The sequence below is a fragment of the Megascapheus bottae genome, chromosome 29, assembly GCF_031878675.1.
Source record: "Megascapheus bottae isolate mThoBot1 chromosome 29, mThoBot2.hap1, whole genome shotgun sequence".
In the NCBI taxonomy this organism is placed as follows: Eukaryota; Metazoa; Chordata; class Mammalia; order Rodentia; family Geomyidae; genus Megascapheus; species Megascapheus bottae.
The window spans coordinates 14,044,191-14,165,396 of NC_143537.1; the positions used below are offsets into that span (position 1 = coordinate 14,044,191).

The 121,206-nt window shown below is 47.0% G+C and overlaps 5 protein-coding genes and 1 long non-coding RNA gene across 12 annotated transcripts in view; 5 read left to right on the forward strand and 1 right to left on the reverse strand.

Annotated features, from left to right (window-relative positions):
• Positions 1 to 6,010: 6,010 nt before the first annotated feature.
• Tnip1 (TNFAIP3 interacting protein 1) lies at positions 6,011 to 42,095 on the forward strand. 5 transcript variants are annotated; one of them, XM_090321223.1, is made up of 18 exons: positions 6,011 to 6,151; positions 16,172 to 16,343; positions 17,519 to 17,653; positions 18,500 to 18,585; positions 18,968 to 19,051; positions 21,508 to 21,699; positions 22,747 to 22,841; positions 24,931 to 25,051; positions 28,261 to 28,350; positions 29,339 to 29,404; positions 29,617 to 29,757; positions 32,250 to 32,378; positions 34,800 to 34,928; positions 36,150 to 36,275; positions 36,543 to 36,608; positions 36,829 to 37,020; positions 37,937 to 38,024; positions 41,337 to 41,465. In XM_090321223.1, the coding sequence occupies exons 2-18, from the start codon at positions 16,208 to 16,210 to the stop codon at positions 41,369 to 41,371; spliced, it is 1,911 nt and encodes a 636-aa protein (XP_090177349.1). In that variant the 5' UTR covers positions 6,011 to 6,151; positions 16,172 to 16,207; the 3' UTR covers positions 41,372 to 41,465. The 5 variants fall into 5 exon arrangements, with proteins under 5 accessions (XP_090177349.1, XP_090177350.1, XP_090177352.1 ...); XM_090321224.1 differs by lacking the exon at positions 6,011 to 6,151 and adding an exon at positions 6,161 to 6,251 and having other exon boundaries at positions 41,411 to 42,095; XM_090321226.1 differs by lacking the exon at positions 6,011 to 6,151 and adding an exon at positions 6,161 to 6,251 and having other exon boundaries at positions 29,617 to 29,748; positions 41,411 to 42,095.
• A 643-nt stretch (positions 42,096 to 42,738) lies between these two features.
• On the reverse strand, positions 42,739 to 49,615 carry Gpx3 (glutathione peroxidase 3). Its single transcript, XM_090320711.1, has 5 exons — positions 49,427 to 49,615; positions 46,074 to 46,227; positions 44,243 to 44,360; positions 43,814 to 43,913; positions 42,739 to 43,626 (listed from the first exon to the last, which is right to left on the reverse strand). The coding sequence occupies exons 1-5, from the start codon at positions 49,511 to 49,513 to the stop codon at positions 43,405 to 43,407; spliced, it is 681 nt and encodes a 226-aa protein (XP_090176837.1). The 5' UTR covers positions 49,514 to 49,615; the 3' UTR covers positions 42,739 to 43,404.
• LOC150044826 (uncharacterized) lies at positions 47,286 to 67,099 on the forward strand. The gene is made up of 3 exons (XR_016533020.1): positions 47,286 to 47,665; positions 48,937 to 49,028; positions 65,996 to 67,099. It is a non-coding gene; the product is annotated as an uncharacterized LOC150044826 (long non-coding RNA).
• Positions 67,100 to 69,318: 2,219 nt separating this feature from the next.
• Positions 69,319 to 74,720, forward strand: Hint1 (histidine triad nucleotide binding protein 1). Its single transcript, XM_090321050.1, has 3 exons — positions 69,319 to 69,511; positions 71,375 to 71,479; positions 74,399 to 74,720. Exons 1-3 carry the CDS (start codon positions 69,401 to 69,403, stop codon positions 74,561 to 74,563), a joined length of 381 nt encoding a protein of 126 aa, XP_090177176.1. The 5' UTR covers positions 69,319 to 69,400; the 3' UTR covers positions 74,564 to 74,720.
• A 2,609-nt stretch (positions 74,721 to 77,329) lies between these two features.
• On the forward strand, positions 77,330 to 94,545 carry Lyrm7 (LYR motif containing 7). 2 transcript variants are annotated; one of them, XM_090320782.1, is made up of 5 exons: positions 77,330 to 77,438; positions 80,844 to 80,916; positions 82,261 to 82,328; positions 85,666 to 85,747; positions 94,279 to 94,545. In XM_090320782.1, the coding sequence occupies exons 1-5, from the start codon at positions 77,421 to 77,423 to the stop codon at positions 94,347 to 94,349; spliced, it is 312 nt and encodes a 103-aa protein (XP_090176908.1). In that variant the 5' UTR covers positions 77,330 to 77,420; the 3' UTR covers positions 94,350 to 94,545. The 2 variants fall into 2 exon arrangements, with proteins under 2 accessions (XP_090176908.1, XP_090176907.1); XM_090320781.1 differs by having other exon boundaries at positions 82,258 to 82,328; positions 94,279 to 94,538.
• A 23,892-nt stretch (positions 94,546 to 118,437) lies between these two features.
• Positions 118,438 to 121,206, forward strand: part of Cdc42se2 (CDC42 small effector 2) — a 55,343-nt gene continuing 52,574 nt past the window's right edge. For both annotated transcript variants that reach the window (XM_090320761.1, XM_090320762.1), the window contains exon 1: positions 118,438 to 118,564. The gene's annotated coding sequence lies outside the window, so the exon portion shown is untranslated. The remainder of the gene's footprint in view (positions 118,565 to 121,206) is intronic.

Below are 121,206 nucleotides of genomic sequence, written 5' to 3' on the forward strand. Positions count from 1 at the left end.
TTAAGAGTCTCACAAGCTTTCCTGCTCGGGCTGGCTTTGAACCTCGATCCTCAGATCTCAGCCTCCTGAGTAGCTACAATTATAGCCATAAGCCACAAGCATACCACTGTGTAGAGAACTGTAAAATGCTTTTTTAGGCAGAGGAAAGGGACCTAGATTAGGGACCTAGACTCTGCTTATTTATTTACTTCTTGCCATAAACTAACATGACGACTTGGTACTACTTCAGCCCATGTGGTGTGCTTGAGACATTAGCCATTTAACTATCCCTCAAATCCTTTTCAGATACTAACACACCCAGCACCAGAAAAGTACCTAGAATCCACTGTAGGTTATTATTATATTTTAATATTCCTGAGACTCCCTCAGGCTAATCTGAGAAAGGGAAGATTAAGATTAGAGGTTCCAGGAGTGTGGCCTAGTGGTAGGGTGCTTGTCTAATATGCATGAAGCCCTGGGTTTGATTCCCTAGTACCACATACACAGAAAAAGCCAGAAGTGGTACTGTGGCTCAAGTGGTAGAATGCCAGGTTTGAGAAACCCCAAGGACAGTGCCCAGGCCCTGAGTTCAAGCCTCAGGACTGGCAAAAAAAAAAAAAACAACATAGATTATAAATACATCTAAATTTTAAGAAGGGATCCAGGACTGTCCTTTCTCAGGTTTCTTAGCAATAACTGACCATGCCCCCAGCTCCACTCAGCCCTCACCAAAGCTTTAATTCCTCCACACTCCTAGAGGACTTTGGCACCATGCTTGCTGATTTTCTATTGGTGTGTGGCCGACTCCTCACTACAGAGGGAGCAGAAGATTTGGGTGCTAGTCCCTAGTATTTATTCTTTTTTTTTTTGCCAGTCCTGGGCTTGAGCTAAGGGTCTGAGCACTGTCCTTGGACTTTCTCAAGGCTAGAGCTCTACCACTTGAGCCTCAGCACCACTTCCAGCTTTTTTCTATATATGTGGTACCAAGGAATCGAACCCGGGTCTTCGTGCATGCTAGGCAAGCACTTTTAACCACTAGGCCAAACTCCCGGCCCCTAGTATTTATTCTTAAATCCACGTAAGACTTCCCACAAAGCCTGGGCTCTTTCGTCTCTGGTGTAGCTCCTTTCCCTACAAAATTAAGGCTGATTTTATCATTTTCCTCTGGATCATATTTCTATCATGTTTTGCCACTTTTTTTTTCCAGTCCTGGGGCTTGAACTCAGGGCCTGGGCACCATACCTGAACTTCTTTTGCTCAGCACCACTTTTGGCCTTTTCTGTTTATGTGGTACTGAGGAATCGAACCCAGGGCTTCATGAATGCTAGGCAAGCATTTTACCACTAAGCCACATAATGTTTAAGAGACATTAAGCCAAGGCATCATGTTTAAGAGAGGTAAGAGAGTGAGGTGTTAATGACTCCTGCCTGTAATCCTAACTTTTCAGGGGGGCTGATATCTGAGAATCAAGGTTCAAAGCCAGCCTAGGCATGAATGTCTATGAAAAGATTCTTATATCTAATGAAACCACCAAAAAATGGAGCTGTGACTCAAAGTGAAAGAGTGCCAGCCTTGAGTGAGAAAGAGCAGGGGCAGTGCCTAAGTCTTGAATTCAAGTCCTTCCTCCCCTTCACTGCCACACAAAAGAGTGGCAAGAAGCTAAGAAGCTGGCTACATTGGAAATCTGAAGCAAGCATGAGTTACAAAAAAGCCCATTCATCTGTGAAATGGGACTAAGGCTTATTGGTAAAGTGCTTGTCTAGCATGCATAAAGCCCCGGGTTTGATTCCTTAGTACCATATAAGCAGAAATGTGGCTCCTGGTACCCAGATCGTTAGCTGTTGGGAGAAAATAAAACACATAAAGGTACAGACTTAGCACACTATTACCTTTCTATGTTTTGTAACACAGTCTGCCACCCTCATTTCTTGCACTGGGTTTAAAGCTGAATTAGCTGAGGGTGCTTGGGTTTGTCTTTTAGTGAAGTTTTTTTGTTATGTATTTTTTTTTCTTTAAATGTGTACTTCGTCTGACTTTGGTAGAGGAGGGAATGCCAAAGTCTAGGCAGTTGCATGCTTTAAACAAAGGAAAACACAAGCAGACATGGGCTGTTTGGCTCACTTCAGTTGGGGCTTTGCCCTGGTACTTGTTGTCACTCTGGAAAAGCAAGGAGTTGTCACCTGTCTGAGTCACACAGCAACCAAGGGTCAGGCCCAGCTTCCTGACTTGGAAATCCCCACCCAGGCTAAAGGGTGGCAAAGAGTACCAGGCTAGGAGATATGTATCCTTCCTTCCTCTCTCTCTCTCTCCCTCTCTTTCTCTCTCCTCCTCCCATCTCTCTGTGTCTGTCTCTGTCTCTCTGTCTCTGTTCCTATCCCTCTGTCTGTCTGTCTGTCTGTCTCTCTGTCTCTGTCTCTCTGTCTCCTCCCCCCACTCTTATCCTAAGGCTTGAACTCTGGGCCCAAGTGCTTTGTGTTCAAGGCTAGCATTCCACCTGTTGAGCCACATAGACCCACTTCTGAATTTTTGGGTGGTTAATTGGAGATAAGAGCCTCATGAACTTTCCTGTCCAGGATGGCTCTGAACCATGATTCTCATGATTAAAAGGTTAAGATGACAGGAATGAGCCACTGGTGTTCAGATAATCTCATCTATTTTGTGTCCCCCAGGTCAGGGACCCCCGGGGGTCGATATAGATAATAAACTGAAATCTAGAGAGATGATGGCATTGCTTGGTTTCACAGTGCATACAGCCATAGGATACTCCACTGTCATGTCTAAAATGCCTACTGTGTGTTGAGCTTTGGGCTTTATTTGCATTACCTCATTGTCTTGATCACAAGAACCTGGGGCTTAGAAGCTGTCCAGGCAGTTGAGTGGTGGAATAGACATTGAAACACTGTTAGACTCACAGATGGTGACTAAAGAAAAAGTTCGGGTAGGGGCTGGGATGTGGCTTAGTGGTAGTGCTTGCCTAGCATTCATGAAGCTTCTGGGTTCGATTCCTCAGTACAATAACAGAAAAGGCCAGAATTGGCAATGTGGCTCAAATGGTAGGTAGAATGCTAGCAAAAGAAGCTCAGGGACAATGCCTAGGCCCTGAGTTCAAGCCCCAGGACTGACCAAAAAAATTCAGGTACTGGTGGCTCAGGCTTGTAATCCTAGCTACTCGGGAGGCTACAACCTGGTGAGATGGAAGTTTGAGGACTGAGGAGTTTTCTCCCCAGGCAGGAAAGTTGGAGAGAATTCATCTCCAATTAACCAGAGAAAAATCAAGGCTGGAGGCATGGCTTAAGTGGTAGAGCACCAGCTGTGAGCAAGAAAGCTGAGCAAAAGTGTGAGACCATGAATTCAAGCCCTCGTACTAGCACAAGAGAGAGAGAGGAGGAAGAAATGACATGGTCATGGCAACAGGAATCTGTGGACAGAATACACAGGACTGGAAGTGAAGGCCCTGGGTTCTAGTATTGGTTGTGTCACTTACTGTGTGGCTTTGAGCGATCCTTTTCTACAGGGAGGCTCTGTTTATATATCTAATAGAAGTTTGTGACCTTGTATCTCATAGCATTTGTCATGGTACGTGCTGAGCACCAGTGACTCATGCCTATAATCCTAGCTGGTGGTTAATTGGAGATAAAAAATCTCATGGACTTTCCCGACTGGGCTGGCTTTGAACTATGATCCTCAGAACATAGCCTCCTGAGTAGCTGGCATTGCAGGTATCAGCCACCAGCATCCAGCTTAGGTCTTGACCTATAAAACAGCTGGGATAACATGGAAACAAAATGCCAATTTCGGGAACCTCTTCATTTTTAAGTAAATTTCAATGCTCATGGGGGAGAGGGTGGCATTCCAGGAGAGGGTGAATCAGAAAGCAAACCGGAGGCAAAAGAAGAAAAGAGCCAGTTGGGGCCTTACATAGGCATCTAGCAGCTGTATGAAGCAGGTCCCATCTTCCAAATCCCGTGTCCCCTCTGGATAGTGACAAGGGGCATCTGGCTGGTATTTGTGTCTTCACCCCTCTCTTTAGAATCAGAGTGGATAGAAATTTCTTCCCATAACCAAAGTGAACTGGAATGTTGTTTTGAAAACTTGTTTTGAAACCTTTGACGTGACTGAGGTAGGTGGTCTGTGTGTGTTTGGTCATACTGCTTGAAAGACTGGTCTCCCATCTGTCCTAAGTTCCTGGAGTCCTTTTCCCCCAGTCTTCTTAGATAAAGGTCTGTTGATGACAAAGGTTTTGTTGTTATTGTTGTGTTTTGGGACCAGTCCTGGGGCTTCTACTTAGGGCCTGGCTGCTGTCCTTGAGCTTTTTTTGCTCAAGGTTATCACTCAACACATGAGTCACAGCTCCACTTATGGCTTTTTTGGTGATCAATTAAATAAGAGTCCCATGGACTTTCTCTCTTGGCTGGCTTTCAACCTCGATCCTCAGATCCCAGCCTCCTGAGTAGCTAGGATTACAGGTTCAAGAGGCTAGCACCTGGCTGGTTTTATGTTTTTATCAGTAAAATGGGTCTTTTGCAATATGCTTTTTTTTCCCCCCATACTTGCCCAGTTTAAAGAGTTGTCCTTTATTTCAAGGTTAGGCCTTTCACTTTAGAGTTGAAACTTAACATTTCTGCTAAGTATACTGATTTGCACCTATAATCCTAGCTACTTAGATAGCTGAGGCAAGAAGATCACAAATTCTAGGTTAGATAGCCAGAACTTAAACAAACAAGTGCTCCTAATCTTAAAACAAGTGAATGTTCCTTACTGTAACTTCTTGCAATTACCTGGGGCAGGATAGAAGGTAACCTCTGGATTTGCCCACCTGATTTTAGATCTTGCTTCAATCCCTCCCCACCCCACTCCCCCCCCTTTTTTTTGCCAGACCTGGGACTTGAACTCAGGGCCTGGGCACTGTCCCTGAGTTTCTTTTGCTCAAGGGTGTCATTCTACTAGTTGAACCACAGCACCACTTTTTTTTTTTTCCTATTCATGTGGTCAAACCCAGGGCTTCGTGCATGCTAGGCAAGCCATACATTACCACGAGGCCACACTCGCAGCCTGTTTCAACCTCTACTCTCTCTACATTCTATTAAGCAAAAGGGACGTGTGAAATATAACCTTCTAAGGTGATCGTTTAAAAATGTCTGGAATAGTAAGTACAGTAAGTGCCTACAAAATGTTAACCGTGCCTAGCTTTGGGTGGCTCACCCCTTGTAATTCTAGCTACTCAGGAGGCTAAGCTTTGAGGACCTTGGTTCAAAGCCAGCCTGGGCAGCAAAGTCCATGAGTTTATGAGAGAGGAGGGGGGGGGGTGTCAGTCAGAAGTGGCCTGTGGCTCTAGTGGTAGATTGCTAGCTTTGAGCAAAAGAAGCCCAGGGACAGAATCCATGCCCTGAATTCAAGTCCCAGGACTGTCAAAAAAAAAGCTCAGGGACAGAGCCCAGGACCTGAGTTCAAGCCCCAGTATCAACACACAAATAGCAGCAATAATAATCTTATTGTTTACGGGTGCTTTCGCCTAACTGGTTCTAGAAGGATTCTGCAGAAAACTCTGAAGCCTCTGACTCCATTAAATGCTCCCATGCATTTTGGGGAGTTCCCGCCCAGCTCCGGGGCCTGTGTACCCTCTACTTCCCCCATAGAGATGGGGTTGGGTGGGCTCTGAAATTCCCATTTTCTAGGTGGTCCGGGCCTGCGTCCAGAGCTTTCGGCGCGGGGCGTGATGCGGGTGGCTGGTGCGGGGAAGGGGGTGCGCCGTCCAGGGGGGAAGCTCGCCGTCTAAGGGCCTCGCCCACCCGGGGGCAGGAGGGGGAGGTCCGGAGTGGGGACGGGGGCCCTGGGACGCTGTTTACCTCGCTCCGCCCCGCCCACCACCCCTGCGGCCATACGGAGCGCGCGTCGCGATTGGACGAGCGTGCTGTCAGTCAAGTGGGGTTTTCCCAGGGGGTGGGGCGACCTGTCGGCGCCCTCCCTCTCCCTCCCTTCTCACCCCGCACTTCCTCGTCGCGGGCCGCGTCCCCTCCCCCCACCCCCCCACCCCGTCCCGGGCCAAGTCCGGGTTTTGAGAGAGTCCGTAGAGCCGCAGGGACCTCACGAAGGCTCGCACGGCGTCCGTGAACGCGCGGTGAGCCGGGGTACGGGGTGGGGGGGCGTGCTGTCTCCCACCCCTCCCACACAAGTAAGCCGGGCCGGGCCGTCCCGGGAGACCGAAGGGGGCGGAAGGGAAACCGGGATTGGGGTACTTGTAAAGGCCTCGGCCACCCCGGCCTGGAGGAGAGGTAAGGCCGGGGATAGACGACGTGGGCCGCGCGGGACAACCCTCCCCCCCCTCCGCCTCAGCCCCACTTCCCCGCTCCGGTCCCCCCGCCTGGTCTCCGCGGGCGACTCGGCGAGTTGTCTGGGCCGGGCCTGCGCCGGGAGGCCGGGCCTGCGGGCGGGCGAGCGCGGTGGGGCCGCGCGTGCGCAGTGCGGGGGGTGGGCCGGCGGGTGGGGGGCGGGGGAGAGGCCGGGGGTGCGGGTGCAGATGCGGCTGTTGGCCCCGCTGGGCCCGGTAGTTTTGTACATAGTGATCGCATGCACGTCTGTGTGACGATGATGAGGGAAACGCATTCAATGTGGAAGAGGGGCGATTGCATGAGCTCAGATATTGATAGAAAAGCATTCATGTGTTATCCATGTCCTAAACACGAACTTATTTTTTCTTTAAATGCCTATTTTACGATTAAAAAAAAAAAAAAGCAACAGATGGCGCTTGGAGATTGGGTTCTCAACAGCCTAGTGAGTTGCAAAATAGGCGTCTGTATAAGATGCATGTAGTCTATGCTATCTATCGTTTTTTTGTTGTTGTTATTTTGTTTTTGTTTTTTTTTAAACTGTAGGACATTTGTGAATCTGATCCTGTGTGGAAGGATACGGGAGTGGGTGGGAATTTTGTGTGACTCTGAGAAACTGTTTGGGTTGGGGAGGGAGGGACTTTTGTGGATGAGGTAACAGCCTCCAGTCCCCACCCCTTTACAGAATGACAGTGCAGGGAAACGTGGAGATTCCTAATGCATCATTTTTTGTGTCACCACCGCATCAGGGTGGGATTTAATCAGCTCTTACTCATTTTCCAGACAATAGGGGATGTACTTTGAGGGGAATTCGGTATCTGGCGCGTGGTTAGACTCTCAGTTTTTTGTTTTTTTTTTTTGGATCCTTACCCATGGATATTGGTAGAATGTTGTTAGATCAGACTTATATCAACTCAGGGATAGTGTATTAATATCCCTTTGCAAACTGAGTCAGTAAGGAAACTGATTATGAGAATACTACACTTGTGAACATTTTGTCAAATATTAGTACTGGGGCTTGAACCCAGGAGCTCTCTGGGCTTTCTCTGCGCACGTGTGTCTGTGTGTGTGTGTGTGTGTACATGTGTACACGTGTACTGGACTTGAACTGTGGGCTTCAGCACTGTCCCTTAGCTTTTTACCTCAAAGCTGCCACTTTGCTACTTAAGCCACAGCTTTCCTAGCTTTTTGTGCCTTCATGGGAGGTAAGACACTCGAGGACTTTTCTGCCCTGGGTGGCTTCAAATCACCATCTTCATATCTCAGTTTCCTGAGTAGCTAGGATTATAGGCGGGAGCCACTAGCACCTGCCAACTCTTGTAATATTCCTGACAGTCCTGTAGTAAAATAAAATTTTACTGTAAATAACATTTAATAAAGTTTTCAGAAAAGAACAAAGGCCCTAAAAGGTTAAGACTTGCCCATGATTAACAAGCTCTAGGCCCTGTTTACTTTCCACTGACTTAGGCTGTTGTCATAAGGAAATTATGTGATCAGGGATTTAAAAAAAAAAATCAGTCTTGGGGCTTGAACTTTGTGCCTGGGTGCTGTCCTTGAGCTGGTTTTAGTGCTCTTCCACTTGAGCCACAGTGCCACTTCAGGCTTTTTCTGAGTCATTAGATATAGGAGTCTCACAGACTTTCTTGTTCTGGCTGGCTTCGAACCACAATCCTTAGTTCTCAGCCTCTTGAGTAGCTAGGACTACAGGTGCAAGCCATCAGCACCTGTCAAGGAAGGTGAGGGGCTAATTCTTCATTGAAGCATGCTTCCCCTGGAAGTATCCTTGGTATGTATATGTAGGTAGCCATGTTGCCCCCCACCCATGAGTGTCCTTTGTGTGAGATCCTGTGATTGAGGGTTGATGCCTGTCACTGGATGCCCACACTCACAGTTTCTTTGGGCCCCAGGAAACCATGGGGTCTGACTCATCCCCTAACCCCCTCCCCCAAGTCCTGCTATGTCTGGGGGCCCGGATGTCCTGTTTGGGTCAAGTCGACCTGATTAGGATGCACAGTATTATGGGAGGTTGCTTATCTGCCTCCTCCTACTGGCTATACTCTTCTGTGTGAGCTGTGATTTTTGTCATTTGTCCCAGCCTGCCTTTTCCTTCCAGTATGCTCAGTTTGTTCTCGTGCTGACGCTTTTGTCTTGTATTCTCTCTGTGGAATACCTTTCCTACCTCTTCCCAAGGCTGGTTTTTCTTCATCTCACTTCAAATGTCACCTCCCCAGAGGGGCCTTCCCTGACTTCCTATGCAAAATAGCCCCCTTTTTCACTTTCTGTCACATTGCTATTTGACATTTTTTTTTTCTGCATGCATGCATGGTGTTGTGAAAATACATTTGCAAATGAGAAAGTACATGCACAGAACTTTGTGGCTAACATCGATTTTTGTTTATGCTTTTTTTTTCTAGTCCTAGGCCTTGAACTCAGAGCCTGGGCACTGTCCCTGAGCCTCTTTGTGCTCAAGGCTAGCCCTCTACCACTTGAGCCACAGCTCCACTTTTGGCTTTTTCTGAGTCATGTATTGGAAATAAGAGTCACGGATTTTCCTGCCTGGGGTGGCTCTGGACTGTGATCCTCAGATTTCAGCCTTCTGAGTACCTAGGATTAATAGTCTAGGAAGAAAGGGAAGAGAAGGATCTCTTTAGTCTTCCCAAGTATACTTCAGACACTGAGGAGGAGTGTGGGTGTGGCTCGGCAGAGTATGTCTAACACTAGCACAGCCGTAGAAGAGAAGAAACTGGAATAGTGCACAGGTGAGGAGAGTTAAGGTGTGGACAGTGCAGGCAGGATGAGAACCAGAGCCTGATCTCTCAAGGCATCCACCCTTGGAGAGTTACAAGCATGTCCTACTGGCTCTCAGCCCTGTGCTAGGCACCGTTCAGAAGCATGGGCGCTGAATCTGGCTCAATGCCCTCCAACAGATAGGTGGTCAAATGAGAAGCACTGGACTGTGAGCTCTCCTGGGAAGAATCAAATGGTACACATATGTAGAATATGGAATACTTGAGGGGTACCAGATAGTGAGGAGAGTATCTAAAAGGAGGTGACATCAAAGATAGTCCCTGGAAAAACGGAGACCCTGATCTCTTCTGATCCATAGAGGTCAAGGGAGAAGATTTGGAGTAAGGCTCTGCTGGATTGGAGGGTCTTTGCCAACCACTAGCTGGGTCCACAGAGGCCACTAAGAGATACTAGGCCTGGGGTTGGAGGCATGTCTCATTGGTAGAGTATTAGCCAGTGAGCCAAAGCATCAGGTGCCAAGTTGGAGTCCTGATCTCACACATACAAAAAAAAAGAGAGAGCGATAACAGGCCTGAAACTGTCCAAACCTAGCCTGCATTGGAGTCCCCTGGACTTCAGCAAGACCCCTTCTCCCTGGGCCACCCCGCTCCTCTATCTGCACCTAGTGTCCCTGCACATAGGCCTAGGGTGGGCACCAGTTTCAGGAGAGTGGCAAGGAAGGGATGGGGTAGGAGCCATTTCCCCCTCCAGTGTGGTGAACAAGTTCCCCTGTGTTCTCTCATGACCTGCCTGGGTGAGCACTGCGACCGAAATGAATGCCACTGCTGGTCTAGATGCCATTTGTCCCCTCAGGGTTGAGCACGTTTGCTCTGAGTACCTGGTCCTGAGCCTGTTCTCTGAAAGGCAGGAGCCCTGGGTCCTGCAGCACCTGCTTGCAGGTCTAGACACGTGTGTGTGGAGGGGGTGTTGTGGACTGTGGGAATCCCACTCAGAGCCACAGCTGGCATTTCTGGCTGTAGGAAGGGTGCCTATGAGTCAGGGCCTTCGTGTGGTCTCCAGGACCTTCATTCAGTCAGCTTTGGCAGAGCTCTAAGTAGTCCTGGACCCCCCACACCCCACTTCTGCCTCCGCAGGTGTGGCCACAGCCTGACCCTGACCCTGGCACTGGCCAGCGCCAGCTCGTAGACAGTACCAAGATGTCTTTCCTGTATAGAGAGAAGTGACTTACACCTGCACGAGGACCCTGTCCTGCCACCAGAGAGAACACTTGATGTTGCATCCCCATCACTCTGCCCACCCCAGAGACACGAGTGTGCTTTTAGTATCGTAGTCTGTGTATGTGTGTGCATATACACACACACACCCTGACACTGAAACTTGGTTTGGGTACTACCCTTTTAGCTTTTTTGCTCAAGGCTGGCACTCTACCACTTGAGCTATACAGCTCCACTTCTGGCTTTTTTGGCAGTTAATTGGAGATAAGAGTCTCACAGGGTTTCCTGCCTGGGCTGGCTTTGAAAGGAGATCCTCAGATCTCATTCTCTTGAATACAATCATAGGCGTGACTTGCTGATGTCCAGCTTGAATTTACTGTTTATTCTTCTTCTGTATGTACATGTGATATCGTTTTAAGATCTTGCTTAAATGCCATCACACTCTCTGTGTTCTTTCACAACCTGCCTTTTTTTCCCTCTAGATGTGATAGTTGAGAGTTGTAGCTCTGGTTCATTCATTTTTCACTTTTTTTTTTTTCCGGCCAGTCCTGGGGCTTGAACTCAGAGCCTAGGCACTGTCCCTGAGTTTCTTTTGCTCTACCACTTGAACTACAGCACCACTTCTGGCTTTTTCTATTTATATGTACTGAGGAATTGAACCCAGGGCTTCATGCATGCTAGATGAGTACTCTACCACTAAGCCACATTCCCATCCCTGGTCTTTGTGTCTAATAAGGGGACTCTTACCCCCCCCTTCTACCCGTGGTCCTCCGGCCTTACTTAGTACCAGAACCATGATTCTCTCCTGTTATCTCTCTCTCTCTCTCTCTCTCTCACACACTCACACACACACACACACACACACACACACACAGATTTGGATATGTATAGAGAAAGAGATGCAGCTGTGAGCAAAAAAGCCTAAGTAGAGTGAGATACCCAGAATTCAAGCTCTGGTACTCCAGTACTTGTTGCACACATGCACACACACATAAATAGCATTTTCTTGCCCATATATACTTGTAGTCTGCTGCTTATTTTAGGGACATTTTTCTGTGTCACTGCAAGCTTCCCTGTTGTTTTGATGGCTGTATAGTATTCAGCAAGTTCTGACCCATTAGGAAGAGAAACTCCCTCCAGCACCCTTTTCTTTTCTTTTTTTTTTTTTTTTTTTTTCCAGTCCTGGGCTTTAGCTCAGGGCCTGAGCACTGTCCTTGGACTTTCTCAAGGCTAGAGCTCTACCACATGAGCCTCAGCACCACTTCTGGCTTTTTTCTATGTATATGGTACCGAGGAATCGAACCTGGGTCTTCATGCATGCTAGGCAAGCACTTTAACCACTAGGCCAAACTCCCGGCCCCTCCAGCACTCTTTTCTACTATAGCCTCTTTGTTCTCTGCCAGTCAGGTGGACTTGCAGGCTATTGACAGCATCCAGGGAGGGTGTGGTGTTAGCTTGTTGTCACTGTCATGGATTACTGGGGGTGATTATGATAAGGTTTACTTTGGCCCTTGGTTTTTGGACAGCTTGTGACCAGTGAGCCATATAAGAGGTTCAGTTCATCAGTGAGGAAGCAAAGAGAAAGGGGAAGAGCCTGGGTTTCCACCATTCCTTTTGAAGACACGCCTTCATTGGCCTAAGTCCTTCCTGCTGGATTCAACCTCTCACAGCTTCTGCCATCTCCCACGTAGTGCTGAGAGCTGGAGGATTACAGTTCTTTAGGTTAGGATGGTGGGCTAGTAGCTGAGGCCGGAGAGGGGAAGCCAGTCCCCGTGGAGGTAGAGCTGGAACCAGGCCAGCCAGCTACATAAGGTGACACTTGAGGCTTCTCATCTCCAGGTGTGGAGAAGAGCAACCTCTAGCTCCTTGTGCCAGGAACCCTGAGGACAGCACACAAGCCAGTGAACTTGGAGCCACAGACCGCAGCCTGGGCTGGCTGCCTGCGAGTCTTGAGGAGGAAGAACCTGAGGCCTAGCTGGCTGGCAATGGCCATTCATGCTCTTGGGCCTCTCTCTGACTGGACCAGCAGAGAACTACGTTCCCTGCGCTTTCCTGTCTGCAGGGCTAAGCCCCAGGGATGTCAGGGGAGAGGCATGCAAGTTAGAGACTTGTAAGCTGAAGGCCCAGAGCTAGTGGCTTGCCCTGCTTTCTTCCCCCTCAGCTTTGGCCTCCAGCCTCCCTGAGCAGTGCAAAATGGTGAGATGGACACCAGTGTTCCAGCCTCAAAGATCAAAGTAGGATTCTTTGTTCTACCACGAATCAGCTGTGTGTCCTCAGGGAGATGACTTCAGCTCTCTTAGTTCGAATCCTGGTGTGAAAAATAGAATACTGTCTAGGTATAAGGTGAGGCTCCTTGTTGAAAGCAGAGTCATGAGTTTTGTCCCTGGGTGGTGAGAGGAAAATGAAGTCATTTGCATAGTACTGCAGCTCACTGGCCGCACACAGTGATGCTTACAAATTGTCACTGTCCCTCTCACCTTAGCCAGATGCCCACAGGGTCTCCAGGTGCCCGAAGGGTCCAGATGCCCACAGGATCCATGCTGAACTTTAGCATAGGTGTTGAGCAGGCGCCTGGGACTGCTTTGTGGGGGTAATGGGGCTCTTGGGGTGACTCCACAGAAGGCTCGTTTGCCCCTGCTCCCCACCCTGCATGTCAGGACTGGACAGGGCTGGCCATGCCAGGAAAGCAAAACACCCCTGAATGCTTTCTGTGCTATTTATTTATTTTGATGCTGATCTTGGGGCTTGAACTCAGGTCCTGGGTGCTGTCCCTGAGCCTTAGCTCCAGGTTATTGCTCTGCCACTTGAACCACAATGCCACTTCTGGCTTTTTCTGAGTAGTTGGTTGGTGATAAAGAGTCTCACTGACTTTCCTGTTTTAGCTGCTGGCTTTGAACCTGAATCCTCAGATCTCAGCCTCCTGATTAGCTAAGATTATAGACATAGCTTCCACTCTGAGCTTTCTGTCTTGGTAACCCCCTTCCTTTTACCTATCCCTACCATGTCTGCCAGCACCCCTGTTCACTCCTGACAGCTAAGGAGGCAGACATAGCTGCTCCCTCCCGAGTGGGGGAAAGCTTCATATCTCCAGAGCTGCAATGTGTAGCTGGGCCCAAGATGCAGCTAGCTAACTAGAACCATTATAAACTGGGCTTGTGGGCCAGGCACAGGGGCTTCATGCCTCTAATCCTAGCTATTTAGAAGGTAGAGATCAACAGAAATGCAGTTCTAGGCTATCCTCGGCAAAAAGTTTGTGAGACCTCAACTAACAAATAGGGCAAGACAGAACAGACCTGTGATCTCAGTGACTCAAGACTGTCCTGGGGAGAAAACACAAAATCCTAGCCAACAAATGACTAAGGCAAACAAAAGGACTAGAGCATGGCCTAAATGTAGAGTGCTTTCCTAGCAAACGTCAGTACAGCCAACACACACACACACACACACACACACACACACACACACACACACACACACACACACACGCTGTACATACAGCCCAATATAGTCTGTCAAACACATCTTGGCCCCAACTTCTTCCCAGAGCTTTTTGTGATATCAGATGGGAAAAAAAGTACTTGGATAAAATCTTAATTACCTGTGCATACACGTCTGGCCAGTGCTCACAAGTGTGTGGCCTCTCAGGGCGAGGGCAGGGCCCTGCCATCTCCCTGCTGTGAATCAGCGGTGTGGAGACTCGGAGGCTCTGGAGATGCCTGGACACACAGGTGTGCAGAGCAGAGATCTACTCTCAGAGCTTCTGATCTTCCAAGGGAGCCAACCTTGAGGGAGACAGGGACCCCCGTCCCCAAGCGGGGTGGACTGTGGAAAGGTTTAGGGCACCCGCAGAATGGTGGACAGGAGCCAGGCCACTTGTCACTTAAGGTATCCCCAATCTCCTTGCAGCCCTCAGTTCCCAGGGATGGCCCACCATCCCTGGTCTGTGACAGGAGCCCAGAGATAGGTAAAGTAAGCTCCTGCCCAGCAAAGTGTGAGCCACACAGGCTGATTCTGGCTCCAGTCAGGCCTATCAGGCCTACTGGCAAGCATGGGGGAGTGGGCAGGGAGGACATTCGGGCCATCAGCCAATCTGAGTGTCTTAGCTCTTTGTCACACCAAGTGAACCACCCCCACAGGCTCCTTATCACAGTACTGTTTCACATTGACCTTTCAGGTTAAAAACAAGTCACCTCTAGCAGGCATGACCTTCCCGTATGTGGGCCATTGTCCTTTGTCTCATGGGACCTGGCAGGGCGTGACTGCCTTGTTCAAGAGAGTGTGTGGGGCCAAGGCCTGCTTGGCTAACGCTTGTCTCCTTTCTAGTCTGTTCTGTGTCACTGATACTCTGGGTGAACCCCTTGCTACTTCTTAGGAACCAGCAACTGTTGCCTTGGGAAAAGAATTCAGAATTCCTGAGTACTTCCTGAGGGCACCCCCTGGGGAACGATGCCCCTGAGCTCTTGTACATGGGAGAGGGGTTTGTGCGGCTCCGAGGCTGGCTCAGCCTTTGCCTTTCCTGTTCCCTGCCTAGAATATTCTTCCTGAGGCTTCTCCTGGTTCTCCACATAAAACTGAAGTCCCTGGGGCCGGGAGTTTGGCCTAGTGGTAGAGTGCTTGCCTAGCATGCACAAAGACCCAGGTTCGATTCCTTGGTACCACATACATAGAAAAAAGCTGGAAGTGATGCTGAAGTTCAAGTGGTAGAGCTCTAGCCTTGAGAAAGTCCAAGGACAGTGCTCAGGCCCTGAGCTCAAACCCAGGACTGGCAAAAACAAAAATTTAAAAAAAAACCAAAACTGGAGTCCCTGCCCCATCCTTGCCTGCTTGGTTTTTGTCACATGGAGTATTGTGTCCCTAACACCCCTGGCTGCCTCTGCTATTAGGATATAATCTTCACAGAGGATTCTGTCTGTTTTGTTTGCACCCAGACTAGTGCTCACCCCAAGGAAGGTCAGTCATTGGTGAAGGGATGAATGAATGAATGAATGAATGAACTAACCAACAGAGTTTCTCCACCAGGTTATAGAACCATGATGCAGAAATGATTGAGGGTGACTTCAAGTAGGAGAGAGGGGAGCAGATGAAATTGAACAGGTTAAGCGAGAGTTACTGCACAGAGTTGTTAGATGGAAAATTCTATTTCTTAGAACTGGAAGGGACAGATTATTCGTGATCTGAGACCAAAGGAGGAGGGTGACAATATTGAGTATGAGTCAGAGTTTTTCTTCTTCACTTTGAGGATCACTGTCTAAGATTCTCGCTTCCCCTCTTGGAGTGGAGGGGGGACTTCCTACAATCCTATGGTGCCTTGATGCCATGGTCATCAACGTTACATAGGACGTGGACTTGAAGCCCATCCCTATAGTTGATATTTTATTCTATTTTTTTGGTTGTGGGGTTTGAACTCAGGGCCCTGGGCGCTGTCCCTGAGCTCTTTGGCTCAAGGCTACCGCTTTGAGCCACTGTGCCGCTTCCAGTTTTCTGGTGGATTTGACGATAAGAGTCTCACGGACTTTCCTGCTTAAGCTGGCTTTGAACTGCAATCCTCAGGTCTCAGCCTCCTGAGGAGCTAAGATTAACGGCCTGAGTCATCAGCGTCTGGCTAGTTGACATATTTTAACTAAATGATCTGTACAGGAAACTGCGAAATGGAATGAGTGTCGTTCGTCAGTTGCATTCATATGAAATATTAATATGAAATATTAATATGATCTGCAGAGTATGCAGTTAAAGGAGGTACTGTTCTGCTCGGCTGTTCTATGGTCAGACCATTCCTCAAGTAATGTGTCCTATTTGGGGTTCTAGGGACTGTGTTTTGGGGTGTTGGCAAGCTTAGAACACCCCCAGCAAAAGGTGCCCCAATGACCTGGCCAGCCCCTTGATATACTGCTGTTGTCCTTACAGCCAGGTGGGCATCACGGCAGGGGCTGAGCCACCCTCATGGAAGGGAGAGGACCCTACCGGATCTACGACCCTGGGGGCACTGGACCCCCAGGAGAGGTGTCCGCAGCTTTTGAGCGCCTAGTGGAGGAGAATTCCCGGCTGAAGGAAAAAATACAAGGGATAAAGATGTTAGGTAAAGCAGACCATACCCTCTGCTGGTGAGCCCCCTTCTTGCAGCCCAAGACCCCAGCCCCTCCACCCGTCAGGAGAGAACACAGGCCGGCCTCTGCCCACACCACCCACCATGGGTCCTTATGCGCATCCCTAACACTGGGGCAGCGGTCCAGGCCCTGATGCCTCACCACCCCCTGCAAGTCTTAGAGGGACCTGGAAGGATGTCCTGGGAAGGGCGGGCGGGGGGGGGGGGACCAGAAGGCCCAATTCACAGGTCTGGACCCAGAAGGCTCTCACCTTTGTGAGGTAGAGGAGCCAAGCTGGCTTGAAATGAGGCACAGTAGACCCCTCAACTTCTCTTCTGGCTTCTGAGCAGCTGTCTCTACTGCCTGAAGCAGCCCCACATTCCTCCATACCACTGCAGTGTCCCAGGCACCTAGTTGGTGCCACCTCCTCCATGCAGGCGTCAGGGATTCCCACCTTGTCAATTCCTCAACTTCCTCCTTTGCTCCTTTCTCTGGTCTCAGCCTGGAGAATGAGTTTTTTTGTTGTTGTTGTCATTGTTTGTTTGTTTGTTTGTTTTATTTTTTTGTTATCAAGGTAATGTATAGAGGGGTTACAGTTACATTCGCCAGATAGTAGGTGCATTACTTCTCAGACATTGATACCCCTTCTTATGTTTTTGTCCCTATTTCCTTCCCTCCTACCCCCTCCCTGGAGAATGAGTTTGAAAATGCTTCTTCTCTCCTTGGTACATCCCTGCCTGGGATGGCAGATGGGAGGGAGGGTGGAGTTCCCCTTCCTAGTTGAGGAAGGGAAACTGAGGCCTAGGTACTACCCAGGCTCCCCTCCTGCAGCAGCCTCTGGCTCTCTAGACTACCACAGTGGAGGACCTGGCCGGTGATGGAGGGGATGGTATAGCATGAGGAAGCCAGTAAAGAGAGCGGGAGGCTTTCCCTGTGTCCCAGCCCCTCTCCTCCCCTCTCACCTCCCCTGCCCAGTTTCCTGGCTTGCTGGGTCCTCTTCCTTGCTCCGGCCTGTATCTAGTGAAGAATCAGAAAGTGATTGGTCCTGCCTTCCCACAAAGTAGTCGGGGTTGTATAACAGAGCCTCAGCATCCGGGCTCTGGCAGGGTGGGGAGAGCCAGTGCACCGGGCTGAGAGATGGCCCGCTTCTCCCTCCCCATCCCTCTAGGGGAGCTTCTGGAAGAATCTCAGATGGAAGCGTCCAGGCTGCGGCAGAAGGCAGAGGAGCTGGTCAAGGACAATGAGCCGCACGCACCGCCTTCTCCCTGCCTGGACTCCTTCGACCACCTGGCTGAGCTCACAGGTACAGAAGCATGTGGGCACCTAAACTGCTGAACCTCCGTTCCTCTTGCTTAACTCCCTGATCCAGTGAGACCACAGGATTTACCCTGAGGCTACAGATCCCTCCTCCATTCCCCAAGAAGGTCAGATCAGAAATAATCTTGTTACAATTGACCGGTGACTCAGCCCCTCCTGAGGCCCTGGCAGACAGTAGTAGTCAATCACCGCATTTCACTTGAGTCCAAGATGTGGCCTCAGGACCTTTATTGGCATATTTATTCAACAGATACTTAGCAATTATATGCCAACCATAGCACTCCAGGCAGCCAGCCATCTCATCTCTTACCACACTGAGGTGGCATAAGAATAAAAGTCCTCTGGGCTGTCCTTCCTTCTGTTTGGCATCTTAGGGCTGAGGTAGAGAGAAGACTCTGCACTCATTAGCCAGCTATGGTGTATTTCAGTGTACGAATACATACTTTCCCTGTTAAGGGAAAGAACAACAGTGACCAGGGACTGAAGCCCTGTGTGTTGCCACCCTGCCTGACTCCAGTATGTCCCCAAGTCCAGGACAAAGTCTGCTGCAGCACCACCTGTTGGTCCCTCCCTGGGCTGGGTGATAGCGTGCCCTTTGGTCGTGATATTTTCTGAATAGACAAAGGGAGGAAAATGGCCAGTAGCCATTTCCAACCCCCATCTGCGCATGCCCACTCGGCATCCTGAGCCCCGATTGATGCCAGGGCTACCCACAGTGAGGCACTGAGCTACCACCGGGCCCCCCCCCCCATAGGCTGGGAGAGCCTGAAGGACCAGTCTCTAGGCTCCTTAGCTTCCCAGTGTCTACAACTATGCTATCTTGATTTTCCAGGAAAGGATTCCAATGTGCCAGTACCTCCTGCTACCCCTGTATGTTCCAGCGAGCAGCCAGCACCAGTTCCCAAACCTCCATCCAGTGTAAGTTGCATTTGGAGTCATGGCTGGAGGTCACCTGACCTCAGGGTCCTGCTGGCTGATACAAGGACCTGAAGAAAGAGGGTTGGGATCAAGACTGTGCCGTCTGGCTAGCCAGATATTAAAAAGCTGGCTTCTGAAGCACTGGCGGGGCACAGTCATTGCTAACAGATGGAACAGATTAGCCAGGGAAGGCTGTGACCTCAGCTCACTCAAGGGTTCTGGTGCCTGTCTGCAGTCTGACTGGGAGCTCAGCGGGACTCAGTCTCAGATGTGAAAAGAAACCTGTCCTTTCCTTGAACACCCTTGCTGCTCTCAGCAGTGGGGCGCCAGGAGAAGGCCAGGATTATTGTTCTTGGGTAGCTCCTAACTGCCTTTTGCACAGGGCACCTCCTCTGAATTTGAAGTGGTCCCCACTGAGGAGCAGAGTTCTCCACCAGAGAGCAGCAGTCACGCCAGAAACACAATGGTGAGTGGCTAGGCCAGCCCATCGTACTGTCTCCTCTCCATCTCAGCCTCCTGAGGGAGAGGCATGGGGACCCACCCTGGGATCCCTTGGGCTCCCTGGAGTCACATGGGAATACACAGGGGCTGGAGAAGGGCGTGCTTCTGGTGCTCATATGCAAATCTCCAGGCTGGAGACTTCCCCAGGTTGGGGAAACCCGGTACTTTGTCAGGCCTATGAGTTTCTGAGCAAGTCCATTCACGTGTTATGACTCAGATTTGGGGAGTCTGTGGGCTCCTAGGCAGTGGGTAGGGGAGGAGAAAGGGTCCAGAACCCCTTCCACAGGTTCTTGGCTCCTTCCAGGAGTACATAGGTTGGAGGCTAAACTTTCTCAACACATCCACACACAGCACAAGCCTTGAAACTCTGGAGTAGTCAACCTGCATCCTTGTTCTGTATCTTCTAGCACCTGCTGCCAGAGGTCTTCAGTTTTATCCTTGCCTTCCCCTGGTCTTCCCTTTGGAGTTTTCCAGTTGTTATAGCAGCATTACATGTCCTAACCCTTCACTGACACTCCAGTCTCGACAGCCTGGTTCAAAGGTGGCTGTGGCTCAAGTGGCTCATGTGGCTCCTTTGTTGCTGATTACTTTTGCAAGGGACTGGCCAGCTTGTACAAGCATCCTGCTTTCAGCACGCAGAGGCTCATCACCCCATCTGGCAGCTCTGAACATGGGACAGGGTTCTCTTGTCTCCTGGGACCTTAGCTCCCTTGTCTTTCTATCCCAAGGGCTGTGAGATGCTGGCTGGCCAAGGCAGCAAGATCCTCCACTCAGAGACCATTTCACTCTGACTTTGAACTGTACTTTTGTTTTTCATTTTGATACATATGATTTTGTGTTCAGATGTACATAGGCCTTGTGCCCGTCTTTGAGTTCTCCTAATGAACCAGGGTTTTAATCTCTTTCATTAGTTCTTTCCTGGCCCTCCGGTGTGTCTGGTCTGCACTAAGCCAAGGCCAAACCACTCCCTTCTGGAAGCGTATAGGTTAGTTGGTGAGATCTGAGGGATAGGAAGGACTTCATGAGCCTTGATGAGAGGAAGGCTGGCCTAGTACTTGGGCACTTGGGACCAACCAGGGATCCGGCCAGGCCTGATGGCATCAGAAAAAATGTGTCATTTTGGGTCTGTGGACCCAGCATGGTCTTAACCAAGGCGGTGTCTTTGGTGGGCGTGCTCTTAACACAAAGAGAAAGTGGGATTGACTTGCTTTTTTTTCTGGAGCTTGAAGTCCAGAGCCTTATACTCACTTGCTCGTGTGTGTGTGTGTGTGTGTGTGTGTGTGTGTGTGTGTGAAAGAGAAAGAGAGAGAAAGAGAGATAGAGTGTGTGTGTGTGTGTGTGTGTGTGTGTGTGTGTGTGTGTGTGTGTTTCTATCGTGGGACTTGAACTCTGGGGCCTGGACACTTCCTTGAGCTCTTCGGCTCAAGGCTAGTGCTCTACCACTTTCAGTTTTCTGGTGATTAATTGGAGATAAGAATCTCATGGACTTTCCTGCTCAGGCTGGCTTTGAACTGTGATCCTTAGATCGCAGCCTACTGAGTAGCTAGACTTCGATGCATGAGTCAGCAGGGCCCGGCTTCCCTTATCTTTTTCACTTATGGCTAGTACTCTGCCACTTCAGCTGCACTTTGCCACTTGCCATGCCTCCAGCCTAGATTTTTGCTGGTTAGTTGGAGATGGAGTCTCACAGACTTTCCTACTTGGTCCAGCTTCTAACAGCAATCTTCCATTTCTCAGCCTCTTGAATTGCTAGGATTACCTGTGTGAGCCACTCCGTTTGTTCCGTTTCTTATATAGTTCACTAGACTGGAATTCTTCACAGTATTGGAGCTATGATTCTTAATCTGGTTTGAGGATGGGGTGTCTTGATGGTTCAAGAAGCAGGTGAATGCTTGGACCATTTTCTGGCAGAAAATGAAGTTGTGAGTAAACCCTTCACTGGATGTCTCCCTGAGCTAAGGAAGTAGGCCTGTGACCATAGGGATTCTCTCTCTCTCTCTATGTGTGTCTGGATCTCTTCCCCCACACCCCCACTCACCTCTCCTGGCTTCATTCCTCCTGTGAGAGCCCCGTGAGGTGGAAGAGCAGGAAAGGCTTGTGTGTGTATGGAGTGGATGAGGGTGCTAAGGCCCGAGGGAAATCTGATTCACCGGCAGGCACTAAAGCAGAGTGTGGGATGAAAGTGGCCCTGGGTGCTGCTAAGCCGGCTATCGATTGGCCTGGGAGTTCTACATCCTCCTCTGACTCAGCCCCAGACAGGGAGCCTGTGTAACTGCAGAATTTCCCTGGGCTGAGCTGGGGCCCCCCGGGGTGGGGGTTGGGGGGACTGAGTCATGGGGAATGCAGAAACCGTGGGAGAACTGGCCTGGCATTACCTGTTCAGGCCTCACTGAAGTCCTCATCACCTTCTCCCCCCACCAGGAACTGGGTCCCCTGCCCCATGAGGACAGCAACCTGATGCTGCACCTGCAGCGCCTGGAGACCACGCTGAGCGTGTGTGCCGAGGAGCCCGACCACAGCCAGCTCTTCACCCACCTGGGCCGCATGGCGCTCGAGTTCAACCGGCTGGCCTCCAAGGTGCACAAGAATGAGCAGCGCACCTCCATCCTGCAGGTGAGGCAGGCAGCGAGGGCTCCCTGACTATGGAAGCCTCTGAGGGCCGCATGGCAGGGCATACTTGGGGCTTCTTCTTACAGTGGTGAACTGAGTTAGGAAGTTGGGGGATTGTAGGAGGAAGAGGAAGGAAATGGGCAAGTGGAGAGTAAGGAGTGCTTATTCCTAGCTGCGGGTGTGGATGTGGCAGATCGAGTGTGGCCCTGTCTTTGTTCTTCCTGGGGGAAGAGCTCCTTACATGTTCTGTCAATATTCCCACTTCCTAGGTGAGAAAACCAAAAGGAATAACTTTTATTTTATTTTTGCCTGTCTTGGGGCTTGAACTCACAGCCTGGGCACTGTCCTTGAGCTTTCTCAAGGCTAGCACTCTACCACTTGAGTCACAGGACCACTTCCAGCTTTTTCTGTGTATGTGGTCTTGAGAAATCGAGCCCAGGGTTTCATGTATGCTAAGCAAGCACTCTACCACTAGGCCTCGTTCCCAGCTCCTCCCTTCCTTTAAAATAGAGAGAAGTTACTCAGCTTTTTAAGCTGGCACACAGTGTTAGGACAAGTACCCTTGCAAGACCAGCACACATTGGATTCTCAGTGGGCATTTGGTGAAAGCCCCAAGTGCCCACATCGCTGGGCAGCATCTCTCGAGCTCACATCCTGAGCTCAAGCCCAGGACTGGCAAAAAAAAAAGAGAGAGAGAGAATGAAAGCAGAAGAATGTGAGCAAAAGAAATGGCGGTGACTTGACAGCTGAATGTGAGTCATCCTCTGTTTATATACCTGTAAAGGAGAAGACAGCCAGCAAAGCACTGTGGGAAAAGAGAGGCAGAGGGGAAGCTCTGACAGGGAGGACCACAGCCTACTGACTCTTCCATGCACATCCTCATAGCTGGCCCCCCAAAGGGTGCCTCAAGGACCCTGGTGGTCTAGATGCTACCTGGGTGAGGCCAGTTAGAAGTGATCTGATATTGGGGGTGCCCCATCCTTCTGTGTCAGCTGTATTGGGATGTACCCCTCCTAATCCTCACTTCCCATCCACCTCTCTCCTCCGCAGACCTTATGTGAGCAGCTTCGCAAGGAGAATGAGGCTCTGAAGGCCAAGCTTGACAAGGGCCTGGAACAGCGGGACCAGGCTGCCGAAAGGCTGCGGTAAGCGCAGGCGCCAGGAGCAGGGTGGGCAGGAAGTGATCCCTTCCACTGCTTTTGCAGATGAGGATCGGGGCCCTGGAGAACTTGTGCTCAAAACTCTGCTAGGATAAGTGCCAGATCCCTTGGTCCTCTCTAGCTCCTTTGGTAATTTCTCCTGGGACCCTGTGATTACCTTGGAGATAGACAAGGCTGATACAAATTATCCCCCCACCCCCAGCCCGCAGCCCTGCTCCTCAGCTTGCTGATTGTCCTCTGGCTGGCTATTTGGGAGAGAGTCAGGACTCTGCTGCCCCCTGTTGGCTACTGGTTTCTTGAACACATCTGCTATCCCTGGTCTGGACTTGAAAGGGCCTCAGGCTGATCTGAGAATCCAGAGGACAGGCTAGCAGCTTGTACTCTTACCCCTCCTGTCTCAAAGTTGAGGTGGTGGGTCTGAGGTGAGATGTGGAGTCTGTGTTTCACCCGAGACCACACCTGAACTTGACTGTCAGAACTCAGAAGGCCCTCTGTATAGGAAGGGAGAGGTGCAGGGACTCGCTTCAGGGTGTGTCCGGGGGACCCTGAGTCCCCTTGCTCTATGAGCTCTAACAGTGGCCATGATCTCTGCCTGTGTTGTGGGTAATGTCCTGGGGAATGTGCAGGATTACGTTAGGCTGGGCTCAATCCATGCAGGAGACATCTGTGCTCTCCTGAACTCAGTCAACAGACTTCAGTGTGTGCACATATTTGTTAAGTACTGAGCCACTGCCATTTCTAATCAACATATATTTGTTGACTTCTGGATGGCTAAGCAGTTGAGGTTTTATGCCTTATTGACTTAATCTGTAGGCACAAAACCTCAGGCTGAAGGGTTAGAAGGATTAGAAGGAAGAATGTAAGTTTCTATTGTGTGGCCCATGGAAACCACTTCACTTATTGGTGTGGCTAATGAGTGGGAACCCAGCTGGCAGAGGGAATATGACCTGATGTGTTTCTTTAGTTCCCTGAATCCCATCACTTTTTTTTGGGGGGGGGGTTGTGGGGCTTGAACTCTGGGCCTGGACACTGTCCCTGAGCTCTTTAGCTTAAGGCTATCACTCTACCACTTGAGCCATAGCACCACGTCTGGTTTTCTGGTGGTTAATTGGAGATAAGAGTCTCACGGACTTTTGTGCCTGGGTTGGCTTTGAACTACGATCCTTGGATCTCAGCCTCCTGAGTAGCCAGGATTATAGGTGTGAGATACCACACCTGGCTCCCCATCACTTTTATTCTGCCCTGTATCATCAGTCTTAATGTATACTTCAGATTTTCCTTTAATTCGTATTTCTACTAGAAATGACTGAAAGGGGATGGTTGCTAGTGGCTCATGCCCAGATTTGATTCTTTTGGTACCACATCCATAGAAAAAAGCCAGAAGTGGTGCTGTGGATCAAGTGGTAGAGCTCTAGCCTTGAGAAAAACCCAAGGATAGTGCTCAGGCCCTGAGCCTAAGCCCGGGACTGGCAGAAGAAAAAAAAAAAGATGAAAGTGGCACTGTGGCTCAAGGGGTAAAGCACTAGTCTTGAGCAAAAGTTGTTCAGGGGCAGTGCCCAGGCCTAGAGTTTAAACTCCAGCACCAGCAACACACACACACACACGCACACGCACACTATTGTAAAGGAAACTTGAACTGGACTAATGGAATCCAGCATCACCTGTTCCAAATGGCCAGTGAAGCTGAAAGGATGTTAAGAGGCTATGGTAAAGGACATTGGCTACCACAGGCTCTGGGCCTGCAGTCAGCTCCTTCTGTTCCCAAGAGAACAGTAGGTAGTATTGGGTGCGCAGAGAGGACCAGCACTCTGCAGGCATCTCCCTGTTCCATCAAGGCCGTTTGGAGGTAACTGGTGGAGCTTTCTCCCTGGTTTGGGACTGGTTATCTAATGCCTTTGGGTATATCTTGAAGATGTCATGTATATAAGCATTGAAGACAGCCTGCCATTGAGGATCAGAGACTTCGGGAAGCCCACATACAGCACTGGGTTCTCCCAATACCCAGCTCCGCTAAAATCACATGCTAGCTCCTTAGCCAGAGGCACTGAGACTCCTCTGTTTGTCTCCACCACAGGGAGGAAAATATGGAACTCAAGAAGTTGTTGATGAGCAGCAACAACAAAGAGGGTGCTGGTGGGCATCCAGGCTCCCCAAAGATAGAAGGTGCCAGCAAGAAAGGAGTGACCGGGCAGCAGGTATGTGATCAGAAATCCCTTCTGGAGCAGCTCAGTCCCCAGCCTCTTCTCACCTCCAGAGGCAATGAGCTTGCACTTCTGCACTCAGTTATTCCGGTGGAAGGTTCTTTCTGATTGGTAGATGGTGTTTACATGATTTGGTCTGCAATATCTGCCTCCCTGATGTTTCTACTCCTGCCTTTAACCCCATAGATCTTCCCATTGTCCAGAACTGCTTCAGTTACGTGGCTCCCTGCCCCCACGTGCCTTCTCCTCTCCTAGCTGACTAGCCTCAGTCCTTCAGCCATTGCTCAGAGAAGCTGGCGTGGCATCTTTTGCTTAATCTGGACACGGATCCATAAATACGTCGTTTGTCAAGGGTGACTGCCAAAAGTCTGATATAGGGGGTGGACTGGGATCCTGCTGAGTTTCCATGGTCCTGTACCCCTGAAGCCCTGGAAGAAGAGAGAAGATAGTGCCACAGCATCAGTACAGCCGGGTCATGCCACAGCCCGGTTCCACTTTTCCCTCCTACCTCCAGGCCCCGCTGTGGCACATACCCAGCTCCAAAGTGCCCCTTGCCCTCTCTTCACCCCTGACCCTGTGTCTCATCTCATACACACACACACACACACACACACACACACACACACACACACACACACACACACACATTTTGGGGGGTTGTGGGGCTTGAACTCAGTCTGGGCACTGTGTCTGAGGTCTTCAGCTCAAGGCTAGTGCTCTACCACTTGAGCCATGGCACCACTTCTGATTTTCTGGTGATTACTTAAAGATAAGAATTTCACTGACTTTTCTGCCTGGGCTGGCTTTGAACCATGATCCTTAGCTCTTAGCCTCCTAAGTAGCTAGGATTATAGGCATGAGCTCCCAGCTCCCAGCTTCATATGTCTTCCACCTCCCCCACCCCCCACCTTAAATGGGGTTTAGTAGCTGCACTGTAGGGCTCAATATCTTCAGAAAGCCTTAAGCATATACAGTAGTAGTAATTATCTTAATAACTTAATTCCTACATTCCTGTGGCAGTAAAGAGCTTACTCAGGATTTGCAAACTCATGATTTCTCACCTGGACCTCCTTCTGTCTGAATAATAGGCAGGGCTAGAGTGACTCCTCCCTTTTCAGCAGCAGCAGAAGGATCTGAGAGGTCATGTGCCATCATGCAACCAAGATCTCTGTGTTACTTGCTGTCAGGCAGACATGGGAAATATGCTCAATGGCAAATGTCTGTCTGTCCTGTTACATTTTACAGCACTGAGGTCCCTGTATGACCTGATCTTTAGCATCATAGGTACACTTACAGGCTTTTGCCTGTAGAGGGCACCTGAACCTAACAATTATACCTGTACACCCTGCCCCAAGCCTGGAGGGGAGGTGTGAAGGAGATCTGAAAGGAAAGGAGTAGAGAGAATATGAGAACAGAAAAATAAGACAAATTAGAATCAGAGGGTAACCTCCTATATCAGAGATCCACCAGTCTCTGGTTCATGTTCACATGCTGAGGCCTAGAGACAGCAGAAGTCCTGCTCTTGGCCAGCATCCCAGAAAGGTGGAAATAAGAGCAAGTGTTCAATTCTACATGCCCAATCTTGTTCGTGTAAACGCCACCTCAACACTTCCTAATTTTTTTAAAATGGTATTTAGAGTTTGCTTTAAGCTTACACAGAACAAGTCCAGAATTCAGTCCCTATATCTCTTTCTTCTAGCTTCCCCTAACCAACTTACATACCATGTTTCCACCATCTTATCTAACTGCAGTCCAATTATTAAGACTAGGAATTAGCATTGGTGACACCCAAACTCTACTGCAGGCTTTACGAGTCTTTAACTCAGGTTCTTTTGTTGTTGTTTGAATCCAACCTACTAGTTAGGCTGAGCACCTCTGGTCCACCCCATAATTCTAGCTATAGGATTAGGAGGCTGAGATCTAAAGATCCAGGTTTGAAGCCAACCTAGGCATTGAAGTCTGTGAGACTCTTCTCTCCAATTAACTACTAAAAAGTGGGCAGTGGAGTTATGGTTTAAGTGGTAAGAGTATCAGCCTTGAGTAAAAAAACTGAGGGATCTTAATTTTAATTATGTTCTAAAATCTATATGCCAGTGATTATATAGAGAGATTCCCTTCTTGAATACTTGTTTGTTAAACATGACATTTGAAATATGATGTAAACATCAATGTTAAGAAATTTTTTAATTAGAAAAAAAAAAAAAGCTGAGAGATAATACCCAATCCCTGAGTTCAAGCCTCAGTACTGCCACACACATAAGTAAGTGCCCGGGCTGGGAGTTTGGCCTAGTAGTAGAGTGGTTGTCTAGCATGCCCAAAGACCCAGGTTCGATTTCTCTGTACTATGTACATAGAAAAAGCCAGAAGTGGTGCGGTGGCTCAGGTAGTAGCCTTGAGAAAGTCCAAGGACAGTGCTCAAGACCCAGTACTGGAAGGGGAAGGAAAAAAAAAAAAAAAACAGAGTGCTCAATCACTGAGCTTTATCCTCAGTCCTCTCCTCACTGATTTTACTACCCATCTGTGGACCTCACTTACCACGTCTAATGACAACTTGTATTTCTTCCATTCTACTACTTGAGCTTTTTTAAAGGTTTTTTTTTATTAGCATATATTTTTTAGGGGTTTCATTGAGACAGCACTATTCGTACATAACAATATAATTTCAATCAAATTTATCCCCTCCATAAAACCTCAACTTTTACAGAGTTTTTGTAACTCTAGTCTTCCAGGCCAAAGGATTTGGGGTGATAGTTGTGTAGAGATGGAGGGAGGAGAGGGAGCAGTGGTATTCCCCACAGTACCTGCATCAGAGAAGAGGCCAGATTCTTCCCATAGACTTCCAGAAGGTAGGCATGGGACAGCAGAGGAGACTTAAAAGAATGGTAGGAAATGGTCGCATGCTGTGGCTCATGTCTGTAGTTCTAGCTACTCCAGAGGCTGAGATCTGAAGATCATGGTTCCAAGCCAGACTGGGCAGGAAAGTTCATGAGATTCTTATCTCCAATAAACTACCAAAAAAGCCGTAAGTGGAAGCTGTGGCTCTCTGTGATGGAATTAACCTTGAGCAAAAAAGCTCAGGGACAGCACGCAGGGCTCTTGAGTTCAAGCCCTAGGATCAGCACCAAAAAAAAAAAAAAAAAAAGGTGGGAGGAAAAGTTTATGCATGGAAAGCTTTACATGAGACCCTGGGCATTTCTCCCCAGGCTAATGTGATGGCGGGAAAGGTTCCAGAAGTGGTGGCCTTGGGTGCAGCTGAGAAGAAAGTGAAGATACTGGAGCAGCAGCGCATGGAGGTAGAGGGCTTGAAGGGGTAAACAGGGAAGACTTATAATTAGTGTTTTCTTAGAACTTGAGAGAATATAGTGTACTTTATTGCCATTTTATTGTTTAGGGTGGTACTAGGGTTTAAACTCAGGACCTTGTACTTGCTATGCAGACATACTGCTGATAAGCCCATTTTGCTGCTGGTTTCTTTTTGGTGGTGGTTGTTGTTTGGTTGGTTGGTTGTTTAGTCGGAAATAGGGCTTGAACTCAGGGCCTGGGTACTATCTCTAAGCTCCTCCGCTCAAGGCTAGCATTCTACCACTTTGAGCCACAGTGTCACTTCCGGTTTTTTGATGGGTCATTGGAGATCAGAGTCTCATAGACACCACTGGGTACTGATGAAAGTGAACTATACAACTCGTGGTCAGAAACAGGAGGGAGGAGGGACTGGGAGAAAGTGAGGGAACAGAAGACACTGTACAAAGGGAAATGTACTCATTACTGACTCACGATTGTAATCCCTCTGTACATCACCTCTATAATAACAATAAAGTAAATTAGTTATGAAAAAACGCTCAGGGACAGCACACAGGTCCTAAGTTCAAGCTCTAATACCAGCAAAAAAATAAAAACAAAAATTCTTACCTACATTTCCTGGACATTTTACTACCTTTTTTGAACTGGCATCTTGCATATAGGCTCTAACTGGCCTGGACCTTGATCCTCCTGTTTATGCTTTCTGTGCAAACACCCAAATACACCGTCCAAATCACCTTCTGCAGAGGTGCTTGCCCCCAGTTGTGCCCCCACAGTGACGGCTGTTTCCAGTGTCTTGTTATTCTTACTGGCCTGGGTGAGAAGCAGCTGTGAACAAAAGTTGGGGCCCTTTGAGGAAGGTAGAGATGGGGCAGGTGCCATAGCCACCATTGTCACGTGTCGCATGCTCTTTGGGAAGGAGGGGGCAGGGAGTAGGCACCTCTAGTTCCTCCTCTTCTAAGCCTGGCCTCTCCCTCTCAGCTGCTGGAGGTGAACAAGCAGTGGGACCATCATTTCCGGTCCATGAAGCAGCAGTATGAGCAGAAGGTAAGGGTTCCTGTCTGAGCTCTCCAGGCCTACCCAGTTTTTATCTTGCAACTTCTTTCTCAGCAGCATTGAGCCTTGGGGGGGAGGAGGGGCTGAGCTGAGCCCCAGGATGGCCCGGAGGAGAAGCTGGGTGGCAGTGTTGAGGGGAGGGGTATGGGGGTGCTGCTACACCCTCCCATTGCTCACACTCGGGCCTTTGCCTCTCAACCCAGATCACTGAGCTGCGGCAGAAGCTGGTGGACCTGCAGAAGCAGGTGACTGATCTGGAGGCGGAGCGGGAGCAGAAGCAGCGTGACTTTGACCGCAAGCTCCTCCTGGCCAAGTCCAAGATCGAAATGGAGGAGGCAAGTGAGGTGCTGGCCCTGTGGTTCCAGGCTCCTCTCCTGGGTAGCCAAGAATGCATGCCATCAATGAGCAGGGATGGAGTTGGGGGTTCTAGACACAGGGCCAAGGGCTCTATAGCCCCAGACAAAGGTATTTTCCCTCCTTGTGTATCAGTTTCTCTTCTGAAAATTGAGAAGATTAGGCTAGCTTTTCAAGTATTGTTATTTTCATTTGGAAGAACTTTTTGATTATTGAAAATCTTACAAGCTGGGCTCCTGTAGCTCATGCCTGTAATCCTAGTTACTCAGGAGGCTTGAGATTTGAGGATCACAGTTCAAATTCAGCTTGGGGTGAGACTCTTACCTCTAGTAAACTGCAGAAAAGCCAGAAGTAGAGCTGTGGCTCAAGTGGTAGAGCAACAAGCACTGTTGAGCACTTAGTGTTCAAACAATAAGCTTAAGCAAAAAGGAAGCTCAGGGACAGCACCCAGGCTTCAACTTTAAGTCCTAGGACTAGCATGCATGCACACATACACACATTCACACACACACACACACACACACACACACCCAAAAAAGGGGAGAGAGAGAACCTTACAGACTGAGGAACTATACAGAGAAAGAGATCATATGAAAGATACAAGCTGGGCACCTGTAGCTCACACCTGTAACCCTTGCTACTCAGGAAGGTGAGATCTGAGAGTGCTTTGTAGGCAAGAGGCTGAACAAGACAGTTTCATTTGTTTATCCTGTCAGCAATTTCCCTCAGAGCATATCCTAGGCACTGAGCTAGGCATTAGAATCAGTTCTCTATTATCAGAGATCATGCCACACAACTAGGTTTAAAAAAAAAAAAAAAGCGAATATGGGGCCGGGAGTGTAGCTTAGTGGTAAAATGCATTCCTAGCATGCATGAAGCCCACATACACAGTACCACATACACAGAAAAAGCCAGAAGTAGTGCTGTGGCTCAAGTGGTAGCTTGCTAGCCTTGAGAAAGCCCCAGGACAGTGTGCAGGCCCTGAGTTCAAGCGCCAAGATTAGCAAAAAAAAAAAAAAAGAGGCAAGGGCCGGGAGTTTGGCCTAGTGGTAGAGTGCTTGCCTAGCATGCACCAAGACCTGGGTTCAATTCCTCGGTACCACATACACAGGAAAAAGCCAGAAATGGTGCTGTGGCTCAAGTGGTAGAGCTCTAGCCTTGAGAAAGCCCAAGGATAGTGCTTAGGCCTTGAGTTCGAGCCCCAGGACTGGCCAAAAAAGAAAAGAAAAAAAGAAAGAACTTCTCACTGTGGATTATGTGTGGAAGCTCTTCCTTAGCTTGTGACTCTCCCAGGTCCTTTTCTGAGGGTTAGCCTGGGAGGAAGAGGTCGATCCCATGTTTTCTCTGGAGGGCAGAGCACTTGGGACACATACTGCCCCTGGCCCCTGCTCTCCCGACTTGAGCAGATGGGGTCCAATCCCGCGCGTGTCCTGTAGATCAAGATGTGGGCAAGCCAGGCAGTGGGGAGTCAGGACAGCCCCCGCCTGCCCTCACCAAGCCCGCCTTACGCCTTCTCTGCTGGACACAGCTCACTGCCGGTTTGGACTTGAAGGTCACTCAGAACTGGGTGGACACTGATCCTGTGGTCTGCCTCCTGATCCACGTGATCCCATGTGATGGGTTTCCCAGCCTCCTGTCTGTCTCTGGGCTTTCTGTCTACTTGTACACAGAGAGACAGTGGGTTTGTTTGGTTTTGGTGATGGTGATACTGGGTGTTGGACTGAAGCTCTACCACTTAGGCGTGCCCCAGTTGTTTTATTTTTGAGATAGGGCTTTGACACCAACTCTGCCTGGGTTGGCCTCCATTCCTCCTGTCTCCAGGTAGCTGGAATTACCGGTGTGCACCATCACACCCGACCCCATTTAGGTCTTGACCCCATTTGTGTCTTGGAGCATTCTCCTTTTTGTAGACTTAGACTTAAGAGGATCTTTAGAGGTTCTCCCACTCATCATTCTCTGTGAGTCACGGCAGACCCCTCTGTCAGTCTGGTGGAAACTACACTTTCTCCCTACAAAATTGGCTTTTAGGGCTGGGAACGTGGCTTAGTGGTAGAGTGCTTGCCTAGCATGCACGAAGCCCTGGATTCAATTTCTCAGTGCCACAGAAACAGAAAGAGCTAGAAGTGGTGGTGTGGCTCAAGTGGTAAAGTGCTGCCCTTAAGCAAAAGAAGCTCATGGACAGTGCCCAGTCTCTTGAGTTCAAGCCCCAAGACTAGCTCCCATCCCCAAAAAAGACACTTGGACAATATTTTACATTCAGTTTGGGGGATCACAGCCCTCTCCCTATCCCCTGTGACTCATGTTATGAACTCATGAAACAAAACTCGCTTAACCCTGGCATTTGGAAAAATCAGACCTGCCGCCCCCAGGTGCTTTCCAGTGAGTACTGCAACATGGCAGCAGGGGAGAGGGGAGAGGAGAGTGAGCGAGGCTTCCAGGTTCCTAGAGAGGCTCTGTTTACCAAGCCTGTGCTTCCCTGCAGACAAACAAGGAGCAGCTGACAGCAGAGACCCAGGAGCTGCAGCAGCGGGTCAAGTACCTGCAGGACCAACTGGGCCCGCTCACCCGGCAGCGCGAGTACCACGAAAAGGAGATCCAGCGGCTGAACAAGGTGGGTGTCTTGGAGAAGGCTGCCCCGAGCCCAGCTGCCAGGCCTACTCCATTGCCTGAGCCCCAACTCAGGAGGGATGATCCACAATTTCTGCCCCCTCTGCCCTTCCTTCCCACTCAGGGAGGCACCTGGACTCACTCTTGCCTTGCGCTAGCTTCCTACCACTCTGAGACGCAGCACCACGACCGGTTTTCTGGGGTTTGTTGAAGATAAGAGTATCACTTTTGTGCCTGGGCTGGCTTTGAAGTGCAGTCCTCAGATCTCAGCCTCCTGTGTAGCTCGGATGACGGGTGTGAGCCACCAGTACCCCGCCAGCACCAACTTCCTTCTTCTCATGTTTCCTGTAACTCCCCATTGCACTCCATCTTCCCACATAGCAATCAGAAATACACATACTCAGCAGCATGTACCCCAAGCCTCCCTCAGTGCTGGCACCAAGCTCATGTTAAGGACTACCCAGCTAGAGGGAGTGGTCAGGCTTTCTCAGCCCTATGAAGTAGGATCTGGAGAATGGGGCATTCCCAGTGGAGGCTGATAAAGCAGAAACCCTGTTGCGTGAGCCAGGGCAAGTTCCTCTAGCCCTGGTTCAGCATTTCTCCATTTAGATTAGTTGAGCTGAGCCTCTCCAGGCCTTGTCTTGCTGTGTGCAGGTTGGTTAGGGTCATGGCAACCCTGCTTTCTTTCCTCTGTGAGTCAGGGAAGAGCCCGCATGGTGGAGCCGAGAGAGGAAGTGTTTTGTTCTCCCCAGGCCTAGGGGTTGTGAGCTTTACTGCTTAGCCTGTCCTCTGGCCGTTTCTCCTTCCTCTACTTCCTAGTTGTCACCCTGCTAAGACAACCTTCAATCATGCTTATTGCTATTTAGCAGCATTAGCTGTGTCATGTGAGGAGCCAGGAGATTTGGAGGTCGCAATGCAGGCATAATGCTCTCCACTGCTGTCCTGGAAGGACAAGCATGTAGGTGTTCTGAGCAGAAATGCTAGTGCCTCATGCCTGTAATCCTAGCACACAGAAGTAGGGCTATGGCTCAAAAAAAACAAGTGAGAGCATGAGGCCTAGTACTAGCACATCTACACACACACACACACACACACACACACACACACACACACAGACACCCGGGTAAGTGAGTTATGCAAGACATGACTATGAGTTCAAACCAATCCCTTGCCTGTTGCTGGACCTTAATCTGTGCATGTAAAATTGGAAATGGTGCTGTGGCTCAAGTGGTAGAGCAGTAACACTAAGCTCAGGGACAGCACCCAGGCCCAGAATTCAAGCCCCCTGACCAGAAAAGAAAAAGGGGTAGCGGGTTAACTAGGACTGGGAGTATGACTTGGTGGTAAAGAATTTGCCCAGCATGCATGAAGCCAGCCCTGAGTTCCATTCCTCAGTACACATAAACAGAAAAGCTGGAAGTGGCACCGTAGCTCATGTGGTAGAGCACTAGCCTTGAGCAAAAGTTGATCAGGGACAGTGCCCAGGCCCTGAGTTCAAGCCCCAGGACTGGCAAAAAAAAAAATGGGAGTTAAGTTAGAAGGAGGAGGATCCCTTCCTTCAGAGCATCTTGAATTTATTCCTGGTTCAGGGGGAGGAGAGGGAGGAAAGGGAGTGTACCCTGAGGAAAATCTCTTATTTGCCCCTAGTCCTGGGAGGGCTGAAGTCCAGGGTCTAGATGGAGAGAGGAAGGGTGAACAGCCTGAAAGGTGTCCAGAGTTGTAAAGTAGTAACAAGTTAACAGACCCACTTTGGTTTTTCTGGTGGTTGGTTAGAAATAAAGAGTCCCCTGGATTTTCCTGCTTGGGCTGGCTTTGTGGCCGCAATCCTCAGAGTTCCTGAGTAGCTAGGATTACAGGTATGAGCCACCAGCACCCATCTCTGGTCTTATTTTTATGATCTCATCTGTTGGTGTTCTGTTAATGAAACTGAAGGATGAGCAGGTAGTTAGGGGTGCTTCAGTGAAGGAAAGGGGTGCTTAAGGCTAAACCCAAGAGACACCGAGAAATCTGGGCAGCTGTTAGAAACCAGCTTCCTTCAAAGACTTGAGACTCTTCCTAGGTCTGTACTAAGAAATGAGCCACACCTATTCAGAGAACGAGATCCCCTCTTACACAAGGACCCCAGATAAGACCCTAGGCTGGGTTGGAATCCTTCCATTGCCCCTGACTAACTGTGTGACCTGGAGTAAGTCACTGAGGTCTCTGAGCCTCAGTTTTCACATCTGTAAAATGTGATCATAGTCTTTCTTACAGGATGATGATGAGGTTTCCATGAAGTGATAGACAGATGCGCGGTGTTATTGATCAGATCATTTGTTGCATGGTACTGGTGGTGTGGTTATTATCCAGAAGACAGTCTTCGAGAATGATGTCCAAAGGGACTTGGTTTCCAGGGCTGATGGTCCTGTCTATTCCCCAACCCCAGGCCCTGGAGGAAGCACTGAGCATCCAGGCCCCCCCTTCATCCCCAGCAGCATATGGGAGCCCTGAGGGAGCCGGAGCCCTCCTGAGGAAGCAGGAACTGGTTACCCAGAATGAGCTGCTGAAACAGCAGGTGAGGCTTGCGGGGGTGGGGGCCAAGATGGATTTGGAGTCATATGACCCTGGGCCTGGGTCCCTAGTTAGTTACCAGTTTATATTTTCCAGCTGCATGTCCCTCACCTCAGTCACCTCTCTACTAGCCATCACTGGGTCCCTCCCCTGCTCTTATTTACCTAGTGTGTAGAAAGTAAATTTTAGGACCTGGAATTTGGCCTAACGGTAGAGTGCTTACCTAGCATGCACAAAGCCCTGGGTTTGATTCCTTGGTACTACATACATAGAAAAAAGCCAGATGTGTACTGTGGCTCGAGTGGTAGAATGCTAGCCTTGAGAAAGCCCAAGGACAGTGCCCAGGCCCTGAGTTCAAGCCCCATGACTGGCAAAAAAAAAAAAAAAGCTCGTAGAGGAAAATCTTCAATAAAAATTACTTTGTACTATAGTTATGAGTTTAGTAATGTACTTTTTATTGCCTTTGAAAGTTTTGTCTAAAATTAAAAGTAAGTTTTAAGCCAGCACTGGTGGCTTACACCTATAATCTTAGCTACTCAGGAGGCTGAGATCTGAGGATCATGGTTCAGAGCTAGCCAGGGCACCAAAGTCTGTGAGACTCTTATCTCCAGTTAACCATCAGAAAACTGGAAGTGGCACAGCCACAATTGGTAAAGCTATATCCTTGAGCTAAAGGGACAGTGCCCAGACCCAGAGTTCAGCTCCCACGACAAAAGACAAAAAAAGAAAAAGTAAATTTTAGATAAAGCATAGTGGCACACTCCTATAGTCCCCGCTACTAAGGAGGCAGAGAAAGGAGCCAGCAGCTGAGGCAAAGTTAGCAGAAGACCTCGCCTAAAAACTAAGGAAAGTAAGGTTCATTGGAGATAAAGAATCTTAGGACTTTTGTGACTGGGCTGGCTTTGAGCCATGCTCCTCAGATCTCAGCCTCCTGAGTAGCTAGGATTACAGGCGTGAGCCACTGGTGCCTGGCTCCATCCTTTTTATTTTAAACCATGGAACACGTATTCAAATAAGGGCCTGCCTTGAAGCCCCAAACTTATGATAATGGTATCCAGGATTATTCTGGGTGAGATTGGAGGTGGAGCTAGAGCTGGAGGTACTCCTATCCCAAGCCCCAGGACCCCCTCAGGACCATGCAGAAGAGGTGAGGTCTGGTCCTGAGCTCAGGAACCCTCAAGCCTCTGCTCACCCCACCCTCCCTCACTGGCCGGGTCTCCCCTAGGTGAAGATCTTTGAGGAGGACTTTCAGAGAGAGCGCAGTGACCGGGAACGCATGAATGAGGAGAAGGAAGAGCTGAGGAAGCAGGTGGAAAAATTGCAGGCCCAGGTCACGTCATCCAATGCCCAGGTAGGGGCCCCCCTGGACCATGGAGGGGCATCAGCCTGTCCTCATGGGAGGAGGCAGTGTCTCCCTCCTGCACTTCCATCGTCAGTGCTAATGCCTAGAGGAACAAATCCACGTACTTGCTCACAGAAGCACAAACCCTCCTGGTCTGTGTTCATTCAACCCTCAGGCAGAACACTGCACAGCACACCAGCCCTAGAGAGGTGTCCTAGACCCCGGGCTGGCCAGAGCCACCTGTGCACACAGGCTTTTCTTCCCCTCCTCCTCCAGCTCAAAGCACTCAAAGATGAAGAGAAGGCCAGAGAAGCACTGAAACAACAGAAGAGGAAAGCGAAGGTGAGCGGCTGGAGGGGCGTGGTCTGGTGGGGCCCTCTGATCGTGTCCTGCCAAGGTAACAAGGCATAGGTGGCGCTATTCCTGGCACAGAGTGCTCAGGTCATGTTGGGTGTGCCCGAAGGGACCTAGGGTTCTAGGAGTACGGCAGCCCTCTGGGCGCCACTGAGGGGTGCCCTGTGGGGCTGGCTGCAGGCAGAGCCACATGAGCCTTTTCTTGCAGGCCTCAGGAGAGCGCTACCACGTGGAGCCACACCCGGAGCACCTGTGCGGAGCCTACCCCTACGCCTACCCTCCTATGCCAGCCATGGCGCCCCCCCACGGCTTTGAAGACTGGTCCCAGATCCGCTACCCTCCACCCGCCATGGCCATGGAGCACCCACCCCCACACCCCAACTTGCGCCTCTTCCATTTGGTAAGTCTGTGCCACTCCTTCCCTGCAGGGTACCCCAGAGCTGAGGGAAGTCAAAGGAGGGTTGGGGAGTCCAGGCCAGGACCTGACTTTGTATTGTCCCCCTGTGGATCCAGTCTGGAGCTTCGCCCTGGTCTCTCTCCTGGTATCATCCTCTATTCTTCTTCTCTGGTCCTGCTTGCTTTCCTCTTCTCACTCTTTCTATAAAGAGCACTGTCACCTGCCCCTCTTTTCCAGTCTCTGCCACAGCTGCACCTCAGGCCCCCCAACTCTCCTTGGGCAACTGCAGCAACCTCCTTTCTTGTCTTGTGTTCAGACTTCGTTCATTTGTTGCCTGTTTTGGACTTACATTCTCAGTTTTTTAATGCACAGAATAGTAGGTTTCACTGGGACATTTTCTTCATGCTTCTAATGTATTTTGATCATATTCGTTCCTCCATTCCTCTTTCTCCACCTCTTCCTGAATCAGATACAGATTCAAGGAAGTGGCACTGTGGTTCAAGTGGTAGAACGCTAGCCTTGAGCTAAAGAGCTCAGGCAGTGCCCAGGTCCAGAGTTCAAGACCCATGACCAATCAAAAAAAAAAATAATAATACAGACTAATTTTTTTTTGGTCCAGTCCTAGGGCTTGAACTCAGGGCCTGGGCACTGTTCTTGAGCTTCTTTTGCTCAAAGCTAGCCCTCTACCACTTAAGCCACAGTACTACTTCTGGCTTTTTCTGTGTATGTGGTAGATCCCAGGGCTTATGCATGCTAGCTAGGCAAGCACTCTACCACTAAATCACATTCCCAGCTCTAACCTGGGTAGTTGTAGGGCTTAAATTATACTTGGTTAATGCATATTTAGTAATACTGTGGCATTGCAGCTTCTACCGTTGTTTCAATTAAGGTAACTGATGAAGCCTCAATTTCATTACAGCCAGAATATACCTGGCGCCCACCCTGTGCAGGGATGCGAAATCAGAGTTCCCAAGCAGAGCTGCCCACGGCCAGGCCTACAGAACCAGGTGAGTGTAGTCCTCTGGCCCTAGAGCTTGCTTCCTCCTGGGAGAGATGACTTATTCCCTACCAGGAAGTCCCAGGTTAGGAAATGTTTTTTCCGGAGCCTAGTAAAGAAGAAGCCCAGCTTCTGAACTAGTGTTAAAAAGGAAGTCAAGGCCGGGAGTTTGGCCTAGTGGTTAAAGTGCTTGCCTAGCATGCACGAAGACCCGGGTTCGATTCCTTGGTACCACATACATAGACAAAAGCCGGAAATGGTGCTGAGGCTCAAGTGGTAGAGCTCTAGCCTTGAGAAAGTCCAAGGACAGGGCTCAGGCCCTGAGCTCAAGCCCAGGACTGGCAAAAAAAAAAAAAGGAAGTCAAGTTGATTGCAGGGTGAGAGGATAAAAGTGTTTCATTCATTCCTTACACATGGCAGATATGGCAGGAGGAGTCGTGGATCTTTTTGTTTTTTTAATGACTCCTGATTTTTAGAGTAAATTTGGCTAGAAGCAGTCAGTCATAGCCCTGCCACTACTCCAGTACTGTGCTACCTTATAAATTTCTCCACCAGATGAATGAGCCCAACCCCGTTAAACTCAGCATCACACAAATCTCAGGGCATGGACAAAACATAGACAAGATCTTTGCTAGAAGGTAACATGAGTGGCATCTTGTCCAATTTCCAAAAGTCCACATTCCCATCTGAAACCTCATGAGCCCAGGCCCCACTGTTCCATTCCCCCTACCATGCTGTTCTGAGTTCTTGGCACATTCACCCATTAAACGCTGGGTGGGTGTATCATTATAAGCTTTTTCTAGCCCACTAATCCAGTTCCAAAGGATTCTAAACTATAAAATCCAAATATAGCAATGACCCTGCTTCTTTTTTTTTCTTTTTGGTCAGTTGTGGCACTTGAACTCTGTGCCTGGGTGCTGTCCCTGAGCTATTCAGCTCAAGGCTCTACTGCCCTACCTCTTGAGCCAAAGCAACATTTCCGGCTTTCTGGTGGTTAATTGGAGATAAGAGTCTCATGGACTGTAGTGCCCGAGATGCCTTTGAACCACGATCCTCAGATCTCAGCCTCCTAACTAGCCAGGATTACAGATATAAGCCACTGCGCCTGGCTTTTCTTTTTTGTTGTTGTTGTTGTTGTTGTTGCCAGAGGCTTGAACTCAGGGCCTGGGTACTGTCCCTTAAGGCTAGCCCTCTTCTACTTGAGCCATAGCACCACTTCCAAATTTTTCTGTGTATGTAGTACCGAGGAATTGAACTCAGGGCTTTGTACATGCTAGGCAAGCACTCTACCGCTAGGCCACATTCCCAGTCCTTACCCTGCTTCTTATGGCAATATTGTTAGCTTTCTGTCTCTGTGACAAAATCCCTGAGATCGTCACTTGCTAAGGAGAAACATAAGTTCTGGCTCACAGTGAGAGCCTTCAGTCCATAACTACTTGGTCCTATCATTTTGAGCCTGGAGTGGTCCAGCACATCATGGTGAGAGTATGAGGCAGAGGATGGTTTGGCATCCAGGAAGCCAGAAAGAGAAGCAGGAAGGAATTGAGGTCCCAGTACTTGCTTCAAGGCACACTTCCAGTGATGTCATTTCCTTCCACTAGGTACCACCTCCTGACAGCTCTATTGCTAACAGCTTATAGGCCACTGAGCTTTTAGCACCTGGGACATGTAAGATCCAAACCATAATACTTTTAGCGCCTGGGACGTGTAAGATCCAAACCATAATACTGTGGTAAGAGTGATACATGGTAGTCAATTTAAGGGTCTGAGGGAAAGTAGCATGGCTGCAGTGGAGAACAAGAGAAAGAGTGAAAGAGAAGAACAAGACAAGGTGAGAGATGTGGGTAGGACCATATGGTGCAGGGTATGGCAGAGTATGATAGGGCAGAGCTCATCTGAATCCTAAACATAGCATCAAGTCTTTTTTTTTGGGGGGGGGGCCACAGCATTGGTCATTGGCCTTGAAGTCTGGGCCTGGGCACTGTCCCTGAGCTGAACTCTTCAGCTGAAGGCTAACACTCTACCAGTTGAGCCACAGTGCAGCTTCCAGTTTTCTGGTCATTCATTAGAGATAAGAGTCTCATGGACTTTCATGCCCAAGCTGGCTTTGAACCACGATCCTCAGATCTCATCCTCCTGAGTAGCTAAGATTGCAGGTGTGAGCCATCAGCACCCAGCTGGCATTGTATCTTGATGGGGAGAGAGCAGCCCTAGGGTTTGAACTCAAGACCTTATGTTGCTCTGCTGGTATACAGCCACATGAGCAATGACTCCAGGCATTTTTTGTGCTAGTTATTTCAAAAGATGGAGTCTGGTAGACTTATCTGCCAAGGCTGGCTCTGAACCATCATTCTCAGATCTCAGCCTCCTGATTCCGTGGGATTACAGGATCATGGGGACTGCTACATTTTTTTTTTTTTTTTGGCCAGTCCTGAGACTTGAGCTTGGGACCAGCACTGTTCTTCTCAAGGCTGCTGTTCTACCACTGGAGCCACAGCACCACTTTTGGCTTTTTCTGGGCATGTATCAAACCCAGGGCTTCATGAATGCTAGGCAAGCACTCTACCTCCAGGCCACACTCCTGGCCCTGGATTATTTCATCTTAAAGCAGTGTCATAAGCTGGTTGGCATTTTGGAAAGCTCCCTCCAGGCACAGTGCCTGCCATAAGAAGTTGACTCCCACACTTGCTAGCCAAGAAGAGACTCTGAGCCCTAGTGACTGCCTCCAACCCCTGCAGGACTCTTGTAAAGCTGGAGGCACAGCCTCACCTATGAAACCTTGGGTGCAGAATCACAGCTAATGGGTAGCAGCATGGAAGCCACGTCCATCTCAGCATGACATGGAACTTTCTAGAAAAAAAAGAGTCGCAGGTGTGCAGAAATAGAGCTGGCTATATCAGGAGGTATAGAGCAAGCAGAGGCCCACAGGACAGGTGATGGAAGATGTGGGGAGGCTTGGTGCTTACAGAGGATCGAACTGACCAGTCTTTTCCCCCAGAGGAAAATATGGAGTCTGGTTGCTAAGTGGAGGAAGGTGGCTTAGAGGAGAAGGCCAGTTGTCTGAAGGAGCTGCTTACTTCTGGCATCTGGAACTAGACTGACTAAGCTTATTACCTCCCACCTCTGGGACTTTGGACAAGTCTCTTTAAGACCCCTCTGTGCCCCATTTCCCTCCATGGAGAGGTCATATGGGCCTGGAGAGGAGAATCCCAGCACTCAGTAGTACTCAGGGCTAGCTAAGTACTCCCTGCTTCCAGGTCAGACTTTCCAAACTGACTGTACCACGCCACCGTTTAAGTTCTAAAAACTTTTGTTTGTTTAGAATCTGCAAAAAATGACCATGAGGGGCCTCAGTGAGACCAGCATGTATCATTGGGCTCCACCTTCGTCTTGCAGAGCCAGCGGACCACAGATTTCCAAAAAACTAGAGGCCACAGGCTCTGCCAGGCCAGAGCCTCTGGGAGAAGGGAGACTGAGATGAGAGCCATCAGCTCACACCTCCAGCCCTAGACTGTGTCCGAGACCGTGAAAACTTCACCCAGTGGCCTTCCATTGGGGCTCCTCTTCTGGTTGGGCCAGGAAGAACTCAACTACTCCGCCTCGTGCTGCTGAGTGGAGAGAGGCTGATTGATCTGCCACACTTTGAGAGAGCATCTGGACATCACCATATGCATGAGATGTGACTGAGACCTTTTCAGACCTCCACAGCAATGGTTTGGGGCCCATCCAGGCACACATCCAATTCGTGTGTGTGCGTGTGTGTCGTTTTTTGCTTCAAGCTCTGTAGTCTATGCCCTTAACCTCAGGGAGGAGCTGCAGGAAGAATGGGTTTGTAGAGCACAGGATAACCACAGGATCTGATGCAGGGCACTTCACTGCCACCCACAGTGGCCTTGCAAGAGCCATCAAAGCCTGGGATCAAGGCCACATCAACCATGTCTGCTGTGGGGCCCCCAGCCTGAAGCTGCTCGGCCCTCCGCCCTCACAGCTGGCGGTTTGTGGTGCCAACGGCCTGCACTGGGGTGGCTGTCTCTAGGCAACTGTTTGCACGAATTTTGGACATAAATCCAAATGGAAGATCTCCCTTCTGTGGCTGATATTCTTTCTTTCATGTCATGACTAAGGTTCTCTTTTCCATTAGTCCTGGGCCCTGCCCACCACACACCTCTTCCCATCTTCCTGAGAGCATCACTGGCCTTTGGGGGGCCCTCAGGAGCAGTGGGAAGAATCAGGGGACCTGGCTTTAGATTCTAGTTTTTGTTTCTTTGTTGTTTTGATCCATCACGGGGCTTGAACTCAGGCCCTGGATGCTGTCCCTAAGCTGGCCCAGCGCTCTACCATTTAGCCACAACACCACTTCTGGTTTTCTGGTGGCTCACTGGAAATGAGTCTTACTGACTTTTCTGCCCAGATTGGCTTTGAACCACGACAATCAGATCTCAGCCTCCTACGTAACCAGCAATGCCCAGCTTAAATTGTAGTTTTCACTTTACTCATCAGGAGACCCTCAACACCTGCTCATCCCCAGCTTCCTATGAGAACCATGGGCAAGGATGAGAGCCGATGTGAACTGGTGCATAAATTCCAGATGCTGAGTAAGAGGAGCAATTATGGATCTAAGTAGAAGCCACAGGGCAGGACCCCAGAGCATCCAATTTCACTTTCCTTCAACCTTTACCTCCCCCATTCCCCTCAGCTGAAGAAAGCACCACAAGAGACTCAACTGCTGTAGAAAGGCCTTTACTGGGCAGACAGGTGTGAGAAGTGCCCGTGGACAGGGCGAGAGGAGAGGGCACGTCCTCAGAAGGCATGGGGTGGCATCCCTGCCCGGGGGTATCAGCCTGAATGCACTAAGGGCTGGCCCCACGGACAGGCTCAGGGGAGGCCCGCCCAGCAGGGCTTCGGGCCCCTCCCTCATGGAGACGCCTCGCCTGACTCTGGGAACGTGGTCCTCACTCTCGAACCTGCCTTGGCTGATCTCAGGGAGCACTGTGGGGTAGGGCTGGGGGCTCAGGGGAGGGCTCTTCAGGAAGGGAAGAGGCTGGGCAGAAGGGGGCGGGTAGCGAGGGACTCCAGTGATACCACTGAGGCAGTTGAACCGTAGTGTTAGGTTTTTTTTTTTCTTCCCCCCCCCTCCCACTTTGGGCTCTGGAGAGCGAGGACTGATGTCCAGCACGCGCACAGCGCAGGCGCAAGCGCATGCGTGGTACACAGCCTCGGGCACCGGGACAGGTCAGGCGTGGCTGTGTGCAGGTAGGGGCTGTGCCAGGGTGGGGCCTTGGGTAGTAAAGAACCAACCGTGGGGGGTGGCGGGCGGCGGTCTGATGTGACTGGAAGCGGGGTCCCCTCCTGAAGAGTCCCTGCGCGGGGGTGGGGCCGGGCGGGCTGGGTTACTTCCCGTGGGCCCTCCGCGCGGCCTGCTGCCTCATGTGAGCCAGGATGTCCATCTTGACGTTGCTGACCGTGGTGCGGTGGTACCAGCGCATGACGGGCTTGCCGTCGGGCCCCACCAGGAACTTCTCAAAGTTCCAGCGGATGTCATGGACCTTCATGGGCTCCCAGAAGAGGCGGTCAGGGGAGCCCAGGAGCTCCGCCGTGGGAGGGCAGGCGTTCTGGAGCAGGGATGGGAAGAGGAGCTTTGGGTGGGGGGTGGGGGGGTCCCTCCTGCCTCCCGGCCCCTTCCATCCCACCGTTCTCCCCAGGCCTCCATCGGGGAGACACCGAAGACGGGGTCCGGGCGCCATCTGCAGGCTGGGGCCGGTAGCCCAGGTCAGCGGGGAACGCTTCCCACCCACTCACCTTCAGGAAAGTGTAGAACTTCTGCTCCTTCTCCCCATTCACGTCCCCTTTCTCAAAGAGTTGGAAATTCGGGACGAACCCCCTACCGGGCCGCACGTGCCTGTGAGGAATGGTTTTAAATGGGGACTGAGGAGACAGACATAGCCCGGCAATGAGGGAAGAGTGAGCCATTGAATGGGCATAGACGGAACATGGGTGTGGGGTCATCTTTTTCAGTTGCCACCACACCCCACATACCTCAGAACCACCTTCTCCTGTCATGCCCAGTATACCTAGCTGGGGCAGCTACTCTCCAGTCCCCTCCTGTGCCTCTCCCACCCCCACTAAACAGGTTTTCTAGGAGCAGGGGGTGGCTCTGGGTGGCCTGGAGGGTGGGGGCGAGTCCATCAAGGGCGTGTAGCTTCCTGGGGTCACAGGGCAAGCACTCACTTGAGACTGGCTAGGATCTCTGAATTCTCTCCTGGCTCCTGTTTTCCGAATTGGTTGCAAGGGAAGCCCAGAATGACCAGATCAAATGGTGCGAGCTCTTCTTGTAGTGCATTCAGTTCTAGGCCAGAGAGAGGGAGGAGATGGGGCCCTGGTGGTGAGGAGACCTGCCTCAGATACCTCTGCCCCCTGCTCACACCATACAGCTGAAATGAGAAGCCTGAGGAGGAGGGCGCTTGCCCAGAATCACCCAAATGGACTTGAGGCAGTGCTGGGATTTAGGTCCTGCTACAAATGGACTGGAAATTTGGGAGAAGAGAGAAATATCCTTTCTCAAACAACCACCTTATCAGACACCGGTGGCTCATGCCTTCATCCCGGTTACTCAGGAGGCTCAGATCTGAGGATTGCAGTTCAAAGTCAACCCAGGCAGCAAAGTCTATGAGATTTTTTTAATCTCTAATTAACCACCAAAATTCTGGTTGTAGAGCTATGATTCAACTAGCCATTCTTGAGCAAGAATGCTCAGGGATAGTGCCCAGGTCCTGAGTTCAAGCCCCAGGGCTAGCACAGAAAAATACCAAAACCAGCTCCAGACCACTGCCCAAGGCCCAGTAACTGAGCTGGTTGGCGAAGGACAAGGTGTCTTCAGAACATTCAGGAACAAGAGCCATCCATCTCTGGACAGAAGGCAGAGGCCTTCCCTGGGGGACCTCACAACCCTTTTCTGGGCATTCAGGAAGCAAAACAAGGTCTTGGCCAGCTCCCTGGTTTCCTTAGCACCCGTTGGCCTTGTATGCAATGTCCAGCCTGTCTCTTGCTCACACGTACCCTAGCCTGTTCCAAGATCTAGACAAACATCTGGAACAGAACACTCACTGGCACTGGCCCTTGCACTGCTGCCTTCCCACAGGAATTTGCTTGTGTGGGGTAGGCAAGCTCAGGGTCAGCCAACCCTCACCACACTCCCAACCCCTGCCAGCTCCACCCTTCCAGCCTTCTGTGGATCTTTTCTTAGGTGCTGTCAGAAGCCATTGGCCTGCCTATTCATTCCCGTGGGCTCCTTCCTCTGCCCCAACTGAGGGGAAAAGAGGATGTTAAAAAACCTTGAAGCATTTGACCTGAGTTGAATAGCTAGATTTGTAGCGCTGGTTAAGTTGTTTGATTTTTTTTCCCTACTGAGCCTTGGTATCCTCATCTGTTGATTGAGTAGAAGGGCTGGCTGAGGGGCTGAGCCCTAGAGCTTGAACTCAGTGCCTGGGCACTATCTCTGAGTATCTTTTGCTCAAGGCTAGTACTCTACCACTTGAGCCACAGTACCATTTCCAGCTTTTTCTGTGTGTGGTACTGAGGAATTGAACCCAAGGCTTCATGCATGCAAGGGAAGCATTCTACCACTAAGCCACATTCCCAGCCTAGAGCTTATTGTAGAATATGCTGTTGTATGTAGCCTGCCCTTCATCCCCCTTTCTCTGTCCCCACATACTCTGGGGCCTCAGTGGCCAGCTCTCCAGACTAGGCCAAGGTGGATGAAGCTGGGAGAAGATGAGCCTCTTAGGCAAACTCTATCTCTTCGTTTTTAAGGTAGCTTAGGTACTTAGGGACTAGAAGGATCTAGAATCTTCTAGAATATATTCAAAGGCAATCAGACCTCAAGCTTGCCTGGTGGACTTTAGGAAACTGGGGAACATAGTAGAGTATGGGGATATGGGTTTGTAATCTCTCAACCACAGCCACCTCCTTTTTTCCTGACCCAGAAGCTCCTGTGATTGACGTGTGCCTACACTGGTGTCATGAGTCCTAAACAAGACAGCAGAGGAGGGCGGGCTCTTACCAATGTATTGGTCTGTCAAACCTCAGTAGCTGGCTACATTGACAAACAGGACGTATTTGCCAGCATACTGCTTAAAGGGGATGTACTCCTCTCCATCAATGGTGAGAGCCCCATACTCGTAGATGGTGCCACTTATGCCAGCATGGCAGTTAGACTGAAAGAGAAAAAAAATGGAAGCAGCAGTTAGGGCTGGAACGATGCTGGATGGGACAGTTGTCCAATTGTCTACCTTTAAGTTAAGCAGAGAGTCCCCAGAAGGAAAGTAGCTGGGCCAGACCCCCATCAGAAATAGAACTGATCATGGTTATGGAATATTTCATAATGATTTGTATGTGCATGTGTGTGTGCGTGTGTGCGTGAAGGAGAGAGGGGGTGAGGGACAAATTTGGGGTCCTGGCAGTCTAGAGCCCCAATACACCACAGCATGCCTTTTCCTCCAGTGTCATCTGAACTTGATCTCTGGAAATAGTGGAAAAGAAAAGTCCTGGAGAAAAGTCCTGGAGTTGCCTAGATAGCTATGAAATTAAATAACTGGAGCTCATAAATAAGGGGAGTATTATTACCTTTTAGGGCACAGTTTCAGGTAGGGGTGGAATAAAAGGGTCCCCTCATTAGGTTCAGGATGGGGAAGGTAAGGCAATGACGATTTTCATGGAGGGACAAGTGACCACCTTTAGGCTTTTAACTGTGACCATCTTTAGGCCTTAGGCTCTATTAAGTTAGCAGAGATAAGAGCATGGTCCACACTGGGCAGAGTCACTGCCCAGTGCCTTGAAGAGGGAGAGGAGAGGAGACCAGACAGGCAGCAGGGGGCGCCTCCATCCTCCCTGATGGCCTGAGAGTTGGTGGCAGGGAGGGGAGAATGACACTCAAAGGCCCCTTCCTTCTCTCCCATCCTACCACACCATTGCTGGGATGCTGGGAAAGGAAGACTAGCCTCAGAGGCTGGAGACTTCCAGGCCTTGACACACCTCTCACTCTGGGTTAGCATCTTTTTTCCCTCTCAGCCTCCAGTTCCTCCACTGTAAGATGGAGTCCAATTCAGGGCTGTCTGAAGAGCCCTTCAGCCTGTGGTTCCATGATTCTCTCTGCCTGGTCACCTAGAAACCAGCTGTTACTAGGCTCCCAGGCACACGTCAGCAGCTGTTCAGTCTCTCTAGCATCTAAGCAGCCTTGTTATCTAACAGCAAGGCCAAGGAGCCTGGGCAGCCAAAAAGCTAGACGGAGGAGGAATTACAGTAAGGGAAGGAGGATTCCCACCATGCTGGCCCCTCCCTTGGAGTTAGGAGGCAGAACATATCCCTGGAGCTGAGTCACCTTGGGCCTTCCCCCTTCTCTACCTGGTCCCTCATCATACCTTTCTCTTGGGGACAAGTCCTAGGACATCTCAACTCCAGGGACCTGGGAGAGAAGATGGGCATGCCCAAGCTGCCATTAGCCAGCAAGTCCTGGCTGGCTGTGAATGCTAGGATCACACCTCACTCCCAAACTTGACCCTGTTCTTCATTCTGTCCTTCCCAGAATTCTTTGGAAACCACGTGAATCTAATGTGTTACTCACGGAGTCTGCATTCATACTTTCAGCCCTCCAAGGTAGGTGCTGAATTTTCCTCTCCCTGGCTTCTCTCAAGCCGACATGATAGGTCTTGATTCCATAGTGCTGGCCTCATTTGACTGTGTACTGTGTTCTTTGCGGGGAGGGGGTGAGGCTTGAACGCAAGGCTTGCCCAAGGCTAGTCCTCTACCTTTTTGAGCCATAGCACCACTTCCAGTTTTCTGGTGATTGGTTGGAGATAAGAATCTCACGGACTTTCCTGCCTGGCCTAGCTTTGAACCACGATCCTCACATCTCTGCCTCCCGAGTAGCAAGGATTACAGGAGTGAGACACTAGTGCTCAATCTAGGGGGGGAAAAATGCCTCTGAGCCATTGGTTAGGAACAAGGCTGGGAGGTAGAAGGATTTTTGCAGTCATAAACACCCAGCTTTAGAGCTGGGAGTTTGGCCTAGTAGTTGCGTACTTGCCTAGCATGCACGAAGACCCAGGTTTAATTCCTCAGTACCACATACATAGAAAAAAGCCAGAAGTGGTGCTGTGGCTCAAGTGGTAGAGCTCTAGCCTTGAAAAAGTCCAAGGACAGTGCTCAGGCCCTGAGTTCAGGCCCCAGGACTGGCAAAAAAATAAAAGGAAGGAAGGGAGAGGAGGAGGAGGAGGAAGAAGGAGCTTTTAACAGGGTACCCTGCTTTGGGAATGAGAGAGATAGATAGAATTTTGGAAACAGCATCATGAACTTAGAAGATCTTAGAATAAAGGCTTGGAGAATTCCTTTGCCTGGCGTGTGTGTGAGTGTGTGCGCACATGCATGTGTGCATATGTGTTGGGAGGTAGTCGAAAACATAGTCTCTCTGGCTCTGTCTGTCTGTCTGTCTGTCTCTCTCTATCTCTCTCTCTCTCTCACTCTGGGTCTCTATTAGTTTCTGCCTCGCACCCTGGTGATGAGGAGAGATTTATAGGACCCACCCAGCCCCAAATAACCACACAGGGCCACTTGCTGACTCATCCCTCCTTGTCCCCACTCCAGCTTAGGGACACACAAGCTGGGCGGCTGGAGGGTAGGGGGCATTCTGGCTCTCCTGGCTCTCCTTTGGAGACCTGGTCTACCAGGTTTGCTCGGGTGGTGAGACTCTGAGACAGCAGCTTCTCCCAGCAGCCTCTCTGAGGCCCTAACTTGTTTGTGCCCTATTCCACCCCTGCACACATGGAAAAAGGGGAGACCCAGAAAGAGGTAGAGACTCGGAATCCAGAACGTTCCCCACTGCCAATCCAAAACTCTTCCTAACCCAGATCTCTACTCTTCTCCCCCAGGCTCCAGGGTCCACGTGAACATGTGCACCTGTATCTGCAGTTCTTGGACTAAAACAGCCAACCACAGCAGCTCCCCAAGACCGGACCGCCAGGTACAGCCTCTCCTCTCCCTCCCCTGTCAGTCTCCCGGGAACGGGAAGGGCCAGGCTTGAGGGTCTTTTTCAGGGGGGTCTTTTTTTTTGGGGGGGTGCCCCGCCCTCTCCAGGCCCTCCCACAGTGGGACGATTGGTACCCACGCCATATGCATGTAACGGGGGACCCCAAGAGGAAAGTGGGGGCGACAATGTGACAGATCCCTCTTCCCCCTTCTTTCTGCCACCTGGAGACCCCAGGTCTGGATAGGATGGAACTCCCGTGGCGCATGGGGTGGGGAGGAGGCAAAGTTCAGGGCGGGAGCCCGGGGAGACAGGTGCCTGGCCGCCGCCGCCGCGATGGACGGCTAGGATCGGGGTTCGAGCCCCACGTCCTACCCTCGGAGGAGCTAACTCACCTTGGATCTCTCTTGTCCCCGGCCCGGCGGCACGAAGCCGGCCAGGAGCAGGGAGAGGAGGCAGGAGGCTCGGAAGAACCCGGCCATGGCGGGCTGAGCGCGTCCGTCTGCCGTGGAAAGCGGTGGGATCCCCGGCCACAGTCCGTCTGAGGTGTCCCAAGCGCCCAGCCACCTTTCAAGCCCTCGACGATGTCCAATCCGCGGCCGCACCGGGGCGCGTGTAGCCAATCGCAGGGCGGCTAGGATTTTCAGGGGCTTAGTCGGGCCCGCCCCCTCCTTCCCCCCCCCCCCTTCCCCAGCCCCCGGCGACAGTGACATCAGCGAGTCCCGTCCCTCCCCTGTGGGCCCAGCCTTGTGCAAGCCCAGTCGGGGGGGGGGGGAGGCTAGCCACCGCCCCCCCCCAAAACGGATGGAAGGCTCAGCTCTGGGAGGCAATTAACCCTAGGCTTTAAAAACATCCATCTCTGGTCCTGCCCTAGACTAGAGTATTTACATTTTCAGCCAGATTTGAACTTAGACCTAGAAAGCAAAGTGTGGGGCGCTGGGGTTTGGAATGAGTCCTTTCTCCCTGGATAGAAGACTTAGGGACACCTCAGCTACATTTATTCCTACATTGTCTATCTGTCTGTCCCTCTATTCTAATTGACAGATACACTTTATATGTTTATGGGATACAAAGATCAAGAGGATTGCTGTTGGAGACAAGCCACAGGTCAAAAAAAAAAAAGTTTGGAAGAAAGCCAGGTGTGGTGGCTCACACCTGTCACCTCGCTACTCAGGAGGCTGAGATCTGAGGATCATGGTCAAAGCCAGACCAGGCAGAAAAGTCTGTGAGACTCTTATTTCTAATGAACCACCAGAAAACTGGAAGTGGAGCTGTGGCTCAAAATGGTAGAGGGGTAGCATTGAGCTGAAGAGCTCAGGGAAAGTGCCCAGGCCCAGAGTTCAACCCCCATGACCCACCAAAAAAAAAAAAAGATTAGAATGATTCCATATCAACAAATCATTCATCTGTAATTCCAGACACATGGAAGACATAGGGAGGAGAATGGCGATCTGAGGCGGGCCTGGGACAAAAATACAAGACCCTATCCAAAATATTAATAGTAATAGTTAGTACTAACTAATAATTCAAGTAGTAAAGTACCTGCCTACTAATGTGAGAATCTGAGTTTAAACTCCAGTACTACCCCCCCAAAAAACCTCACCCTGAATCTTGAACACATTGCTTTTCCTCTCTTTGCCTCAGTTTCCCCAACTCTGTAGTTAATGATCTCTAAGGCCCTTCTGGATGGTATGCTTTTAAGTGATGGACTTAGCCCAGAACTCTTTGGAAGCTCATGAGCAGTGCTTGGCTCAGGGCTTAGAACATAGCAGGTTTCAACGTTTGCTATCATCAATCATTACATTGGTCTCTGCTCAGAGATACTTTCCAGTAAGCCCAGCTGTAGGTATGGGATATCCAGGAACACTTCCATGGACAGACAGGAAACCAGAGCTTGTGACTGGGCATCTGACAAGAGCCCCACCCCATCTCTCAATGGCAGGCAGGGGAGAGGAGTGCAGAGGTAGAGAATCTGCCTTCAGACATCCAAAGCCTGGGTTCAGGCTTGGTGATGTGAGTCCTAAGACTAGATCCCCTCTAGAAATCTCCTGATTTGAGATGCGGTGTCTTTACTATAATTCAGGAAATCAGGGTCCTTGTGATATCCTGATGTGTTCCCATTCTTCACAGAGTTTCCCCTTCCTCAAACCTCAGAGGCCACAAAGTCTTCAAATGCACAAGGCAGAGACACAGGCTGACCCAAAATATGTATTCCGTAAATGTTATTTATTCCAACACTACAATTTAGGGAGACTTGGAGACAGAGAACAGTTTACTCAACAAATGAATGCTGAAAAGGGGACCAGAATTCAGGTCTTTAGACGCCAGTCTGGACTTTTTTCTATCTTCTGTTGTCTTTTGAGGTTTGTAATTACCTAGAGGCACAAACATCTATATATGGAATTTGTCAGAAACCATTTTCTTTTTGTCTGTCATCGGGCTTGAACTCTGGGCCTGGGCGCTGTCCCTGAGTTCTTCAGCTCAAGGCTAGTACTCGACCACTTTGCACCACTGTGCCACTTCCTGTTTTCTAGTAGTTCATTGGAGATAAGAGTCTCATGGACTTTCAGGCCTGGGTTGGCTTTGAACCATAATCCTCAGACCTCAGCCTCCTGAGTAGCTGAGATTACAGGTGTAAACTACCAGTACTGGTATGCACAAGCTTTATTCATCAGCAGTCTTTTTTTTTTTTTTTCAGTACATTTGGCTTGTTTGTTCCCGGAGATGAATGTTTTGAAAGATAGTGTTCACCACGAGGCAGCTTCTAATTGCTCTCAGGTTAAAGTTTAAATTCCTTAACGCTTCAGGGAATGCCCTCTGAATCCACTCACTTCAACTGTGTCAAGTTCTTCATACTCTGTCTACCTCAAACACACTTGATGGCAGTTCTTTCAACCTGCCACTCTAACTGATCTTTTTCCAGTTCTTGTTTGGGGCTCTCTGCTAATGTCACAATCACTGTCCCTTAGCTTTTCTTTTTTCTTTTTTTTTTTTTTTTGCCAGTCCTGGGCTTGAGCTCAGGCCCTAAGCACTGTCCTTGGACTTTCTCAAGGCTAGAGCTCTACCACTTGAGCTTCAGCACCACTTCCAGCTTTTTTCTATGTATGTGGTACTGAGGAATCGAATCCGGGTCTTCGTCCATGCTAGGCAAGCACTCTACCACTAGGCCAAACTCCCAGCCCCTCCCCTTAGCTTTTTTGCTGGCTTCGAACCGCAGTTCTCAAATCTCAGCCTCCTGAGTAGCTAAGATTCCAGGCATGGGCCACAGGTGCTTCAGCTTTTTTTTTTTATGTTTTAAACAACTTCATTGAAATATAGTTTATATCACTGAAAATGCTAGATTCAGTTGTTCTATTTCTAGAAATCAAATCTACCCTTTGGCTACTTTTTTTTGTTAGTTGTAGGACTTGAACTCAGGGCCTGAGTGCTGTCCCTGAAGTCTTTTGCTCAAGGTTAACACACTATTGCTTCGAGCTTTAGCTCTACTTCCAGTTTTCTGGTGATTAATTGGAGATAAGTGTCTCTCAGAACCTGAAATGTGGCTTAGTGTTAAAGTGTTTATTTAGCTTGCATGAAACCCTGAGGTTGATTCCTCAGTACTACCTACACAAATAAAGCTGGAAGTGGTGCTGGGGCTGAAGTGATAGAGTGTTAGCCCTGAGCACAGAAAGGCTCAGAGATAGTACCCAGGCCCTGAGTTTAAACCCCAGGAGTGGCAAAAAAAAAAATCTTTTTTGTGCCCTGGGGGAATTAGGATAACTATATTTCTATAAGAAATACACTGTAGTGTGTGTGTGTGTGTGTGTGTGTGTGTGTGTGTGTGTGTGTGTACACGTGCGCGCGCCAGCCTAGGGGTTTGAACTCAGTGCACTGTCCCTGAGGCTTTTTTGCTCAAGACTGGCACTCAACTAATTGAGCCACGTAGTTCTACTTCTGACTCTTGGTAGTTTAGTAGAGATAAGAATCTCACACCTCCTACCCGGGCTGCCTTCTAACTGTGATCCTCAGATCTCCGCCTCCTGAGTAGCTAGAATTATAGGTATGAGCCGCCAGCATCAGATACTACCTCTGTTTAAGATACCCAGGACAGGGCTGGGAGTTTGGCCTAGTGGTTGAAGTGCTTGTCTAGCATTCACGAAGACCCGGGTTCGATTCCTTGATACCACATACATACAAAAAAGCCAGAAGTGGTGCTGAGGCTCAAGTGGTAGAGTGCTAGCCTTGAGAAAGTCCAAGGACAGTGCTCAAGCCCTGAGCCCAAGCACAAGACTGGCAAAAAAAAAAAAGATACCCAGAACACACTCATCAATTTGGGCAAGCAGACATGATCAGGACAAAACTGCTGCTCTTGTTTCTTTCTTTTTACTAAAAGTTGTAGACTATTGAGGTAGTATAAGGCTTAAAGCAAAGAAAATAGTCTGTGTGCACTTTTAATCACACTATTCCAGGATAGTGTTTGTCTTGAATTCCTGGCTGTCATTTCCCAAGCCTTGTTTTCCCTGATCTATCCTGCCTCAGCTTCTCAAAAAAAGAGGTGAATTGAGGTAGATCGCTGTAATCCAAGATACTGAAGAGGCTGAGATCTGAGGATCACAGTTCAAAGCCAGCCCAGCCAGGAAAGTCCATAAGACTTGTCTCCAGTTAACTACCAAAAAAATCCAGAAGTGGAGCTGTGGCCTTGGTCAGAAAGAAGCTTAAGCCTTGAGTTCAAGACCCAGTACAAGCACACAGACACACAGACATGCGTGCGCGCGCGCGCACACACACACACACACACACACACACACACACACACACACGTTCATTCAAGTCTCCTGGATTTTTCAAAAATATCTGAAACTTTCTATATCAATCATTTGCTACAGTTACCATTTCTAGTTTGTCTGTTTTGTGCCCTAAATTGGAAGGTTCACAAAGATTTCATTTCTATTCCTCCAAGAGGATGTGATAGGAATTAGCTGCTGTAAATATTGATCAACGAATGCCAAATAAAGTAGTCTTCAGCATATAGGTGCACAGATCTGCAGATCCCTATGTGCTAGCAATGTTGGCTGCACAAGACTGGTTAGGCGTCAGCTGAGAACAAGAGATTCTGGGGATTGGCTGATTTATAAGAGCAGTTGGATGGGAGGACTGCATGAGTCCTAGGGCTTGAACTCAGGGCCTGGGGTGCTGTCCCTTAGCTTTTTCATTCAAGGGTAGCATTCTACAACTTGAGCCATAGCTCCACTTCCAGCTTTTAGGTGGTTAATTGGAGAGAAGAGTATCATGGATTTTCCTGCCATGATCCGCAGAGCTCAGCCTTCTGAGTAGTTAGGATTACAGGCATGAGACTAAGGCCCAACACTTTTTTTAAACCAATCCTGAGGCTTGAACTCGGGGCCTGGGCACTGTTCTTGAGCTTTCTCAAGGCTAGCGCTCTACCACTTGAGCCACAGCATCACTTCCGGCTTTTTCTGTGTATGTGGTACTGAGGAATGGAACCCAGGTCTTCATGCATGCTAGGCAAGCACTCTACCACTAGGCCAAACTCCCGACTTCCACAAGAAGCTAGTTTTAAATCCAAGCTTTGGACATGCTTCTCTGCATCCCTGAAGGACACCACTGCACTTTATTATTATTTTTTTAATACTCTTGTTTTGAGACATTTACAGGGAGCGCAATACTCACCTGTCTGCTGATGGGTGAACAGGCACATGACAATCGAAGGCTTTTAAAAAAAATGCCAATGCATCGTGTTTTCAAGAAAGACAGAAACAAGAGTTAATGAACAAGAGAGGCTGTACAAGCCAGAACGGGGAAACAGCAGCCTCTACCCCTGCTGAGTAAGAGCTTTCAGTTCTGGAGTCAGTAATAGGTCAGCCATTCCAACAGATGCATCCCCATGAAAGCAGCAGAATAGAAGTACTCCTCCACCCTGCACCCATCACATTGGTGCCAACATCAAACAGTTGGCCCTGTTCTGTAATCAGGCAGGGATTACAGAACCCAGGTGGGGCCATGGAGCTTCTGGTTTCCTGAATGACTGGCAGCTAGGATCTCAGAGTCAGCCAGCAGGTAGAGAACCAGTCCATCAAGAGGAGAGTGGATGAGCAGAGATTTTTTTTTTCTTCTGAGACTAATGCCTTCCACATTCTGAGTATGTTTTCTTTTTCTTTTTCCTATCTATGGATCAAGAAGTTGAACATGTCAGTACTTATGTACCAAGATTTAAGATAGTAAGAGGGGCCGAGAGTTTGGCAAAAAGCCCAGGACTGGCAAAAAAAAAGATAGTAAGAGGATTGACTGTCTAACAGTCACTCAATAGCTTAAACATCCCAAAACTGCCTGGGTGCTATGCTTGAGCTCTTTTGCTTAAGGCTAGTGCTCTACCAATTGAGCCACAGCTCTACTTCTAGCCTTTGGGTGATTAATTGGAGATAAGAGTCTTACAGACTTCCCTTTCCCAGACTGGCATTGAACTGTGATCCTCAGATCTCAGCTTCCTGAGTAGCTAGGGTTACAGGTGTGAGCCACCCACACCTGGAAATTGGTGAACTTTATGAAAAACCCCGTTTACCTCATGAGATGGTTAGCAGTACTGTACCTATTTCACAGAAGAAACAGTAAACACAGAAAGGTCAGGTAATTTGGCCTAAGGTTATACTGTTGGTAAGAGGCCAAACTAGGGTTTTGATCCAGATATGTGGTCTTCAGATTCCCTGCTAGTAAACTCTCAGTTTGTACCACCCAGCATGGCAGCCCTTATGCAGTGTGGGCCTCCTGGGCTCTTTGCAGTGTGGCTCATCCAAGGTGATAATGTGTTGGGAGTGTCAAATGCACACTAGTTTTTGACCCAATTATGACCTCCAAAAAAATGTATAAATGTCTTAGTAAATTTTTTTTTTTGCCAGTCCTGGACTTGAGCTCAGGGCCTGTGCACTGTCCTTAGGCTTTTTCAAGGCTAGAGCTTTCCCAGTTGAGCCACAGCACCAGTTCTGGCTTTTTCTATGTATGTGGTACCGAGGAATTGAACTCAGGTCTTCGTACATGCTAGGCAAGCACTCTACCACTAGGCCAAACTCCCAGCCGCAAGTAATTTTTATTACATGTTCAAATGATGATGTTTTTAATATATTGAATTAAAGAAAATATAGGCGTACACGTAATTTCTTCTGCAACGTTTAGTATGTACACCTGTAATCCTGATCCTGGAAACTCAAAATGAGATGAAAAGGGGAGTTGTAGCTCAGTGATAGGACACTGTCCTAGCATGCACAAAGCTTTGGATTCAGTCCTTAGTAACCCTCGCCTCCCTCACACAAATAGCCATCTGTTTCTTTTCACTTCTTAAAATGGGGCTCCTAGGAGACTCTCAATTACATGTGTGACTCATGTGTTTATTGGGCAGGGCTGGTTTCCTAAGTGGATGATGCAGAGTTAGGGCTGACTCTGTGAAAGGGAATCCTCTGTCCTGTTGGGAGTCCCCAAAGACCACATTTAACTTCAGCAGTTTGCCCCGAGGACTCACAGAGCATAATACATAATCCTTCTAACACAACCTTTGACAATAAAATGTGACCGGTTCTGCCTAAGGGACAGGGTGCATGGGACAGAGTCCAGAGAAAACCAGACATAAGCTTCTGAGAGTCCTCTCCCAGTTGACTCACACAGAGGTGCTTAATTCCTCCAGCTGCAGTGTCACCATGTGTGTAAAAGACTGTTTGGGTCCAGAAAGGCTCCTTAGAGACGCAAGTGTCCAGAGTTTTTATTAGGGGCCAGTTCTACAGGCATCCTTTGCAGACCACATACCAGAGTTTCAGTCTCAGAACTTGGAGGTATTTATAAGTTGTTAGAACCCAATATATGTCCCCTATGTCCCCTCCCCCTATTCTGAGTCGTCTCTGCCAGTCTCCCTGCCTCCACTCTTCATTCTTTCTAGATTCTATTTCTGATTTTTTTTTTTTTTTCCAGCTCTGGGCCTTGAACTCAGGGCCTAAGCACTGGGCTTTCTCAGGGCTAGAGCTCTACCACTTAAGCCACAGCACCACTTCTGGCTTTTATTCTATGTATGTGGTACCGAGGAATCGAACCTGGGTCCACATGCATGCTAGGCAGGCGCTCTACCGTTAGGCCAAACTCCCAACCCTCTTTCTAGATTCTAATTCGGCAGGGAGGCTGTCATGTTGTCATGGCAACTGACATCCTTCACAAAATGGTCTCTCAGTGGCAAGCGAACGTCAGCTGACTTCCTGTGGTTGCCAATAAACAAACCCCCTGTGCATCCAACGGAAGTGACAGCTGACAGCTGGCCAGGTCAGGCCCACATTCTTCCTACCCCTTTCCCAACTTAGAGGGCTCCTATCATACTTGAGAAAATTGTAGACAAAGTCTAGTGGCCTCACTCTATCTCAATTATCTTCCCTAGACAAGTCCCTTCTTACTAAACCTGAATTCCCTTAAGAGATGAAACCAAGAAACCAGAATTCTAAAACTTTGTCCATGCCTGCCCATCCATAGGGCACAGTTTCTCATGAGCTGACCCAGGAGAGGCATTGCAGAAGGCAGATGGTTGGACAGTTTGCACAGTTTGGGGTGGGTTAGAAAGTAGGCTCTGAGCCAGGCAGGTGGCTCACGCCTATAATCCTGTCTTACTCAAGAGGCTAAGATCTGAGGATCAAGGTTCAAAGCCAGCCCGGGCACAAAAGGGCCAGAGACTTATCTCCAATTAACCTCTAGAAAACTAGAAAATGGGAAGTGGGGCTTGGCTCCAGAGTAGGGCGGTAGCCTTGAGCGGAAGAGCTTAGGGACAACACCCAGGCCCAGGGGTAGGGCATTATTAGTCTTGAGTTGAAAAGCTCAGGGGTAGCGCCCAGACCGAGTTCAAGCCACGTGACCCACAGAAAGAAAGAAAAGAAAAGAAAAGAAAAGAAAGAAAGAAAGAAAGAAAGAAAGAAAGAAAAGAAAGTAGGCTATGGGTATATCACGGAGCCTCCTACCTGGCTGCTATTCCTCTTGAATATTCAATGAAATAGGATAGCATAATTCAGATTACATCTGTAGTTTTAGCATTTGAGAGGCTGAGACAGGAGGACTGTGAGCTCCAGGCCAGCCTGGGCTGAATAGAGATCCTGTGTCAAAAAAAACAAAAAACAATACCAAATAAACAACAATGAAGAAGCAATACCAAACAACATCAACAACAATTATTTGTTGAGTAATAAGTAATTATATGAAAAAAATGAAGGGAGGATCTAATTTGGGAGTTTCTTTTTCGTATATATGCCAATAATGGGGCTTAAACTCAGGTGCTGTTCCTTACCTTTTTCTTTTTTTCTTTTTCAGCCTCCTGAGTAGCTAGGATTACAACAGGCATGCGTCACTGGGGTCCAGCTCAATTTCTGGTTTTCTGATAGTTAATTGGAACTAAGAGTCCATGGACTTTTCTGCCTAGATTGGCTTTGAGCCACAATCCTCAGATCTCAGCTTCCTGAGTAGCTAGGATTACAGGTATTAGCTACCAGGGCCCTTTTACAAAGGAGGAAACTGAGGCTCAGAGCCATAAATTAGTTGTCAGGAGTTATGGGGTGTGTCTGTGGGACAATGTATGTCATCCACTACAGAAGTGACAGGAGAGCAGAGAGGAGAAGGAGAGCCACAGGGAGAAGAGTGAAGGAAGAGAATCAGAGGTCTTGGTATTTGTTTTCCCCCTGCCAGGGCAGTGGGCACAGAGTTTGTTTTCTGAGCCCAGAAGGCTCCACCTTCACCAGCAGAGTGACCTTCTGGTCTGGCGTTTCCTGTCCCCCTCTCCCCATCCCCAGCCCTGTGACTTCCACTGGCTATAAACAACCTGTTTATTAACCCCAGGAACCTGGCTGGCTTTCCACTTAGCTTTATCTGCTGGGTTGGACAAATTTGGGAGAGCCGTGGATGCCTGGCCAAGAATTTCCCAGACTGGGAGAACTGGCTGCCAGGAACCCATGATCCTTAAAGGACTGGACTAGAGGGGGGGTGATACGGAGCATGCATTCTGCCCACTCTCACTCTTTTGCCACCCAGCTCAAGACTGCATTACAAACAGTCAATTAGACTGACTCATCCCATTATTTTTCCTTAATGGCCCCAGCCATTAGAGCCCTGGGTGAAATCAAATGAAATAATGATGGTAAAAGGTACTTGGGAAACTGAACTGAAAAGTCATTTCCTAGTCCAGCCCATCATTTCCTTCATCCTACAACCAATCACTGGGACCAGTCCTCCATCCATGCTTCTTCACCATTGACCAGTTTGCGTGACCTTAGGTCAGTCTGCCACAGCAAGTCTCAGCTGTGAAATGAGTGTCATGATGACCCTGACCTGGGTGGCTGAGAGATTACTTAGCTACTGTCTATAATGAGCACAGGGGGCCCCGAGCGTGGCCTAGTGGTAGAGTGCCTAGCATGTGTGAAGCCCTGGGTTCAATTCCTTGGTATCACATACACAGGAAAAGCCAGAAGTGGGGCTGTAGCACAAGTGGTAGAGAGCTGCCCTTGGACTGGCAGAGGGAAAAATCTGGAAGTAGAGGTGTGTTTCAAGCATTAGCGCACCAGCCTTGAGTGAAAAATCAAGGAAAAGCAGGAACCCTTGAGTTGAAACTCCAGTAACACACACACACACACACACACACACACACACACACACACACACACACACACACACACACACAATACAGACAGAAGAAGGGGCCATTTCTTCATTTCTTTCAACCCAACATAAGGGGTAATGACCAATACCCTATAACAGAAGATAGGTTACCGGTTGGGCTCTGATGGCTCCCTCTCGTAATCCTAGCTACTCAAGAGGTTGAATCTTAGGACCAAAGTTTGAAGCCATCCCAGGCAGAAAAGTCCCTGTGAGATTCTTTTTTTTTTTTATTTTTTTATTTTTATTTTTTTATTGTAATTAGTAAAAGGGTTACATGATATTTGCCAGATAGAAGGTGCATTAATTCACATACATTGATACCCTTTCACATGTCTTGGTACCCGTTTCCCTCCCCCCCCACACCCCCCACCCGTCTTGGTTTTCCCTCCTTCCCTATCAAATTCCTGTGAGATTCTCATCTCCAGTTAACCACTCAAAAAAGCACTGTGGCTCAAATGCACTTTGAGCACAGAGAGGCTTAGGAACAGGCCCTGAATTCAAGCTCCAAACTGACAAAAGTAAATTAGCCCCAGGGCCAGGAGCGTGGCCTAGTGGTAGAGTGCTTGCCTAGCAACCATGAAGACCCAGGTGCTGTGGCTCAAGTGGTAGTGCATTAGCCTTGAGAAAGCCCAAGGACAGTGCTCAGGCCCTGAGTTCAAGGCCCAGGATTGGCAATAAATAAATAAAAAAAATTAGCCCCAGTACCAATACACACACACACACGATTTAGAGCCAGGTGTAGTGGTACATGTTTATAATCCCAACACTCAAGAGGCTGACACAGGAAAATCATAAATTGGAGACCAGTCTAGGCTATACAGTGAGATCCTATCACGAGACAGAAGGGGTGGCAGAGAAAATGAGAGAGAGAGAGAGAGAGAGAGAGAGAGAGAGAGAGAGAGAGAGAGAGAGAGAGAGAGAGAGAGGGAGAGAGAGAGAGAAAGAGAGAGAGAGAGAGTGTGTTAGAGAGAGAGGAAGGAGCAGAAGGGGGAAGAAAGAGAGACTTGGAATGAGACTTATTTTTATTTTCATTTTTGCCAGTCCTGGGGCTTGAACTCAGGATCTGGGCACTATCCTTAAGCTTTCTCAAGGCTAGCAGTCTACCACTTGAGCCACAGCACCACTTCTGGCTTTTTCTGTTTATGTGGTACTGAGGAATTGAACCCAGGGCTTCGTGCATGCTAGGCAAGCACTCTACCACTGAACCCAGGGCTTTGTGGGCACATTCCCGGCCAGGATTTATGTTTTGAACAGGGTAAAAGAGGTGGTGTTTGCTGACACTGGAATGGGAGGACGTGCATATTCTGGGCAGCCTGCCGGAGTAGAATGAAAACACTGAAAAACCACTGAAGAGTTTCTGGGAAGCATAGGGCATGTCCAAACACAAGATCTAGATGGAAAATCTTGGGGTATTTACAACTCCAGCAAGAACAGAACAAACACGGCCTCGTTCCAAGGCAAGTGGTGAGACCTAGAACATGGGACTTTTCAAGGACACAGGAGCTTGTGGCTGTAATGGAAAGGCGTTGACAGCAAACAGAGTTCACAAGACTCATCCTGCTGGTGCTGTCTCTGCAGGATTGCCGAATGCCACCAATCTCCTCCCTGCCCCTGCCTTGTGTTCTAGAAACTTCTTCCAGAATTCCCAGGAATATGTCCCCTCCCAGAATCTCAGATTATGTCTTTATCTTTTCCATCATTTCTCACTCTCATTGAATCTATCTTTTTAAAGAAATAGTTAGAGAGCTGGATATCGATGGCTCATGCCAATAATCCTAGCAACTCAGGAGGCTGATATCTGAGGATCGAGGTTTGAAGCTGGCTGGGAACAGGAGAGTTTGTGAGACTAGTTTTGGTTTTGGTTTTGTGTCAGTCGTGAGGTTTGAACTCAGGCTGAGTGCTAACCCTGAGATTCTTCTCCTCGATGTTCTACTACTTGAGCCACAGCACCATTTTCAGCTTTAGGATAATTAAGTGAAGATAAGAGTTCCGTGGAGTTTCTTGACCAGGCTACCTTTGAACTATGATCCTCAGCTTCCTGAGTAGGTAGGATTACAGATATAAGACACCAGTGTTTGACTCTTGTGAGATTCTTTTTTTTTTTTTTTTTTTTTTGCCAGTCCTGGGCTTCAGCTCAGGGCCTGAGCACTGTCCTTGGACTTTCTCAAGGCTAGAGCTCTACCACTTGAGCCTCAGCACCACTTCCGGCTTTTTTCTATATATGTGGTACCGAGGAATCAAACCCGGGTCTTCATGCATGCTAGGCAAGCACTTTAACCACTAGGCCAAACTCCCGGCCCTCTTGTGAGATTCTTATCTCCAGTTAACTACCAAAAAGCCACAAAAGGTCAGGGACAATGCCCAGGCCTTGATTTCAAACTCTAGGACACACACACACCAATAGTTGGAGAAGAAAAAAAGAAAGAAAAAGGTAGGACTAGGGTTTGAAATTCAGGGCTGTAAGTGCTTGCTAGATTCAGCTACACCTCAAGCAGCTTGAGAAGTTTTATTCATATAAGTAATGTATCTTTCCACTCTAACTAATAAAATTAAAATATAAGAGGTACAGTTAATATCCCATTTAGTCCATGCTACTCTCTATTTTTGTCACAAGTAGTCTCCTCTAGCACAACTAGTGATGTAATTAGCACCATGCTTAGTCTTTCTAGAATTTTCTCTGTGCCAACATGTATCACTTTAAAAGCATACAATATGGGCCGGGAGTATGGCCTAGTGGTAGAGTACTTGCCTAGCATGTGTGAAGCCCTGGGTTCAATTCCTTGGTACCACATACACAGAAAAGCCTGCTAGTGGTGCTGTAGCTCAAGTGGTAGAGTGCTAGCCTTGAGCAAAAGAGGCTCAAGGATAGTGCCTAGACCCTGCGTTCAAGCCCTAGGACAGGCATAAAACAAAACAAAACCATATAATATGCTTAGCTTTTCTTTTTTCACAAGTATTATTATACATTATAATTATGCTATAATCTGCGTTTCTCACTGTTGTTTTTTTTTTTTTTTTAGATCCGACCATGTCAGGCCCTTTGATCTATCTGGCTTGTAAGCACTCTAGCTAGATGGTTTATGGTTTATTTACTTGCTCCTCCCCTCACCCATCCTTCATAGGTTTGCTTGTGCGCATTGGACGTCATTTCTTTTCTGCCAGTCCTAGGGGCTTGACCTCAGGGCTTGGGCACTGTCCTTGAGCTTTCTCAAGGCTACTGTTTTACCACAACACCACTTACCGCTAGCTAGTTTTCTTCTATTCTTTCCTTTCTTTTCGTTTTTTTTTTTTTTTTTTTTTTTTTTTTTTTTTTTTGCCAGACCTGAGCCTTGAACTCAGAGTCTTACATTCTTTCAGTTGCCCAAACATAGAGGCATAATCATGTCTCCTCTCTCTTCTCCCCATCTACTGAAGTGTCACAGCTTGTGGATTTTATCTGTGTAATGTCTTGTGGTTTTCATTCCTTCCTTGTTATCTTTGGCTTAGATTATTTTTAATAACCCCCTATCCAGTGTCTTTGTTCCCTTACACAATGCACCAAATTAATCCTTATAAAGTAGCCATGATGTCATTTGCTTTGGCTGCTTCTATCTTGCAAACAAAGCAAGGTAAAATCTCTGGCTGGGGGAAGCCTTAGCTAGGCTGGCTCCAGTTTTCTCCCTCTGGCCTCTCTGTCTTTTCGGCTTCCATCTCTCTCACTTTCCAACTGACCCCTTGCCATTAGCCACAGCGCTGCAGGTCGTCCATGAAGAGCTATAATGAGACATGCACGTAAAGGGCTTATTTAGTGTTTGCTCCCAGAGTACACACTAAATAAATACACCTCCGCTCTGGTTATCCTACTTTTCTCCCCCCACAGTCATGCCCAGCCACCCTGACAAAGTGAATTCCCTGCCTGCCCTGGGCCTCTTTCTTTATAATGGTGTTCGTCATTCAGCTATCTGTGTAGAAGTTTGATCATCTCGGAAGGCAGGGGTCCTCTCATTTACTTCTGTGTGCTTCCTAGCATTCCCAGCACAGGACCTAGAGCTGAGCTGAACGCTGGGAATATTCAGCTGTGAGCTTACACCAGGGCCTGTGAAGAGAGGAAATCAGTCATAGGAAACAAGGACAGTTTGCATTCCATCTCAGCACCTCCTAGTGGGTAAGAGCCTATGCCCTTTTGTGGGTTAAGGCAGTCTTGGGCACCTGAACACATTTTCTTTTTTTTCTTCTTCCTCCTCCTCCTCTTCCTTCTTCTTTCTTCTTGTCAGTCATAGGGCTTGAACTCAGGGCCTGGGCGCTGTCCCTGAGGGTTTTTTTTTTACTCAAAACTAATGCTTTACTATTTTGAGCTATCACACCACTTCTGGGTTTCTGGTAGTTAAGTGGAGACAGGAGTCTCATGGACTTTCCTACCAGAGCTGGTTTCCAGCCAGGATCCTTAGATCTCAGTTTCCTCTGTAGGTAGGATTACAGGCATGAGCCACCAGCACCCTGCTTCTGAACCATTTTCTAAGCAACCCTCTCACCTCCATAAACCCAGACACTTTGTTTAGAAGTCAAGCCCTCTCGCTTGCCAGTCATAGCACCGTGTCCTCTGTCCTTCTTTTTCTTAATTCTTAACACAGTCATTTGCTTCCCCCTTGTGGATAACATTTAAACCATCCATTAAACCTCAGCCAAAGGACTAGAAATACAGTTTAGTTGTAGAGTGCTTGCCTAGCCTGCTTGAAGCTCTGGGTTCAATTTCTCAGTACCACATAAACAGCAAAGGCTAGAAGTGGCACTGTGGCTCAAGTGATATAGAGTATTATGAACCTCCAAATGGTGATCTCATTATCCTAAATAACTTCACAACTATGAAAGGATAGCACAGTGACTGGACATGGATGAAAGGGAACTCTGCAACTCGTGGTTGAAGATGCGAGGGAGGGAATGGGAAAAAATAAGGGAACAGATGATATTGTGGGAAAGGAAATATACTTATTACCTGACCAATGGAAAGGTAAAGGTGACTGCTTTTCTTTGGGGAGGGGGATTGTGGAGCTTGAACTCAGAGCCTGGGTGCTGCCCCTGAGCTTTTCCACTCAAGGCTAGCACTCTACCACTTTGAGCTATAGTACCACTTCCAGCTTCCTTTTGATTAATGGGAGTGTCTTGAACTTTCCTGCCTGGGCTGAGTTTGAACCATCATCCTCAGATCTTAGCCTCCTGAATAGCCAGGAATACAGGCATGAGCCACTGCAGCAGCGTGCCTCCTCTCCTGCCTTCATGAATTTCTTGAGATAGTATTTAATGGATGGCTCATAGGTTCACTAGAAAATTGGCAGGAATAAAGAGAAGTTTTGCAGACAATGCCACAACAACAGTAGAAGCAGAAAGCCAGTCTAGTCTGCTGGGACTCTACCTCTGCTGCCACTGAACACAAGAACCTCGGCTTGTACGGGTGTCACTCCTGGTATTCAACACTGGATCTAAGAGCTGGCAACACAGGTCTCATTGTGCCTTGCCAACCTGGTGCTGCTGCCACTGACACCAGAAAGAAGCCTTCAATGTCTGTGTGGCTTTGTGTCATTCGTTTCAGGTTCAGAATCCTAGATAAGCACATCTGATTGGCAGAGTGTGAAGCCAGGGCCTTTTTCCCAGATGGCAGAAGCACTCCAGCTATATCCATCTTTTCAGTCCAACTTCTCTTCTGGGAGGCAAGGACTTCTTTGACACAAAAAGGATTCAGAGGGGCCAGGGGTGTGACTTAGTGGTAGAGTGTTTGCCTAGCATGCATGAAGCCCTATGTTCGTTTCCTTGGTACCACATACACAGAAAAAGAAGTGGTGCTGAGCTGAAGATCTCAGGAACAGTACCCAGGCCCTGACTTCAAGCCCTAGGACCAGCACAATAAAACAATAAGCATGGGGCCAGAAGCCTGGCCTAGTGGTAGAGTGCTTACCTGGCACGCACGAAGCCCTAGGTTCGATTTCCTGGTACCTCATACACAGAAAAAGCCAGAAATGGTGCTGTGACTCAAATGGAGGAGCACTAACCTTAAGAACACCCAACAACAGTGCCCAGGCCCTGAGTTCAAGCCCCAGGACTGGTAAAAAAAAAAAAAAAAAGCATTATATATTTGATATTCTGAGTAAATGCCACAGAATGTAACAGAGACACAAACTTGCTTTTAGCAATATCACATGGAACAAAACACATTGCCAGTGTCACAGCAGTTTCTAAATCAGTAACAATTTCTATTAGCACTGTGCTGTGCTAACAGTCTCCTAATTACTCTCTTAATCCCATTCTAATCACAGTCATCATTATTACAGGGTCATCCTACAGGGATTAAGTGAGACCTCAAAAGGCTCAGGAGCTGAGAGAGAACAATAACAAAGAAGATTTGAGAGCCCCTGCCATGCCAACACACTACCACCTCCAAGAGAGAAGAGGAAAACCAAACTGACTGAAATTCCATTTTGATCCAAAGGCTCCCATATGTAAAATCCTCTTTGCCATGTGAGGGAGCACATTCACCTGCTCTGGGGATTCAGACTGAGGCATCACATTCTGATTATACTCTTATTTGGGTGAAGCTAGTAGGAAGGCTGAAATGAAAGGAAATGAGGTAGAAGGTATGCCAGTACTTGATCTCAGGTCCTATGATATGGTTTGCCTAGAAACCAAGATATGCATTTTGGATTTTATTCTGGGATTCCTTTCCTTTTCTTTCTTTCTTTCTTTCTTTCTTTCTTTCTTTCTTTCTTTCTTTCTTTCTTTCTCTTTTTTGTTGATCATGGGGCTTGAACTCTGGGCCTAGGCACCGTCTCTGAGCTCTTCAGCTCAAGGCTAGTGCTCTACCACATTGAGCCACAGTGCCACTTCCAGTTTTCGGGTGGTCCATTGGAGATAAGACTCTCATGGACTTTTGGGCCCAGACTACGATCCTCAGACCTGAGCCTCCTGAGTAGCTAGGATGACAGGAGCTCCAGGCTTGGGATGAATTCTCTGGGATATTACCAGCATATATCTTTTGCAAAGTTGATTTGCAGTGCTGTGTGGCAAATTGGCTATAGTGGGAGTGTGAGGCCTAAATTAATTTTGAAGTTTGATGAACTTCAGTGAAAAGTTATTTCTAAGCAGTCTCCATTTTGTAAAGTTCGGAGAAATCCCATGACTGCCTCTTCTCAGGAGAACTGTAAGTTGCTCCATCAGTGGTTTACTCAGACAGCTGGCAAGGACATTCAAAGGTCATCTCTAGGACTACAGCTGTGTCCCACAGCTAGCAAGGACACCTAAGACTAAACTTCCGTGGGAAACCATAACATAAAAAATTGTGAAATGTCTCTATGTAAAAGTTAACTAAAACATGAGGCTGTGAGAATGAAAACTAAAACCTGTTTATTCTGTACTATAAAAGCTGTGCTAATTCTGTACTCGGGGCCTCCAAGTGTCACTGGTTTCTAAGGCACGGAGGACCAAGCTCGAGCTTGCTAATGTAAACAGCTCTTTGTTGCTTGCATTGGTCATGGACTCTGGTGGTCTTTCGGGGGATTGTGAACTTTGGGCACAACAGGAGCAGAAAAGCTCTCCAATTAGAGGTCCCCCAAATGCTCCAGGCAAGAGATAGTAATGTCTTGGATCAGAATAGTGGGAGAGGGGGCTGGGAATAAGTCCTATTGATAGAGTGCTTGCCTAGCATTCATGAAGCCCTGGTTTTGATTCCTCGGTACCACGTAAACAGGGAAAAAAAAAAAAAAGGATGGAAGTGGCACTGTGGTTCAAGTGGTAGAGTACTAGCACAGTGCTCAGGCCTTGAGTTCAAGCCCCAGGACTGGCAAAATAACAACGATAATAATAATAATAATAATAATAATAATAATAATAATAATAATAATGGGGTAGGAGCTGTGTGCTAGTGGCTCATACCTCTATAACCCTAGCTACTGAGGTGACTGAGATCTGAGTTCGAAGCCAGCCAGGACAGGAAAGTCTGTAGGACTCATTTCCAATTAAGCACCAGAAAACTGGAAGTAGATCTGTGACTCAAAGTGGTAGAGCACTAGCCTTGAGTGGGGAAGACAAAAACAAAAACAAAAACTCAGGGACAGTGCCCAGGCTCTCAGTGTAAGCCCCATGTTTGACAAAAATAGGAAAAATAGTGGGGGATGAGGGTGAGGAGGTAAGAAGTAGGATCATGGTATCTGTGGAAAGCATAGAGCATTATGGATGACTTCAAACCTTGTGGCTCAAGCAGCTTTGTGCATGGCAGTGGCTGCATGGAGTGCTGCCAGAAGAGGTTTTGGTGTATTGTGTAGGGAGTAGAATTAGATTCCAAGTGTCTGGTAGACATCCAAGAGCTGTTGAGTAGGCAGTAATGTATATCTGAGTAGACTAGAATTAAGGGTATAGATAGGAGACAAATATATCATTACTCTATGTTTATTATTACCTTTGGACAGAGTGAAAGTTGAACACATTATTTATTATCCAAAATAGCACTTTTTTTTTTTTTTGAGACAGGATCTCACTCTGACTCAATCTGGCTTCAAACTCCTAAACTCAAGAAATCCTGCTTTGAGCCTGGCACTCGTGGCTTATGCCTGTAAGTAATTCTATTCGTGGCTTATTCCTGTAAGTAATTCTATCTAGTCAGAAGGCTGAGGAAGTCAGCTGGCATTCTACCTCGTGAACTACATGCCTCCAGGCCAGCTTTCTTGCTTTTTAATTAGAATTGAGTCAGAGGGCCGGGAATGCGGCTCAGTGGTAGATTGCTTGCCTTGAGCAACAGAAGCCGAAGGACAGTGCAGAGGCCTGAAGTTCAAATCCCAGAACTGGCACAAAAAAAAAAAAGAAAAGAAAAAAAGTCAGATATTTCTGCCATTTCTGTCTATGCTAGTTCTAACTATACTCCTCAGATCTCAGCTATCAGAGTGTGAGCCATCAGTGCCCAGCAAGAAAAATGACAAAACACTTTAATAGGAGCGAAGACAGCCTAGCACCAATGGCTCATGTCTGTAATCCTAGCTACTCAGGAGGCTGAGATCTGAGGATGGCAATGCAAAGCCAAGCTGGGGCAAATAAAGTCCCTGGGAGATTCTAATCTCCAGTTGGGGAAGGTTTTGTTCCCGTAACACAGGAGCGTTGATGATTACTGTAGACAGCTTAGAGAACTTCACAAACTACTGATGCCTGCTTCTCATTCCCACGGGTTCAGATTTGATTCTGGAGTGTCGCCAGGTTTTCTTTTTTTTTTTAAAGCTCCCCAGGTGATTTTTAACATGCATTGAGAGGAAAAGCCTAGCGCACGCGTCAGACTCCATTGCTTTAGCCAAGACAGTCAGGGGGTGGCCCGTGAAGACGCCAGCACACATGGACAGCACCACTTGAATCACTGAACCTTTCCCATGACAGTATCCAGTCAGTTGTCTGCACATGCATCCATTGACAAATGAAAGCAGAGTCAATCACTGCATTCCGAAGGGGACGTGGGCGACACAAGACAGGAAGGCGACCCCGATGGTCCCCAATCCTGCCGGGCCCAGCCAGCGAGCGGAGGTTCCCGCGCTGGCGGGTCGCGCGGACGCCAGTGCGCACGCGCAGAGGGCGGGGGCGCGCGAACAGCGGTTCGTGCGCGGGCTCGGCGGAGGGCGCGCGCTCCCGCCGTCTCCGCCCGCCCGGGTTCCTCTCGGGCTCTCGACTTCCCCCTTGGCCGCCGTGCGGGGAGGGAGGCCGAGATGGCCGATGAGATCGCCAAGGCTCAGGTCGCCCGGCCTGGCGGCGACACGATCTTCGGGAAGATCATCCGCAAGGAAATCCCCGCCAAAATCATTTTCGAGGATGACCGGGTACGGCGTGGGCGACTCGCTCCCCACACCCGGGGGTGGGTGGCGGGGTGGGTGGAGAGAGCGGGGCCCGGACGCCCTGGCCCGGCGCCCCACGGCGGCCTCCCGGCGGCGCGTGCCGGCGCTCCGGTTACGCCTTATCGGCCCCGGGTGCGGCCGGCGGGGATCCGGCGGGGGCCGGGACTCCGCGGGGCCCCGGCGCCCGCCCCCCGCCCCGGCCCTCGCAGGTGGCGGCAATCTCGCCCGCGCTCTGCCCGGGCCGGACCCGGGGGAAACCCGATCGCGCCCGGCCGCCACGTGGGCCCGGGCCTCCCGAGATCTCCCGCGCGCCGCGCCGTGCGGGAGGACCGGGGAGCCCCGGCCCCGGCCCTGTGTGCTCCTCCGATCACCCTGGCCTCTGCACCCGGGAACGAGGCACCCTGTTGACACCCGGGGACCCGGATCCACGCGGGGTCACCTTCTGGTGTAAATCATTTCCTATGCACCCTGGTTATTATTTAAGGGCTCGGGGGAATCTCAGATCAAAGCTAGGCCAGAGGTTGGCCTGCCTGCTCAGGGGAGGAAGAGGGCCATAAGCGTGCTGTTGAAACCGTTGACAGACTGGTTAGCAGTGTACTCTGGAGAGCATTATTAATAATCCAAGATTTCACTCGGTTCCCGGAGGGGAGTTTTATTTCCATACCTTTATGCGTCACTAGTTCAGTTGAACAAGTCATTTAAAAGCGATGGCCTTGTGTATTGAAGTGATTATGAGCGTGATCCTTGAACCCTAGTGAGACAGCATTTTTTCTTTTTGAGGGAGTGGCCAGTGAAATTACTCTTTGGACAAACATGGAAGGTTTTCTTGGGCGACCTCGCATCTCCAATTGAGAACAAGAGATTTAAATTTTAAAAAAGCATTTACAGATATGTCTGTATGTCTATAGATTCTTCTGTTGGGTAAACAGTTGGGTTACATGCGTATACTATTCATTTCGACAATAGGAAATACTTTAAAAAAAAAAGTGGAATAAAGTGGGAAGAACCAAACAGATGTTACCGCTGATCAGTACCTGAGGTGAAAAAAACAAAAACCAAAAAACGGACGTTTCATAATCAGAACTCTCCACCATTTGAGCCACATACCTCCAGTCCCTTTTGAGGGTTCATTTAAAAATTGTATGTATAGCCAGGCTTTAGTGGCTCACACCTGTAATCCTATCTACCCTGGTGGCTGAGATGTGAGGATCTTGGTCCAAGCCAGCCCATGCAGAAAAGTCCATGAGACTCTCATCTCCAGTGAACCACTAAAAAACCTGAAGTGGCACTGTGTCTCAAAGTGGTAGAGCAAAAGACCTCAGGGACAGCTCCCAGGCCCTAAGTTCAAGCCCCATGATTGATGACAAAAAAGAAAAAAAATTATATATATATTATATATAATTATCCATATATATGGATAGGAATTAGCTTTTCAAATCAAGTCATAAATAGCATTTGAAGCTAGACTTTAAGTTGGGGGAAGTTACCTCTCTGGAAAAGCCATGAGGGTATTGAGTTAGGAAGGTTTGTGACAGGTGCCAAAACCTGACTTGCTTGCAATCCTCAATGGGTGGTTGACATGCTAATTTCTGCTCTTACCAGTTTAAATGTCACTGACTAGAATGATTGTCTTGTCCCTGATCGCTCAGTCTAACTAAGCCAGGCTTTTAAAAATTTGAGCAGTCATCTATCTTTTTGGGGAACTTACACAGCTATTTGTAACTACATTTTTGTTTAAGGTTTATGTCTTGCCCTGAGACTGGAACCTTGTATATTGCTTAGTGCCTTCCACATGGTTGTTTATTGAGGATGATATAAATACTAACATTTTTATTTTCTTTTTCCTAGTGTCTTGCTTTCCATGACATTTCTCCTCAAGCACCAACCCATTTTCTGGTGATCCCCAAGAAACACATATCCCAGATTTCTGTAGCTGAAGACGATGATGAAAGTGTGAGTTCAGTTCTACACTTGACTTTTTTTCTGTTTTTTTAAATGGAAAACCTTTAGTTTTGTTCTTGGTGATGTTACATTTTTAGCTTCCTAAGGGTATTACAAATGAAGTACTATTAGTTTCACTTTGATAAAGCACGTATTCAGATCTAAGGTACACAGCAATCTAATGCTGTGCCACAAGACCAATAATTGATATAGTATATGATTGAATCAGAGGGAAAAATAGATATAAGTAAGGGATATTGACATGATACTAGAAACTCTAGTAACAAAAAACTTTTTTTGGCCGGTCATAGGGCTCGAACTTGGGGCCTGGTCATTGTCCCTGAGCTTCTTTTGCTCAAGGCTAGCCACTTCTCACTTGAGCACCACTTCTGGCTTTTTCCGAGCACTGTATTGGAGATGCAAATCTCACAGACTTTCCTGCCCCGGCTAGCTTCAAGCTGCAACCCTCAGATCTTAGCCTCCTGAATAGCAAGGATTACAAGCGAGAGCCACTAGTGCCCAGCTACGAAAAACACATAAAGGATTATTATTATTATTATTATTATGCCTCAAAAAAGTATGCCTCACTGGGTACCAGTGGCCCACGCCTGTAATCCTTGCTACTCAAGAGGCTGAGATCTGAGGATTGTGGTTCAGAGTCAGCCCAGGCATGAAAATCCATGAGACTCTTATCTCCAGTTAACCACCAAAACAAAAAAACAGAAATGGCAATGTAGCTTTAAGTGGTAGAGTGCTAGCCTTGAGCTGAAGAGCTCAGGGACAGCATCCAGGCCCAGAGTTCAAGCCCACGAATGACAGAAAAGAAAAAAGAAAAGTAGATCAGTATTTAAATCAAGGATCATGAAGTCCATACATTATGCCCATGAAGCCTCCAATCTCCATGTATAAACACACATACCTGGTATGTCTGAGGTTTGGTTTCTAGATCTGTAAAGGATAGCCAGAATTAGCAGTCTGGCTTGTTGCTGGCTGACTGGCTGATTTAGTTATTTATTCATTCATTCATTCATTTATTTTTTGCCAGCCCTGGGTCTTGAACTCAGGGCCTGAGCACTGTCTTTGGGGTTTCTCAAGGCTGGAGTTCTACCACTTGAGCCATAGCACCACTTTTGGCCTTTTCTATGTATGTGGAATTGAACCTGGGTCTTCGTGCATGTTAGGCAATCACTCTACCACTAGGCCACATTCCTGGCCCTGGCTACCTGTTTTTTGCAAATAAATTTTATGGAACCCAGTCACTCATTTGTTGAACTCTGCTGTCCATGATGCTTTCACATTACAGTTGAATACTCTTGTGCCAGTACTAGAACTTGAACTCGGGGGCTTTTACTCTACCACTTGAGCCATTCCTTCACTTTGACTTTTGGCTACTGTATTGGAGAAAAGAGGGTCCTGGACTTTTCCTGCTCAAGGCTGGATTTTTTTTTTTTTTTTCCCAGTCCTGGGTCTTGAACTAAGGCTGTAGGCACTGTCCCTGAGCTTTTTTTTTTTTTTTTTTTTTTTGCCAGTCCTGGGCTTGAGCTCAGGGCCTGAGCACTGTCCTTGGACTTTCTCAAGGCTAGAGCTCTACCACTTGAGCCTCAGCACCACTTCTGGCTTTTTTTTCTATGTATGTGGTACCGAGGAATCAAACCCGGGTCTTCATGCATGCTAGGCAAGCACTTTAACCACTAGGCCAAACTCCCGGCCCGTCCCTGAGCTTTTTTTGCTCAAGGCTAGAGTCTACCACATGGGCTGCAGTGCCACTTCCAGCTTTTCCTGTTTATGTGGTGCTAAGGAATTGAACCCTGGGCTTCATACATGCTAGGCAATAACCTCTATCACTAAACTACACTCCCAGCCTGATTTTTGTCATTCATGGGGCTTGGACTCTGGGCCTAGGTGCTGTCCCTGAGCTCTTCAGCTCATAGCTACCTCCCTGCCCCTTGAGCCACAGCGCTAGTTCCGGTTTTCTAGTGGTTAACTGGAGAGAAGATTCTCACGGACTTTAGTGCCCAGGCTGGCTTTGAACCGAGATCCTCAGATCTCAGCCTCCTGAGTAGCTAGATTACAGGCGTACTGCGCCTGGCTGACTGTTCCTGAGCTTTCGTGCTCTGCCTCTAGCTCACATCTGTCTTTTTGGTAGTTAACTGGAGATGAGTCTCATGGACTTTCCCACCTGGATTGACTTCGAACTTTGATCCTTAAATCTCAGCCTTCTGAGTAGCTAAGATTGTAAGCATGAACCACAGGTGTGTGGCTTTTCATCCATTTATTTATTTATTTATTTGCCAGTTCTAGGGTGTGAGTTCAGGGCCTGAGTACTGTCCTTGGGCTTTCTCAAGGCCACTTTAGCCACAGCACCACTTCCAGCTTTTTCAATGTATATGGAACTGAGGAATCCAACCCTGGTCTTAGTGCATGCTAAGCAAGCAGTCTACCAGTAGGCCAAACTCCTGGCCCCTTTATTTTTTGACAGTCATGCTGGCCTGGATCTTGTGATCCTGCTCCCTTAACCTCCTAGATACTGGGATTCCAGGCATGTATCACTGTGCCTGCCTTAATTTGATACTTTTATTGGACTATTTTTAGTAACCAGAAGTTACTAAAAGAAGTTACCTCTCTTTCTCTTTCCCTCCCTCTCCTCCTCTCTTCCTTTGCTTCTCCCTCTCCTTCTCCCTCTTTCGTTAGTCCTGGGCCTTGAACTCAGGACCTGAGCACTGTCCTTGGGCTTTTTCCTCAAGGCTAGCGTTCTACTTCTTGAGCCACAGCACCACTTCTGGCTTTTTTCTATGAATGTGGTACTGAGGAATCAAACCTGGCTCTTCATGCATGGTAGGCAAGCACTTTTTCACTAAGCCAAACTCCCCACCCCAAGTTACATATTTCTTGTGTTTAAGAAATGTTTTTGTTTTTGTTTTTGTTTTTCAGCTTCTTGGACATTTGATGATTGTTGGCAAGAAATGTGCTGCTGATCTGGGCCTAAAGAAGGGCTATCGGATGGTGGTGAATGAAGGTGTAGATGGCGGGCAGTCAGTCTACCATGTCCATCTCCATGTCCTCGGGGGTCGACAGATGCAGTGGCCTCCTGGTTAAGCATGCTTCACGTTAATTTTCCTTCTCTAGGCAGAGATGAGGCTTGCAAGTTCCAATATGTTAAATGGCAGGTATTTGTTTTCCTGTGTATGACTAAAGACATTTAAAAACCTATGCCTAATTAAAAAAACAACAACAAAAAACTTGTTGCATGGTTTTACAGTTTGGGAACTGATTTATTTTTTTGGTCTGTCCTGGGGCTTGAACTCTTGGCCTGGGTGTTGTTCCTTAGCTCTTCGGCTAGGGTTCTACCACTTGAGCCACTTCTGGTTTTCTGGTGGTTCATCTCCAATGAACAATACAAGTCTCATGGATGTTTGTGCCTGGGTTGGTTTTGAATATCGATCCTCAGATCTCAGCTTCCTGAGTGGCTAGGATTACTGGTGTCGGGCTTTGATTTATTATTTTATTTATTTATTTATTGCCTGTTGTGGGCTTGAGCTCAGGGCCTGAGCACCGTCCTTGGACTTTCTCAACGTTAGGGCTCTACCACTTGAGCCTCAGCACCATTTCTGGCTTTTTTTCTATGTATGTGGTACCGAGGAATCAAACCCGGGTCTTTGTGAATGCTAAGCAAGCACCCTACCACTAGGCCAAACTCCCGGCCCCTGATTTATTATTTTAAATAAGTATATTTTTTGGAATGAGGGGATTCTCACTTTCTTTCAGTGGTACCATATGAACAGTCCAGGAACTTGAGCTTGGGGCCTGAGCACTGTCCCTGAGCTCTTTTTGCTTAATGCTAGTGCTCTACCACCTTTATTCACAGTGCTACTTCTCATATTCTGGTAGTTAATTGGAGATAAGAGTATCTTGGACTTTTCTGCCCCAGCTTGCTTTGAACCATGATCTTCACATCTCAGCCTCCTGAGAAGCTAGGATTATAGGCATGAGTCACCAATGCCTGGCAGATTTACAGGGTTTGTTTGGGGTTTTTTTTGTTGTTTTTTTTTTGGTCGTGGGACTTGAACTCTGGGCCTGGGCATTGTCCCTGAGCTCTTCAGCTCAAGACTACAGCCTTATCAACTGAGTCACAGTCCACTTCCGGCTTTCTGGTGGTTAATTGAAGATAAATGTCTCTTGGATTTTATTGGCTGGGATGGCTTTGAACTGCGATCCTCAGATCTCAGCCTCCTGAGAAGTTAGGATTACAGGTATGAGCCACTGTGCCTTGCTTACATTATTTTAAGTATACTGAAAGTCATCTCAAGGACAGAAGATAAGTTGACCTTTAAAAATTATGCAATCCTCAGATCTCAGCCTCCTGAGAAGTTAGGATTACAGGTGTGAGCCACTGCACCTTGCTTACATTATTTTTTTAAGTGTACTGAAAGTCATCTCAAGGACAGAAGTTGAGCTTTAAAAATTATGCAAGGAGTTTGGCCTAGTGGTAGAGTGCTTGCCTAGCATGCACGAAGACCCGGGTTCGATTCCTCAGTAGCACATACATAGAAAAAAGCTGGAAGTGGTGCTGAGGCTCAAGTGGTAGAGCCCCAGCCTTGAGAAAGTCCAAGGACAGTGCTCAAGCTCTGAGCCCAAACCCAGGACTGGCAAAAAAAAAAAAAAAAAAAAAATTATGCAAGGTGCCAGTGGCTCACTGTTGGAATCCCAGCCACTCAAGAGGCTGAGATCCGATGGTAATGGTTCAAAGCCAGCCCCGTCAGGAAAGTCCATGAGACTATCTCCAATTAACCGGCAAAAGGCAGGAAATGACACTGTGGCTCAAATGGTAGAGTGTTAGCCTTGAGTATAAAGGTTCAGAGACAGTGTCCAGGCCCAGAGACAGTGTCCAGGCCCCAGAACCAGCATGGGTGCACACACAGGTAAATCATAAAGAAAAGTACCTTCGAGATCCATTGGTCAAGATCTTTAACTTTAAATGAAACAGCTGACCTATCCCCAAATTAATCTGACTGTTGGCATAGAGAAGGTGAACAATAATTTGGCAGAACTGGGATTTTTCTTTTTTTCTTGTCTTGTTTTGATTTTAAATCTGGATTTTGAACGTAAGGCCTGCTTGCGAGGCAGAAATTTATCTTGATGCTTGCAAGGACCTAAATTAAGGCCCTTAAAATTCTTCATAGTAGTGTTGCTCACGATTAGGACGTGGCTAATCAATTATTCAGCAAAACAGTCGTTGAGTTGCCTGTTGTTGAATGGTGTGCAGATCCGAGGCCGGATCCAGAGGGTGAGAACGTCCTTGGGGGTCTGGCCCAGAGGCCCTGGAGCTCAGATGTACTAGCTCTGGGAATTTGGTAAATCATTTCATCTCACCTGCCGGCGGGAAGACAAACTTGCGGCGGTCAAGCGTCCAATCACGCCTTGCTCGGTGACGGGGACTGTGGTCAAGGAGACCGTTGCCACGGAGACGGTCGCGCCTGGGAAATACGGAAATACCTTCAACACACATGCCCAATTCCCAACTGGCGGTAAAGACCAGCCACCCCTTAAATACCAACCCAGTGCAGACGCCGGAACCTCCGGGCCGGAAGTGGCTCTGCCCCTCACAAACATGGCGCCCGAGCGATTTCCGCTCTGTCGGTGGTCCCCCCGCCCCGGGCTCCGGGCTTCTGGATGCTTAGGGTTGCCGGACGCTTACCAAACGTCTCCCGGTCCATCCCGCTGGGGAGGCGTGGCCACCCGGGAGACACTGCATGGTGATTGGTGGCCGTGCGTCAGGCGCGCGGCCAGGGAAAGTGAGGCTTTGATTGGCTGCCGAGAGGCGGGACTACGAGGGGAATACCGAGTGATGATTGGTGGAGGCGTGTTAGGCGCGCGGCCTCAGGGAATCTCCGGTGGCTGCCGAGAGGCGGGGCGAACCGGCGGCCCCTGAGGTGGCGGGACGGCGTGGCGAGCCATGGGTCAGGCAGTGAAGGTGACAGGGGCTGGGAGGGGTGGGTGCGGTACAGGTGGGGACAGCGGGGTTAGTGGATCGCTGAGAGACGGTGGTCGAGTGGCGGGGGGTGTGGGGTTCAGCGCCCTGACGGGGCGGTCGGGGGTCCTGCAGGTGCGCGACTGGGAGCCGCCGCCGGTGAAGCTCGGTTGCAGCCGGGGCCCGCAGGGTTTACCTGCCATACAACCGCACGTCCTGGAAGCCGGGCACTGGGGGCTCACGCCTGTCATCCTCGCTGTGGAAGAGGCTGAGCTCCTGGTTTGAACCTGGTTCACAGCCAGCCTGGGGCAGGGAAATCTGTGAGACCCATCTCTAAAGAACCACCCAAAAGCCGGAAGTGGAGCCGTGACCCAAGTGGTAGAGGACACGACCCTTGAGGGAGCTGGGGAACCCCAGGCAGTGACACTTTCCAGGTCCTGAGTTGTTGCCCCACGCCCCGGGGCAGACACATACACACCCACATGCAAACCTTTTGGGGTGCGGCCCCAATTCATCTTCACTACTGTTTGTCTGAAGGACCTACTGCACATCCCAGGAAATAAAGAAGACCCTCCCCCCCCAAAAAAAAACTAAGCGCCAACCAGCCAATGAGGTATTTGCTATGTTTATTCCCATATCTAGAGATCAAGACCTAAGAAAACGGAGCCCCAAGAGAATTCCTTGGAAAAGTCGCACTGAGTGGGACACCTATGAGACCCGAGCCCACTGAACTGGGGATGTGCTGCACGCCCCTTGGTGGTCATCTCTAGGGATGTGAGCTCAAGGTTCACTTCTAGTCAAGTACATTCCTTGTCAGTGCCCAATTCTCAGGCAGCCATCTCTTAGCTTTAAATGTCAACATGATGTCCAATTGGCATCCGTGGTTGTCATAGGTGGGAACACAGGCACAGCTCTACAAGGAAAAAAAAGCAATGGTAATATACGATATATGTATATATAAACATATACACACACATACATACATGTGTGTGTGTGTGTGTGTACCACCAAGCATTCTTCGTGAACTTTTAAACTAGGGGCAAGGAAAGACTGACTTCTACCATGCTATTCATTCAAAAATTATATTGAAGCTGGATGTGGGTGGCTCTTAGCTACTCAGGCAGCTGAGATCTGAGAATCATTGTTCAAAGCCAGTCCCGGCCAGGATAGTCTACTGACACTCTTATCTCCATGTAACCACCAGAAAACTGGAGTTGATGCTGTGGCTTAAAATGGTGGAGTGCTAGCCTAGAAGTGCAAAAGCTCAGGAATCAGTGCTTGGCTTGTGAGACTCTTTATCACCAAAAGTCTGGAAGTAGAGCTGTGGCCACTTGTCAGAATGTTAGCCTTGAGCAAAAGAGCTCAGGAACAGCCAGCACCCAGGCACTGAATTGAAGACCTAGAACCTACACAAACACACAAATTATATTAGGTGCCCACAATATGTTAACAATATAGCTAACAGCCAGCAATGATCTATTCTGTCCTATCTGCATGTAATGAAGGCAACAGGCAATTGACCACTTCGCCTACATAAAGAAATCCAGCAGATAGGGGAATTTTAAACAAGTATTATCACTATTTAAGTTCTCCACACTCAAAATGCACGTGTTTTGTGCCCATAGAACTGAGACTTAACTTATCTAGAGGGATATAAAAAGAAACCTCAGCTACGGAGGAGTTGAGGAAGAGGAACTGCTTGAAAAAAGGAAAAAAAAAAAAAAAAAACAAGGGAGCTGGGCGACAGTGTTTCATGCCTGTAATCCTAGCTACTCAGGAGGAGAATGAGATTTGAGAATTGTGGTTCAGAGCCAGCCCAGGCACATAAGTCTACAAGACTCTCATCTCCAATTAACCACCAGGAAACTGAAAGTGGCACTGTGACTCAAAGTGGTAGAGCACTAGCCTTGAGCTGAAGAGGTCAGCCCCATGACCCACTGACCAAAAAAAATTTTTAAAAATTGATTTTAAAAAAAAGAAGGGAAAGAGGGAGGAAGATACAAGAAACCACAAGACTGTAAAGGTAAAATCTGAAATTTAATTAGAAATTAGCTATGAGGGCCTGGGAATGGAGCCCAGTGATAGAGCACCTGCCTAGCTTATTTTTATTTATTTATTTTTTTAAAAATATTTTTTATTGTAACTAATAAAAGGGTTACATGATATTTGCCAGATAGAAGGTGCATTAATTCATATATATTGATACCCTTTCACATGTCTTGGTCCCCATTATCCTCCCCTCCACCTCTCCCACCCCCCCCCCAGCTTATTTAAGCTCTAAGTTTCATCCTCAGCTCCTCAGCACCATAAAAAAACAAAAACAAAACCAAGCTGAATGTCAATGGCTCACTGTATAATCCGACCAGAAGACAAATATGTAGATCATAGTTGAAAACCAGCCCAGGCAGAAAACCCCTGTAAAACCATTAACTAAGCAAAAAGTCATAAGTGGAGATGTGGTTCAAGTGGTCCAACACCTTGAATGAAAAAACTAAGGCACATCAACCAGGCCCTTGAATTCCAACCCAAGTGCATACATATACAGGATAATATTAAGAGAACAATATCTAGCATAATTTTTGGACTTAGAAGCAAAAGGTAGCCGCACCCTGTCACTGAAGTCTTTTGGCAGAGTGACTTTTACTAAACTTTGAGGCCCTTTTCTTACCCTGTTATTTTTATTTATTTATTGCCAGTCCTGGGCCTTGAACTCAGGGCCTGGGCACTGTCCTTGTTCTTTCTCAAGGCTAGAGCTCTACTACTTGAGCCACAGCAACATTTCTGGCTTTTTTCTATGTATATGGTATCAAGGAATTGAACACCCGGGTCTTTATGCATGGTAGGCAAGCACTCTACCACTAGGCAAAACTCCCGGCCCTTACCCTTTTGTTTTTAAGTAGACTCTGAATATTTAGAAGCCTCAGCATTGTACTTTCAGCCTTTCCTAAATTGTATTTTCTTTCTGAGCCCTCCTAAGACATAAGTTCAATTTTGTATGTGTATGATTTGAAGAGCAGATGAAAACTAGTTTGTTCAAATGTGAAGAAATGTATGATACAAATGAAGCAGGTTATCTTACCAAACTGGTTAATTATGATTTAAACATTTTTTTTTTTTTTTTGCCATTCCTGGGGCTTGAACTCAGGGCGTAGGCACTATCCTTGCGTTTTCTCAAGGTTAGCGCTCTACCACTTGAGCCACAGCACCACTCCTGGCCTTTTCTGTGTATGTGGTACCAAGGACTTAAACCCAGAGCTTTGTGCATGCTAGGCAAGTACTCTACCACTAGGCCACACTCCTGGCCCAATTAAGCATCCTTGTATTATTTTTGCTCTTTGTTTCTTTGCATGTTTTTGTTTTGAAATTTATTTTTTTCCTAGGAGGTCTGAATTCTGATTTTCTTAACAGGTTTTACAGCTCTTTAAAACACTGCACAGAACCAGACAGCAAGTTTTTAAAAATGATACCAGAGCATTAGAAGGTAAAATTTAAAAATATATTTATACGTATTTGTGTATGTATGTATACACACACACACACACACACACATTTGTCTCTTTCATTTAAATCCCTTCCTCCCTTCCTTCTTTCCTTTTCTCTTTTTTTATTGGTCGTAGGGCTTGAACTCTGGGCCTGGGCACTGTTCCAAGCTCTTGAGCTCAAGGCTGCCCCTCTCACTTGAGCCACAGCATCACTTCTGGTTTTCCAGTGGTTGATTGGAGATAAGAATCTCACGGACTTTAGTGCCTGGGCTGGCTTTGAACCTTGATCCTCAGATCCCAGCCTCTTGAGTAGCTGGTATTACAGGCGTGAGCCACTGTGCCCTTCTTCCCTTCCTCTTCTCTCTCTCTCTCTCTCTCTCTTCCTCTCTCCCTCTTTTTCTCTTTCTTCCCCCTCTCTCCCTCTTTTCCTCTCTCCCTCTCGCCCTCTGTCTCTCTCTGTGTCTCTGTCTCTATGTCTCTGTCTCTCTTTCTGTGTCTCTGTCTCTGTCTCTCTTTATTGTGGGGCTTGAACTCTGAGCCTGGGCACTGTCCCTGAGCTCTTCAGCTCAAGACTCATGCTCTACCACTTTGAGCCACAGTGCCACTTCTGGTTTTCTGGTGGTTCATTGGAGATCAGAGTCTCACAGAGTCTAGTGCCTGGGCTGGCTTTGACCTGGATCCAGCCACTGGCACCCTCTCTTCATTGATTTTTTTTACAGAAATCTTTTTATCCTACCTGGCTTCATGAAGTCAATTCCCATACTTGGGAAGCTGAGGCAGGAGAATTGTGAGCTTGAAGGTAGTCTAAGCTAGATAGTGGACCTTGTCTGGAAAAGAAAATCAGGTTCAAGCCCCAGAACTGGTAATAAATAAATAACACAAGTAAAGTTGAGAGAGAAAAATAGAGTAATGAAAGTTTGTGTGTTATTTCTCCCCCCACCCCCAAATTTGGCAGCCTATCAAAAGCTCTCCAAGAGGGGCTGGGAATTTGGCCTAGTGGTAGAGTGGTAGAGTGCTTGTCTAGCATGCACAAAGTCCTGGATTTGATTCCTTGGTTACCACATACACAGAAAAAGCCAGAAGTGGTGCTGTGATTCAAGTGGTGGAGTACTAGCTTTGAGAAAGCCCAAAGACAGTACTCAGGCCCTGAGTTCCAAGCCCCAATACTGGAAAAAGAAAAAAAAGAGAGAGAAGAAACTTCAATACTTTTTCTTATGCTTTACATAGGATCGAAACCTTTTCTTAGAGAAGTAGAAATTTGTTTAGATAATACAAATTATTAAGACAGAAATTAGAATTAGAAAAGGTAAATAACCTTTATATATTTTTCTTTTCTTTAGCAGCCAGAATAAAGATCAACGAAGAATTCAAAAATAACAAGAGTGAGACTTCTCCTAAGAAAATAGAAGAGGTACAGTAATTTTTTTCAATTCCAATAAAACTCAGAATTTTGTTTTTTAGTCAGTTCTGGGGCTTAAACTCAGGGCCTGGGCACTGTCCCTGAGCTTTTTTTTTGGTGCCAGTCCTGGGCTTGAGCTCAGGGCCTGAGCACTGTCCTTAGACTTTCTCAAGGATAGAGCTCTACCACTTGAGCCTCAGCACCGCTTACAGCTTTTTTTCTATGTATGTGGTACTGAGGAATCGAACCTGGGTCTTCATGCATGCTAGGCAAGCACTCTACCACTAGGCCAAACTCCCTGCCCTCCCTGAGCTTTTTTTTGTTTAAGACTAGCCCTCTACCAGTTGAGCCACAGTGCTGCCTGGCTTTTTCTGTTTATGTGGTACTGAGGAATCAAACCCGGGACTTCATGCATGCTGTGCAAGCACTCTACCACTGACCTACACTCCCAGCCCTTATAGAATTTTCTTGAAAAAGAGGATGAAAATAGATGGTTATATGAACGAAAACATACCCTCCTTGAAACCCACCAGAATTGGACATAACTTCCACATTTTTTATGTGGCTCTCCTCCTTAGGACCATCTGCCTGTCCCTACAAGACAGCCCCTTGCCTGTGGAAAGAACATGGTGGTAGCCTTAATCAAAGCTAGAGCTGTTCAGCTGATACAGAAACCCACAAAATTCTTTCTTTACCTGAGGCAAGTTGGTGTTGTAACTCAGAACCACAGAGGAGATTTTCCTATTTGTGTGTGTGTGTGTGTGTGTGTGTGTGTGTGTGTGTGTGTGTGTGTGTGTGTGTGTGTGTGTGTGTGTGTGTGTGTATGCACGCCAGACTTGGGCTTAATCTCAGCCTGTATATTGTTCCTGAACTCTTTTGCTGAAAGCTAGCTGCCTACCATTTGAGCCATAGCTCCATTTCTGGCTTTTTCTTGGTGGTTGATTGGAAATATGAGTCTCACAGACTTTTCTGTGCCAGCTGGCTTTGAACTTATGATCCTTAGAGCTTAAATCTCCTGAGTAGCTAGGATTACAAATATGAGTCACTAGCCCCCAATTTCTCCCTTTATTTTTGAAATAGAGTCTTGCTTTTTGCCTGTGCTGGCCTGCAACTACAATCTTTTTATTTAAGCTTCCTCCAGTATCTGGGCTGAGAAACATGTGCAGCCACACTCAGCTTTTTCTGCTGAGAGATCTGGCCTTGAACTATAGTTCTTCCGATTTCATCAATCTAAGAAGCTAGGATTACAGCCACAAGCCACTAAACCTCTCTGACCAATCGTTCTCTTCAATTCATTTGGTTTACTCTTGCAGAATTTTGTGAAATCACACACTAGCAGTTGGGAAAATACAGGTTTACTAAGCAGTGCAGTAAGCTCATTTTATTTGCAATTTTATCATGTGGTTTGACAGAGAGAGAGAGAGAGAGAGAGAGAGAGAGAGAGAGAGAGAGAGAGAGAGAGAGAGAGAGAGAGAGGGGGGTTAAAAACAAAATTGCACCACTCATTTAATGTGGAAAAGCTCTCAAGCAGTCCTATATTTAACTTGAAGTATGGTCTGTATGATGCTTCCATGCCCTTAATTTTGTGCAAATCTGCTTTCCTAAAAAGCAAATGATACCTACATAGCAAAGGTAATTTAAACAATAAAGTGAAAACTTGAGGTTTGTTGAAAAGGCAGCAGGTCTCTAAGCAGAAGTTGGGGAAAGTAGGGAAAATGCATCAGGCACTAAACAGCACATCCTGCACATTCACGACTTCCTCAGCAGCAGTCCCCCGGGAACTATTTGCCTCCAGTTACCAAGTCTCTACTGTAAGTTGGGCACTGTGGCTTACACCTGCAACCCTAGCTACTCAGGAGGCTGAGATCTGAGGACCATGGTTCAAAGCCTGGCCAGGCAAGAAAATCTGGGAGACTCCAATTAACCACCAAAAAACTGGAAGTAGAGCTGTAGCTCAACTGGTAGAGTACTGGCCCTGAGCAAATGCTCAAGGGCAATGCCCAGTCACTGAGTTTAAACCCCAGTACCAATGCGCACGCACGCACATACACACAATAATAATAATCTGCCAAATACTTTAGTCTGAGTAATCATAATTTCTCAAGGCTCTTTCAAGAAATTAATCTTTTTTCCCTTCTCTACTGGGACTTGAAGTTAATTGGCATCTCCCAGATTTTCTTGCCTGGCCAGGCTTTGAACCATAAACCTCAGATCTCAGCTTCCATGGTAACTAGGATTACACATGTGAGTCACCAGGCCTGTCTTTGAAAGGCTATTTTTATAGAGGAAGTTCTACTTCTGTTTACACTTAAACAATGCAGAAAAAGAATTTTGTCTTCACAGATTCCTGAAGGGATCTTGAATCTCTCAGGGGCTCAAAATTGTAGAACCAGTATTTGGTCTGGTTCTGTTCTTCACTGTGGACATGAGGTCTAATGCTGGAAGAGAAGACAGTTAACCCATACTGTGCCCTTAATGACAGAGCCAGGGTGGAACAATTTCTAAATCAAAATGTTCAGGGAATCTAGCTCTCTAAAGAAAGTTTCAAGCTGGGTGCTGGTGGCTCGTGCCTGTAATCCAGGCTATTCAAGAGGCTGAAATCTGAGGATTACAGTTTGAAGCCAGCCTGGGCAGGAAAGTCTATGAGAATCTTATATCCAATTTACCATGAGAAAGCCATAAGTGGCACTTTGGCTCAGTGATAGAGCACTAGTCCCTGAGCATTTCTGCTCAGGGACTGCACTCAGGCCCCAAGTTCAAGCCCCATAAACCACTCCCCCCCCAAAAAAAAGAAGAAAAAAGTCCTAAAGCCCTCATTTATTTTTAAATTTTAACATTATAACAAAATATTCTCAATCTGTTTGGGAACAAAATATGGAATAGATAAAATTATAAAATTATAAAACTGGGGCTGGGAGTTTGGCCTAGTGGTAGAGTGCTTGCCTAGCATGCACAAAGACACGGGTTCAATTCCTCGGTACCACATATATAGAAAAAAAGCTGGAAGTGGTGCTGAGGCTCAAGTGGTAGAGTTCTAGCCTTGAGAAAGACCAAGGACAGTGCTCAGGCCCTGAGCTCAAGCCCAGGACTGGCAAAATAAAACAACTATAAAACTATCCAAATGTCTGAGCTTCATATACTGTAAAATGTTAAAAGAATCACAATCTAAAAAGGACTTTTTTTTTTTAATAAAGCTATAGATTTCAGCTGGTCACTTAATGGCTCATACTTGTAATGCCCAGACCCTGAGTTCAAGCCCCATGACAGACAAAACAAACCAAAACAACAGTTTCCAAAACAATGCATTGTTATGAAACCCTCTAAGGACTCACTCTGGATTTCTCAACAGCTGATAAAGATAGGGTCTGACGTTGAACTACTCCTCAGAACATCTGTCATACAAGGAATTCACACAGATCACAACACACTGAGTAAGTAAACATAAAGAACTGTGATTTCTGGCTGCCATGCATTTTGAAATATTGAACAAATACTATACCCTTGTTAGTTTTTATTTTGCCTATTTACTTCTTGGTAATACTTGAGTTTGGTCTCAGAACCTTACACTTGGTAGGCAAGCAGTCTACAACTTGAGTCATGCCCCCAGCCTTTCTTCCTTTTAGTTATTTTTTTTTCCCTGGGGCTAGTCTTGGACTAACCTTTCTATCTACCCTTATAGCTGGATTTACACGCCTGAAATTTCCCATGCCTAGCTTATTTGTCGAAATGGGCTCTTTCTAGTCCTCCCCCCCCGCACCGCCACATACGCTTTGGTTGGGGGGGCTTGAACTCAGGACGTGGGCACTATCAGAGAAGGACTAGAGACGTGGTTCATAGGTACTACACCAACTTAGCAAGTATAAAGCCTTGAGTTCAAACACCCAGTACGACAAATAGAGAGAGAGAGAAAAAAAAAAAAACCAAGTGAGTTATTTCAAGGTTCTTTAGATATAATCAATCATAGGAAGAATTCCTTATTTTTAATTGTCGTTCTAATAATTCTTCTCCTCCTTCTCCTCCTTTCTTCTTTCTTCTTCTTGCTGGCCTGGGCACAGTCCTTGGACAGTTTTTGCTCAAGGCTAGCGCTCTGCCACTTGAGCTACCGCTCCATTTCTGGCTTTTCTGTATATATGGCACCAAGGAATCAAACCTAGGGCTTCGTGCATGCTCGGCAAGCACTCTACCATTAGGCCACACTCCTGGCCCTAAATCTGCTTCATTTTCATGGGGTAATGGGGTTTGAACTCAAGACTTTATGCTACTAGTAGATACTCTGCTGCTAAGCCATGACTCTTAGCTTACTTTTGTAATTTTTTTTCTTTCTTTTTTTCTTCTTTGTGGAGGAGGGAAATAATGAAATAGTTGCTCACCATCCTTGCAGTACCATCCTGGAGCAGAGGGATTGGGGAGGAGGCAGGTGACATGTGAGCCAGAGATGGGCCTTCAGGAAAAGCACTGAGCCAATGCAAGTTCCCTGATTCTGACTTAGCATTTTTCTTACATGCCTTATATATTTAGCAATGTGTCTACATCACCAGGCTCAAATATTGTAATGTCCTGTACATTACATATACCTAGATGTCTCTTTGATTGCTTCCCTGTTATAGATGCTGTCCATAATATATATTGTTTTACATCTTGGCTCAGATTTTGACTTCGATCTTTAATTGTGCTAAAAGCTTTTTATTTGAAAATGTTGCTTTTTAAATAATACATTTAATGTGACTAGAGTAGAACAGCCTTTTCAGAGGCCTGAAGTACGAGAAATAAATTGTGATCTCAGTGTATTTCCTCATCAAAGATCTGGCAAGGTCAGTATATTGGTGTTACATTTCCTTGATCTACTGTGGACAACTTCTGGGATCTTACAATCAATTAAATTTGGCTAGATAAATGGACTTTGTGGTATCTTAGACCTACTTACATTGTCAGCAGATATATAGAAAAAACTTGATTATAAAGATTCTCTTTTTTTTTTTTTTAAAGTTGTAGTACTTGAACTTTGAGCCTGAGTGTTGTCCCTGAGCTCTTCAGCTCAAGGTTACCCCTTGAGCCATAGCACAACTTTCCATTTTCTGGTGGTCTCATGAACTTTAGTGTCCTGGCTGGCTTTGAGCCATGATCCTCAGATCTCAGCCTCCTGAGTAGCTAGGATTAGAGGTGTGAGCCACCGTGCTGGCTCTCGGCTGGAAAGATTCTCTTGATCCTAGCTACCAGCAACCTGAGATCTGAAGATTGTGGCTCAAAGTCAGCTCAAGCAAAAAAGTCATGAGAATTTCAATCTGAGGCTGAAATACAGACCAAAAAATCCTGTATAATCTCTGAATACTAACTAAAGCAAAAAGGACTAGGAATATGATTCAATAGAGTACCTGCCTAGCAAATATAAGGCCCTGAAATCAGACCCCAGTACCACCAAATAAAACACAAACTAAAAGAGGTGGTCTCAAGATAAAGGCTATGAAGGTAGGTAGAAGGATGACAATCGTGCTTAAATATTACATCAAGATATTTGCCTGTGGCTATTTGCAAAAGACTGGAAAGATTCAGTTTTTAATTTTTTTTAACTGGCTTGTATTGCCAAAAGAAGAAAAAGAAGGAGGAGGAGGAGGAGGGAAAAAAACCCAGGCTTACCTAGCTTGCTTTATTTATTTATTTATTTTTGTTCAGTCTTGAGGCTTGAACTTAGGGCCTGGGTGCTCTCCCTGAGCTTTTGTGCTCAAGGCTAGTGCTCTATCACTCTGAGCCTAAGCTTCACTTCCCGTTTCCTGAGAGTCTCACAAGCCAGGTGCCAATGGCTCATGCCTGTAATCCTAGCCCCTCAGGACGCTGAGATCTAAGGATTGTGGTTCAAAGCCAGCCTGGGCAGGAAAGTCCTTGAGGCCCTTTTCTTCAATGAACCACCAGAAAATTGGAAGTGGTGCTGTGACTCAAAGTGGTAGAGTGGCAGCCTTGAGAGGATAAAACTCAGGGAGAGCACTTGGGCCTTGAGTTCAAGCTACAGGACTGACAAAAAAAAAAAGAAAGAAAGAAAGAAAAGAAAAAAAAAAAAAGAAATACAGAATTTCCTGCCTGGGCTGGCTTTAAACTATGGTCCTCACCAGCCTCCTGAGCCATAGGCACTTGCCTTTATCTAGCTTTCTTTACTTTTGTGTGTGTGTGTGTGTGTGTGTGTGTGTCTTATGGGGCTTGAACTCAGCATGGGCTCTGTCCCTGAGCATTTCAGCTCAAGGCTACCCCCTGACCCTTGAGCCAAGCCCCACTTGTGTTTTCTAGAGTTTAATTGGAGATAAAGAGTCTCATGTCCTTTTGTGCCCAGGCTAGCTTTGAACCTTGATCCTCAGATCTCAGACTCCTGAGTAGTTAGGATTATAGGCGTGAGCCACTGCACCTGGCTTTACCTTTTTTGTTGTTGTTTTTGTGCCAGTCCTGGGGCTTGAACTTAGGACCTGGGGACTCTCCTTGAGCTTTCTCAAGGCAAGTGTTCTACCATTTGAATTACAAGCACCATTTCCAGCTTTTTCTGTGTATGTGGTACCGAGGAATGGAACCTAGAGCTTTGTGCATGCTAGGCAAGCACTCTACCACTAGGCCACACTCCTGGCCCTAGCTTTCTTTAGTTTCCAAGGCCTTAAATTCATTACAACAGGAAGTAGATTGTGAAAACTTGCATAATTCAGAAGAGCATCTGCCCCTGTATCTTAGCTTCTAGACCAGAAGAGTGGCTTAGAGGCTTCAGTGCCTAGAGCTCTCAAGCACAGGGCTGTACCTGGGGGCTTTGAGCCTTCCAGAAACAGTCAGGCCCTGCTGGATTGCTCACCTGATTCCTAGACAAACAGGCCTGGTTCTTTGTGTGCAGCAGGACTGAGGCATTTCTGTGAAGCTAGGACTGGACATTTTCTTTTTCTTCTACTGTTTTTCACACAAACTCCAGTGGGTGTCTACCACACGATCTGCCAAAGCTGGTGGGATAGCAACCAGGCATCCTTCTGTCGATCAGTAGGCAATCTCAGAATGTAGGGGGATGTGGAACGTATTGCAGTGGGAAGAGGGTGTGTGTGTGTGTCTGTGTGTGTCTGTGTCTGTGTCTGTGTCTGTGTGTCTGTGTCTGTATGTCTGTCTGTGGCCAAAGGTATATGACCAGAAAAAAAAGGTACTTCCTACACCACATGACATCTGTCTGGCCTTCAAGAGAGCAATCTTCTGGGTGTTAGTTCCAAGAAATCCCTGTTTTGCTATTAAAAAGGAAGAAGCAGGGGCCGGGAGTTTGGCCTAGTGGTTAAAGTGCTTGCCTAGCATGCACGAAGACCCGGGTTCGATTCCTTGGTACCACATACATAGAAAAAAGCCAAAAGTGGTGCTGAGGCTCAAGTGGTAGAGCTCTAGCCTTGAGAAAGTCCAAGGACAGTGCTCAGGCCCTGAGCTCAAGCCCACGACTGGCAAAAAAAAAAAAAAAAAAAAAGGAATGAGCAGGAAAAGGCCCCGTGGCCTATCTTCTCTGCCCACCCAGAGTATGCATGCTTTGACTGCAGCAGTGACAGCAGCCCACAAAGAAGGGCCACAAAACACAGGGAGAAAAGAATCATGGGGTCGTAGTGACATGAAGGACTCTGCTAGCCCAGAGCCTTCATCTGTGTCTCCTGATAATGTATGAAAATGAACTCCCACCTTGGACTTCCAGTTCTTCAGAGTAGACCTATTCTGAAATAAGAAAGGTAGGTTTAGCCATATTGTTTTTCATTCTCCTGTAAATGTATATGTTTTTAACAAAATGCTTGGTTCCATTTTGTTTTGGTGATATCTTTAAAAAAAAAAAAAAAGGGATGGTCGGGAGTTTGGCCTAGTGGTAGAGAGCTTGCCTAGCATGCACAAAGACCCAGGTTTCATTCCTTGGAACCATATACATAGAAAAAGCTGGAAATGGTGCTGTGGCTCAGTGGTAGAGCTCTGGCCTTGAGAAAGCACAGGACACTGCTCAAGCCCTGAGTTCAAAACCCAGGACTGGCAAAAAAAAAAAGAGTTTGTAAGACACAACAAATATACTGGCTATGTTGGTATACATCTGGAATCCTAACCAGGCAGGAAGCATAAATAGGTTTGTGATCCAGGCTGGCTCAGGCATAAATGGGAGAACCAATTAGAAAATTTACAAAAGCAAAAAGGGATGAAGGCATATCTCAAATGCTGAGGCACCAACCTGGCAAGTGCAAGGCTTTGAAAAGCCTTTCTATTTTGAAATAATTCAGCTTTACAAAAAGAATATGTGAGAAAAACGGGAGTGCAAATTCCCTTTATATGCATTACTTTATCTGCCTCATCACCTCTCTCTCCATTGCTTTCAAGCTTTTCACAAATGAGTTGCAAATATTAGGGTTTCTTTTTTTCCTTTCAGAAGAAATATTCCACAAGTTATACAGCCCGTTTGCATTTGGATCATCTAGAGAAATATTTACATTTATTTTTAAATACCCCAATATGTATTTCCTAACTATGTAATGACCTTTTCTGATGCAAGCACAGTGTAACTATCAAAGCCAGTGATGCAGTAAACCCATTCGAATATTAAATCACATTTCCAGTCCTTAAAAGGCCCAAACTTGAGTGGGCCCAGATCCTGTGGAAGACCCCACCTTACACTGAGCTCTCCTCACTCCTTCCTCTCCTAAATTTAGAGCCCTTCCTCCATATTCATTTTTCATGACCATGACCTTGAAGTGTCACTAGGTCAGGCAGATCACTTCATGCAGTGTTAGATGAGCATTGTTAGATCATGACAGCTCTTGTCGGACAGCTTTCCTAGAGAAAAAAACAGAGAAATAATGTTTCTCAAGTTTTTCTATTCTTTTTTTTTTTTTTTGCCAGTCCTGGGCTTGAGCTCAGAGCCTGAGCACTGTCCTTGGGTTTTTTCTCAAGGCTAGAGCTCTACCACTTGAGCCTCAGCACCACTTCTGGCTTTTTTCTATGTATGTGGTACCGAGGAATCGAACCTGGGTCTTCATGCATGCTAGGCAAGCACTTTAACCACTAGGCCAAACTCCCGGCCCCTCTATTCTTTTTTTTTGTGTGTCAGTCATTGGATTTGAACTCAGGGCCTAGGTACCATTCCTGAGCTTTTGTTGCTTAAGGCTAGTACTCTACCACTTGAGTCACACTGCTACTTCCAGCTTTTTTTTTTTTTCTGAGTAGTTGGTTGGAGATAAGAGTCTCATGGACTTTCCTGCCTATGCTGGCTTCAAACTGTGATCCTCAGATCTCAGCCATGTGAATAGCTAGGATTACCTGCTTAACTCACCAGCACTTAGCCTTTTTCTTTGTTTTTCTGGTCTTTTCTCTTTCCTATTTTGCTCTCTTCCTCCTTCCCCTCCTCCTCCCTTTCTTCTTTTTCTTTTGTGGGCACTTGGGTTAAATTCGGAGCTTTGAGCTTACCAAGCTCAGGTCTTTTTTGTTTTATTTTTTTCTTCATAGAGGATCTCAATTTTTTTTTTTTGCCACTCCTGGGCCTTGAACTCAGGGCCTGGTATCTGTCCCTGAGCCTCTCTATACTAAAGGCTAGAGCTCTACCACTTGAGCCACATCATCACATCTGGCTTTTTCTGTGTATGTGGTTCTTAGGTATTGAACCCAGGGCTTCGTGCATGTTAGGCAAGCACTCTACCACTAAGCCACATTGGCATGAATCACTCTGCTGGTATTTGTTCTTGTTTAGCAATGGTTTTGAAAAGGTCATTCTTGGCTCTGGGGAGGAGGTGCTGGGACTTTGTGCATGCCAGGCATTCACTCTGCTACTGCTACACCCCCAGCCCATTATTGGCATTTGGGATATGGCAGTTCACTGTTTTGGACTGCCCAACACATACAGATTTAGCATCTTTGGCTTCCATCCACCAAATTCCAGTGCCATCCTCCCGCTGGCATGACAAACCACGCTCCCTTGGTTAATAACATCAGTGTAAGTGTGGAGGGTGTAGCTCAGTAGTAGGTAGCACACAGGCTTATCATGTGGGAAGGAAGACCTGGGTTCAGTCCCAGCCACCCCCCCCCCCAAAAAAAAAGAAGGAATGGGCCTAGTGGTAGAGTGCTTGCCTAGCATACACGAAGACCCAGGTTCGATTCCTCGTTGCCACATACCTAGCAAAAGTTGGAAACACTGCTGAGACTCAAGTGCTAGGGCTCTATCCTTGAGAAAGCCCGAGGACAGTGCTCAGACCCTAAGTTCAAGGCCCAGGACTGGCAAAAAAAATTGGCATCTCTAAATTAAAAGAGTAATCCTGCTGGGTGCCAAAAGTTTTACAAATAAGGGCTGGGATGTAGCTCAGTGGCAAAGTGCTTGCCTAGCATATGTAACGTCCTAGGTTTGATCCCCAGTACCAAGTTCAAGCCCAGGACTGGCAAAAAAAAAGAGTTTTACAAATAAGACATAGAGTCAGGTGCTGGTGACTCACATCTGGAATCATTACTCAGGAGACTGAGATCTGAAGATTATAAATCAAAGCCAGCCAGGGCACAAAAGTCCATTCGACTCTTTAATATTTTTTCTAGTCCTGGGATTTAAACTCAGGACCTGAGTACTATTCTTGGGCTTTCTCAAGGCTAGAGCTCTACCACTTGAGCCACAGCACCACTTCTGGCTTTTTCTATGTATGTGGTACCAAGGAATCCAACCTTGGTCTTCATGCATGCTAGGCAAGCACTCCACTAGGCCAAACTCTCAGTAGAAAATCTACTAGACTGTTATCTCCAATGAACCACCAGAAAACCGGAAGTGGTGCTGTGGTTCAATGTGGTAGAGCATTAGCCTTGAGCTGAAGAGCTTAGGAACAATGCCCAGGGCTAGAGTTCAAGCCCTAAGACTGACAACAACAAGATATACATGCCAGATATTATAGGCTCATGCCTATAATCCTTGCTGCTGAAAAGGTTAAGATCTGAATACTGAGGTTCAAAACCAGCCTTGGCAGGGAAGTCCAGGAGACTTTTATCTCCAACTAACCACCCAAAAGCCAGAAGTGGAGCTATGGCTCAAGTAGTAGAGCACTAACCTTGCAAAAGAAGCTCAGAGACAGCGCCTAGGCCCTGAGTTAAAGCTCACACACACATGTACACATACACACACAAGATAGTCTTTTTCTTCAGTAAGTAAATAGACTATCCAGCTAATAGTTGTAATTATTGGTAATTAGATGACAGTGTGTTGTAGCTGCATTCTATAAAGATATTTAATTAGTTGTGTTAACTAGTAAAGATCTAAGTTGTTTTTTCTATAATCAACTTATGTTTTTCTTTTTTGCCAGTCCTGGGGCTTGAACTCAGGGCTTGCGTGCTGTCCCTAAACTTTTGCTCACTGTTATCACTTAAGCCACAGCCCTACTTCCAGCTTCTGAATACTGAGGTTCAAAACCAGCCAGTGGTACTGAGGAATCAAACCCAGGGCTTCATACATGCTAGGCAAGCACTCTACAATTAAGCCACTTTCCCAGCCCAACTTACGTTTTTTTTATAATCTAAAAAGAGAATCATAGCTGGGCACGGTGGCTCACTCCTGTAATCCTAGCTACTCGGGAGACTGAGATCCGAGGATTGAGGTTCACAGCCAGCTGGGACACTATAAAGAACATGAGATTCTTATCTCCATTTAAGCACTAGAAAACTGGAAGTGGCGCTGTGACTCCAGTGTGGTAGTCTTGAGCTAAAGATCTCAGGGACAGCGCCCAGGCCCAGAGTTCAAGCCCCATGACCAACAAAAAGAGAGAGAGGGGAGCAGAGGGAGGGAGAGATAATCATCTTAAATGTCTCTAGAGTCATATATTCCACCTTACATGTTAACTGGAATAACATCTCTCTGGAAGATTTAGATCACAATCTCAGAGATGGGAGGGGAAGTGAGTGTAATTTGCATTTACTTCTACTTCAAGGATTAAATAATAAATTTTCCTTTTAATTATCTATTTTGTTTTTCTTACAGAATTGGTCCCCAGGAAAGAACTTCTGGTTGAAAATGTACCATATTGTGATGCACCAACTCAGAAGCAATGAATTTTCTAGAATAAAACAAGTCTTCACACTATAACCTTTAAAATGCATCATTCTACCCTAAGTCCTGGAATTGAGATACTTTTCTCTAAAGGGGCATATGGGAAAATGAGTGAATGGAGGAAGAGCTTCGTAATTAAACTAACATTAAAACAATATTGCTTAGAACTGCAAAGCATAGGGGCCGGGAGTTTGGCCTAGTGGTAGAGTGCTTGCCTAGCATGCACAAAGATCCAGGTTCGATTCCTCGGTAATACATATATAGAAAAAAAGCCAAAAGTGGTGCTGAGGCTCAAGTGGTAGAGCTCTAGCCTTGAGAAAGTCCAAGGACAGTGCTCAGGCCCTGAGCTCAAGCCCAGGACTGGCAAAAAAACCCCAAAAAACAAAAAACTGCAAAGCATAGCTAAGTTGTTCCTTTTTTTTTTAAGTTCTCATAGTTCTTTCAAGAAATTGATTTTGTGGGTATGAGGCTAGCTCCGCTGATAGAATACTAGCCAGTGAATGAAAGTGTCAAGTCTCTCTGGGCACAGTGGCTCACACCTATAATCCTAGCTACTCAGGAGGCTGAGATCTGAGAATCGAGGTTCCCAGCCAGCCTGGAAAGACTGGGAGACTCTTATATCCAATTAACCACCAGAAAACTGGAAGTGGTTCTGTGGCTCCAGGGGTAGGGTGGTAGTCTTGAGCTGAAAAGCTCAGGGACAACACCCAGGTCCAGAGTTCAAGCCCTACAACCAACAAAAAAAAAAAAAGGAAATTTATTTATTTTTCCCAGTACTGGGACTGAATTCAGGGCTCATACTTTTTTTTTAAGTTATTTAGTTTAATTTATTTATTTATTATTATTATTATTATTTTTTTTTTTTTGCCAGTCCTGGGCTTGGGCTCAGGGCCTGAGCACTGTCCTTGGATTTTCTCAAGGCTAGCACTCCACCACTTGAGCCTCAGCTCCACTTCTGGCTTTTTGCTATGTATGTGGTACCGAGGAATCGAACCCGGGTCTTCATGCATGCTAGGCAAGCACTCTACCACTAGGCCAAACTCCGGGCCCAGGGCTCATATTTTTGTTTAGCTTTTTCATTCATGGCTGACACTCTACCATTTGAAACACACCTCCAGTTCTGGCTTTTTGCTGGCCAGTTTGGCAATAAGAGTTTCAGACTTTCCTGCCTAGCCTGGCTTTAAACCACAGTCATAATGGCAGCCTCCTGAGTAGGCTGTGAGCCACCATCACCCAGCTTAGTTAAGTATTTTGACAGGCCATCAGAGAAGAATTCATTTTCATGAAAACCAAGCTTTCCATTTAAAGTGCACTGTGAATCCAGTATCATGATACCAAATTCCCTCCTGCGCTTCCGTTAACATTTGATATCACTGTATCTATTTGACAATGAGGTACTTTGACAAATTGGGGAGCTTTCTATCCCATGGGAAATGTAGTATTAGATATAAATTAATAGATGAAATTGATATGTATTCCTCAAACTATTAAATTAGCTAAAACTTCTTTTGTTTATACCAGCTCTCCTCAGAAGGTGACCTTTCTTTCCCAAAGCATTGTAGCTATTAAAGAATTGCATTATTTCATTTTAGAGATAGAATGTGTTCTCTGTGTTCTTATAAAGACATTTTTAACATGTGTTCAAAAGATAGATGAATAAAATATCCAAATAAGCTGAGTACTGGTGGCTCATACCTGTAATCCTAGCTACTCAGGAAACTGAGGTCTGAGAATCATGGCTCAAAAGGCAGCCTGGACAGGAAAGTCTGTAAGATTCTTGTCTCCAACTAACCACCAGAAACCCAAAGTGGAGCTGTGGCTCAAAGTGGTAGAATGCTAGCCTTGAGCAAAAGCCATCAGGGATGGGGCCCAGGCCCAGAGTTCAAGCCCCATGACTGACTAAATAAATAAACATCAAAATGACCTCAGATTACTGTAAATAAATCCTGAGTTTCTAAGGAAATGGTAGCCCTCATTCAAGCTAGATTTAGCCTTCATAGCATAGTTTCACAGCAATAGACTTTCCTATGAAGCTGAAGCTGTAACAATGATTATCTTTTCATGATGGTACTGGAGTTTGAACTTGGGGCCTGGCCACCATCCCTTGGCCTTTCCACTTAAGGCTGGGGTTCCACTTGTGTCTTTTTGTTGGTTAACTGGAGAAGAGACACTCATGAAGCCAAACACTGGTGACTTCCACCTGTTATCCTAGCTACTCAGAAGGCTAAGATCTGAGGATCATGGTTCAGAGCCACCCTGGGCAAGAAAGTCCCTGATTCCTCCTCCCCCACCCCTTTGGTCATTTGTGTGGCTTGAACTCAAGGCTTCAGTGCTAAGCATTTTTGCTCAAGGATAGTGCTCTACCACTTTGAGCCATAATGCCATTTCTGGTTTTCTGATGTTTAATTAGAGATGAGTCTTACAGACTTTCCTGGCTTTGAACCACATTTTTTTTTTTTTTTGCATCTTCGAAATACTTATCTTCAGTGAACTACTCAGAAACTGAAGTGGCACTATGGCTCAAAGTGGTAGTGTGCTAGCCTTGAGCAAAATAGCTCAGGGACAGTACCCAGGCTCTCAGTTCAAGCTCTAAGACAGACAGACAGACTCATAAACTTTTCTGCCTGTGATCCTTTTCAAACTGTAATCCTCAGATCTCAAGATCCTGAATAATTAGGATTATAGGCTTGAGCCCCTGGAGCCCAGCTTCTTGTCTTCCATTTAGCCAGTAGAAATTCAATGACTTTTCTTGCATTTCCCACCCGAGGCCGCTTATTGAATGCCTTAGCATTTTTCCATCTAAGGTTAGGAGCTGTAGAGCTGTGCGTAATATTCTTCTTGTTTCTCTTTTATCTGTATATCTTGGCCATTTTGTTTATTCCGTGAATGATATGTTTTGTCCCATTCATAGAGACATTTTCTCCCATTCACTAGTGATACAAGGTTTGAAACGTTCACAGATTGCTCAATGCAAGCTTTGTTTGTGGACAAAACATGTTGATATATCTGTACTTGTTATACAGTGTCATCTTTGAGAATAAGTAGCCAATGGAACATGTATTAAAATGGTTTAGATATAAAATATTTAATCATTAAAGCCATGGTTCTTGTATGCCTCTGGCTAATTGGAAGAGAGTTAGCATCTGTGAGATGGATTATACATGTCAAAAGATTCCCTACATAATTTTTCTTCCCCTGTGTATGTAAGTTCTTACTCTGTATAGAGGAGAGTGTGTCCTGTGGAAAGTTATCATATAATCGCCATATAAACAATGCTGGCTAGTTATGATTTCAACTATAGTATGTATTTGGAAGAACTTACATTTAGTATGTCTTCTCATAGCTCATTAATATTGGATATTATGAAAAGGTCCATTCTCATTGCAAATACCCAGGTTCAGACCCCAGCAGGACTGAAACTTAATCTTTTGGTAGGAATCAGAAGCCAAAACCAGTGCTGTTAGCTAAGGCTTGTAATCCTAGCAACTCAGAAGCTGAGTTCTGAGGATTGAGGTTCAAAGCCAGCCTGGGAAGAAAAGTTCATGAGATTTTCATTTCCAATTAACCAGTAGAAGAACTGTGGCTCAAATGGTAGAGTGTTAGCCTTGAACATAAAAGCTAAGGAGCTATTGCTAGATCCTGAGTTCAAGCCCCAGAACTGGCACAGAAAGAAAGAGAATGGGGCTGAGTGTATGGCCTAGTGGTAGAATGCTCACCTATCATGTACGAAGCCCTGAGTTTCAATTCCTTGGTCCCACATATACAGAAAAAGTCAGAAGTGGTGCTACGGTACAAGTGGTAGAGTGCTAGCCTTGAGAAAGCTCAAGGACAGTGCCTAGGCCCTAAGTTCAAGCCCCAGGACTGGAAGCAGGGGGGGAAGAGGGAGAGAGATTGGGGAAGAGAGGAAGGAAGGAAAGGAGGAATTGTAGGGGAGTCAGATGTGACAAGTGTACACAAGAATCCTCCACTGAAGATCTGAAGTTGAATGAAACTGCAGATTGTGCAACACTTAATTCAGAATATTAAAATTGAAGGTAGAGTCAAACTCCAAATTGGTTCTAATTTAGCCACTAGCTTTATCTCTTTAACATCATTACAGTGTTCAAAAAGTAGGCACTATGGGCTGGAAATATGGTCTAGTGGTAGAGTGCTTGCCTAGCATGCATGAAGCCCTGGGTTCAATTCCCCAGTACCACATACACCGAAAAAGTTGAAGTGATGTCTACATGGGCTCACATTCACAGCTTATTCTGAATATACCAATTTCCTTTTCAAAAGATCCTTAACACTAAAAATAAAGTTGGGCTAGTTTTTCCAGTAACTGGAGCTCTTTCTTACTTCATAGTGAGCAAGTTGGAAACACACATTTCAGTAACATGGCTCATGAACTGTCACGCTTAGAACTCCAGGGAGCTAAAAATGTCACTTGGAGAAACATTGGGTTGGGCTGGGAATGTGGCTTAGTAGTAGAGTGCTTGCCTAACATGCATGAAACGCTGTTTTGATTCCTCAGTACCATATAAGCAGAAAAAGGTGGAAGTGGTGTTGTGGCTCAAGTGCTAGAGTGCTAGCCTTGAACAAAAGTTCAGGTGCAGTGCCCAGGCCCTGAATTCAAGCCCCAGGACTGGCCAAAAAAAAAAAAAAATCAGATTGTGCCTTCAGTACACACACAATGCAGGAAAAGAAAAGTTGCTGCAGTTGCCATAGTAACTATCCTATCTGATTATCTGTAATTCCTCTATAATTTATGTCACTATGTCTGAGTGATAATTGATATGGGAATTACAAGTATTAATACTTATAAATGTCAGCGGATGCTGCTCTGTATTATGTCATTTAAGAATAGCCTTGTATTTTTCAAATACTTTTGACCTGTTTTCTCAGAAAATATTCCTAAGCAAGTTGCCAATATGATCCACCTGCATGTGCAGTGTGCAAAAGTAAAAGTAAATGTAGCTGTTTGATTGTATGGTACCTTAATAGAATTGTTTTTTGGCTATGGGCCTTGAACTCTGGGCCTGGGAACTGTCCCTGAGCTCCTTTTGCTCAAGACTAGCTCTCTAACAGTTGAGTTACCGTGCCATTTCCAGCTTTTCCTGTGATGGATTGGAGATAAGAGTCTCACACACTTTCCTTCCCCGTCTAGCTTCAAACCTGGATCCTCAGATCTCAGTCTCCTGAGTAGCTAGGATTATAGACATGAGCCACAGTGCCTTGCTATTGGAATTCTGCTCAGAATGAGCCATTTACCAAATAGTGTTTTTTATACAGTGTGAACTGTGGCAGGTGTCACTGTAGTAGCTTGCGAGTCTTACATAGTTGTGTATAAACTGCATGCCTTAAGCTTCGCTGCACTGAAACCCCACATGTTCTGCTCATCCATTCCTTTGTCCAGACAAATCTCTACGTATTGATTCCTCCTAGGCCCAAAGCACAGCTGTAGGCACAGTGCAAACTTCAAAGGAAGTGAGCAATGCAATCTATTCTGAGTTCACTTTGTCATATGCTGTGTGTGTGTGTGTGTATGTGTATGTGCGTGCGCGCGCGTGCGTGCGCACGTGTCCATATTACTACTGATGCTTGAATTTAGGGCCTGGGTGCAGTCTCTTAGCTTTTTGGCTTAAGGCTGGTACTCCACCACCTGGTCCATACCTTTACATCTGGCTTCTTGTTGGTTTATTGAAGATCCCTTTCTTGCTCAGGCTGGCTTTGAACTATGATCCTCATATCTCAGCCTCCTGAGTGAGTATCTGGGATTGCAGATGTATGAGAAAGGGGATGGCATGACCAGAAGGCATTGAAACCCTCTACTTGTTTTTCTTCTCTTCCCCCGCCAAGGAAGCAAATGTTGTTCTACCCCCTCAGGGACAGAATGGCAGCAGTTCTATGCCTAACAGAATGAATAGCTCCCGGGGACAGAATGAATAGCTCAGGGACCTGGGGTTTGTTTTGTGTTGTATTCTTGTTGGAAACGAGCCCAGGGGCCTGCCAAGCTGAGTACACACTGTACCTCTCTTCCCCAGCCCTCATCTCTCCTCTTTGTTGCAGCTTTTCCCTCCTGTACCATTTCTAAAGGGGGAAAAAAAGGAACATGTGTCTACTTACTGGCAGAACTGAAATCTTCCCCAGCACTCAGGAAGCTGAGGAAGGAGGATGGCAAGTTCAAGGCTGAACAGCAAGAATCAGTTTCAAAAAGCCAACAGAGAAACAAACTGAATTTCTTCCAGTTCCCTCCCCCTCCACCTTCCACTTACATGGCTCTTTTCTCTCCTTCATTTCCCACTTTGCATCTACTTGTATTCCCCTAGGGAAGGTGTGTGAATGTTAATAGTTCATTAATTGTTTAACAATGGTATTGGAAAGAATGTGGTTCAGGGGCTAGGAAGGTGGCTTAGTGGTAGACTGCTTGCCTAGCATGCATGACACCCTCAGTTTGATTCCTCAGTACAGAAAAGGCTGGAAATGGCACGGTGGCTCAAGTAGTAGAGTGCTAGCCTTGAGCAAAAGGAAGCTCAGAGACAGTGCCCAGGTAAAGTGCCAGTGTAAAGGTTAAAGTGGTTCTGCTACCAGGCTGCCTGAGTTGCCTCTCAGCTTGCCTCTGGAGCAAGCTACCTCTGCCTCAGTTTCCACATCTGTAAAAGAATAATATCCAGGGCCGGGAGTTTGGCCTAGTGGTTAAAGTGCTTGCCTAGCATGCATGAAGACCCGGGTTCGATTCCTCGGTACCACATACATAGAAAAAAGCCGGAAGTGGTGCTGAGGCTCAAGTGGTAGAGCTCTAGCCTTGAGAAAGTCCAAGGACAGTGCTCAGGCCCTGAGCTCAAGCCCAGGACTGGCAAAAAAAAAAAAAAAAAAAAAAAAGAATAACATCCAGGGGATGCCCAACTGTTCAGTGCCAGACCCCATGACCCACTCAGAAATTCTTTTATCCAGTGACATCATTTTCCGTGTTTATCCTGCCCCTCACTTCCCACTGTTTCTTGCTCTCCAAGCCTCTAGCTTTGTCCTAGATTCCACTCTTTTGTCCTCTCACCTTGAAAGGTATAATAGACACCTACCTGATTTCGTAGCTCATGTAATGAAATCATTGTCACCCCCGTCTATTTCCTTAAAAATAGCAGAATATTTTCTCTCCCTCTCCTGCTCTTCTTCACTCAGTTAATTGACTCATCCTCCCTCCCATCCATTTACTTAAAATAGAAAACTGTTTTCCACTCCTTTCTTCTTCCTCTCTTGTTTTACATGGAACTTGATTGAGTGTAAAATGTAATTGTTTCTTGCTTTTCTCTAGTCCCACCTGGCATTTCAGTCTCATCCTGAGCATGTTCAGGTAAGAAGTAAATGATCTTCAGAAAGCCCCTCCTCTTTCTCCTCTGGCCCACCATCTTGGGACTGGATGCTGCTGTAGCCATGGCCTGGGGTTGATTGGTCCACTGATATGAAAAGCTTGCTTGTTTGATCTCTCTCTCTCTCTCTCTCTCTCTCTCTCTCTCTCTCTCTCTCTCTCTCTCTCTCCCTTCTCCCCCCTTTCCCTTTCTCCCCTCTTGCTTCTCCTCTCCTTCTCCCCCCACCTTTCTACTTTCTTCTTGTATGCCAGTCCTGGGGCTTAAATTCAGGGCTTGAGCTCTGTCCCTGAGCATGTTTTGCTCAAGGATAGCAGTCTATCACGTAAGCCACCATCCACTTCCGGTTTTCTGGTGGTTAGCTAGCTTTGAAGAACCACAATCCTCAGGACTCAGCCCTCTTAAGTAACTAAGACTACATGCATGAGCCACTGGTATAGAGCAGAAAGCTGTTGTTGTTGTTTTTAAATCTAATTTATAATACTCATCATAGAAATCAAGAATGGTCCCACTAACTCATACTTGTAATCCTAGCTGTCCAGGAAGTTGAATTTTGAGAATCATGGCTGAAGCTAGCCAGGGCAGAAAAAGCAGTGAGATTCCTATCTCCAATTAAGTCCAAAAAAAAAAACAAACCAGACCAGAAGTGCCTCAAATTGGTACAGCACTCGCTTTGAGGAAGGGGGAAAAAAACTCAAGGACAGCGCCCAGGCCCCGAGTTTTAAGTCACACACACACACACACACACACACACACACACACACACACACACACACACAGAGGCAAATGCAGCTTTCTCCATAAAACAAAAGCTGCCTCAACTGACTTACTACTATAGATGAATTATCTCTGTTCTGTTTCAAGTCATTCCCTTAAAGACATCTGTGCCAGGGCTGCCTGTCACTGGCCCATCCTATCAGTTTCTCACTCTGGTAAATCAATGCCATCAGCTCACCTGCCTCATCTTCAATAGCATGAACGAAGCAAGTCCTTTTGGCTCTCCACTGTCGACTGCCCAAATCGACTGTGAACAGCTAAGCTTCCTAGTTCCTGTCAATCATCTCCAATCTTTTTCCTTCTCTCTCCTCCCTTCCTTCTCCTTCTCTCTGTCCTGTCTCTGTCTTCTTTCTCTCTGTCTCCTCTTATTTATTTTATTATCGTTTTGGCAGTCCTGGAGCTTGAACTCAGGGCCTATGCACTGTCCTTGAGCTTTCTGCAGGCTAGAACTCTACCACTTAAGCCATAGCACCACTTCTGGCTTTTCCTATATATGTGGTACCAAGGAATTGAACCCGGGGCTTTGTGTATGCTAGGCAAGCACTCTATAATTAGGCCACACTCCTGGCTCTTCTCTCTTCTTTTAAGTGATCAGTTTTATTTTTGGAACCACCTCCATGCCTTCGGTATCCTCATATTCCTTATACAAATGAAACTTCATGCTGAACAAATGAATTCTAGTTTACAATCGAATTTATTTTGTTGTATCTGTCTATAAAAGTCTTGGATTACAAATTCAACAAAAACACTGAGCCAGGGATGTTCCAGGAACATTCAGAATTACACCCTTGCCTCTGACCTAAAAGAAACCCTATCTCCTGCAGTAGTGAGATCCAGGTTTCTGAAAAGCTAACACAGAGGCAGATCTCATGGATGGCTAAATTATAAGAGTTTACAACCTGGCAGGGAGGCCATTTTATTCAAGGAAGACATTGTTTGGGAGGCAGTGGCACTCTGAAGGTGGGTGGAGTTAAATGGAGCTTGGCTGTGGATTTCTAGATTCTGCCAAGCTTACTTGCTTGCCTACTTCCTTGCTTTCTTTTTCTTTCTTTCTTTCTTTCTTTCTTTCTTTCTTTCTTTCTTTCTTTCTTTCTTTCTTTCTTTCTTTCTTTCTTTCTTTCACCAGTTCTGGGGCTTGAACTCGGCGCCTTGGTACTGTCTTTGAGCTTTCTCAAGGCTAACACTACCATTGAGCCACAGCACCACTTCCAGCCTTTTCTGTGTGTGTGGTACTGAGGAATGGAACCCAGAGGGCTTCATGCATGCTAGGCAAGCATTCTACCACTAGACCACACTCCAGGCTCCCAAGCTTTCTTTGCTAGGAGGAGCCTTCCTCTGTCCCCAATTGAGCAGGTTAGTGGCCCTGCCTTAAGAACCTAAGCCAGTGACCTTGCTGTGAGAGGGAGCTATGACCCTTTCAACCAATCACACTTATCTCATTGTCTCTACACCATAACACGTTTTAAGATAGGTCTCAGGAGCTTCATGTGAAGAAACCAAACACACCAAAACAAGGCCAGGCCAATTTTGACTGATAAAAATGTACTGGGTGCTAGTGGCTCATGCTTGCAATCCTAGCTACTCAGGAGGCTGAGATCTGAGGTTCAGAAGCAGCCTGGACAGGACAGGTGATAAGACTCTTATCTCCAATGAACCACCAGATAACCAGAAGTGGAGCAAAAGTCGAAAGAGTGCTAGACTTGAGCAAGTATTTTATTGCTAAGCCACATTCCCAGCCCAATCTTAAAGTTCTTTTACAAGTACGTCCTGAAGTTTCTGATGCCCCAGAATGTAAAAGTCTACATTAAATGAAATCAACTTATTTACAATGAGAAAAATCACTCTCCCATACCTGTAATTAATGGCTCCACTTCCAGCTTTTTGCTGGTTAATTGGAGACAAGAGTGTCTCACAGTTGTCTACCCTGGCTGGCTTCAAATTTTGATTCTTAGGTCTCAGCTTTCTGAGTAGCTAGGATTATAGGTGTGAGCCACTAGCACCAGTGATGTAATCTTGAGAAGTTAGAAAACCTAACCCCGACAAATAAAGGCAGAGGTATGTTTATCTCCTTAATAAGAGAACCAGGACAGAAGAAATGACTCCAGGAGGAATTTGAGGAGTCATATTAACCGATTTGGTGAGAAGAATGTGGGAGGATTCCCATTGCCCTCAGGTCAACTTATTGTCCTGTTTGTCATGGACAATGGAGTTCATTTCACAGGCCATAGATTTCAATCAGTTAAAGCCATAGACCGGAGAAACAAATACTCTTTTATTTTATTATTTATTTTTATTTTATTTAATTAATTTATTTGCTAGTCCTGATGCTTGAACTCAGGGGCTGGATACTATCTCTGAGCTTTTTTGCTCAAGGCTGATGCTCTACCACTTTGAGTCACAGTACCACTTCTGGCTTTTTCTGTGTATATGACTCTGAGGAATGGAACCCAGGGCTTTATGTATGATAGGTAAGCACTCTACCACTAAGCCACATTCCCAGCCCATTTATTTTATTTTTTAAAATCATGGTAAAAAATACACTTTTAATAATCATGTGTAGCGTGGGGGGGGATATTAGTGTGTTGAAGCTGAAGTTTCTCTATTTTACTGATACTCACCAGTTTTCAGCCTCCTGAGTAACAAGGATTATAGGGGTGTTTCTCTACTTTCTAATTCACTAGAAGACTAATTTATTTTCAGTTTAATTTTTTAAAAATCCTATAAACCTCTAAGCCCAGTGCTTTGAAGTGAGAATATATTTAAGTTAATCGTTTTTTTTCTCTCTTTTTAAATTTGAACCTGTTCCTGGAATGAATATTTTTCAAAAAAAATTGCCTTTTAAAAGGTTTCAAACTTAATGGTATAAATTATTATTTTTTTGCCTGTCCTGGGCCTTGAACTCAGGGCCTGAGCACTGTCCTTGGGCATTCTCAAGGCTAGAGCCCTACCACTTGAGTCATAGCACCATTTCTGGCTTTTTTTTTTCTGGGTATGTGGTACTGAGGAATTGAACCCGGGTCTTCATGCATGCTAGGCAAGCACTCTACCACTAGGCCAGACTCCCAGCCCCTAAACTGATTATTTTTAAAAAGCATTTTGTTATGTTTATTAGAGCACTCTATCAATTAGCTTTTGTGCCAAAACATAGAGGCTTATAACAGCAAACATTTATTATTTATCATGGCCCTGTGGTCTGACTGAAGGGTTGTTTTTTTTTTTCTAGTCGGATTGACTTTTCTCACACCCTAGGTAGTGGTGGCCTGGTTGATCTAGAACAGCTTGTCTGAAATCAGCCTGTGTTTACTTGTGAGTTTAATTAATCTTACTCTGCTTTGTGAGCACTACTAATTTTGTGCCTTTTGATTCTTCCTTTCTGCTTTGTACTGAATTAACTTTAATTTATTTTATATTTTACTCTGTGCCAGAATTGGGGCTTGAACTCAGGCCCTTATGCTCTCAGTTGGCTCTCCCCAAGTGGCTATACCACTTGAGCCACACATATACTTCCTGCATTTTGCTGGTTCATTGGAGGCAAGTGTCTCAGACTTTTTTGCCTGAGTTTACTTTGAATCAGGATCATGACTCTTGAATAGCTAGGATTAAAAGTGTGAACAATTTTCAGGAACAATGCCCTGGCCCAAGGGTTAGGGTGGTGGCCTTGAACTGAATTCAAGGACAGCGCCCAGGCTGAGTTCAAGCCCCATGACCTACAAAAAAAAAGTATGGGCCATTGGTGCCAAGATTCACTTTTTTTTTGGTCTGGGGCTTGCACTCTGGAAGGGCTTGGGTGCTGTCCCTGAGCTGTTTTGCTCAAGGCTAATACTCTATACTTGAGCTATAGGGTCACTTCCCACTTTTTGGTGGTTAACTGGAAATAAGAGTCTCATGGAGGGCCAGGAGTTTGGCCTAGTGGTAGAGTGCTTGCTTAGCACGCACAAAGACCTAAGTTCAAGCCTAGGACTGGCACACACACAAAAAGTCTCATGAACTTTCCTGCTCAGGCTGGCTTTGAACCTCTATCCTCAGATCTCAGCCTCCTGAGTAGCTGGGATTAGAGGTGTGAGCCACCAGTGTCTGGCTGGCCTTTACTTTTTTTTTTTTTTTTTGCCAGTCCTGGGCTTGAGCTGAGGGCCTGAGCACTGTCCTTGGACTTTCTCAAGGCTAGAGCTCTACCACTTGAACTTCAGCACCACTTCCAGCTTTTTTCTATGTATGTGGTACCGAGGAATCGAACCTGGGTCTTCGTGCATGCTAGGCAAGCACTCTACCACTAGGCCAAACTCCTGGCCCCCTTTACCTTCTTTTAAAACCAATTTTGTGGTGGTTTTATTTGGTCAGTGATCATTGATATTCTGGTTGCTATTGTTTCTGGCCCTCCTCTGTTAATTTTTCCTTTGGTGGAGAGAGTTCTTGCTGTGAGAATCTTGGCGAGGCAAAGTGGCTTCAATGGGTTTGTGTAATAATGCCTTCATTTCTTCTTTCACTCTTGAATAATGGTTTCGCTTGATAGACAAGTGTGTGTGGCCAATTCTTTTCCTTTGGCCTGAAGAATTGTTCTTTGTTTTCTGGATCCTGTGGTAGCTACTGATGTATCCATTGTGAGGGAAGTGGTGTTTAAATATTGCTTTGCTGATTATTCTCTTCATCTAAGCTGTAGCGTCTCTCTTTTCTCAAGGTTGCTGTAAGAGTGTCTTTTCTTTTTTCTTTCTTTCTTTCTTTTTTTTTTTCCCCAGTTCTGGAGCTTGAACTCAGGGCCTAGGCATTGTCTCTGAGCTTTTTTGTTTAAGGCTAGCACTCTACCACTTGAATAATAGCTTCACTTCCTAGAACCTCAGAGACTTTTTTTTGGCCTGGGCTGGCTTTGAACTGTGATCCTTAGATCTCAGCCTCCTGAGTAGCTAGGATTACAGGTGTAAGTCAACACACTTGGCAAGAGTGTCCTTTTATTTTAAATATTTGTTGTTTTACTGGAAGGTGTTTGGCTCACACATATTATATTTGTTTTAACATTTATTTATTCTTCTCCAGTCTCAATGTGCTCCTCTGTTTGGGAATTACTTTCATCGTTTCTGGAAACTTCTCAGCCATTATGTTTTCATGGATAGTGTCTCTGGCAGCCTGGACTCTCTGAAAACAGTTTGAGGCATAGATTGGATTTGCAGGCCATCCTGTTAACATCAGCCTCTTTCCCAGTCTTTCTTTTCTCTATGGTGAATCCTGAATGCCTTTCTCTGCCTGGTTTTTCACTTTACTATTTTAAAGTCAGCAGTATATAGTTTGTACTTTATTTTTATGTCTACCAGTGCTGGAACTTGAACTTGGGGTCAGGGTGCTATTCCTTAGCCTTTGTTCTTCAAGGATAGTACTCTGCCACAGTTTCACTTCTGGCTTTTGCTAGTTAATTGGAGATTAAGAGTCTCACAGACTTTCTTGCTCAGTCTGGCTTTGAATCCCAATCCTTAGATCTCAGCCTCCTGAGGATTATAGGTATGTAATTTGTATTTAATAGCAACACATTCATCGAATTTTTCAATTCAAATGACTGTTTTCCTTTGAAGGAATTTTTAACTTTAGAAACCAATATTACAGGGCTGGGAATGTGGCTTTGCAGTAGAATGCTTGCCTAGCATGCAAATTGTAATTATGGGTTCGATTCCTCAGTGCCACATAAAAAGAAAAAGCTGGAAGTAGTGCTGTGGCTCAAGTGGTAGAGCATTAGCCTTGAGCAAAAGAAGCTCAAAGGACAGCGGCCAGGCCCTAAGTTCAAGCCTCAGGACTGGCAGAAAAAAAATTATATTCTGGCTGGGAGTGTGGCCTAGTGGTAGTGTGCTTGCCTAACATGCACAAAGCCCTGGGTTTAATTCCTCAGTACCATAGATACAGAAAAGATTAGAAGTGGTGCTGGTAGAGTACTGACCTTGAGAAAGCTCAAGGACTGTGCCCAGGTAGTGAGTTCAAGCCCCAGGACTGGCAAAAGCAAATATTATTCAAGCTAAGTGCAAGTGGCTCATACCTATAAACCTGGCTACTCAGGAGGCTAAGATCTGAGGATCGTGATTAGAAGCTAGCCTGGGCAGAAAAGCTGGTGATCTAATCTCCAATGAAACACAAAAAAGCTGGATGGAGCTGTGGCTCAGGTGGTAGGGTGCTAGCCTTAAGCACAAAGACTCAGGAGTCATTTCCAATCCCTAAGTCCAGGTCCCAGGACTGGCACATAATAATAATAGTAATAATAATAATAATAATAAAAGATTATTATTTGGAGGGGTCATGGGGCTTGAACTCTGAGCCTGGGTACTGTCCCTGAGCTCCTCAGCTCAAGGCTACCCCCTACCCCTTGAGCCATGGCCCCACTTCCCATTTTCTAGTGGTTAATTGGAGATAAGAGTCTCATGTTCTTTAGTGCAGGGGCTGACTTTGAACTGTGATCCTCAGATCTCAGCCTCCTGAGTAGCTAGGATCACAGGCGTGAGCCACCACACTTGGCTAAAAGATTATTTTTTTTGCCAGTCCTGGATCTTGAACTCAGGGCCTGGGCACTGTCCTTGGGCTTTCTCAAGGCTAGAGCTCTACTACTTGAGCCACAGCAACATTTCTGGCTTTTTTCTATGTATGTGGTACCGAAGAATTGAACCCAGGTCTTTGTGCATGCTAGGCAAGCACTCTACCACTAGACTAAAAGATTATTTTGAGCACATTTTTCTATTCCTCCAGTTGCTCCTGTTTATTCTATTTCTGGACTGTAATTTAAGCTCAGGGGTTCATCTTTTTTTTTTTTTTTTTTTTGAATGAACTTAGAGATTGTAAAGCCTGTGTCACTGTTGTTGTTGGCGGTATACCATTAAGGGGTAGTTTCTGTCCTCACTGGCAGGCTCTCCAGGTGTTTGTTGCTGGGCCCCAGTGCTGGGATTCATATTCATATCTCAGCTTGGACTTCTCTCCCCCTGAAGGAGGAAGAACTCAGATTCTATATCCTGGCGAGGCATCATGTTCAATTTCTGCTTTCTTATTTGGGGAGAAAGATTCCTGTCCCAAGGAGCTCTGGCTCTTTCCCAATTTGATACTTTTTGTTCCTCTTACTTGGAGGGAGATTCCTACTGTAGACTATTGCTTTCCAAAGGAAGTCTCAGTTCTGTTTTCCCATCTCACAGGGCCCATGGCTGGTTGTGACCTTCCTCTTTGCCTTCCCAACCCCAGCTGTTGGCTATGGGTTTGCATTTGTAGCCAATACTAAATTCATTTCTCTTGCTCTTGAGCTATGTATCATTTTTGGTGCTTGGGAATCTCTTCTCTCTCTCTCGCTCTCTCTCTCTCTCTCTCTCTCTCTCCCCCCCCCTCTCTCCCACCCTCCCTACTTCCTTTCCTCCCTCCCTCCTTCCCTTTCCCTCTCCCTCTCTTTCCTTTCAATTACAGCTTTTAAGCATTTCTTTTTTGACACATTTTTTTGTACTTAAAAGCTCATGAATTTTTATTATGAGCAGTCGTGGTTGTAGCATTTTCTTCCATTCTATTCGTTCATTCATAAACAGATCAGTATTGGGTTTCTCTGCTCCCATCATTTCCTGGGGTCCTTATTTTTGCTCAGTTAGGTGTCAAGCTTCCCGTTTAAAGGTATCATGGAGTCCACTGATAAGCCAGGTCCTGGTGTCTCAAATCTGTAATCCTAGCTACTCAGGAGACTGAGATTTGAGGAACGCAGTTTAAAGACAGCCCATGCAGGAAAATCTGTGAGGGTCATCTCTAATTAATCACCAACCAAAAACATGCATTAATATTTTAAGGTGAATCTAAATATAACTCTTAGACTTCTCTATGTAGTTCTTATTTAGAACTTCCTTTGTGTCCCACTCCCGCCCCTCTCTCTGCCAGTCCTGGGGCTTGAACTCAGGGCGTGAGCACTGTCTCTGAGTTGCTTTTGCTCAAGGTTAGCAAGTCTATTACTTGAGGCATAATGTCACTTCTGGTCTTTTGTGTTAAAAGGATTGAGGGCATGGCTTAAGTGGTAGAGCACCTGACTAACAAGCAGAAATCTGAGATTAAACCCCAGAACCACCAAATATGCATAGGCACACAATTCAGCCACATTTGTTTTCTAATTTATTTATTTTTTCTGGACTATCCTGTGCTCACTGTTCCCTTGTCAGTTATCATAATTGTTAAAATGTTCTAAATGCCCCCTGGGTGTTCCAGGTACAGGGTGTACTGAATTAGATTTATTTCATGTATCCTTGGGTCGTGATCTCTGTAACAATTGGCCAGATTCATAGTCAAGCCTGTTCTTGTCCAGACTGTACTTTGAAAGAATGTATTCTAGTGAAAAGACAAAAAGTACTTCCTTTTCTCCTAATAAGTGAAAGGAGTGAGGTTGTCCCTTGTTGTTTTCTAGTTTAACAGATCTAGAAGTTACTGGAGCTTGGTATGCTTTCTCTGATTTATGCAGGGTTTACTAGGGGTGTCCTCGTAATTCCCAGAATTCCACAAGCATTACAGTTACTCCCTTATCATCAGTTGTGTTTAAATCTCTTCAATCTGCTGAGTATTTACCTGTTCTTAATTTTGTAAAAATATGTGTTCCAGAAAGCAAATAGCATCCCATCAAAGGTAAAAGGGAATTCACAGAAGGAAAAGTTCTCTTTTTTCATTTACGTGATAAAATGAACATTTTTAGACTTTTCAAAAAAAAAATACACAAAGGAGGTGGAGCTATGGCTCAAGTGGTACAGTGCCAGCTTGGAGTGGAAAAAGCTAAGTAAGGACACAAAGATCTGAGTTTAAGCTCTAGTACCTGCACCCCCCCCAAAAGAAGAAAAACAAAAAACAGGGCTGGGAATGTGGGTTAGCGATAGAATGCTTGCCTAGCATACATGAAGTCCTGGGTTTGATTCCTCAGTACCTCATAAACAGAAAAGGCCGGAAATGGTGTGGTAAGCTCAAGTGGTAGAGTGCTAGCCTTGAGCAAAAAGAAGCTCAGGGACAGTGCCTAGGCCCTGGGTTGAAGCCCCATGACCAAATGACCCCCCCCAAAATCATTAATTACATTTCAAATACACACGTGTGCATGCACAGGCATGCACACACACACACACACGCACACACACACATTCTACACTTAACATTGTTTTGTCTTTCTGCCTGTTCATTATCAGCTTGCAGATAAAGTGAAACCCCTTAGTGTGATGTGTTATTCTCGGCAGGTGGGCAGTTTCTGTCCTGTGCACGCATGCGCCCTGCCACCTGCTTTCCTTGCTCATCTCTTAAAGGTATCACAGTGTCTCTCATCTCTCTCCCCTCTCATGCTGTTCTTCTATGCCTTGAAAAATCCATCATTGTCTCGTTCTTCTGCAGTATCAACGATTTGGGGAAATCCTTTCTGAACCCCTGTGGGCTGGATCCTAGAATTTGTTTTATGCAAAGCAACTTCCTCTTCACACAGAACGATGCAGGAGCCGGAAGCAGTGGTGGCAACATCTTGATTCAGCAACTTCCTGGGTAGATCTGGAGCCAGAGTGGAGGAGGAGGAGGCTGGAGAATATGGGGGACACAGTGAGCTACTTCATCCCACGGGGAGGCCTGGCCTTGGGACAAGGTCAAGACTAAAAGTCATCTTCTCATTAGTGGGTGAGAAGACAGGAAGGAAGGTGAAGAGGCAGGAAGCTGCTTGTGGGTGAAGAGATGAGCCTACAGCAGACCTCAGAGGCAGAGAGGCAGAGGTCGAGGCATTGTGATGTGCAAACAGCTATTGGAACATGGAAGGTGTCACTTTGGTGAATTTACTTGACTTGAAGCAGTTCCATCCCCAATAGCTCAAGGACAGTGACATCTGTCACTAAATCTCCACTGCTTACTTTGGAGCCAGCCTAATAATACATAGACAGCAAAATCATTGAGTTGAATTAGGTGCTGTTAACCCTGTCTTAAAGATCGTGTGTGTGTGTGTGTGTGTGTGTGTGTGTGAGAGAGAGAGAGAGAGAGAGAGAGAGAGAGAGAGAGAGAGAGAGAGAGAGAGAGAGAGAGAGAGAGAGAGAAAGAGAGAGAACTGGGGCTTGGATGCAGGGGGCCTGGACACTGACCCTTAGCTTTTTGGCTCAAGGCCGGTGCTCTGCCACTTGAGTCACAGCTCCACTTCTGCCTTTTTTTTCCATTGGTGGTTAATTGGAGATCAGAATCTCACACACTTTCCTGCCCAAGCTGGCTTTGAACCACCATCCTCAGAACTTAACCTCCTGAATAGATAGGATTACAGGTGTGTGCACATTAGAATCCAGCCACTTTTTTTTTTTTTTGCTGGTCCTGGGGCTTGAACTGAGGGCCTAGGCATTGTCCCTGAGCCTCTCTGTAGTCAAGGCTAGCACTCTACAACGAGAGCCACAGCATCACTTCTAGCTTTTTCTATTTATGTGGTACTGAGGAATCGAACCGGGGCGTCATGCATGCAAGCTAAGCACTCTACCACTAAGCCACATTACCAGTCACATTAAAACACACATACATACACACACACACACAAATGAAGTGTGCACATAAGTCTTTACATGTCAAGTGAGAGGATACATTTTTCATAGCTCTCCTCCATGGAATCCTAAACCTAAGTTCATATATTAATGCCTGGGAATTGTTATCTTTGTCCTGTGGCTTGGCAATAAAGTTGAAACTCAGATCTATTGTAGATGTGGGAAGATTACCTTCCAGCAGGTCATGAGAAGGGTTGATTCAATGATAATGGCTGTACAATAAAATAATATAAACTGCAACAACACCCAGTTATTAGTTTATATTCTCTGGGTTATAAATTCAGCATGGCGTGGCCAGGTTCTCTGCTCATGGTATCACACACTGAAAGCAAGATGTTTGTCTGAGTTCCCATCTAGAGGGGAACTATCTGCCCTCCCCCCCCTCTCTCCCGAATTTCTGATCCTTATGGGTATTATTTTATTAAAATTCTTAAGTTTTGTTTTGTTTTTGGTGCTTGGACTCAGGACTGGGTGCCGTCTCTTAGTGCTTTCATTCAAGATTGGCGCACTACCATTTGAAACACATTTGGCTTTTTGATGATTCCTTGGAGACAAGAGTCTCACAGACCTTCCTGCTCAGGGTGGCTTCTAATGTTCATCTTCAGATCTAAGAGTCCTGAGTGGCTAGGATTACAGGCGTGAGTCACTGTGCCTGGCCTTTCTTAGAGTTGAGGATCTGCAAATGCTATTAGATTACAGACTATGTGCTAAAGGTAGACAAGCAGTAGTCCCCGGATCTATTTTTCTCTTCTTACCCTCACCCCCTAATGACCCATGTTAATTAACGTCATCACCCACGCCAGCAGACGTGTGCTATCATGGACTAGAAGATTTCTTCTCTCTGAAAAGCTTCAGTGCCTTCTTTCCAGAGAGTTATCTTCCAAATCCTTTCCTTGTGAGAAACCTTCTCTAACGTATTCATACCTCTGTGATCCCAAGTGCATTCATAAGTGCACTGTATCTAATTATGCAAATGCTACCGGGTGATATTTCATGCAGGACAAAGGTCAAGCTTTGTACCAAGCTTTCCCACCACACTAGATATGCTTACCTGGCACACAGCGGGCATTCAATGCATTTTTGTGGTTTGATGAGCACCGAGGGGCAGCTCTAGGGCGAGGAGAAACTGAACTTGAACTTGAATCCTCATCCTATTTTTTTTGATTGCTTTCATCATAGAAAAGGCCAAAGTGATTCTCTCCTGAGTTGGCCATTTTATCTATTGTAAGTTCCATTTTTCCTGGTTTTTCTTAGTCTTCTCAAATCACAATTCACAAGTCACGTATCTCATTAGCATTTTGGTTAATTAGCTAAGATATCTGATGATGGCCAGTAGGATTTATGTTGTTGGACTATGCCTTGTTATTTTTTGTATCTTCAACAGCAGTATAGACAATTAGTATACATAATAGGCACTCAAGAAAGTTATGTTAGCTGGGCCCTGGTGGTTCACTCCTGTAACTAGCTACTCAGGATCCTGAGATCTGAGGTTCCTGGTACAAAGTCAGCCTGGGCAGAAAAGTCCCAGAGATTCTAATTACTCTAATCTCTAATTACTAATAAGAAGTAGAGCTGTATCTTAAATTGTAAAGGGCCAGCCTTGAGCAAAAAAGCTAAGCAAGAGGTCCTGAGTTCAAATCCCAGCACTAGCACAAATATACACAGACACACATAAGAAGGGATGTATGTTGCATAATAATAATGAATATGGGTTGAGAGTTTGGCCTAGTGGTAGAGTGCTTGCCTAGCATGCTCAAAGACCCGGGTTTGATTCCTCAGTACAGTGCTCAGGCCCTGAGTTCAAGCCCTAGGACTAGTGACAAAGGGAGGGAGGTATGAGGGGGGGGAGAACTTCAAGCTCAAATTTAAGAAGGATAATTGTGGGGTTTGTCTACCTCCATAACTGCAGCATCCAACACAGGTCTCAGCATATAACAGATGTTTAATGATTATCTGCGAAGTAGACAGTGACATTCAACTAACTATAGAGTGCGGAAATTTGGAGCTTTGCCTTGCTCAAGACCATGGCACCTCCTAAGTAAATTATTATTATTGCTATTATTATTATTACCAGTCCTGGGGCTTGAACTCAGGGCCTGATCACTGTCCTTGGACACTTTCTGCCACTTGAGCCACAGTGCCACTTCTGGCTTTTTCTGTGTATGTGGTTCGGTTCCAGGGAATCAAACCCAGGGCTTCGTGCATGCTAGGCAATCATTCTACCACTGGCTGGGGCCATGCTCCCGGCCTGAGTACATTATCTTCTTATTTGTGATCCAGGATCTTAAGCTCTTGCTTGGCTGTTTTGTTGTTGTTTGGTTGAGGTGGACATTCTATATTGAGCTATACCTCCACTTGTGGCTTTTTTGCTGATTAATTGAAGATAAGAGTTTCATGGATTTGTATGCCTGGGCTAACTTCAAACCTGAGCTCCTACCTCTACTGGCCTTATCCTTCTGAGTAGCTAGGATTACAGGTGTGAGACACAAGAGTCTGATATTGATACATTCTGTATCCCAAAGCAATTTACATATGCTTCTAGTCACCATTTATCAGTGAAATCTGGGTACAAATGAGAAAAAAAATGCACACAAATAACCAATAAGCCTGAACCAGCAAGTATGGTTGCCCTGTTTTGAAAGTAATTATGTACAAAACATGAGTATTAATGACTTTTTTTTTTCTTTGCCAGTCCTGGAGCTTGAACTCAGGGCCTGGGCACTGTCCTTGGGCTTTCTAAAGGCTAGAGCTCTACCTTTGAGCCATTGTACCACTTCCAGCTTTTTCTATGTATGTGGAACTGAGGAATCAAATCCTGGTCTTTGTGCATGCTAGGCAAGTACTCTACTGCTAGGCCAAGCTCCTGGCCAACTGTTATGATTTTCTAAGTCTAGGCCTTATTCCTTTTACCTTCATTTCCTGACACTGTGCCTACCATACTGTGGCAATAGAAAAGATGTTAGTGTCTCTTTAAAAATTATTTAATTGAGGGCCGGGAATTTGAGCCACATCTCTACTTATGGCTTTTTTGGAGATTTCAAACTGCCACCCTCAAATGTCAACCTCTTGAATACCTAGGATTACAGGTGTGAGCCACCAGTACCAAGATTTAATGGTCTTCTCTATGAAGGCTAAATTATGCAAGATCATGCTCTTACTATCATACTGAGCAAATGACTACTCACATATACTCTCATAAAACAATATCATCTAAATAGAATTGTGTCCCCGACTTTATTTTCTACTGAGAAAAGTGATGAATTAATAAGAGATTGGGTCATTTGATTACATTTTAAATATTTACATACAGAGTTTTACTTTTTATAAATAAATGGTAGGAAATATTAAGACATTCACACAAGGTAAGTACATTTTCAATTTAAAAGAAGAAAACAAGCACAGGTATCAAATTCAGGTATTATTTTTCTAGCTTCCTCCCCACCCCCAGGAAATTTTTAGAAACAGTATGCTTTTAAGTCTTACATCAATAAACACCTACCCTATCACATTATTTCTGGTCAGTGAAATAGGACACCAGCATATCAGTGACCCAAAACCACCTGATAGTTAGTTACATAAATGGTTATGGTTGGATTCACTGTAACCAGAACATCAAAACATTTATGATGTAGGTTAGGATCTTACGGGTAGTGGATAGAAATTTGAACCCCGAGGAAATTTGTAAAAATGGCCATTTTGGGGGGGTTGCTGTTTTACATTTTTTTAATCTCAGGGACTTAATTTCTTTCCTTTCTCATTTTTTTTCCCCTTCCAAGGCACTTAGAATATATCAGTTGAATGAAACAGGAAAAAAAACAAAATCCCAGCTCGGAAGACATGGGAATATGGCTCAATGGTAGAAGGCTTGCCTAACATGCACAGGGCCCTGGATTCAATGCTTAGTACCATAAACACAAAAAGAAAATCCCAGCTTATACAGAGGCAGACAGACACCCAAAGATAAACATATGCAATACATCTGATTGTTGCAATAGGAGAAAGGCTGTGGGGAGAGCGGAACAAGGTAGGAAAGATTGAGGATTAGAGTGGAACTGTAGTAATTTAAAGTAGAGGAGTTATTGTTTTCAGCAAGGAATATGAAGAGGTGAAGATAGGCATTACAGAAACCATGTTCTAGATTTCGTCTGTCTGGAATATTCCAGCAATAAGGAGAGGGTGGTGATGAAGTCTCGAGACCCAGAAGGAGAAAAACAAAAACCAGAGGCTGTAGGCCTTTGATAAAACGATCACAGCTTTGGTAGCCACCGGTGTCTGTCTCAGCTGAGACAAGAGCTGACTTCGTAGGAGCATCCATCCCCTTCCCGTTGTTTGGATAAAGAACTCTTGAGTTGGAGGGCGACCATTGAAGAGACCCCTGCAGCCTAGTCCAGGCCCGAGCTGCGGGGAGAAAGGTGGGTGGGAAGAATCGATTCTGATTTATTTTGAGGGCACACTCAGCGAGTTTTCACCATGCAGGTGAAAATGAGAGGGGCCCCAAAATACTCGTTTTGGACTGAAAGGTAATTTTCAGTTTTTTTTTTTTCCTTGGTGGTCTTGGGGCTTGAACTCAGGGCCGGGCCGCCGTCCCCGAGCACTTCCCGCCCAAGGCTACCGCCCTGCCACCGGCTTTGAGCCGCTCTCCTCCGATCTCAGCCTCCCCAGCAGCTAGGCTGGCGGGCGGGAGCCACCGGCGTCCGGCCTCGGGTTCCTCCTCCTCCTCCTTGGATTCGGAGAGGCTTGAGATTTCACCCCGTGCGTGGCTCTTCTCCCTCCGACCCCGAGGTGGGTGTCCGGTGGGGTGCGGGTCGCTGGGTCGCCCGGGATCACGGGCACGGCCTCTCCCGGCATTCGGTCCCCCGGAACGCACGGGAAGACGCCGCTACAGGCGTCCCAAGTCCTCCCGGTCCCGTTCCAAACGCCAGGTGAACCTCCTGGGCGGGGAGCCCCGGGCTCATCCCGCAGCCTCCAGCCCCAGGGCGCGCCCCCGGGCCCCGGGGAAAGGGGCTCCCACGCGTGCAGCCCGATCGTCACGGCCAGCTGGCGCTCCCGCCCCCGCCGCCCCGCTCACCGCCGGCCGTGTCACAGGCCAACACCCGGACCTCGCACACTCCGCCCGCAGCCCACCGGGCCGGGGGCGGGGCTGAGCGGACGGGGCGGGGCCTGGGCGCAGCTGCCCTCGGCCCCGCCCCTCTCCCTCTGCGGGTGCTCCCACCCGGCTACGAGGCTCCGGCGGGGGCGGGGTCACGTGCCAAGCCGCAGCTGCGCGCAGCGCCGCCCCTCCCCCCAGCTCTGAGGCACGCGCCGCCCTTTGCTCCACCCAACCTCGAGGCGGGGGCGGGGCCCGCGCAGCTGGAGTGCCCCGCCCCTCCCTCTCTCCCCCCCTCCCCCCCGCGCGTTCGGGGCTCGCGTCGCCCGTGGCCCCGCCCCTCTCCGCCCGCTGTCGCGCGAGCCTGGGCGAGAAGGCGGGGCCAGGAAGCGGCGAGCGCGCGGGCAGCGCAGCTGCGGGCGTGGGGACGGCAGAAGCCGCGGAACCGGCGCCGGAGAGCGGTACGGCGAGGAGCGGCCGGCCGAGACAAAGGCGAGACGGTGAGGGCAGCGCCGGCCTCTCGACGCGGCCTCGAGGCCTCTGGGAGGCCGGGAACCTGAAGGCCGGCGGCCGCCGCCCGGGGGGGCGGGAGGGCTTCTCGAGCGCGGCCGGGCCCTGGTCGCCGCGCGCCGCGGGGCTGTGGGTTGAGCCTGCGGCTCCATTTTCAGGTCTGGGCGAGGTCCTCTGGCCCAGGGACCCTGTCGGTGTTTTTCTTCCGTTTCCTCCGGGGAAAGGTTCACGTGCTGGGTCGGAGCGGTGCTGCGGGGCGCGGGGCTGCGGGCCGGGGGAGGGCGGCGGCGGGGGCGGGGGCGGCGCGGCGTCCGCCGGCGGCGCAGGGCCCCGGGGGTCCCCTCCCCCTTCCCCGCCGGGGAGTCGGGCGGGGGCCGGGGCGGGCCAGGGGTCCCGCAGGGCTGGGATTCGGGCTCCGGCGCTCACCCGCGACGCCCGGCGACAGACCCATCCCAGGAGCGGACGCCCAGCGGCCGCCGGCTCGGAGGAGCTCGGGCCACTCGCACAGGTTGTTCTGCCCGGCGCCTCGGCCCGGGGTTGGGTAGCGGCTCCCCAGCGGCCCCCGTCGCCCACTGCGTTCTCGCCAGCGACCCGCAGCTGCAGTGATTTCCAGAGATGAGTCGGTTGTTGTTGTTTTTTTTTCTTCTTTTTCCCCTCGTAGTGGAATTTGGTGGTGATTCGTGGGGTAGAAAACGTCAGGGTTTTTGTGAAAGGGCCTGGCGTCCAGTGCGGACGCTTAATAAAATGCGGATTGAATGAGTGTGATTTTGGCACGTTAGAACTAACCCCATATCAGGTTGATTGAGCTTCCGGGGTGGAAAAACTCTGGAAAAGAGCTTGTTGCTTGTCGTGGTTCTTATCAGACTATATATATTGTTGCTAGGATTACACGCAGTGTGTTTGAAATAACGAAGTTTGTTCACTTTGAGAAAAGTTGGTTTGCATTTTCATTCCCTTTTTTTTTTTTTTCTTTCTTTTCTTTTCTCCCCTCCTCTGGTCCTGGGCTTTGAGCTCAGGGCCTGGGCACTGACCCTGAGCTTCTTTTGCTCCAGGGTAGCAATCTACCGCTTGGGCCACAGCGCCCCTTCTGGCTTTTTCTATTTATATGAGGTACTGAGGAATGGAACCCGAGGCTTCACACATGCTAGGCAAGCACTCCACTGCTAAGCCACATTCTCAGCCTCATTTTCTGTTTACTTTTTTTTTTTTTCCTCCAATAATAATGGCGGGAGGAGAAAAAAAAAGGGCGTTGTTTTGAAGCCTAGTTTTTTATTTTGTGATGAATAAAGGAGTTTTAATGTGCTTTTACGTGGCTGTGACATGGTCTTGAGTAAGGCAAAGCTCCAAATTTCGGCACTCTAGTTAGTTGAATGTCGCCGTCTACTTTGCAGATAATCATTAAACAGCTGTTATGTGCTGAGACCTGTGTTGGATGTTGCAGTTATGGAGGTAGACAAACCCCACAATTATCCTTCTTAAATTTGAGCTTGAAGTTCATTCTCTCGCTCTCTTTGTCTCTCTCTCTTTTTTCTGCCAGTCTTGGGGCTTGAACTCAGGGCCTGAGCACTGTTTTTGGGCTTGCTCTACCACTTGAGCCACAGCACCTCTTCCTGCTTTTTCTGTGTATGTGGTACTGGGTGAGGAATTGACCCCAAAGCTTTGTGCATGCTAGGCAAGCACTGGCCAAACTGGCCACTCTTTTTCTTTCCTTCCTTCCTGACTTTTGCCTTCTCTCAAATGTACATGATAAAACAATTAAGAATGATTGAGATGATAGGCACCAGTGGTTTACACCTGTTACCCTTGCTACTCAGGCTGAGATCTGAGGATTGTGGTTTGAAGCCATCCCAGGGAGAAAGTTTTATCTCAGTGGTAGACTGCTTGCCTAGCAGGTGTGAAGACCTGGGTTAAATTCCTCAGTATCACATACATAGAAAAAGTCAGAAATGGTGCTGTGGCTCACATGGCAGTGTGCTAGTCTTGAGGAAAAAGTCCAAGGATAAGTTCAAGCACTAGGACTGGCAAAAAAAAAAAAAAAAAAAAAAATGAAGGAAAACAGCACCAGTGACTCATGCCTGCAATCTTACTAAGGAGGCTGAGATAGATCTTAGGATCTAGATTCAAAGCCAGCCCAAGCAGGACAGGCTGTGAGACTTACATTGAGTTAACCACCAGAAAATCAGAAGTGAAGCTGTAGCTCTAAGTGGAAGTGTTAGCTTTGATTAAAAGAGCTCAGGAGTAGTATCCAAGGCCCCATGAAAGACCCTCCCCCCCCCCCCCCCACACACACAAAATGAAGGCCAGGAGTTTGCAGGCGTTTGGCCTAGTGGTAGAGTGCTTGCCTAGCATGCATGAAGTCCTGGGTTCGATTCCTTGGTACCACATACACAGAAAAAGTTGGAAGTGGTGCTGTGGCTCAAGTGGTAGAATGCTAGCTAACCTTGAGAAAACTCAAGGACAGTGCCCAGGTCCTGAGTTCAAGCCCTGTATTGGTTTAAAAAAAAAGAATACTGATACTCGTGATTCACTGGTATAGATTGAAAGACTATTAGTATAAAACACTTTCTCAAGGGCTTTATAACCTAACCTGTGGCATTTTTCCTCCTCCTCCTCCTCCTCCTCCTCCTCCTCC

Excerpts from the sequence above, each read along its gene's own strand:
- Lyrm7 (XM_090320781.1), top strand. Across the intron at positions 82,329-85,665 it reads CTCCTAAGAAAATAGAAGAG|CTGATAAAGATAGGGTCTGA; the intron begins GTACAGTAATTT and ends ATTTCTCAACAG. Across the intron at positions 85,748-94,278 it reads CACAGATCACAACACACTGA|AATTGGTCCCCAGGAAAGAA; the intron begins GTAAGTAAACAT and ends TTTTTCTTACAG.
- Tnip1 (XM_090321223.1), top strand. The coding sequence starts at position 16,208 with ATGGAAGGGAGAGGACCCTACCGGATCTACGACCCTGGGGGCACTGGA. Across the intron at positions 21,700-22,746 it reads AGCGCACCTCCATCCTGCAG|ACCTTATGTGAGCAGCTTCG; the intron begins GTGAGGCAGGCA and ends TCTCCTCCGCAG. Across the intron at positions 28,351-29,338 it reads TGGAGCAGCAGCGCATGGAG|CTGCTGGAGGTGAACAAGCA; the intron begins GTAGAGGGCTTG and ends TCTCCCTCTCAG.
- Hint1 (XM_090321050.1), top strand. The coding sequence starts at position 69,401 with ATGGCCGATGAGATCGCCAAGGCTCAGGTCGCCCGGCCTGGCGGCGAC. Across the intron at positions 69,512-71,374 it reads TCATTTTCGAGGATGACCGG|TGTCTTGCTTTCCATGACAT; the intron begins GTACGGCGTGGG and ends TCTTTTTCCTAG. Across the intron at positions 71,480-74,398 it reads CTGAAGACGATGATGAAAGT|CTTCTTGGACATTTGATGAT; the intron begins GTGAGTTCAGTT and ends TTTGTTTTTCAG.